Consider the following 144179-nt stretch of genomic DNA (forward strand, 5'->3'; position numbering starts at 1 on the left):
CTGATATAGTTCAATGGCAAGTGCAAAATTCTCCCTAACTTTATTAATTACCCAAACAATATAACAGGCTATAGTACACCAACAAATGATTGGCCTGCATATGCGGTCAAAATATGACACACTGGTATCAGACAGGTTGAAAGAAACACTAGTCAAGTTTCATCTGTTTTACTACCAGTAGTAACTATGCTGAATAGGGTCATACATAAGAAATTCATTGGCTGGTTTGAACAGATCAAGGCTGGGTTTCCTGGCAGAGCTTGTTTTGTTTTGTTTTGGAGTCATTCCGAAGAGGTTGGTTAGTTCTGTCATCTGTTAAGGAGCAGACACCATCAAAGTGCCTTTTGTATCTTAAAGGTTAATGCAGAAAGCCACTTTATAAATGCAGCCCATTTACCATTTAATTCCATACTGTCCACATCAGTTCAGTTTGTCTGGATCTGGTCAGGTACATTGTGTGGTAATCAATCGCCGGGCAGACTAGTTTTTCAAAAGTCGGCCTCCACCGAATTGCGCACTCAGAAAGCCCGGTCTCCATGGAGACACAAGCAGCGTCTGAGACTACCCTCAGGTGAATTCACTGTTTGCCTCCACCGACTGAATTGGTCCATTTAGGTTTCATTTTCTTTCTTGTCCACATCTTTTTCTCTTTTCTTGCCTTTGACCCCTACTGTTCAGCCGCAGGCTTTGAGCCTGCCTTGTCTTTCTTGGTGCTTCATTCGCTCACCCTGACTCAATGTCTCCCCCACTGACAGGTTTCTGTTGCTTAAATTCAAGAGAGGATATAAGATGAAATTGGTTCTCTGTACATAACTGTTATCACAGGAGAGGTTTTGGGATTGGCCTCTGGCAAGGTTGCAGAGGTGTGTCACCTGATCTCATAGTGTTTCCCATGCAAGCTGTGTCCTTCCCTTTCCTCACACTGCCTCATTTTGTCCTCACGTGTATAATCTTCTTTTCAGCTCCTCACGTTGCTATTGAAGAGAACATACATATATAGCTGCGCCCTGCATCGTAAGGTACACTTGATGCTTGATGAGTTTGTTTGGAATTTAGCCCCAATGGATTTGTTTGAAGAAATAGCGCAATGTCTCCAAAATGTGTGATCAAAGCCTGGATTAGCGGCCCAGGGGCTTCAACTCATGTTAATAAGTTGTCCAAGTGCCAGTCATGAGGCTTATGAACACCTTGTATCCTGAGAGATTGTGTATTTTTAAAAGTAGTAGCGGCAGCACATCTGGTGAGAAACGCAGATGTGTGCTTTTGGCAATGGCGGAATAAGTGTTTTATATTCTGCTCAGTGGTACGTTTTAACATGCGGAAGTATGTCTCACCCACCACATCCACTTTTTTATGTGAGGTAACCACTGGCTAAAGAACTTGGCTAAATAGCCGCTAACACATCATCCATCCGTCCATTTTCTCTATCATTTATCCTGTTCGGGGTTGTCGGAGCTGAAGCCTTCCCTTACAGATTGAAAGCAAAAAGTGGATGACACACTGGAACGGTCGCCAGTCAGTTGCAAGGAACGTGAAGATGGACAATCATTCACATTATTTATTTACATTTATTCACTGAGAAATAAATGAAAACACTCGCTTAAAAAATGTCCAGTCGTTACATCGGCTCATCATTGACGAATGCCTACCTTTTGACGAGCGCTTTATGAGGCAAAGCCTCGTCAAATACACGGACATAGAAGGACCGTCTGTAATGACCCGGATCAACAGATGTAAACCTGCTGCAGTTGGTTCTTAGCCTGTGTATTTTTTCGAGGTGTCAATTCATAAAGCACTCTCCATAAATGTGGAAGCACTCGCCAAAAGGTGGGCATCCGCCAATGATGGGCCGATGTAACAGTGGTTTTGATCACGTCTGCAAATTTCGGTGGGTCTGAAACTTTATTCTTCATCATCGTAATTAATAGATTCGTTTCCTGTTAAAACATTTGAGGTGGGCTTAATAACTTTGAAAATCAGGGGTTCTCTTGAATGCTCTGAATGACTGTTTCGATGTGTTCTAGTTGAGCTGAAAAGTGTTGCCCACATTAGTTGCATGTTGGTCTTCATTAGACAGCAAAATAGTTAATATCGAATGAACACCTCTGCTGGTTGCGGTCGAGTACTGTTTTAAGTTGTATTTTTCAATAATTCATTATACCTTTTACTTTATTACTTTGTGTTTCATATATATGCAACAACATCCAATAATTAGCCTGAAAAGCTTATATTCAGTCCGCCCAAGACAGTGGCTATTGGAAACTAATTTATGCACCGTTTCTTGTCCTTGCCACTGCGTTGCCTTGCAGCAGTCCACAGGCTGCCTGAGGCTGTTTGGTAGCATTTCAGCCAGGTTTCCTGTCACCTGACTCAGCACCAGCTGCGCTCACAGACAGGAAAAATAAAACTGGAAAAAAACAAACAAAAAAAACCTCAAAAGAGTTTGATGGTATAGCCCAAAATAGCCCATATGGTAAAGGATTATTGACCACTGGACACCAAAAGGCAAAAGGGCAAGAGTTAGGGTAGGTTTAGAGTATCCTTTGTTGACAAATGTTGGTTGGTTGAGTGGCAGAAAATGCGAGCTCCGCCACGCTGTATAGATGTAATGTACAACACACTCAACAATCATTAGTTCCATGGGGGAATTATGTCAACAAGCACCACACCTTATTCTTTATTTATTTTTTATTTTTTTTTAAATGCAGTGACTTTAGTACAGTGGCATTTGTCCTGTGATGTGAGAATTCCAATGGCATCTGGTCTCTGGTGTAGTAGTAGTAGTGATCTCTTGGCCAATTAGATGGCCATTGCGACCAGTCGTCTGAAGTTGTCTCGATCCTGGGCTCAAAGAAGAAGGTTGGAAAGAGGACTGGTTGCAGCCACCTGTGCTACCCAGGTGAGTCTTGGGCGTCCAGGGGGGCGGCGCCAGCCTCGAGGAGGAGGGAGAGATGCATCAGTGAGGAGTTGTTTTGCCGGTATCGAGTAATCCAGGCGGGCCACGTGACCGAGCCGCCTCTTGATGAGGGTGGAGACCGGTATTGGATTTCTTGCCACGGCATAAATAGTCTCGTTGCGGGCAAAATCGAACCAGCGGACACGCAGAATACTCCGCAAGCAACGCCTGTGGAATGCGTCTAGGCGGTGTTGCATAACTGCCGAGAGCGTCCATGTTTCGCTGGTGTAGAGTAGGACTGGGATGACGACGGAGTCGAGGAGGTGGAGTTTGGTGGCCAAGCGGATAGAGGGGCTCGACCACACCCTAGAGAGCCTGCCAAAGGCACTACGAGCCAGCTGGAGTCGACGCAGGATCTCGGGATCGCAGGAACCACTTGTGTGGAACTTTGACCCAAGGTAGATGAACTCCTTGACGACCTCCACCTCTCGACCTTGACCAAGTGGTACCAAAGAAGAGACCATCAGTGTATCCATCAGTGATTGTAACTTGGTCTTGACCCAGTTGATTTCCAGTCCGAGTGGGAGAGCCTCCTCAGAGAAAATCGACAGAGCGTCCGAGAGGGCATCCAGGAAGGTGGCGAGCAGGTCGATGTCGTCAGCGTAGTCTAGGTCGACCTGCGTGGAGTGGAGTCTAGCAACCACTTCTGGGCAGTGAGCGAGGAAACCCAGTAGTCAACGGCAACGTTGAACAACTCTCTGGTGAACAACTGAATATCAGAGCTGACACAATTCTTCTTTTCAAATCCAGTCTTGGAGTAACATGCAGTCAGTCATGTTACGTAGCATACTAGCATTGTAGCACCTTTAATGCAGCTGTCAGGATCGGACTTCTGTGTACACAAGTAAGGCCGGAAGGTATCAAAACACAGATGCAGACTGCAATATTTATTCGGAGAAGATGAACAATATGTGGACACTCAAGTATAAACCTATGCACAAAAAAATATATATTTTGTCTCATTTATAGGGATCCATAACACAATACTCATACTCATTGCCTTTTGATCCTCCGTTCGTAACGCTGGACAGCTTCTTTAGCCTTCAGGTTTAGCGATCCAGGATAGCCCATTTCAAGACGAGGAACAACTCAGGGTGGTTGTCGATCGTGCTTTGGAACACCTGAATAAGACCGCAAAACAACATGACTCAATGGATTTTATTTTTTATTATTTGTTTAAATCCTCTCCAAAAAACAATTAGTCACAAGTTATAACACTATTACCGGTAAGTGTAATAGTGAGCCTCACAAACCCGTCAGCATCAGCCGGAATGCAGGCTTTGAGAGTCAAGTTATACCCTCCCGGCTCGCAGCCATTTCTTTCCTTTTTCGCGCGGCCCCTTTCGCTGGGAATACAATAAAAAAAAAAATGTATCTGGCCCACGACGGACCATACAATTGATGGCACAACAAGAATGAACCATGTGCCTCTCTTAATCCTCCTCCAAATGTGCAAAACCATCAAACTACATGTAAAACACGCTGTTTCTTGCCACTCAGCTCCCGATTTTTCCCGTGACCCAAAGCACGAAACATAAACAATGACGTCACACGGGATCCTCCTATTGTAGATCTTGGATGAAGGTTAGGGTTATGGTAAGGTCAAAGGGTGGGTAAGAGTTAGTTCAAGTTAAAGTGCCTAAAGCATGCTGTATAATCTGTGACATACAACTGTTAGTTGGTATTGTTTCCTGATTGTTGTAATTTTATTCATGAATTACTTGACAAAGTAGGACTACCATATTGTACCATACACACATGCATCTTATGAGTCAGAAGAGCATGTCAGCAGACAATCTTACCGCTAAAAGTGGAAATACAAACTCATATCGCCACTCAAACAATATCATACTGTTGTGGAGTACAGCCAGGCTAAGCGAAGCTGATGTGTGCCTCTTAAGTCAACAACTATTCCGAAAAATATTAGGCTCTAATTTTGAGGCTATATTTCCCAATCCTACCGCAAAAAACACTTAATCAAAAGCAGAACTTGGTCAATTTCCATAGCGGTTCGATATCCTTCTCTGACAGTTTCCTTGGCTGACTCTTTATCCTGAATTCTCTCTGGCATTGCTGGAGACTATAAGCTTTATGACTTTTGCATCCGTGCCAGCGAAGGCAGGCAATCATCGTGGTGGCAGTGGTAATGGCTGTCGACGAGAGAGGCAGAGCATTGTGGTCGAAGCGCCCGCTCTCGTTATAATGGAACAGCTGTTTGGAGCGCGGAGCACCAGAGCGAGTGAGCGCAGAGTAAATAGAAGAGAAGAGCAATGTAAACAGAGATGGGATGGCGAGAGCTGCTTCCCGGTGCTCGTGAAAGGATGTAAACACCCGAGGGAGCTTGACGAGGTTTGGGGTTGTCAACACGAGAATGCACAAAACACCACAACACTCGGTGGTAGGGGAAATAGGTGACATGGTAATTTCCAACATGAATGCCATTTCCAGATGGAAGTGGTTGTTTTCAAATTACAACTTGCACAGTACTGGTACATTAGCTGACGCAGAAAGCGAACATTTGAAGTGCTTGTTGCTGTTCCATTTTAGTCATTTAGGTGCAGTGTTGTTCAAGGTACTTTTGAAAAGTAATTGAAAAAGTAACTAATTACTTGACTAGTTATTCAATTATGAAAGTAACTACTTGAAGTTACTTTACTTTAAAAAAAAAATAATAATAAAAACAATTTAAAAAGCCTAATGGAACTATAAAACATGCAGAAATTTTGACAGGTATCTTTATTTTTTTACAACTTTCAAAACCAGAAGGTTGCTGTGCAAATAAATAAAATAATAATCAACTGAAGACATTGTCAACATTGACAAGCAAACAGACTACTTTCAGCCTCACGAAAAGAAACTGTAAATTTACCTACATCTGGCCATTTGAAATAAAATAAAAAAGATGGATGAACAGCCTCAATAAGCACATTGAGATGCTTTTCAATAAGGCTGATGTATGTGAGGTTTTTAAGAGGTATTAAAAAGAAAAACAAGAAATTGATGTCTCTCTCTCTCTCTCTCTCTGCCTTCCACCCTCCCTCCCTCACTCTCACTCTCTCACCGAGGCCACCTCATATCGCTGTATGACAAATGGCCGTTCACCCTGGGCAACAAGCCATCAAGCGATATGCAGCACACATCGTTGTTGAAATCCATCTGTCCGCCCGTACCATAACAGGAGTTATAAGTGCGCGCACACACAAAACCAACACCAAACTACGAGATCTCGCTAGATGGGACATTACAAGAATTGCGAACATAAATAACTTTAGTAACGCTCGTACAATAACTATTGGGCCGTTATAGAATGGTAAAGCGCTACATTAAAGGTTACCACAAAAAGTAGTTTCATTATGTAACATTGTGAATGTAAAGGCGTTAGTTCCAACACTGTTTAGGTGTCTTGAGTGTGTTTTAAACTTTTGTAACTAGGGATGCACGATAATGCTATTTTCAACCGATAACAATAAACCAATAATTTAGAAGTGCCGATGTCGATAAACGATAAGTAAGCCGATAATTGTTTGCAAAATTAACTTGAATACAAATATACTTTCGAGTCCTACTCTAAGTCTAACAAATACATTGAAACATTGTATAAACTTTGCACAATGTTTCAATGTATGTAAAGCACCATGAAGCTGAATATTATTGATATGAGCCACAACCACAACAGATGGACCAACGTGGCATGCCTATAATTATTGCTGGATTTCTTTATTATCTGGTTTATCTGTTTGACGTCAAATTGGTCGATAATTGCCGATAATTATCGGCCACCGATATTATCGTGCATCCCTATTTGTAACTGTCAAATCAAATCAAGCCAATTTTGTCTGTTGCCTTTAAGAACATAATGTTAATGCAAATGACACAGTTGACATCAGAACCTCACGTCCTCATTGCGTTAAAGCTTGGAAAATGAGGCCCAGCACTAGCCCTGTATATCGCTAGCCTTGGGCTGATTCCTCACATCAGAATTTGGTCAATTTAATAATTTTTCAAAAATTCTATACTATTAGTCGGTCTCTATATGATTGTTTTTTTTTAATTATTCACCAATCTTGTGTTGAAAATCACCTACTTTCTTTAATGATGCAACATCAATGACATTTTTGAGCATGACAGCCCAGCACATCACCAAAACTCATCACTTCATCACCACAACAACAAAGCCACTTGGCAAAACAAAAAACAAACGATAGCTGTAATAATACGTAACAAAAGAAAATAAATAATGTAATGATTACTACTAAAAGAGAAAGTAATTTATAATTTATAAAACAACTCGAAAACAATATAGATAATATACATTTATTCATCAAATTTGTAGGGCCATTTGTATTTTTACCGGTGTCCAAGGCTATATGGACACCCTGTAGAATAAAGTGTTCCCTCGCTATAACACACTTCACTTTTCGCGGCTTTGCTGTTTCGTGGATTTTCTTTGGTGCAATTTTCATGCTTTTTTTTTTTTTTTTTTGCAGTAATTGATGTTTAAACAAGAGAGAAATGTGAGAAAATGTAAATGCCTCGATGAGAAAAATGTATATACTGTGTGGTGAGAGGTTTTAGAGCCTTATACATTTATAATAAATATAAAACATTAAGCAAACTACTTTGCGGATTTAATTTATTGTGGGTATTTTTTGTAGCTTAACCCCAGCGGAAAACGACGGACACTGTACACAATAAAAAATGAATTTTGAAAACGAAATACGTAGTAAAAGAAAAATATCTAGTGGCCATAAAAATTCACATTCACAATATGGGGTAGTACAAGTTCTTTTTAAGGCGAGTGTAAAGAATTAAATTCAATACAACAGTGTACAAAGTACATTTAGTAGTATCTTCCATTTGGGGTTTCCACACAAGCTGTGGTTTCTGTCTAAACACTGGGTCGCAGCCACATAATGACGTACTTCATTAAGACAGCCGAGGAATTCTTGCGATATTTGTGAGTTCACAAACTCCTAAGAATTCATCTTGTACCGAGCCCGTTGATTTCCACCGATCCGAACCACTGGTGGTTCAGACCAATCACAGAGCGACATCATGTTTTGGTCGTGATGTGCAGCTGAGACAAACCAGGAAGCCAACGCCGACGATAGGGCTAACAAACAAACCGAACATGAACGAATGGACACTACAATTAAGTCTGTTCTTACAGAATTACTCACAGTTTCCTTGTTGAATGTTGAACAGTGACAGGAACTTTGTGCATTTTTAGCTGGTAAAGATATTTGTGCTTCCCCCCTCCCCTTCGGTGAGAACAGAGATGGCATTTTCATCCGTGGCTGTGATTGGTCAAAACAAACGTGCACAATGCCGCATCGTCCAATCAGCTCGAAGTATTGTACAGAATGTCCCGCCTTTCCCGAGCAAAGAAGAAGTCCCAGATTGATATTGTGGAGAACTTCCTTCAGTGAATCACAATATCAATCTGGCTATCGCCAGGTTTGTGCTAATTGTGAAGCTGTTATTAAAATGACTAAAGACAAATAGACAAAAAGACTAATTGCTGAGAAGGCTGCACAGATCATTGAACTCAAAGTCCGCTACAGCAATTTAAAACTATTTGTGGCGATTGAAGTAATCAGAACACAACCGAGCTAGATGCTCTGCTAACCGCCACGCCTGTTTCCACTGTCGTATACTACTTGTAGAAAGCATAATGGGAAGTAAAATTGCCAGATTGGCTAATTAAAAAGTTGGCCCGAGAAGTTTACAGGTAGCCCATTCAGGCCATAATTTGTTAACCTAATCTGTCTCAAACACAGTCACGTGGTGGCCATGGGCCATCAGACCACCGTTAATGTCGAACCCTGCAATCAAGAAGACAACGTTTCAGCCAACTGCACACTGAATGTATGTAATCCTAAAAATGCATAGCACTTCCCATATTGCATAGGAGTAATGCTGACAACTTGAAGATATAGTCACCAATGGCCTTCTTAACATCTTTCGTTGTCAACCGCATCCCTTCTGTGTGGAGGTGCAGTGATGGAAAATGTCTCGCCGATTAAGAATTCCAGTCATAACACTGCTTCAACTGTAAGGGCCAACCACATTTTTTGACACGTGCTAATCTTTTTCATTTATAGAGGCACAAGAGTTTATCACGACACTTGATATGTCTTGACTTGACTTGACAATGAACCGAAGTGGGATCCACCTCACCAGTTTGTACGTGTCCCTCTTACAAAGAGCAAAGTCATTACTTATAAGATCTACAGAGGTTTCCAACTGTCCGCCACCTGACCCCTTTTATGACAGGCTGTAACTTTACTTGCCATTACTGTACTGGGTTATTGGACTGCTGAGATAACAACTGTGGCTGTTGGCACGCTATCGTTTTTACATCAACCAGATCAAATTGTACATATTAGTTCCAACCCACTCTTTTAAAGTAATCACAACTTCTCAGTAAATGAAGATTTTGCATCCTTGTTTGTGTTATATTCACTTAGAATCATTCTAGAATCACTATAAAGATTCACTTTTTCCGTCCTTCATATGCAGAACGAGAACAGGCATATATCGTGAAGACACAAGACTAATCCAATGTAATACTGCTCAAATCTCTTCTGTCATAACAGATACAGAATCTTTACTCGTGACTAATAAGAAGTAACTGAGAAATGCATTAGAGGTGACGGATGGATTGAGGGCAGACATGGCGGGCACCAACCTTAAGGGTAGATGCTTGTTGTTCGTCTAAGTGTGCGTTTGGTTTTGACTGTCTGACCATGGGCCTAATTTATATAAGAGGCAAATTTATATAAGAGGCAAATCGACTTGCCCCCCCCTTCAATATAATGTGGATATGGCCATATTGTACTGACTAGCCAGGACAGTCGTGCTACATTTGTCACATTATATTTTTGGTGCTGTGGTCATCGCAGAAAATGTATTTGAGCATTTGTAAAAACAGATAAAACCTCAAAGGAATCGCTATAAAATTCCCCATAACATTTAACCCACAAAACCTGCTATTTTCCATGTTTTTTGGGTTTTTTTTTTTTTAGCATTCTTCTTGTATTTTACAGATACTCCAATAAGGTATGTTTTAATATTTTCAATCCTATGTATGGAAACTGACAGCCCACTCTGTAAAATGGCCATTTGCTTCGTATTTTTGCACGAATTTCGAGTAGCTGTTGGAGGACTATAAAAACTAAAATGACCCCTGGCCTCAGCGGACTTGCAAAAGTCACACCCTGTTTGCTAAGGTTTTGCGAGCTGCATAAATGACATCACACATGATGATGTCATGCAGAATTTTTTTTGTGCAAGGCACATTTGTCCTGTAAAACTGATCAACTTCAGGAGCAGTCGACTTTTTCCCACGGACTTTACAAAAATATCATATTCATACAATGTTTGCTAAAGTAGAGCTTGCAATATGGTTAGGTTGGTTCGATGATGGCTGCTTTTGCTTCATAATTGATATGCTTAACGATGAATGAGCAGGGCTTTAGTGCCCTTTAAGAAAGGGCAGTCAGCACTTGATTGATATGTTTTTCCTGCTGGGAGAGCCAGCATCTTGTTAAGACCCAAGACCTTACCTCAGTTACGTTTTCCAGCATACTCCCCCGCCACCCACCCCACCTTTATACACATATACACACATACACTAATGCACACCAGGCTGTCTGTCCCCTGCTCAACCTCAACCCCCTCGCAGTCAGAGGTCAGACAGGGTCAAGCAGAGGGCAAGACATTTATGAGGTGTAGCTATTTCTGCAGGAAAGTATTCCTCCTGTTGACACTGAGCAACGCAGTCTAGATGCTGAGCAAGCTGATGCACACACACACAAAAAAAAAATACAAGGCACGTTACGAAAGGTAACAGTTACGTGACCTCGGCTTTCCCATGAACATCGGTTGGGCGGTTGCGTCCCTTACAACCCACATTTTCCAAATTAGATCGCAGACTATTCCTATCTTGACTGTGTATCTCAAAGCACAGAGGGGTAATGAGGCAAGGCCTTCTCCAAACAAAGAATGTTAACCTCATCATACTCCCACTGCCACTTTTCACCCTGTCTTAATCTCCCCTCCTGCCCGCACGTTGCTGAGACAGCAAAGGGCCATGACTCGGACACGGGGCAGTGGCCATAGTCAACACAAAAGGTTGTGGTAGCAAACAGCCCTGTTTGTGTTCACTGGGCTGTTGTTGGAGATGACTGATGTACCCATTAACCCCTGTTGAGGGCGTTCAGGGGGGATGGGTGACGGCGATGGTGCTCCATGCAGGACGAAAACACCCGTGGGCCCGCAGAGAAAGTCATTGACCCATATTGTTTCTCCTTCGGGCCCTGTCAGCGGTTCAGTCACTCTATTAACAGAGATAAGCGTTGACAAAGCTGATGGGGATGTATGCAAATGTGGAGCTGCAAATTTTCTGTTTGATTCAATTTGGAGGAAAGTCAGCCATCAAATATACATATTTTGGACTTCAAAATTGTCATTTGTGTTGTCAGCATCATTATTCAAGGATTAATGTGAATTGTTCTTTTGTGAAAAATCTGAGAAGAATATATGAGCTGGAAGTTACCATGAAGTATCTCACATTCAGTCGAAAATAGCAGCTTCTTCATTACTTTTAGTGGGAGACGATGTGAGTTTTTAACTGATCTCAGTTGTAAACTTTCTTTTGAAATCGACAATTCAGAAGTCAACTCAAAATGTACTTGGCCGCTACACTGTCGGTCAAGAAGCTAAATTGACAGTGTTTCACTAGTGTCCAATGAACACAAATGTTCTTCACAATAATATGTTCTTTGCAGCCCTACTAGTTTAAACACAGTATTCTGATTAATGTTAGTGTTTAAGTGGAATACTGAAAGGGGAAGTCAAAAGTCCCATTAGTCTGAATACATGGTATTGTGATTAATATTGCGTTTGTGGAATATGAGTTAAGCAGCAAAATTCATACTTTTTTTTATTTTTTAATCAATCTCAGTTGGTGGCCATTTTGTCACTTCCTGTCGCCTGAAAATGAAATGACAGTTGCTCAGGGCTCAGGTGACGTGCAATCACAACTCACGTTTTGTTAAGCTGAGCCATGATTGGTCATGATCTGAGTCCTAACCAAGTGTGATGTCATTTTCAGTCAACAGCAAGTAACAAAATGGCTGCCCTGGCTAATATGTGATGATATTAAAAAAAAAACAAAAAAAAACAGGAGGATTTTGCTGGTTTTTTTTCCCCCCCACAAATGCGATAGTAAAGACTAGTATGGGGCAGAGGCGCATGCGACATTTATTGTAAAGAAAGGTTTTGGGTTGACTTCCCCTTTAAAACTGTAATTTATTTTTCACTAAATGCAAACATTCTTTTAAATGCCAATTTAAACTTATACAAACTCATATGTTATTTTCTTTAAATTGTATATAAACGAGCAATTTTTATCTGTGGTTTTACTATGGCCTCTCATTCTTTTTGAAGCTTGGCGTGTGTGCGCGATCTAGCCTGAATCAGAAGAATGTGCATCTACTGTATCTCTGAATCAGTCGGCATCATATTTACAGAGCTTGGCAGTTAAAGCCAGAAGGCTTTATCTGATGCTGTGACAGATCTGTCTGTTTACCATGGAACTCCATGCTCACATAAACTTAGCTCAGCCCGAGACACTTACACGGAAATACTTAGTTCAACAAATAAAATTTGGCAGGCGAAGGTCTTTGTGTCTGATAAGTGTTCTCAAAATGAATCTGAGTAACCTCAAATCGTTCAGTGTACATACATGTCGTGATAACTTAAGTTGATGAGGGCACAGACAAAATAATAGACATAATTCACAGATGTTTGTGGATGAGAACAATCCAGTGTTTTTTTTATTTTTTATTTCATTTTACTGTTTGGCCTCTACAAGACCACTTTTATTTAAGAAATGCAAAATGCGACATCACACCGATTTTGAAAAAACAGTGTCACATTCTCAAAAAGCGCTCTTTGCTTTCAACAAACAGCAACAATGACATGAAAATAAATAAAGTATTGGCGAACAAAATAAACCTTTGTCAATACAAGAGTCAGGATTGCATTAAAAAAAAAAAAAAAAAAAAAAACAAGACTAGAGTAGACAAAAGGTACTTGGCACAAATTAAATAAATTTAAGTAATTTTCAGATTGAATGAACTTAGTCCATTACTTTGTGAATCTGATTGTCCTTCACAGTTGGTATCGAGTATGTGCATGTACTGTACAAAATAGACGTATGATATTCAAACTGAAATAACATTTTTGAAAGCTCAATCTCATATTTTGTCAGTACCTGGACATTCATGCTCTTGCTCCCTGCTGGTCTATTGGAAATTTTGTGTTTTTTTGCTGTTTGTTTTGCACTAGACAAAACTGCAGGTACATGTGCAAGAAGCCATTGTCACGATGCAGAACCAATACACACAGGGAGGAGTATTGTAGACATTATCAGTGATTTCTGATTCAAATTGAGTACAGGTGCTTTACATAACATAATTTCAAATAAAGATACTCAAGCCACTTTGGTATGTTTTTTTTTAGGATGTAGCACATTAAATTACATTGTTAGAAGAACCAGTCTTGTTCTAAATTCATTTATATGGACATGATTAGTGATGACACAAATGTCATTCATATCTTAAATTATTTATGTATGTTTGCAGTCCATTGGGATCTGCCATAAAAAAAAAAATGCTGTTGAGAAGTACATAAATTTAAAAACAAATAGATAGGTTAAAAAAATACAAAAACAACAACAGAACATTTACAAAAAAAGCCACTTGACCTTTTTTTTATTTTTATTTTTATTTTTTTTTAACAGGGTGACTGGAAATCTCTTAGAGAGCGAGCCTTACCCTGTTATACATCAAATCCTTGTCTCTTTGTGCTCTGTCTGTTTCTGTCTCAGCAGGGCATACTCAGTGCAACACTAACATCTTCAATCATGAGTTCCCAAAGCAAATGAAAGAGAAAAACACAACAACAACAACAACAACAATCTATACACATATAAAAATAAATCAATTGCAAACATGGAAAGATACATCTCATATATACAATATAATCCTGTATAAAATAGCTTTTATGTACATATAGACAACGGACAGCAATACAATATTCCATCTGTACAATATGTACACCTGAAGAGTGAAGACAGGTGAGAGGTACTGAAGTGTATGGCTTGATTTGGATCAATTTCAAAATATTTACAGACATCAACTTTATACATGTTCAACTTCCCTGGAATGACGAGGCTTTGGGAGAGTCCCAAGTCTCACTTTCACTTCTTTGCTCAGGTTCAGGTCTACCTTAATCAAATTGGTCCTCCAGAGATATTTGGCCCAACTCCGTTTTGATGACATGTGATAGAAGCTGGGTCTATGGAAGCGTTAGACCAATATAACACCAGTTATTGATGGCTGTGATGCACAGAAAGGCCCACAGTTCAGCCATTCTACTAAAAAGTTTTTGAAGTCTCCTCTTCCACGAAGGTTAGACGTCAATAGTCTCCAGTGTGTAGTCCCGGCTCGCCATAAACCAATCAACATCTATGAAAAGTATTCAACTTTGACATTTCAGGCAGAGGAATTCTTCAGTAGTTTCCTCATAGAGGTTCAGCACAAGATTGAAACACCCTCAGCAGTGACCAGCTGACCAGTGGTGGGCTCATATGTCCCTGCCAGGTAATACAGGTCTGGAGAGGTACAGTTAGGCTTCTGATTGCGCATCAGACTCTCATACTCTTCCTGACTCACGACCTGGCACTTATGAGAGATTGTCTGGACATCATTTTCGTCCTCGTGACATGACTGGTACAGGGCATGCTGGGTGGAAAAAGGGTTACGGTTAGTTGCATCAAAACTAACACATTACGGGGAAATACCTTATTTGACTGTCAAGTATGCTACAAATGTCTGCTTACCTTGCCGTCTCGCTGCCTCTTTCCTTGCTTGGTCTCTTCAGGGTGGTAGAACCACTTGACTTTGACCACCATGCTAGAAGTCCAAGACTCCCAGAAGTTTTCAATTTTACCAATGTATGGTAGGTTAGGGCGTCCTGCTGAGAGGAACACGGCACAGTCTCCTACTTTCACTGCTTCTTTGCCTCTCACGATAGCCTTGTAGAAAAGCTTCCTGGCCTTACCTTTCAGGCCTCGCCTCTGTGAAAATACAGACATCTCAGCAATCTTCCTTAATGACTATTTTACATCCCCCTAAACTGATAAGCACTGGAAATGATCATTCTCACACCTGTGTAGGGCTGCCAGACCACCTCCACATCTGGCGTCCCGCAAGGAATGTGGTCATCTTGGGCCTTGGAACACATGAAATGTCATCTGGTAGCATTCTGGGTTTCTTCACAAATTCCCTAGATGGCTTAGAGGTGGAACTGTTGCAGTCTTTCCTCTTAAGAGATTTACTGTTGGAGACATGTTCACCAGGTGATCCTTTGATATTGGAAACAGCCAACGCTTTCGCCACAAATGAAGGATGCCGTGAGGAAGTGGAGGGTTCACTGGGTTGTAGGAGTCCCCGGTGAGAAGACATGCAGTTCTGTAGCATTAGTGTCGAACTTTCCTCATCCTCTGAGCTGTATGAAGAGTCATTGTCAGAGGAACACAGGCTGGAGCTAGATATTGAGCCTGATGAGGAGGAACTGGATGAACCAGAAGAAGAGGATGAAACTGAGAGATGAGAGAGGAAATGTCCAGCTGTCCTTAGCCCCCCTGAAGCTAATGCAAGCTCAGCCCTTTTCCGCTCCTGCTCTTCTTCCTCTTCATCATCCATATCAGAGTAGGAGCTATGACACTCTCGGTGAGAACTGAAGCCCACGTCTCCATATTCTCCTAGATGCAATGAAGGGGAAGGCTTTCTTTGGGCTGTGGTTCCTTTTAGAAGTTCGACCCTAGACTTGTCACCCTTTTTGCTGTCTTTAACGAGAAGGACCGGATGTGAGTAAACCTCTGTCTTAGGCATTCCGCTCACAACAGGCGTGGCACCTCGCAGCAAGAGAGCCTTGCTGTTCTTGGTCTTTGGAGAAGTTACTCCTTCATGATCTAACTTGACCAAAAACTCTTGTCCAGACTTTTTCCCCCTTGGTGTTACCAACTCGTCTTGTCTTCGTTTCTGTCCATAAAGCGCACTTTTCGGACCAACAGATAAATCTGGACGTGATCCTGTGGACTTTGTACAGAAGGAGGAGTAGCCATTTGCAATGCTACTAAATGAGTCCACCTCAAAGGAGCTACTGCTGAAAAGTCCTTTAGATTGAGTGGAGACAAGGGGTTGGATCTGAGTCAAGGCAAATGAGTCATCCTCCCTCAATCTCGACGCCTTTCTAGGTGTCCCATTGAGCTGAAATAGATTGTGGGACGTCCTCTTCCTGGTGCCGGTCAATGAAGGCCATGCCACAAAAAGGGAAGAATTTTTATTGGCATTTTCAGCCAGCTGTTGTTGCTTTTGCTTTTTCCCAGATCCCTTTGGTCTCCCTAGGACCAAAAAAAAACAAAAACAAAATGTTTAAACATTGTTGTATGTTGTTGTTTTATGTGTACAATGACCAGTATGTGCTTTGCAATTTTATGTAGTCATTTTTTAAGTATTCTTGAAAATTAGGACAATTATAATGTTGCAGATAGAGGACAAATTCCTACCTGGTCTTCTTTTTTGGAGAGTTAGCGGTTGGTTGTTTTTGACCGTGCTGGCAGAGTTGAGTCTGTCACTAGAGGCATTATTAAAACTGGGACTTTTCTTGACCTGACTCCCACTGGGTACATACACAGCAGGGGATGTCTCCTCACCTTTGAAACGATATTTTGAATTCAATTATTAGCACTTATTTACAGAAAAACATCCTGAAAAGGTGCATGGTAAGAAGACACCCACAATGGATTTGATATCCCGGTGGTAGGAGGCGGATGTTTGGTACAGAAATCTTCCCTCGGTCTCCATCATCAAACTCTACCATTACACCTGGTTTCGTCTCATCGGTTGAAATCCCTGTAAGTCAAACATGAAATTCAGAAGAGTGAAGAATTGAGATCCACAGGATATAAATGGGCTTGATGTCTCACCTCTGCGAACATAGCCTGGGTACAAGCAGCGTGAACGTTCACTCCAGTAAGCACACACCCTGGTTCCGTCATTTAGCACAGCCTCTGACTCTGGGCGTACATCGAGGACCTGACATCCAGACCAAAATGTCGTTAAGGTTTATGACAAGCTGTGCAAAATATCAAAACACACATGTTGAAGCAGCATGAGCGAAGTGCCACCAAGTTCATGGGTACCCACTGTGCTGCAATTCTAAGCAGTGCTTACGGCATGTCATGCCAATGTGCCAGTCAGGGCTGAAAGGAACGGAAGCCTGGATGTAGTAAATCCTGACTTGCTGAGTAATACCAAAGAAGGCCTGAATAGAGAGCTTGTGATTGCTGGTTGCCAGACCCCCCTTTCAACAATGCAGGCAGCCCTAACATCCGCCTCTCACTGGGGGCTCTTTCAGGTTGCTTTCATTTACTGTTGCCATGACGAGAGACCCTTTTGAAAGATGAGGTGTGGATGTGGGTGTGAGTGTGTATGCGAAAAGGAGCTTGGTGAAAATTGTGGATGATCTCTCTTAAGATCCAACCAAAGATCTTTCAGTCAAAATTATCTTGGCCACTGAGAAATGGGTCCAGTAACTGGGTCTATTGCTCCTACCTTCTCTTGATATTCATATTTTTGCCTGAGACTTATACCAAGTGGCGTGACAAATCAAATAAACAAAGGAAAGGTGAGGGACAAAGGTATTTACAGGCTCAATGTCAAGTAATGACAGTTGTAGATTAACTTACAGCTTCCCGAAGCAGTTGCTCCAGTGAATAGATCTTTGCGCGGTTTCCCCTTTCCCCATCAATCGTAACACTAAATCTGGAAAAGAGACAACAAAATTGGTATATTTTTATTGCCATGTTGTTGTTGCATCAGCTGTCTAATCTGCTGCTCGATTGCTGTGTACATTAGTCTTGATATCCTAAAGCCTGGTTGATACTTCTGCGTTTGCTCTTGCGTTAATGACCGGTGTAGGTCACGAATTTTAAGTGTTGCGTAGCTCGTGGCTGGGTGCAGCGCACATGTCGCCAATTCTGGCGTAGATGGCGGGACGTAGCATCGCTCGTGACTGCTCCGTTCGATGGCGTACTCTGCTTTTTGTTTCTCTCGCTCTTTCTAGTTTCAGTGAAGGCAACTGTGGGGCATATTCACTAAGAATGCGCTGCGTCCGGTAATAGCACGAAATATTGCACCACACACAACTGTACCCGCAGTCTCCGCCCAGTTACCCACCTATTCACTAAGGATATTGCTCTAATCATATACCGGCGCAAACACGCCCACCAAAATGACAGCTTGGAGCAAATTTGCACCTGATTTACCACACATGGCAATGGATTTGCGCCAAGAACATGGTTGCTATAGTAACAGACTAACAGTTGCGAGAAAGATGACATTATCAGAAAGCGAGGTTGGACCGAGAGAAAGCGTTTCGAGCGTCATTAAGCTGCACAGAGCAGAGAGGACGACAACGACGTCATTCATTCATAAAGAACAAATTATTGGTTGCGATCGTTTTTTAAAAATATATTTTCAGAGGTTGACGTGGGCGTACAGTATGCATCTGGCACGTAAGAATGATCATAAAATGCCTCCCCGCCATTGCCGATCAGCCCGGGTTACGTTATGTGTCCTAAACTAACACGGAAATATTTCCCCCGCTCTCTCTTTTTCTCCTCTTTCTCTCCTCTCTGCGTAATCAGCCTCCCATGTTGTGCGGCAAATGGCATGCATTGCCGGAGATCGAGGTGCGTCAGGTTAATACATGCTTTCCAAAAACATTATTTACGTCACGCAAAACACGGTGTGGCTATTTGCGCTGGCGTTGGTGAATTAGACGCTGCATATCAATGAGTCTCATTTGCATTGGGGCGGCCATATTTTGCGTCAAATGTATGCAAATTACCTCATTTACATACGCGCAAATAACACCGGCGCACCGTGACGCAATCTGTTCGGCAGAGCACTTAGTGACGGATTTCCCCATCTGCGCGTGTTTAGTGAATGAGGTGTTCCCTAATTGCTCTATTTTTGCCGGTTAGCGCAGTGCAAAGGCAACGCAAACCTTTAGTGAATAGACCCGTGTTTGTAAGCGCAGGTGGCGCAAATCTACTTCCCGCGCAGGAGACCACAGTTGTATGTGTGGATATACGTGTGCATGACGAGGGGGAAAATAAAATACTGTTGTGTTTTGGCGAGTTTACGGTCGACACAGTTGCAAATTGGCATTCAATAATTGCCATGGTGATGAGCCAACTCTCCCCCTGGCTTTGTTTCTTGTTCCTGAATTGAATTGAACTTCCTGAATTGGTTATAAAAATGCAGAGGAATCTCCACTCTGTGACGTCCCAGCCGTGGCGACTTGGAGTGAAGTGCAGCAGAACCCGATGTGTATTGTGATGTGTATTGCGCACAAGTATGAAGGCAAACGCACAAGCAGAGCTCTACCATAACGCCTACGCTGTAGCCTGACGCAGAACTATAACGAGGCCTTTAGGTAAGAAACAAACATGCAAAATGGAGGAAAAGCCTATCTATAACTAAAATGCAGTCATCAACAATCGTCTATTTTATTTTATTTTTAAAAAATCCTTGGAGTAATTAAAAAAAACAAAAAAAACACTGCTTGTATAATGTGTAATTGCTTACATATCTGGGAAATCCATAGTGTGGATCCTGGCAGCATACAGAAGCTCATCTTCCTTTGAGACCAGTATCTTCAGTCCGTCCGTTAAGAGTTCTTTGGTCAAGACGCAATTAGCAACTGCAACTGAAAATGCAAACATCCCAATAAATATTTTTGCATCCCTGAAAAGCTGTTGTGAGGTATATTATGTAATTTAGTTTACCTTCAGGGTTCTTGTTGCATGAATCGCTATTGTCCTCCTCCTCTTCCGAGAAGCTGCTGCCATCCATCTGAAAGCTTTCATCGGCCGCAAAGCTTTCCAGGAGCCGACTAACTGCTCGACCCGTGGTCTGTGGATCATTGAGAGAAAAATACAAACATGTCAGAACTCATTTAACATTTAAAAAATGTGGCTGTTTCAATTCTTTGGTACCTGTTGCTCCTTGGCTCTTCTGCCTCTGCTGCTGTCTTCACTCTTTGACAACGGGGCCCAGCTATTTTTCCGCTAATGGACAAAATGAGGGTGAAAATTTTAGACTTTGGTGCAAACTAAGAATACATTTCTTTGTACTAATGTAATCTCAAGTGAAAGATTTTTTTTGTCCGTTTCATGATGTCCTGCTAATATTAAACTCTAAATTTCAATGACAATTTTACCCTTGCAAGACGATTTTTCAAAAGCAAGTTCTCCACAGACCTGGTAACATCAAAAAATAATCCATCCATCCATTTTCTTGACCGCTTATTCCTCACAAAGGTCACAAGCAAATAATAATAATAAGGAATTTTATTTTTAATGCACTTTATAATTCAAAAATCTCAAAGTGCTATAGAGTAAAAAGTAAAAAGCCTAGCAAAAGGCTTTTGCAAAAAGAAAAGCCTTAAGAGCCCGTTTCAAAACGTCAATGGGGTGTGGAGCCCTCAGGCGATTGGGGAGAGCATTCTACAGCCTAACAGAAGCTAACGTTCACCAAATACTTCACAAAAAAATAAATAAAATCTATGGAATCTTTTTAGTACCATCACTTGACAAAAGACTTAAAATCTTACCAATAATCCAGTGTGCATAGTGGTTGAGGCAATGAGATGAATGTAAGTTGGCTACACATCTGTTAATTACAACAGAAATTACTGCCTAAAATTTTGACCGATTAATTAGCCCTAGGTTACCCCTCTCACCTCCAAAAAAATAAACTGATCCAAGAATGAAAACCTATCGTGAAAAAAAACAACATTTGTGACGCCCTTACTAAATCTATGCAATCAAACCCCTACCCTCATTGGCGAATGTCACTAGGTTAGCATTAGTTTTCTAGACACCCTCAAGGGCTCTCCTCAACTGCATTCATCTGTCCATCATTAACACTTTGCTTTTATGTAGTCTTTCAATATGTTTGTTAAGCAAACATGGTATTTCACTCTTCATGGTTAAATTCTTTACGCACAAAAATCAAATTAATATATGGTATATTGATAAGGGTGTCACGATTTCGATTTTTTATCGAAATCGATCGAAATTACGTCACGATTTCGAGCATCGAAATAGAAGAGAGGACACACGATTCTATGCCGCCCCCCCCCCCCCCCCCGCGCCCGCCGCCACCGCCACCTCCCAGGAAAGCAAATGAGACGCAGCCATTCAGCTACTAGCTAACGGCACTTGTTAGCTGACTTCTCCTGCAGTCATGATGGCAAGCGCGGACAGACACAGCAATGGTGCTTCAAGCCGCTCCCGCTTCTCTCGTCACCAGTTTGGAAACTTTTTTGCGTTCCCGGTGAGTTATGTCGACAACGTTCACGTTGTCGATAAAAAGACCACAGTTGCAAGATATGCTATGTGCGCGTACTGTACTCGGCCACGGTGTTACGCCCGGCTCGTCAAGGGGAAGGGAAGTAACACAATAACAGAAAATATAGAGTAGATAAACACGGGTCGACTTTAACATCTGAGTAGTTTTAATTGAAATTTCAGGCAGGGGTTTGACAAGGGAGTGAAAGTGGAAGGTGAACAAATAATAACCGCATTTGACAGAACTGACAGAACGGAGGAGAAACAACAATAACCAATAGGGGTATAATACACGGATACACAATAGCGTCGCGCTGGCACAGTCGTCCAATCGGAGTGTCGCGCTGGCACAGTCGTCCAATCGGAGTGTCGCGCTGGCACAGTCCTCCAATCAGAGTGTCGCGCTGGCGCATTCAAACTGAAGTACCATTATACGGGCACCAGCCGACACAAACACACACATACATACTAGGGGAGCGGAGCCGGCGGCAAAAACAAGTGAGAAAACAACGGTCCAACCAACTATTTCATCCTCATTTACAGTGAAACTTCCACACACTTCAGCTCGCGCGAAACGCCAGATCCATAGGTCTATTTATAGCAGCAGACCTGCAGCCTTGGAAAACGCTGGATTCAAACATTTAATTAGTGTACTTGAACCACGCTACAGTATGCCCAGCAACTGTAAATGTTGGGATATAGTTTGTTCAGGCTGTATTTGTTCCATGACTTTGGATACAATATATTTTTTGTTGTTGTTGCACATTGCACATTATTTTAAGAGGAACGCACAGCACACTGTTGTAACCAAAAACAGTCAATAGATGGCAGGCACCCACTGTGACTTTTTGTTTTTGTTTTTTTATTTTTTATTTTACACTTCAGTAAGAACAAGACGGTTAACTTTATATTGTAAATAAATTCTTTGAATTTGATCATTCCTGCCTAATGTCAATTATCATATATTACATAAATTTACACAAAAATAATATGGAAATTGCATCACCTATATGTAGCCGATCTTTTGAAATAAGATTTACTGTACAATGAATAGAACCAATGATCATAGACTAGCCTTAGCCTACAGAAGCATATGCCTCTGTGTTATAAAGTGGGGGAGCGGAAAAAAAAAAAAAAAAAAAATCGAAAAAAAAATCGAATCGTGACCCCAAAATCGAAATTTAAATCGAATCGTGGAGTTGGCGAATCGTGACACCCCTATGTGATATATATTAATGAAAAATGACTTTCGGCTAACCTTGTTAATTGTTCCTCTCAACATTGTACTTTTGCGTGTGGCCCTCTTCAACCTCTCGCTCGTTGTTGGAAAGGTAGGCAGCCCCATGCTACGTCGGAAACGGTTGCCCCTGTTGTTGTGGCTTCCCCACCGAGGCTCCTTGGACCTTGGTGTGCATGGTCTGCTAACCCCTTGTGTGTTGTGGTCCTCATGGCGGTTTTTCACTGCACTGGCCGGGCTCGGCCTACAGGGGGTTTTCTTACGTACTTTGACCTCCCCTTCTGCACCAGAAAGAGTATGGAAGCCTGTGCAGTTCAATTACAGAAACAGACATAGTTAACAAGCCACGAGGAGAAACACAAAACAGATGCTTCTCGTCAAGATTTCTTATAAATCAGCTGTCAGCCTTACCATAAAGCTCCTGTCTCTGTTTTTTGTTCCTGGCTTTCTGATTGGCCTCTAGTTTTACAATGGACGAAGGACTTGGACCTGTCACAGGGGAGCTAGAAGTCACATCTCGTGGCGCTTGGCCTCTTAGGTCTTGACCTTCATCGCTATCATTACTGCCTTCCTCCTCTTCCTCTCCTGATGGAAAATGAGAAAAAGGAGCATGCATTTTTGGGTTAGAAAGTTACTAGTCTTATCAAATGCATTGATAAACTGTGATTATCTTGAACGTCCCTCCATTATTTCACAAACACTTCATTAGCATTCAAGTAAATGTTGAACTGTTCATTGAAATGATGGATTAAGTGTTTTGCCTTGATGGTATTTCCTGGTGTGAACCCACATGCAACAGAGCCGGAAAACGACGGCGAGTGGGAGTGACTTTGTGCGTGTGCGTGTGTGTGTTTGTCACATTGCTCCCATCAAGCAGCCAGTCCCTCAGTCTCCAGGGCTGTCAAAGCCTCTCACAGGCAAGTGTCTGCAGCTGCACATGTAGCCCAGATCAGCCAACAAGGCTGATCACTCAGGTGTCAAAACGTCCATGCACACCTTGTCTTTAAAACAAGGTGTTCTTCACCTTTTCACCCACATCTGGTTGCCTTCAGATCGATTTACAGATTTTAAGGCTCACCCGTGTGTGACGCTGCATGTCTTGCAAGAGTATACAATGCATTAGCATTCGTCTGATCGAGGTCTTTAGGTTTACATTGGTGCCTGTGAGTTCAAATGTCCCTAGAGCAGAATTGATTGCTGCCTATCCTTGTCACTTCTGATCAAGCAGTAGATGTTAGTGTGTGTGACAGTTCATGTTAGTTTTCACTGATAACCAAATCTTCTCATCTTACCTTGTTCTGATGAGTCAGTCTCAGGATTCGAACTTTCTCCTAATGACTCTCGTCGCTGTCCACGGTTAACCCTCATTCCAGTCTTGCTGTGATGAGTGGAATCATGTGTCCCTTTTCTAGATCCACGGTGTGGCTCCCCAGCCCAACTCTCCTGGGGACCACTGTCCACACTTGCTGCTGAGAAAGTTGGACAACCCTTCTGAGATCTCGCCCTCCTTGGCCTGAGAATCAGACTGCGCGGATGAAATAATGGGAAGCCATGTACCTGTGTCGCTGTGTCCCCCAGACTCCCGTCTGTTGCCCTGGCTTCTGTGTCCATGCTTTGAGCTGCACGGTGAAGCCTCCTTGTCCCTATAGCGCATCCCTGAAAGTGTCTTTTTGCCTTGGCTCTTCTGTTTGAGCTGTGCCACGTGGGCGGCCAGCTTCGAGCCCAGAACACTTTGAGGACCACTTTTTTTGCAACCTTGGACTTTTATCTGCTAGAGCAGAAGGGGACAGTGAGAACTAGTTAAAGCTACAGCAAAAACATCAGAGACTATATAAGGGGAAAGGAATATTAAGTGCCCAGGTGAAAAACACATTAACATGAACTACTCAGGTTTTGACTCATGTGGGTTGTATTTAATTAGAAACACAGCTCAACAAGGTAATACTTCTAATGCAAAAGAGAAAGTGCAGCCTCTTTCATTTCTAGTTGTGTGGAGGATAAAAGGTGGACAATGAGTTATTGACCTGTGCACTGCCAAGTTGTTCAAAGGCTCGACTGGACGGCCTCTTCTTCCTTCTCTGGCTATCTCCTCCACCTCCTAGCTCCTCAGGCGTTAGGGAATGCCCCACCGCCATCGGCCTGTCAGTCAAAACAAGGGAGATGAATTCATTAGAGAGGAATAGCAGTGGTTTGAAAGAATAAAGGGAGTGAGGACATCACAAGGAAAAACAATTAAGTCACCTCCCTTTGGGATCTAATAACTCTTCTTTCTCTGGCTGACGCAAAGAGCACAATAAAAGTAGAAGGACAGCCCGGCATCTGAACAGTACTTTTGGAAAACTGGGCATCTAACAAGGAAGCTGAGGTTGTCTGAAGGGAGATCGGCACAAGGGATTGTACGCAGCATTTAACTAGCAATAAATGTTTTGGCAAGTAGTTGGAGGGCATCATATAGTGATATTGTTTTCAGTGGGGAAAAATGATATATCTCCAGTTGCATTTTCATATTATCTTGGATACTTTTACCAGCACGAAGCAGCATCCCAAGTCAACAACTTCAAATGCCCTTGACTAACCCCTCCTGGAAGCCTGTCCAGACCACACTGACAAGTGCCAGGCCATGCTCAAACAAAAGATTAACCTCCCCTCTCCTATTGTGTGCACAGCCTGTGAAATCTGTAACATTTACACAATAGACAAAGTTTGAATGCCAAAAGAAGAAAAAACAACAAAAAAAACAACAACAACAACAACCTATATATAGTGTATGTGCACTATTGCACTATACAATTCAGTAACCGATCTTTGGTGAAATCCATCCATTTAATTTCTGTATATCTTACGCTGTGAAGTGGAATCAAAAGACTACACTCTGGACCAGTCAATCACAGGGCGGTTGCGAAATGTGCATTGAGTGTGACTCACTCCTAAATTAGCTGTGTGAACCACAATACTACCTATGATAAAAGATCCTTTGTATATGTAATGATATACAAGAATAATCTATTGTCTCTTTGACTTTTATTTGGGGTTGAGTATTGCTCACATCCTCCATTTCGCATTTCGGAGACGCTATGTTATCAGTAACCAGATGGGCACAAGAATGGCAAATGCTTTTAAATCCATCCACTTTGAAACACGTTTCAATAATCCATCTCCACAAGCGGTCAAAATGTGATTTTATTTGATTTTTTGTAAAATTATGGCTGAGTAAGCAATCTCTGCATCTCATAATTGGAATGTGGCCTCAGCAATCCATAAGAGATGGTTGTTGTTGTGTAGTGGGGTCTGCCAAGAGACTGCCAGGAGACTGACAGTAAAGTGTGACTTGTGCGTAAGAATGATCCCACTGCAGGCTGTTGTCTGCCATTGAACATGGCAAGATGTACGACCTATACGTGGTCTTTCCTCGTGTGACTAATTGAGCCGCTGTCTAAGCTGATCACCTGATGTTATTACTACAATACGTATAAAGGACACCGGTGATCTAGCTTCAAACCCATTGCCTTCAGTCATGGTGCCCAAACATCACAACAAGCTATGACTCATAACACAACGGTGAGCAGCTAGTAGCTACCCCGTGCTACAGCTTGCAAAAGACCCAACAACCCCATGGCATGTTCGGTGGCAGCCACCCTGCCTCCAATGCACCTTGCTGCAGGGCCTTGGCCCTGTTACCCTTTCACTTGGGCGTCACTGTCACCCAGCATCAGCGTCCCCCTCCCCTGGCGTCAGCACTGGCCTGGTGAGGGGGCAGGGGCTACAAGGTTGAAACAAGAGTGGAGGTGACATTGCAGAAGGGCAGCTCAGGGGGCTGCTGTTGCCCGGAAAGCACAAGTAGAGCAGTGAAACAAAGAATTGAAACCTGACTGCATTCGGTTTCCCGATTCTTCTGCTTAAATGGAATTACACTATTTAGAATTTCCTGCATTTTCCCAAATGTAATGCTGATGTCTAAAGTCAAAGACCCTTTCTTCATATTGAATACTGTAGAGAGGTTTTGAAATTGTTATTTAGAAGATTTTTTAAGCCACACTTTCCCTTTAAACTCTTGTGGCAAACTTCAGCTTTACAGATATGTCTGCTGTGCGTCTATCACAACATAGTGGCTAGTATCAATCATACTTGTAGTCAACGTAATTCAGTTTTCTCATCTCATGTTTATTCTCTCAATTTTCACGCCAGCCATTTTTGGGGCACTGTTTATTTGAGCAGGGCACACGATGTAAAGAAATGCGGACCTATGTTTAACAGTAGACTTCTTCCTTTTCTATCGTCATCTTTTGCCTTGCCTCTTCAGTCAATCAATCTTTATTTGTATAGCATTTTTTTGTACAAAAAAAAAAAAAATGAAACTCAAAGTGCTTTAGATTGTTTAAAAACAAATCCTAAGGCCACGGGGAAAAAAAAAAATTAAGAAGAAGCGCATAAACAAACATTCAAAACAAATTATCCATGGCACCTAAAGCTCAGCACTGGGCAACCTAGTGATGAAAACGCCATCTCAGGGAGCCATCTGCGCCAGGAGAGGGCTGAAAGCTGCGGCCACAGACCCAACCCCAGCTTCTGCCGCAGAGGGCTCCTTCTAAGTAAACACTGGAAAACTAAAATTAGCAGACTATAATCATTTTTTAAGAACATAAGACCGAGCTAAAACTATAAAAAGAAAATACTAAAAGAATACAAAGAAGAAAGGAATAATAATAATATAAAATGCTAAATGTTCAACCATTTGCATACATGGTATTAAAACTAGAGCTAAGTACCAACACGCCATGACCATCATGTTATCCTTTGGGACCCACGTTGACCCTTTGGGCCTAAATGACAGTGGGGTGTCACATTCCTCGTACGGGGCAAGATTACCAGGGAATTCACAGTACTCTAATTACATGGCCTGACTATCAGCCCCCTTCACCCCTCTCCACCCCATGCGACTCCAACCAAGCATTACAAACACTCCAATAATGCCGTGGAGGTTGAAACCTAATGAGTAGAATTTGCAGGTATGTCCTAACATACATATTCTGCAAATAGCCATAAGCACAGCTGACACAGTTATGTTGTTTAAGAATTAACACCAATGTTGAGGATTACATGGGCTTTCTTGAATGCTTCATCTGACTCCTCCCTTTTCCTGTTTAATGCCAGTGAGAGGCACGCTCGTATGCAATAACTGTGAGAGAGATGGTCAGAATTATACGTACTTGACTTTTCTTTGGCCCTCAGATGACACTGAGCTTGTTGTGAGGATGGGTTTCTTCTTCCTGGGTCGTCCCGGTCCTCTTCGGGCTGGGCTACGTGGCGTTTCCTCTTTTCTGATTGAGCAGACGTCAGGATGATGTTGTCTGTAGTCTAAATGTGTATAAATGGTCGGAAAGGCGGATCACACTCACTGATGATCGTGTTTCCTCTGGAGTTTCGCCAGCTCCCTCTGCTTCTCTTTGTAGTGACGCTGAAGCTCGGCCAGCTTGACACGCATCTCAAGCTCAGGACCGTCCATCGTTTCCATACTGCCTTTAGCTTGGCACACCTGATAAGTTTTCATGGTCTCATTATTTTCTATTTTTTTTTATTTTTATAAACCCCCAAATAAGAGCTTTAGTCTGTGAACACTAGTTAAAAATGCATTCTTACTGGTTCATTGCGTGGTGTCCAACTGCATTTTCTACGCAAGTTGAAGGTCTTGCGGGCTGGACACTGTCTATCTGAACACGTAGTGTTGCCTGCCTGTGAACTCGTCTCCAGTGATCGGGCTGTCGCCAAAGTTGCAAGGCTGTGGAGGTCAAACATCAGCAACTCCTCCTCTGTTATGGAAGAAAAAAAAAAGATCTGATTGTTGCTCCATATTGAGACAAAAACCTATTTCATAAAGTGATCCTGCAAAATTGCTACATCAGAAGAAGCAGAATTTATATGCTTGTTAGACAGAATCCAGCGAGGTGCGATATTGCCACAACTATTCAAAATGGCACACCACAATCAGACAGACGTATGACTACGTAGCGGGAGTTGATGCCAGGGACGTATTTTCATATATTTTAAGCATCCAGCCATTCAATCCCAGGTATGTATTATATATTTCTTCATGCCACAGGTTAAAGGAGGGTCTGAAAATGGCTGGAACTGAATAAGTTAGAGGGTCTAACACTACACTACCTCAGAAGTTCAGGATCCTCCAAATTGTACATCCATACCTATCACTAATAACAGCTACATGGAAAAGACCAGTAGTAAGTTTAAAAAAAATAAAATAAACTACTTCTACGATACAGGTATCTCACTAAATTACTGCATTAGTCGTAACAAAAGCATTTCCACGCCTTTGACATCACACCGCAACTGTGAGCTATGACATAGCAATAGATCAACCCAAAGTGAGACTACAGATGTCGTACCACGTGGTGTGACACATAAAATACTTGTCAAAATGGTGACAAACAGAGCAGGAGAGTTTGGTCGAGTTAAAACGTAACACTCGAGTCCAGGGATAGAGTAATTACTTTATACACAGGTGATGTACTGCCTGCCTTTCGAAAGTGAACATTTTCCACCAGAGCCAAAGTGACCGTAAAGTTTTTTGCTTGTTTGTTTTTTTATGCAATTGAATTTGAAGGCCACACCTGCATATCAGTGAAGGCAAAAACTGGGGAAACATCGTATAGAGATTCTGATGTGTGTCTGGCCATCTGGACGGAGCTTTAAGCAAGGAGAGAAGATAGAAAACCACGAGATGATTGCATTGCGGCTTGCATGAAATTTGAAAGACTAATGAATTCTCTTGTTGTCGCTTGTTTGGGCACACGTTTTGATGGACTACTGCTGTGACTTTGAAACAACGTGCCGCTTCCCTAAGCTGTCAACGGTGCTCGCATCACAAGCGCATCACTGACTCAGGAATCAGTTTGTTTGTTTTTTTAAATAGAAGCCCCTTTTGGGAACTGTTAAATGCATTAGGCTGCCGTAGTAAACGCAAAACATGGTTTGCTTGAATGATATTAAAACAAAAACAAAAAAACTCGGCACTTTGGAAAACAAGGAAGCTTTTAAAGGCACTTTCAAACAATGGGTTCTAATTAGCAAGGCAATGCTCCAGGGTGCTGAAAACATTGACTGCTTTTGTGATTACACACTGGGTAGTATTGTGTATGGGGACGTGGTTGAACAATCACTGAGTTTCTTTCACTGTAAAATGGTGTGTATTAGTGTGCATACTTGTTACAATAGCAATCTGCTCAGTGTTGATACATTTACCTCGATGCCTTGTGGGGACAACAAGCAAATTTATGTGATGCAAGCTTTTACATTTTGTGTGAGGATGAGACAATTTGTTCGGGTGAAGAACAGTGCTAATGGTCATACATAAGGAGATCAATGTAAATGAAAGTCATCATCTGAAGTGATGGGAATCCATTTCCTTGTGAATGAAACCTACGCAAGTGCACGACTGCACGTGTGGCTCGAACAGTATCCCTCCCCAAGAAAGGATATATGGGAAAGAGACACCCTCTCTTACAGTGTTCAACCCTGTCCTACTACTTTCTTCTCTCTCCCTCCAGAGGCCTTTGCATCGTGAGAGCAACGTTTTAGGAAATAAAACTGCCTTTAGTGCACCAATGAAAGAAACAGCAAGCAGGCACACAGAGGACTTCCCGAGGGAGATTTCACCAGAGGCTCTAGAGATGGAGAAGAAGAGAAAAGAATCGAGGAGGGAGCACACAGCAACAGAGGCTAACCCTGAGGGGGAAGTGGGAGGTGGTCTCAGTGGGAAAAGAGTAGTCTACTGATTGGAGTGTGTTAATGGCTACAAGAAAAAGGGCTTCCTTACCTTGGCTTTCTCCACTGCTATGCCTTTTCTGTTGTAGCTCCAGGTCAGCCACCTCACTGAGAAGCTCCATTCCCTGGCAGGGGTTGGCCTGCGATGGGGCGACTGATGGAGTGCTGAAAGGAAGCAAGGGAAACGGGGGTACGTCTGTGCAGAAAGCTGCAGCAATGAGCAGCTCAAGGCTCCAGTAGCAGGGCACAAGAGCTTTGTGGGATTCAGCAGTATTTGCGTGGCTTGGGCTGGGGACGGATGCCGCCGTAGGGGAAAGACACGCCAGATCCAAAGAGGCGTTGTCGGCGGCCAACTTGTTCCCCTGCTGCTGATGCTGCTTGTTGTTTACTTCTTCCTTGGATGCACACTGCTCCTCAAGGATTGGTGGAGTTGCATGGTTAAGCTCCGCGATGGTGCCCAATACTGTCTTCTGCTCTTCTGACACATGCTCCACCTGGCTCTCCTCGCCCATCGTCTCATCATCATCCTCCAAGGTGATGACAGTCTCTGACCTTTCAAGTTCATCCGTGCACAAGGGCAATGGACAGGAAGCAGCCTCACACACTGGGCTGTCAGCAGGGGGGCAGACAAGCACCTCTTCCTCAGCAGCACCCTGCGTCTCCACCTCATTCTCCCTTGATACATAGTTAGCTACTATAACCACTCCTGCCTCCACCTCCTCCCTTTGGTTCAAGACTCCTTCGATGATACTCCCCTCATCTCCCTGCTCCACTTCCTTAGTTGAAAGTGGCTCCGGAAGAGGTCTGACCACCGCTTGGCAGTCCAGCCCCTCCCCGAGGCTCGAAAGAGGCTGGGGGGCATGCTCAGAGGGCTCAGATTGGATGGCTTCCAGGTCAGCTGGCTCTGCAAGTTGAATATCCTGGGGAGAAGGCCCGCTCCTGTAGCCTATCGTGACAGCAGAGTATGTGTATCCAGGTGGCAAGTCTTAGGGGAGAAAGAGATTTCAATTACTTCAGTAACTACGCCAAGAAGGTTATAATCTCATGAGATTATTTGTGAGTGAACAATGTTATGCAGAAACTAAAAATTCCACACGTTTCAATGCAGTGATTCATGAACCAAACAAAAACCCTTTACATTTTTGAACTGGACCTGGATACATTCAGGAAATATTAATATCGCTTGGTGGACAATGTAATCCCGATCCAAATAAGAATTGGTTGGCCTTGATGGAGGTTTGCACTAAACGGAATCACACATTTGCAACTGATAAATGAAAAATAATATGGCATCTATCTAAATATGAAATTTACCACAGCTGTAATGCGGTCGGAAAAAAAGCCTCACAGCTATTTTTTAAGTGCTTAAAAAGTGCTTGAATTCGACCTTGTAAAAGATGATGTTAGTCTCACTTCAAATACTGCATGCACTAATGACTTATGTTGTAAATCTTTTTGACACTTCATACTTTTTTAATTGAAATGATTCTGCTACGCTTACCAGGCTCCAAAGATTCAGGGTAATCTTGCGGGTGCTGGCCCTCCCCTCTCTTATCCTGTGGTTCTGCCCCCTTTGGCATCTGGGATGAGGCTGAACTAATGGTAGGAGAGTGGGGTGCTGTAACAGCGGGGCTTGGAGCGGGGCATGGTGTTGAGGGAGTGCTTTTGGGATGTGGGCGCATTGAAGGGGACTGGCAACAAGGGGACAAGTGAGCAGTGCAGGCTCCTGGGGGCGAGGTGTTCCTTTGAGGGGGGTTGTAAGAGTAGGGCTTGGATGGTTTTGATGTCCTAGATTTTGGGATAAGTTCTTCCAGGTCAACAGAGGCTTCATCTGCCCTCTTCTGCATCTATTGGGGGTTAAGACAAGACATTAGAAAAGGCTTAAACTAATTATTTGCTGCCAGTTGAGTTTTCAGTGTGTTACACGAATCAAATAATGTGTTGCTTACAGTCACCTGTGCATTGTGGGGGACTTGGTGTTGCATAGCCATGCCATGCACATCTTTGTGCTGCTGCTGCTGTGGCTGCTGTGGTTGATGAGGCTGTGCATGCGTTTGCTGTGACTGGTGGCTTTGGTGCTGATGCTGGAGCTGTTGATGCTGTTGGAGAGCGTACAGCTCCTGTTGCCGTAGAAACTGGGATCGAGAGTACATGGTGGGATGCTGCATGTGGGAGGCTGGGCCCCGGGCGCTGTACACTGGGGGCCAAAGCCCTGGCTGTTCCATCACATCTAATGAAAGCAGATGAATGAGACAAATAGGGGTTCTTAAACTAAAAAGACAAACCCAACCATCACATTCAATATCTGCTTCCCACACATAATGTATTTACTCTACCAGTGTTAACCAGTATATTACTCTTGGTTTGATTTATGTTAAGTGAAACTGGACTTTAAGCAGATTCTGTTTCAAGATGGACTGAAGGTCAACATGTAAATGTGTGTGCTATATCTTGCTGAGTCAGACAGAGATGAAAGGGCTATTTTTCTATGAGCTTGGTGGGCCTCATTAGGTCATACCGATGTGATGGGGTGCAGGATGGGTGGGGCCATCCGTGGGCAGGACCACCAACTGGCCAGACGGATCCTGAGGCAGAGGCAGGACGGGTTGGAGAGGTCCTGGCATGGCTGCGGAGAAACCAGGGGGAAGATTCTGGTGCAGGGCTGTATGACCTAAACCTGCTTTAAATAAAGGACGGTGACGCTGTATCAAATCAATCCCCAATTCCTGGAATGAACTCTACAACAGGTTGGGATTTTACCATAAGAGTGTCCTGTCATCCAAAGGGATGGGCTTCCAGTTCTTGGCATCCAATGGTGATGAGCAGAATGTGCAGCAGGGTCTGCTAATTGGCCAGATTGGAGGGAAGTCCCGCCTGGGACCATGAGATGAGAAGTGAGGTCCCCGTGACAGCTGTTGGAGGGATGAATCCTTGAAAATTCCACCCTTTCCTTATTATCCCTATGTCAGAATATCCAGAAAAGGCAAACATAGGGGATCACAAATCATAGAACAATACAAACTTCATTTGTAAAATAAATAACTCAAAGTGGTTTACCTGATATATGCATCTCGATCCCTGTCCAAACACGTCAGACCTATCTGTTCCCCACTCATCATTTTCCTCTCCTGCTCAGTAGTTGGATCAGAGGGATACATGGTGTGGGTTGGTCCTGTGAGACAAACATTAGCTTACAATTAACTAGCTCTGTTCAGCCTTGTGTGGCTGTCAAGGATCCATTCCCTTGTGGCTCCCCTATTCTCAAACAGTCACGTAACCCACAAGAGACTTGGCACACTAATACTTCCATGCAAGACTATTCCAGCCAATCAGCAGCAGGGGGAGTTGTGCACAGCATCTGTGGCTTTTTCAAAGACTGATGCTATACTTTTGACTGCAATTTAGATGTAAATTAGATGTAATATTTTCTTTCCAGCTGTTCCACTCGCTTTTCTTCCATTTGGAACTACCGGCTTTGCTTGTATACAATCCCTATATAAATGATGTTAGTATGAACGATTGTAGCTTGAAATGTTTCTAATTGCTGGTTTTGCAAGGCTCCATATGAGCTATTTGGAAGATGAATGTCTGTCTCAAGTTGTTAGCCTACAACCACAATGGGAGAATATGAAAAAACATGAAATCTCATAAAAGCTATTCAAGCTAAAATGTACTAATGGCGGAGAGGCCCAACGCAGATGCAACTGAGTGAGTGTAGTGTAATCTAAGATAATACCAGGTTGAAAATATCTTTTTTTGTTTGTCTAATAATTAAGGAGTTGTCGTTTGACTGTACCTTTCACGGTGGTATGCACCCTGCCATGTCTGCTGCTGGAATGACCGTCTGTCGAACGGCATGATGGTTCCCTTTGTCTTGCCACGGCCACTGCAATTCCAACCGGCGGCTGCCGCACCTCGCCCTCCCCGTGGCCTGCTTCCCCGATATCCCGATGTCGTCCACTGTAATCGGGACGGTCGTTGTCATTGACTGGGCCCTTCCTTGACGGTAGAGGCTGTTTGTTGATCTGAAGGGCGCAGCTTCCCCCAGCAGGCCCTGATTTCAAACTCCCAAGACCGCCAAAGGGGTTTTTTTGAGAGAGGAGCTGCGGCTGTTGCTGGTTGCTATACTTAAGCAAGCTTTTCATGGCACTGCTCTCTCCCCGAGTTGAGCCTTGAGGCTCAGGTTGTTGCTGTGGTTGCTGCTGTTGCTGGCTGACCGGAGGTGCAGGCGTCGGCTGAGGAGGCGGATTCATTCTCTGCTGCTGCTGCTGTGAATGTTGCATAGTACTGCTTCCTAACTCCATGTAGGACTTTCTCTGTTCCTCCTCATTGTGTGGCATGTGGTGAGAGGGTCTCATTGCCCATTGCGGCACAGGGGGCTGCTGATGGTGCTGCTGCCCACTGTTGCCGCTGTAACCATAAGTGGACATTTCTATTTTTCGTTTCATCTCCTGCACCGTCCCCTGGTTCAGGTCACCGGGAGAGGGAGCATCTGGGCCAGGTCGTCCATGCTGCTGGTGGCGAATCCTGGCTACTTTTTGCCCATCTCTCTGTAAGGAGCAGCTACCACCAGAAGCGCTATGTTGGCTCATGGTTTTGTTTCCAAGTGGGGAGGAATTTGTTGGGGGTCCTGGATGGGAACAGTCTCTGTAAGGAGATGTGTTGACCGAATGCGGAACAGAGTGTCCAGTCTTGGGTCCCTGGGGCAGTGAGGATCTGAACATGTCCATGTCAACAGCGTTGTTTACACACTCAACACTGCGTGAGCGTGCAACCTGGTGCTGCTTCTGGGGTTGGGGAGGTTGTTGTTGTGGTTGCTGTTGAATAGGTGGCGGAAGCTGAGAGACTTGCAAATGGTGGTGGTGGGACTGCATCCAGTCTGGAGCCTTCTCTGTCTTTCTGTACGCGAGCTGTTGCTGCTGCTGCTGCTGTTGCTGCTGTTGTTGTTGTTGCTGTTGCTGCTGCTGCTGCTGCTGCTGTTTTCTATGCCAACCACTGTGGTGACCACCACCTGCATTTTTGTCCATATTTTTGTCCTTGGTATTTCCACCTCCACTGCCTACAATCTGGCAGTCGGGGTTCCCAAGCTGGAATGGCCCACCATGCTTCTCCCCTGCATCTGCCACAGATGGCACAAATGTAGGCCCTGTGACTTTAGGTTCACGCCCTGCATTTGCTTGCCCCCTGTCGTGTGAAGTGGGGTTACCTAGTGGGCCAGGAGGAGGTGGACAGAAGAATTCCGGGTGGTGGTGAGCATGGTGGGGAGGATGTGGATGGTGAGGGTGGCTTGGGTGAAGCTGAAGGCAGTGGAAGCCTCCTGGGTGTGCGTGAGTATGGGGGTGGGTGTGCGGGTGTGGATGGGGGTGTGCCCCTCCAGTAGCACCCAATTGTAAGGGTGGGGGCATGGAGTAAGACAAAGAGTGGTGGAGTGGCGCCTGACCCCTTTCTAGGCAGTCTGAGGGTTGTTCACTAATCCGCATCTCCCCACTTATCCCTTCTTTGGTGCAGCGGCTATTCCCACTAGAGCCCATATGTCTGCCATGACTGTTCCCTCCACCTACAATAGTTCCCAGGGGTGTGCCCTCCCCTCCACAGCTGGACATGGACGTCTTAGGCCCAGCCACATTTCCTGTCTCACCATTTTGCATCTTGCCATTGTGCAAGCAAGCACTCAATGGCTTGCCCATAATTTGTGGGTCTTTGCTGTATTCCATCGGGAGTGACACCTTGTGCCTCTCCAGGGCCCTGCTGTTGACCTCCTCCAGGGGCAGTGGATGCTGGGGATAGTGCGGGTTCTGCTGATGGGAGTGGGAATGGTGGTGATGGTGGTGTGTGGGCAGGGCAGACTGGTGGCTGTGGTGCTGTGGCTGCTGCTGCTGTTGGTGTTGCTGTTGTTGTCGTTCCTTTGCTTCCTGTTTGCTATTTGACCTCTCCTTGTCTTTGACAGGTCCAACTCCTCTCTCCACAGTTCCCTCTTTTGAAATTTTAAGCAGACTTGCTCCACCACCTGGATCTCTTTCTCTGCTGCAAGGCCCCTGGGAGAGTCCTGAGCTTGCCCTGGACATCGGTGGTAGACTGTGATTAGTTGAGATGAGAGGTGGCTGCGATGGTAGACCTCGAATGTAGAAGTTCTCTGAAGAGAGCAAAGACAAACCAAAGGACAAAGAGATTTCATAGAATTACATTATTCATCTCTCTGATCATGTCCCTGGGCATTCTTTTATAAATACTCATGTCAGATTATACCATGCAATGTTTTATAGATTCAATTTACTTATTAATTCTGTCTGATTAAATTCTAATCATTTGCGCCTCCCTCACCTTTTTGCGTGTCATAGAAACGGTGTTGACCATAGAGAACACCACCGTTGGCATGGTGATCCAAGTGGCTCATAGGAAGAAAAGTGTGGGCCAGACTCCCTGAGAATCGAGGATACCCTGCAGCGGCTGAAATAGATAGCAGATAAGACAGGGCAATAAGCACCATGATGCAGTTATCCACACAAACTCTACATAATCCTCCAGGTCCCATGCAGCTGGTGGTGTTCATACGCAAATAAGTAGTGGCTCCGCCTGTCATGTTTGCCTTTCCCGCTTGAATTTAGAATACAGACAATACACGATAAGCTCAGGCTTGAGGATGATTGTGATGTCTCTCCAACATATGGCTATTTGTCTTTCATTCCCCCAGAAACATCCGTGACACCTTTCTCCATCTGATTGGAAGGATTTCATGTTCTGTTTGCTGCCATACACTGACCTGTACCATCTCTTATATTATATCAATGTGATCTTTCTTTGGCTATGCCCTTGAGGGTCTTGAATCCACTAAAGTTTAAACAAAGGCAACTGGACTGAGACTGTTACCATTTAAAAAAAAAAAAAAAAAAAAGTTCTTCAATTTGGAATTTCCATTGGGCAAATACTGACAATGCTGTTGATTAAAAAAAACAAAAACAAACAAACAAAAAAAACTCTCAACAGACACTTGGGAACAAAACCCACAAAGTTCCTTCTGAACAGGGTGAAACGCAAACCCCACCAATTCCCTCCCGCCACATCTTTATAAGGAGAAGTCAGGTTGTCTCAGTCTAAGGTTTGGGAATTACCAAGAACATGTTGACTGAAAATCTTCAGATGTCGACCTGCGATAGTCTGTCAAATATCTCTTGCTGTACTATTAAAGATGTTGTTGGTAAGAGGACACTGAAAACATGGATTGACAGGTAAGATCGTCACAATGTTAAGGCATTGCACCATCCTCATCTAAAAACAGAACACACAGGTATATGGTGGATGGAAGGAGGGGGAGAATGAGGAAGAAGGCGGTGAACGGGGAGGGAAATGATGGTTGTACAAGCTAAATGAAAGACAGATGTATTTGTGTTGGCAAGTGTGCGGCCTGATCCTGGAAAGCGCAGATGCAGTTCACTTAGCTTTGTACATGTGCGGTGGCGTTCTTTTTTTTATTTTTTATTATTTAATTTTTTTTTCTTCTGTTCCCCTAAGCAGCGTTAGATGTCTCACTTTTAGCTCTTGGAACAATGGGGACGGTGATCGTAGTGGCTTTGAAAAGGGAGGAGTGTTGTGGTGGGCTAAATGACCTCACCTCCGAGCAGCCTCTGTTGCCCTCCCATCTTAATTAATGAAATGCGCAGAGAGGGCAAACAGGCCTACAATAACACAGAGGGGATGCTTTCCACAGAGGGCACCAGGGTGATAATTACACACAGTAGCCTCACTTTCTTTCACCTCTTTTTTTTCCACCACTCTTACTCTTTTCTCGCATCCCCATTTGTCTCGTTTTCCATCTTCGCTGTCATGATTAATAAGCACACAAATTTATGCCAATTCTTCTCCAGAAGAAGGAGGGGGAATCCTTTTGTTGAAGGGAGAGAAATACAGAGAGAGCTATTTGGCGAGTCTTTATCCAAGCTGGGAGAGGGGCTTTTTTCAGTTTTTTTTTTTTTGTTTTGTTTTTTTTGAGAGAGAGAGAGAGAGAGAGAGAGTGAGTGTGACGATTGATGGCGTAATCCCTTTTCACAGCGTGGTCTGGCTGTGCCCGATAATGCCAGCCTGCTCAATTTCAGCATGCCCTCCACTGGGGCGGCAAGCGTGTGGGGAGGGGGTCTGCTGGGCACGGTGTCGCTCATTCAGCCATTAATCTGGCCAGGACAAGGGAAGATGCTGCCGCGGCTGCTGCTCTTGCTGCAGGCGACGCAAGAAGGGTGTTAGCGCTGTCTGCTGACTGCACAGCGGCTTTGCTTTCTTTCTCTCCCTCCACAATAAACAAGTCAGCAGCCACAGAGGGGATTTCGCTAAGCGTGCCCTCGTTTTCAACGGGCAGAGCAGGAGGCAGAACTAACAGAGCCCGGGGAGGGCATCTCCAGACATTCTAAAGGTATTTCTCACAGCTTGGTGGCTTGAGAGAAACTGAATGACGAGGACATAGCAGGGAACAGTGAACGACGAACAAATGTGGAGGAAGATTAGGGCCATGTATAAGTTCTTGCTTGCTTTTAATTTGTGTTATATTTCTTTTTAATAATGGAGGACTTAATTATCCTTAATCCTTAAAAATACAATTTTTCTTCTGTGGAAGCAGCTGACAAGCAAGAAAATGGTGACTGTCGACATTTTCACTTTGTTAGTTTGCATTCATAAAGTGTACTTGAAGCCAGCTCTATATACAGTGGATCCTCAACAAACGAGGGCCCCGGCCCCCGACTTGTGCATTCTTCAAGATATGTGCGGTACAAGTGATTTTAAAGTAATCCACAGGTCTAGTTAAGGTGGAACCTCAGTAAATCAAAGTAAAGTCCATTTATAAAAGATGCTAATAAATTTTAGCTTTTATAAAGGTAAAGTACTCTGATAAGCAGTGGAACCATCCATCCCTTTTCTCAACCGCTTGTCCTCACCAGGGTCATAGGCACGCTGGGTCCCATCCTAGCTGACTTGTGTGCGAGAGGTGGGGTACACCCTAAACTGGTCACCAGACAATCGCAGCAGTACAACCATAAAGCTTGATTGCTTATGTATAGTGGAACCATAAAAGTTGATCATCAAAATACAGTGCAACTATAAAAGCCGATTGTTGATATACAAACACAATCTGCTCTGGGATGCTGGTTGACCTCCAATTTGTTTACATTGCAAAATAATGTTACAACATAGGAAACAATAGAAAGTGAAAGAATAACCTCTCGAGTAAACTTGTTGCCATTATAACCTTTTAGTAACCCACACAATTGTGAAAAATAGTTTGTGTGAGATTTGAAGCATATTTCACTGAGATTTTGGTCCATTGGGGCCTTCGACTTTTAAGTTTCTACTATTCTCTCTGGGGTAATTGCGTGTCAAATCATCCAGTGGGATGCAATGAATATTTAATGAACATTCATTTCTCAGTGACTATAGTACTCAATGAATATTGGACTTTGACTCTTTATTACTGCAAAACAAAACTATTCAAACGTGAAAGATTACAGTTCATGAAAACCTGTTGAAGTCATGTGAGCCACAAGGTCAATTTCAAGGACAACTAAAACAAAAGGCTAACAGGGTACCAAAATATGCTGGCTTCCCTTTCCAGCGATGCTTGTTTTAAGAAGATTGACCCAGTAGTTCCTGAGATATCAGGGTTCAAAGGAAGGTAGCCACGCCCCCTTTTTCCAGAAAATGTCCAAAATATATGAGCAGGCCGTAGCTCCCAAACCCCTGCTCCGATTGACCTAACATTTGAGATTTTGTGTTGTGCCATCACTATTAACAAGTATAACAAGTTTCATTACAATTAACATATGCCTGGTTCAAATTTTCAGTTTTTTTTATGGGGTGATTTAGCATGGAATGACCCTCTATTTACTTGTGCCACTAACAGCAAGATGTTTGAGGAAATCATCAAATGCGGCGAGGAGGAGCGTGCCGGGCCGCCCGTCAGCTCAGCTAATTGAGAAAAAGTGACAGAAGCATCAAGACACAGAAAGGGAGGAGAGGAGATAAAAAATGTTTGGCAGAGGAGGGGCAACACGGCAGTGCATCTCTCCAGGTCTGACTAATTGAAAGGAAGGGATGCAAACCAGCTCGGCAGAGTGGGAAAATTAAAGAGGCAGCAGAGGAACAGCGGCGACTTGGGGAGTGAGGGAAGGTTGACGTTTTAAATCCCACAAAAGGATTGAAAGCCAGCAACTGCTCACAGACGGGAAAGATGGACAACTGAAGATAGGCTTGGAAAAGCGAAACCAACCAAAGTGGATTAGACAGGTGTGTTGAACTTGAGCCAATGGAGTGTGTATCCGTGAAAAGTATGGCGCTCAGATTATTGCTGGCAAAAACAAAGAGGTCGTTTGGATCCAATCCAGCTGGCCTGAAGCCTGCAAGGAACCCTGGATTTTGCCTTTGAGTTGATTGTCAAACTGAATCGTTGAAAAGCACATGTATTGCTTTGTTTTGAGCCACAGATTTGGTTGTGTGCGTTTCTTCTATACAACTTTTACATTTGTACTTAAAGTGCAAAGAATAAAAACATAAACAGTGCAAAACCGCTTCCATGCATGGATTAGGATGGAAAACGTGGTGAATAAATCATGACATCAGCCCTTTAGCGTTTTCCGTACTGAAGGGGAGAAAAAGAAACTGATGGCAAACAAAAAGAATATCAGATCTGAATGGACTGAATGTGAAACTAATTCATGCAGTAAATTTAAATGATTTATTTTGCTGGCTGCTTATTCATAATTGTTCCCATATTTGTCATCGTTGTGGCTGTTTTTTATTATTATTTTTTAATTAATATAGCAATCTCTTTTACAATGAGCTTGTGCCAGCGATTGGCCGACGACCAGTCCGGGGAGTACCCCGCCTTTTGCCCAAAGTCAACTGGGAAAGGCTCCCGCGTACACGCGACATTAATGAGGACAAGCGCTATTTAAAAAAAAAAAAAAAATGGATGGATGAATATCCGCGCCTGACACCCTGGCGAACTAATGTGACTTTTCCCAGGTTTTTGTGCCGTAGCAAGTAACGTAGTACCAGGCGGAGTAATGTTGGCAAGGGAATAGCCGCAGTCAGTCTAACACCCGAGATTCACCCACCCTTAACCCTTTTGTGTTGAAAGCAATTGTCACATGTCATTGTCTGAATGCTGTACCTGAAACTGCAATTGGTGACCGGTAAACCTTTACTATGAACACGGCAGTGTCCCACTTCAGGGAGTTCTAGCAGGATGATGTAATAAGCCTTTGAGAAAGGGGCGAATACATTTAGGCCCTGCTTCAGGAAAGCAGCATGAAATGGGTCAAGTAACTAACAACACTCCTCAGTTATCCGTGTTGCTACAGAAGTTGTAATGATATAGTTTCAAATGGATTACTGCGAACCAACGAAACATATTTTGGACATTTGCAATCATTTCCAGCAGAACATTAACCATCCGTCTGAATACTGCATACTCAAATCTCGTTTCAATGCCGTATCATATTGCGCTGAATATCATCACCACCAGAGGAGTGTCATATTGTGACTGTTGCTCAATTTCCCATAGTGCCACGTTAGTCTTCTTCAAAACTACTTGACTTAATCAACAGCACCTCTGGTGGTTACAGCTAAGTAATATTTTTTTTTCTGACTTGTGAGCAAACATTTGATGTACGAGCACTGCATGGTGGCACTGACTGACCTCACAACAAGCATCAGTTTGACAGATAGTGAAAAAATCTAAAATGAGCTTTCAAGTCATTCTTTGCCAATCCCAAGTTCAAGTTGACAGTGAAACTAAACAATGACAATTACAAGTTGTGTATTAAAAAGAACTACATAACTTTTACTTTAAAGTTTACTAGCTTAATGGTAAAACAGATTGGGGAACACAATAAATGGGATAATGAATAGCATTTATTTATTTTGTTGTTGTTGAAGCAACAGATATTTAAAGACAAAACAGACAATACAGTATAACAATCTTGCAAACAAAATCCTGTGAGTTTCCATGTTTCTCTTTGTCTGTATTCGACTGCCTCCAACAGGCGAAGGTAAGCACGCCAGAAGGAGCAGCACAATGCCAATGGAATTGAAGCAAATAATGTGACAGAAATTGTGTAATGTCTTTACATTGAATTATGTTATTAGTACTTACTACTTTCCTGAGACGAGTGATTCCATCATTTTTTACCAGGGGTTGTTGTACATGTAAATATCACAAACGATCAGCTAAACTTAACCGTGCCTGCCAAAATCGCGATCATGATTAAAACTCAATTAATCGTGCAGCCCTAACGTCAAGGGCCTACAGCATCTCTGAAATCTTAACCTTGTTATTGTGTGTAACTGCCAGCTTGTTTTCACGGATCTGATACTCATACTTTGTCACCTTGTCGCCTCATCAGACTCTCTTAACGATTCTAAGCAAGATTCACTCATTCCACAGTTCGGGTAATGCCTAACTGTTTAATAATTTGAAAAGTAATAGTACTCTGGCCTTTTTTGGGTGGGCGGGGGTACCCCTGATGTGAACACTAGCAATGAATCAAGTGTTTTGAGGTGCTCTCGCTATAAATGAAACAGTCTGCTGCATGTTGAGAACGATCACAGGCCAAACTGGGCTGCTCTCACTATTTCTTTATTTACGTACTTGACAACCACAAGAAAGCAGCTGATGTCACAGTCCACAAGCATATTTTATCGGCTGCAAAACCCCGCAAGCCAACTTATGATTGGAGCTACGTACGGTTTGAGCAATTGCGACCAAAAAAAGATAAAGTTTATGTCATGTGTTCCATCTTGAATCACAAATTGGCTCAAATTCAACAGAGACTCGACGCCTGTTTGGCAATTTTTCTATCGGCCAAAGCAACCCACGTGCAGACATGTTCATAATTTTGTCATCTTTTATGAATCCTGGGTGCATTCCACATTTAAAACTCACAAATATTCCATATTGTATAACTTTATTTTTTTGTGGCTCAGCAGGGGTGGCACCATAGCGACATTTTGACATTAATGTTTTTAATAAAGAGTCGATAAATCCATGCAAAAAAGGGGGGGTTCAAAACAGTTTTCTCATGCACATCTGCACTTAATGAAATTCTATAACAAAAAAGATCCAGTCATTATTATTGAAGTGACACCAACAGCAGTGCCTTGCATGCTTGACAGTAGGGGTCCTGCCGATACCCAGAGAAAGGAGGTGCGATTGTGTGCTAATTGTTCTGCTCGTTTTGATGACGTGCTTTTTATGCAAAACATGCAAAAAGACAATATGCAATTATCTTGAGGAGAGAACAGCTGAATGTGGCTGATGAACAGTCTGGATTCAATCATACACTTAGTGCGTTATATGCTATTAAACTGCAATACAGATAATGGCCTCCATTGCCTACCGAGTAATAATCCCGCTCGTAATCACCTCCATTACTTTTATTAGGCTTGGCATTATCATCATCACTCTTATTAATATTAGTCTTCTTTTCCACAAGAATCAAATATCTTGGACAATCAAACAGTGGAAAAAAACACTCAAGTTCACCATTTCAGTTTTGAGAGAAAATACTTTGGATGGTACGAATGCTCTGGCTAAGCATTCGCTACGGAGCTTAACTACAGTATCAGCACAATGTTTGAATACACACAACACTTGCGTATTCAGAAAGGAAGTGTACTGTATTTAAATGTTAGAATCCTTGTAATAGTACATACATATAAAATATTTCCGTACATACAAATGCATTGGGAAAGTGAATAAAAAAAAAAAAACACATCTCTTTAATTTTAAACATCAGTCCTGTAAGATACAAAAATGCTGGAAGATTTTGCTTTCTTGTGAATCATTGAACCAATATTTAGTCAAAGTGTTGCAATTTCTGAGAATAGCAGCATGGTGATTAGCATGTTGTGGAATTAGCGTGCGTTGGTTTTCACCTGGTATTCCAGCTTTTTTCTTTATGCATGCTAGGTTAATCATGACTAGGGTTGCCAACTGTCCCGTATTAGCCAGGACTTCCAGTATTTTGGGCTAAATTGTTATGTCCCGTACGGGACCTCTAAAGTCCTGTAAAATAATGCTCAATTCTTACACGAAATGCAGCTAACGGCATCTTTGCCATTTTTGGACCACGGCGGCTCCCGTAGGTTGACAAGTGACAAGGAAGTTGCTCGTAGCCAATAAAATGAGTCGCTGGGGGTCACGTGAAGTAAACTTCCTTTCACGTTTGAGATTGACAGCTAAAGTTAGCCAATGGTAATCGTGATGGGAGGTGGGGGCGGTCAGACGCGGGTCCTTTGACATACGAATCTACTTCCGCGGTAGCCAGAACGTGCTCGCCCGCCTGCCGAATTACCACGGATGTCATTTTTATGTAGCAAGCTGGGTCTGCCGTTGCCTTTTTGTGGATTAAAACAAATGTGATGCAAAGCGACGTATTGCAATGGGAGCCGCCAACACGTCTCGTCCAGGCTGACACATCGCTGGAATTCCTGTGAGTCCTCACGTTATAATGTTCACTCGATCACATGTTCAAGTGAGTGGGAAAACTTTTATTTTAATCAATCAAGCCACACACACACACACACAACACATGCGTGCGCAATTTGTTGAACATCACAGACAGTGATACTGTTATTTTTGGGGTGTGATTATGTGGACTCAAATGCGAGGAAGCAGGGTAAGGCGGCAGAGAGGTCCAAACGGGATTTTAATGAACAAAAAGCTTGTGTTGCCACACCTATAGTACAGTGCGTTATGTACCGTTGTACCAATAGGTATGAAAATTGTGGGAGAAACCCTAAATGCGGATTTCATTAGTAAGAATGTGAATATAAATTTTCTTTCGTAATATATTTTTCCAGCTGCTACTCCAAGATTGGTCTGCATCATCATGTTGTCAGAAACGTCAAAAATTAAATGAATGCAAAGCACACATGAAAAAACAATCGCAGTGAAATATAAACCTAACTTCTGCAAGTCACCATTCACGATACTGAATATACTCTGAATGCAACCATTCAGAGTAAACAATGAAGTTGCTAGGCTCTCATTATCCCATGCAGGGATCCTGGCATAAAATACTCACAGATTTTCGGTGAAAAAAATAACAGCATTCAGGCATATATATATGTATATATATATATATATATATATATATATATATATATATTAGTGCTGTCTGTCAAACAATGAAAATTTTTAATCTGATTAATCACACTTCTAAAATGTGATTAATCACGATTAATCAGCTAAATTACTCGCGTATTTGCGTAATATAAAATAAATACAAAATACCGTAATATTTTGACATTAACGCATTTTATGATCTGAACGTCATTTGCAAACATTGATTAAATGCATGTACGCAATTGCATGCATGCGTGTATTGCTCAAAACGTAACAGCATCATAACAATTGGGTGCAATTCAGCAATTAATTAAACGCAAATTACTTTTGTTTTATCTAAAGCCCGTCGGGGTGTTTTTGAAAGCGAAATTTACCACCGAGCACACCAACTGGAGTCACCCCGCTCATTTTGGAACAAGAGGCGTAGGAAATGCCGTGCATTGACCTAATCACTGACCTGCGCAGCCTTCAATGTAACCATCCGCGGTTACGTTCAAGGCTCAAGTGCGGTCCAAAAAAATAGTGCGATTAGTCTGCGTTAATACGTGATTAATTTAACTTTTTCCTGTGATTAATTAATCTATTAACGCTTTAACTTTGACAGCCCTAATATATATATATATATATATATATATATATATATATATATATATATATATATATATATATATATATATATATATATATATATATATATATATGTATATGCACCTGTCCCTTATTTTGGGATGAGAAAGTTGGCAACCCTAATCATGACTCTAAATTGACCTAATGGTATATACTCTACCGACCTATCGCAATAACACTTGTTGATGATATCATCGTATCTACTCTGTCGAAATGTCTTCATGCACATTTGACTACAGAGCTGGAGTTGCCAGCCTTAAATACGTCGCACCCATCCTCCCTGCCATCCCAGGTGCTCGTGAACTACCTGTGGTATGCTAGCCGCTAAGCTAACTTGCGCCGCACCAGCTTTGAGCTGTACACTAAACACTGTCCTTCCACAGTGCGGAGCCGCTTCTCTAAATGGCTAATCCACGATTCCGTGGTAGCGAATAAGCTACACTTCTGACAAGTACCATTATTTCAAAAAGAGAATGAGGACGAGCTAATTATGTGACATTCCGAGCAAGAAGGAAAAGACAGAGAAGTCATGCTAGTCACCGCTAAAACAGTATGAAATGTAGAGTCGCGAAATACCAGAGCACGGTAAGTGTTTTAGGTACTACAGTCCACTTTTAACATGTAAGTCTGGCTGGAACTGTGTTACAGCAGAGAGTAATCAACTACCAGTGTTGCCGGTAACGCGTACTCAAAAAAGTTGCTTTCTAAAGTAACTAATAGTCTAACGCGTTACTTCATTCTACAAAGTAGTCTGATTAAAGTTACTGTCCAGAGAATCAATGCGTTACTCCACATTTTCATGAAGAAGGCAAACTATCTCACTGTTGTAACAGTCACAAACAACTACGAAGATGAGGCAGAAGTCATTGATCACCACACTGAATTCAGCCATGGTCTGGTCATGAATGGTTTGCACATTCAAAACAAAAGTGATGATACTTTTACTACTAGTTTTATTAACCAACAGGCACACAACACAACAAAAAAAGTGTGCATTATGGACCATAAAAGTGGTAAAAAAAATAATTTATTTCCATCCTCAACTGGTCCGTGAAGCATTATGGGATGAGGTCGTCTCCGCCCTCTCGCCAGGGGGAGTGACGTCAGACAAGTTACGTTTTCAGTAGGGGTGGAACAAAAAAACGATTCGACCGAACCATCGTTCGTCAAGGGGAGCTAAACGACCGTATCGGTTGCGAGTGAGGCTTTATGGTTTTCATAACAATAGCAAGAGTTCTGCGCCGTGCTCTACTTGTTTTGTTTACATTTCAGTAGCATCACCATTCAAGCGACTTCCGTGTTTCCGTGCTCGCGACACGGCGCGCGCGCGCGCGCAACGAGTGACAACATACAAATGGAGACAGTTAGCAGAAGCCGGTGCCGTACATCTCGGTATTTCCCATGGCTATCGAGTCCTCTCGGTGCACTTGTATGTCCCGGGCCGGCGTTGGTACTGCGCGCGAGCCAAAAAGAATAACTCCCGTGACGATCCAATGCATGGATTCAAACGACACAGGTATGTCCCACAGCCAACACACCAGCTAAGCTAAAAGCACACTGCAAGTATCTCATTTCTCAGTTTGTGGCTCCCTGTCAATGTACACAACTAGCATGAGCAGCAGATAGGAGAACTGAGACGTGCCCGCCATTACGACAGCCCAAAAAACAAAATATAAACAGTAGTGATTCTGTGGTCATCATCGTGTCTCAGATTAAAAAAACAAAAAAAGATGTCATACATTAACCAAAAATGAAAGTGATGACAAAAGAAAAAAAAATTGTTAAATACAAAAATTGTTGATTAAAAAGGGAAATGAACTTTTGGAAATATTTTTGCATATATTAAGTGGTTAAAATGTGTTTGATAGATTTATTGTTCCATAAGGTGGCTTCATATTTCTTTTGGCTGGACGGTAGGTTTATTTCATGTCTTAAATTTATGTTTCTGAAATACTTCACAATGTGCAAATATTCTGTTTAATTGTGTTGGTGTCTGTCTAAAGGTTAAATATTTATATTTAACATTAAATTATCAACCTTTTGTTTTCCTGATCCTTATTTTGAAGAGAAAAAACAAACAAACCAAAAAACAATTATAACTGTCAATAACTACTAATAAATATTTAAACTGATACATGTGTACACACTGGAATAGCGGAACAAACAAACAATAGAGGAATTTAGGGGATTTTCATTTTCAACCTGGATAGATTTTTATTTTTTGTTTTATAAAAAGTATTTACGTTACAAGAAGTCAAGAGAGACTGCCTATTTTGTTTTTCATTAAAAAAAACTTTATTTTCATGTTAAAAATGCACTTTCAATAAAGTATTTGGAACTCCGTTTCTACTGCATTATTTTTATGTTGAGATGGTGTTATCGGCAGCTGCTGAAAGTAACTAAAAAAGTAACTTTTAATCTAACTTAGTTACTTTTAAAATCAAGTAATCAGTAACGCAATTTAGTTACTTTTAAAACCAAGTAATCAGTAAAGTAACTAAGTTACTTTTTCAAGGTAACTGTGGCAACACTGTCAACTACAGACAGCAATTAGCTGGAAAATTAATAGTAGTCTGGAAAGAGAATAATTTAGAAGCTACACAGCAAGTACAACTGTCTGATAACAGGAAATAAACCAGTACGTTACCACTTATTTCAGTCAGGAGAAGCCTATAAGGTCAAAAGTACATTCACATATAGTATATAAATGTTTATTTGCGCTTTTTTCACTATATAGTCATGCTGAGTTTTGAGATTTTTACACTTTCAAATTTATGCTATGATATGTATTTTAGGCCACATGGCCGAGCCCAAACCCTGACTTGGATAGGCTCGAGCAGCTTCACCCGCAACCCTAATGAGGATAAGCGCTATAGAAAGTGGTAGATGGGTGGTTCCTGAGAACTGCTTCACATGTGTCGCATGGAGGCAACCAACCAGAAGGACAGTAAAAGCTATTATAAGTATTTTGAGCCTCATTCACTTTGGTAGGCACGCTGCTATTACAGTATAAGAAACACAACTGTACATGTTGCTTATGTGGGCTGCCACTGATCAATGACCACACCTCCCCACTTCAGAGTAATTAAACAGTATAATTAAAAGCAAGATGAAATACAACCAACTCACTGACTGTGCGCATACGTTGCTTCATGAGCACATAATTAACAGCAGATTGTCAATTCTGTAATAGTCACTGGAAGTCAATATGGAACCAACAGATTTGAAAGCCATATAAGGTTGAAACAACTTGGACCTCTAATGTAACAAAACTTTATTTGTGTGCTTTTTCATGATGCCACTACAGGTTAAATGAAAATATGACAACATAAACATTGAAAAGAACAAACCACAAAGTCTGCTGTTTTTAGTTTTAATATGAAGAAACTTGCGTCCCAGGCTAAATGAGTAATCCTTGCATATTTGTAGTCCAGAGTGCATACACAGTTCATTATTTTTAACTTTTACTAGACAGCGGGTTATACACTTGTGTCAGAATGTTAAAACCACTTCCACCTATTTCCATCCACCCAAACACATAAATTTTCTACGGTGCTTGTTGTCATGATGGTCATGGGAAGGGCAACCTATGACAATTTAGAGCAGGGGTGGCCAAATTCTTGTGCTCAAGGGCCTCATCAGATTTTTAAGAGACAGACAGATGGACCAGGTCATTTGTTGATAGAGTATAAAAAAACCCCAAAAAAAACAAGTGGGCACATATTATTATTATTATTATTATTATTAAAGTAATACATTATTTTTTAAAATAAAATAGTTGTATAAGCTGTATTGTAAATTATTAATAATTTTGGACTGAAAAAAAATATATATATACACAATTTGTGTATTATTTATAAATTTTATTTAATTTAGTGAATTATTAAAATATATACAGTATACTTTAATTTACTCTTAAATTTATTTTATGCGTAATCTTAATTTCTCAATGAATTACAATATTTTATTTTATATGTATTATTTTGTACAGTTACAGTAAACATTTTAAGCAACCAATTTTAGGCAAAATGCATTTTGATTTATTCTACAGTAGAATGACAGTTAAGAATGTCAAAATGTTACTAAAATATTGTTTCGAATTGGCAACAGAATAGCAGGAAATCATTTTTTCCGAGCAGAAAACGAGAAAATTCGAACAAATTAGTGTAGGATTTTATTGTGCTCAGCCATTAGAGATCCCGATATATTGAACATTTTTAATTCCCTGAATACTTGTGCAGCCTTAGACACAAAGCATGTGTTTTCATTTGACTGACTTTGCACGTGCGGCGTGTGTGCGACCCAGTTTTGTCTTTTTGATGTCGAGCGTTGGGAGGGACACCAAGCAAACGTTTTACTGGCCCCAATTTACGAGTGCTGTTCCAGAGGCGTTCCGCCTGATGCGCTGCGAGCGCCGCAAGATTCCCTGGCTGAACTTTTGACTCTCATGTCCCTGGCCAGAAATTGTGGCACAAGCTTTCCGTCCCAAACATACTGGGCCCGGGGCCTATTTTGGTGACTAAATAAAAGGGCAGGAGCTGGTCCGATTACAAAATGTGTTTAAGATTAAATTGAAAAAAAATAAAAATAAATAAATAAAAACGCGAGTGTAGCCTAAAAATAAAGAACAATGGCACCCAGTAGGATTGAGGTTGGTGGGGTGTGTGCTGATCAGATACCTTCATGCGAATGGGAGAACCAGATTTGCGATGCGCTGGAATGGGGTCCACCCCGGAAGGAGGGCGAGGAAGGCGAAGAAGGAGGCCGGGAATGGTGAGACGGGTGGGAAGGGGGCGAGCCAAGACTGCTGGCCAGAAAGGTCCCCATGAAGGAGGCGGAGGAATTTCCCATCAATCCACTGCCTGTATGAAAGAGACAAAACAGACTCTTTGATTCATGGTCATTCGGCAAGAAACATCTGACATGCCTGTCAACCTTTTTGTGGAAGTGGAAACAAATGGTTAGACTATATATGGGCATGCGTAACAAGAACTGCCATATAAAAGGACAACGTCACGTTGAGATTCACTCTGCACACTCAGTAGGGATGGCCAAATGAAGCCTCATGAAGCAATGAAGCTTTGCAGCCAATTGGTTTGCACATGTAGCAAAACTTCATGGTGCTTCATTTATTCTATGGCGCCATCAAGTGGTCTAAAAGCCCAAGAGGTCACCATTGTTAAGAATTCAATGGCTAGTTGCTTAAGACAAAGATATGAATGTGCTTGTGTCAGTAATTTAGTATGTGAACAAAATACAATTGTGAAGGATAATTTGTTATTCATTTTTATTTAGAAATAATAGCTTTCCCACAGTGGTGGCTTTAAATGGTTTCTTTTTTTGGACAATATTTCACCAGCTTTAGAAAATATTCTTTCACAAGGCACAGATGAAGCTCGAGTGCAGAGAAATGCGAGTGCCAGTTTATATAAATTTGTTTAGGTATTTTTATGTGTCTCCCAGTACACTAATGGATTTTCATCCTGTACTGTGTTTGCAATTTGCGCCAAACGTCGGACCAGTCCCGAAGTGCTTACACGATTCAGCCGGCCGGCGAGGCTTCACACGTAGGGCTGGGTATTTCCACCAACCTCACGATACGATACGTATCACGATACAGGGGTCACGATACGATACGTATCGCGATACATATGTATCCCAATACATTGATCTTCAAGGCGATACATATCCCGATATATTACATTAATTTACTTTCATTTTATAATAACAGTCATATCTATACCTAAAGGATATGTTTGTTATGCTGACTGACAAAAATATTTTTGTTAGCAGCTCTTCTGGTTCACCACCAAGCGGCATGCCTGGTCGAAATGTGCACGCACTGCAGAGCAAGGAGCAGTTTTCACAGACACACAGGGAAAATGTATTAATAGGCATGACCCGACATGAGCAAAAATATCAAAGTATTAAAATTACAGCTCTAAAATGTGCTTATTTGAAATATTTGGGGAAATAAAAACAGCATTTTTTTTCATGTAACATTCTATTTCGTTTTTAAACAAAATATACGAAAATTAGTACATTAAGACGTACATTACATGTTAAGTTTCTAAGTAAATAAATGTTGATATTCTTCCTCTGCTTTCATTTTTCTTAGCAAGACACAGTGTCCAATCACTGGTGGGCTATTTTTGCATTAATTGAGGGCAATAAACTTCAAAGACGCTGCTGGTTTTTATTTTTTATGGTACAATGTAAGCTGCAAAAGCAAACATTAACTGCCTTAACGAGCAATATCGATTCTGACGCCTGCGTATCGATACGTGTATTGTAATGAGGCTCGCAACGATATATTGCCGTATCGATTTTTTGAGCACACGTCATCATTTCCAGGTTTTGCCGAAATGACGCGCGCCTCGGTACAAGCTTCGTGGAAACGCCCCTCCCATTACTCGACACAGGCTTGGGAGCCTCGGCTTATTTCATCCCATCACTACTGTACAGTAATCACGTCTCTCTTTGTAGAAATCATTATGAAACGATGGCATTGAACAAGGAGGAAAGAGTCCGTAAAAGAAAAACACATAACTGCATTCGTACACAAGTTGCCGATGGCCACACCTCATGCTAGGGTACTCAACACACAACTCGACATGTTTCTGCAATGGCGCCCACATCACTCACCAGGTTCAGGCTCCACCTTTGAAAGCCATTGGTGGACTGGGAGAGTGCCTGCACCTCGCGTGCAAAAACGGAAAATCTGACTTAACAAAACTAACTAAACATGGCAAACTAACGGAAGCTAACATAGCAAGCTAACTAGTAGCCTACTGCACGACAACAAGCCAATATTGTACTGCAGAGGGTATGCTGAGTGTAAATTTGACACAAAAATAAAAAGCTACATGGAGATTCCAAGGCTGACTGGCTTCAAGGCGTACTCATTAAGCGTGGCGGATTTGAATGCTGGCCCGAGGAGAAGGGTGAACGAGCGCACCACAATGCGTGCGTGTACGTGTGTGACGAGAGCGTAACACTCTCATGCGCTCTGACACAAGAGTCGTGGTCCTCTCTCCCCTCACTCCGCCTCTCCCTGCGGGCACACAGAGGTCTCCTCTCACAGCTGAGCACACACTTTTCCAGGCTCGCTCCCTCTTGCTCTCACACACTTTCGTCTCTGTTCCCCAGCGTCATCACTCCACTCTTATTCCCTCCATTATCTCTCACTGCTCTGTTCCATGTCTCTCATCTTCCAATTTCACAGCAGCAATCAGACAATCCCACCCTTTATTTTTTTCTTTAGTTAAATTTAGAAATTGTTCTTGGTCCCATCTCAATAAGCAGAAATACACTTGTGGTGATATGTAATAAGCATTCCCATCTCTAAAAGCCCAAGTTATGTCATCCTAAAATTGACTAGAAATTTGGTTCCTCGAGGAATCCAATGCACTAAAAGACATCTTTTGCCATAACATCGCCTAAACTGTACATAAATTAATGATAAATAATTTTGCTCTATGGCTACAAGCCAATAAAAAAAGTTTGTGAACCACTTGAATCTTATTAGGAATCAGAACACTACCTTGATGTGCTTTTATTAGTGTGGGGAAAAAATAAACACACTGTCACTGAAAAATACATGGTGGAAAAATCTGAAAATTTGACTATAAAAATACATCTGAATATTTGAAAAAAAAAAAAAAAAAAAACAATAATGTATTTCTTTTGACTTTTTTCCCCCCAAAGCAATCTTTTTCAGTGGCAATACATCTTTTATGTGAATGCCAAATTTTATTTTCTTGAATTCCAAAACAGTAGTGTTCTAGTACATAATCTTAGAGGTTAACAATCCCATTTTATGGCATGCAATGCAAATACAGGGGAACCAAAACAAAAACACGACGCGACTAATCAGGTACTATTACATCAACTGTTGTTACAATGGTGAGAAATGACAATTGTCTTCCAGTTCCTTCAGTTTCTGACGCTTAGCATCACATTAGGCCTTGCTCTCCGCCGTAATAATTGCACCAGCAAAGAATTCCGTCCCTGGCTGCTGGAAGTGTGTGTTTAACAAGACTGCGATGAGTAATTGACCATTTGTAACAACGCCGAACATGAACGGTGCTGTGGAGCTGATTGTCTATTATGCATTGCTGGGCAAAACACACTCATTAAACAATGCTTAAATTGCATTGCCATTATTTGCCCACTATCCACACCTGAGTCGCACAACCGTGAAGTGTCATGCTTATGCATGAAGACAGCACTCATGCATCCTGCGTTGTGCTGGGAATGCTGTGTGTAAATCATATTGGACCCCAAGTAGACAGAGTCACGTGAAGCCACAATTTGCATTGTACTACAGCTCATTTCCATGTAAAGTAACACACACAAATCGGAATCTCAATTAAAATCTCCATTAAATTGAATTGAAAAAGACGTATTATTTGTCCCCAGGGAGCAATTCAAGAATCTACCGGAAATTAAAGTAATGGCTTTTTAATTCATGTATTTATGGATCATTCTTGGTTTGGTTTCCTGGCAAGGACAGCGAAATTCCACGTTTCAATCCCTATCCACTGCTGTGTTTTATAAAGAGAGTTCTTTTTACATAGAGCACAGCAAACAGAGACTATACTGCTATCACAGAAATGACATCTAAGAATCAGATCGATAGAAGACTGCAACAAACAGCCTTGATTGTGACTAGAGGTGTTAGAATTAACTAATTAATCGACAACTAATCCATCCATCCATCTATTATCTGAACCGCTTATCCTCACGATGGTCGAGAGCGTGCTGGAGCCTATCCCAACGGGCTTCGATCAGTAGGCGGGGTACACCCTGAATTGGTTGCCAGCCAATAGCAGGACACAAACAGACGAACAATCATTCACACTCACGATCACACTGGGATACAATTCAGAGTGTTCAATTCACCTACCATGCAATTTTTTCGGAATGCGTGAGGAAACTGGAGTACCCGAAGAAAACGGGGAGAGCATGCAAACTCCACCCATGGAGCCCAGATTCAATCTTGCGACCTCTGTACTGGGAGGCCGACGTGATAACTAATCATCCACCATGCCGTCTCGACAACTAACTTACTTGAAATCAATTATAAAAATAATTTAGAACTATTTTAATAATTGAGTGCAATAATAATTTCTGTAATCGTTAGAGCTATTGTTTAACTTTAACCAAATCTTCTGATTTCAGCCTCTCAACAGTTGTTATTTTTTAATTCTCTGTCTGATTCATCCATAATGAAAGCAGATTATCTTTTTTGTTGACTTAAAACAAGACGTCTGAACTAAACAACAATAATTGTATCAACAACAACAGTAATCAGGAAGAAAATTTCTTTTTTTTATGCACTTTAATGCAAAATTTGAAAACTCCATTATTTGATTAATCGATGGAATAATTGATAAATTAATCGATTCTAAAAAATATTCGACAGTGACGGACCGAATTGTGATGTCCAAAATAATTTTCTGACAGTGCTTTCAACATTAACCTTGCTCTCGCAAGATGAAATATCGCGGTATTTGTGAGTTCACAAACTCCGGAAAATACATCTTGTACCGCTCCCGCAGATGGCCGCCGTGGTTCGGACCAATCACAGAGCGACATTGTGTTTGGGGGCGGGTTATGCAACTGTGGCGAAACCAGAAAGCCAGCGCCGACGCAGGGGCTAACAAACAAACCTAACATGGACAAATGGACGCTACAATTAATGCTGTTCTCGCAGAATTACTCACCGTTTCCTTGTTGAATGTTGAACAGCGAGAGGCGCTTCGTGCATTTCTAGCTGGTAAGATGAAATTTTCACCCGTGGCCGTGATTGGTTAAAACAAACGTGTTGAAGTCGCATTGTCCAATGAGCTTGAATTATTGTACAGAATGTCCTGCCTTTTCCCGACGAAATTACTGTGGAGAGGTACCAGGTAGATATGTAATATCCATGGCTTTTGCCAGGTTATTTCAACATGTGTGTCTTGTGAAACTTCATTTCCCTCCAATCTGAGTTACCATTTACAAAAGTGTTGTCCTAGCTTTGATATTAAATCCTAGGTGAACTATTGGCACGGAGAGTTGTTCCCCCATTCTGTTTAGGGTTGTTTGATGCAGAACAGACCAGTCTTTAACATGCTGCAGAAAAGGGGCTACTGTTTTATCATTGCTTTGTGGTACGGGGATTTGGGCACTCTGGAATAGGTGTTAGTGACGGGAGGCATTGTGTAGCAGCCTGCTGACGCACTACAATGTCGTAGCCTTCCTGGCTTGTACCCCCACCTTATCGCCTCCATCTCTGGTGCCACCTCAAATCACCCGAGTGCCTGCAGTAAAGCCCTGTCACATCTCCAAAGAAGACAGAGGGTGGGGGGTTGAGGACAGTGGGGGATGGATTATTGCCAGCATGGTTGCCAGGCACACATCCAGCCCGCATCATTCAGACACCCACAACTGCTGTACGACGCTGCCATCTACCATATATACACTATCCTGGCCTCTTTTCTGCTCATTTCCCCTCGAGGTACCCAAGCCAAGCCTCCTCAGTGCCTCCGGCTCACATAAATCAGCTAATCCTCTTGCATTATTAACAGCGTCGCCCTGGAGAGAAAGAAGGGGTTAGAGAGACATCGGGAGTGACAGCAAGGCCTTTTTGTGCACTGCAACGGAGAAAGGTGTCTCTGCGAGGATGACAAGGGAGAAAACATAGAAAAGGCGTGTCTGGATGTCAAGCAAGAAGACATTTACGGAAGAGCAGTACTTGATGAAAAACCTCTGAGACGACAATGTGGCCCCTTTTATCAAAACGAACCGGATCAGGCCTTGCAATAATCCAACCTGTATTGTGACGCCATGTCCTCAAATTGGAATCATAGAATGTCCATGTTCTGGTTTTCTTAATCCTCAACATGCCACTCTAAAGTCTGTGACAACATGAAGAATTACGAATGGGAGATGTTGCTGAGGGGGTGCGTGTTGTAAAAGTGGTCTGGGAGCCATCTGAATCAGTGAAGAACAGGGGTTATTGGGGGTCACTTGAACATCAATGTGTTCACTTTCCACATCTGTTTGCTTAGCAGTTTATTAAGGAGCCCGCCGACACCGAGCCAACTCTGTGTCGATGTTCTGTCTATTTTCAGCTTCAGTTCTTGAGTGGTGCCAGTGGTGTACTTGTATAGGCACTGATTTGGTGCTCATCCCTCAAAGCGATGGAGATTAATCCCATTAGGGAATTAAGGGAGAAGGGAGCATTTTATGAGCTGTATACACCTCCCAATCTGAGCCATCCTAAATCGAATGTGCATCATAAACGTCTGGGTGTGGAGGTGTTGACTGGAGATATAATATATATATATATATATATATATATATATATATATATATATATATATATATTAGGGGTGTTAAAAAAAAATCGATTCGGCGATATATCGCGATACTACATCGCGCGATTCTCGAATCGATTCAATAATCGGCAGAATCGATTTTTTTTTTTTTTTTTTTTTTTTTAAGGATTCACACCTTGAGCATGGAAGAATGTTATATGAACGGAACATTAAGCCTTAATATTTTATTTTAATGTTGTTCAAACATGAAACAGATTACAACCTCTATAAGACTGAAATTTCAGATAAATAAATAATACATTTTCATATAAATCTTACACTCTACAAGCTTACTGATTAGTATTTTCTAAATTTGAATGAAAAAAATCGCAACAATCGACTTATAAATTCGTATCGGGATTAATCGGTATCGAATCGAATCGTGACCTGTGAATCGTGATACGAATCGAATCGTCAGGTACTAGACAATTCACACCCCTAATACATACATACATATATATATATATATATATATATATATATATATATATATATATATATATATATATATATATATATATATATATATATATATATATATATATATATATATATATATATATATATATATATATATTATACACACACATAGGGACAATGAAGCTCAGTTTGTTCCCAACGACAGGATCTCACATATTCATAAGGAGATGGACTGGAGGCCCCCATGGACAGTTCAGGTGAGCAGCAGGCAGGAAGGATAAAGGCCCCGTTGTCATGGGAACAAAAGAGAACCAGAGCTTGATGCAAGGAGACTGAATGCTCGCCATTAAAACAACGGCAGGGTGATGATGCATTTGGTCAGACTGATGACTACCTTAAACCCCACCAAAGAGTTTGACAAAAGATGATGGGAATATTGCAGGTGTGACAACATACCGTCATCAGCAAGTGATCAAGGTCGGATGTTACAAAGTAGAAAAACACAGCGCCCTATTTAGCCACTCACAGTTAAGAATAGAATAACACGCGATGAAACAAGACCATCGCCAAGGTTGAATCTTAGGTAATTCCAAAAGCTTCATGAAAATCTGGTCAGCAGATGTTGCATAATCTTGCCTACTAACAAATGTGCGAAAAGTCATGTTAGAGTTGCATGGTCAGAAGACGGACTTCATAGCATCAGGGTTCTGGACTTATGATGTCATATCACACGTTCCTTTCCTACTTCTTGTATTTCATGAACTGATGAAATCAAACTGAGTGCAACAGCTGTCTTTGATATTATCCGACAAAGCAAGACAATATGCCAGAAAATTTGTGTTCGATATCTGAACTGTGCTACCACCATTAATGATAGAACTCTTCAATTCCCTGACCTATCAAATGGATTAGCTTCAGTTTTGAAGTAAAAAAAGAATGAAGACTGAAAAATGTTTACTTACCAAGTAAAAACATCACAAAGGCTTTGTCAGTTTCCCTCAAGACTCTCAGTGCGTTGCTCATCTAACTTCCTGTCAGTGCAGTCCTTGATGCTTGCCCAAGCCTTCCGACGTCAATAACTTTCCACTTTATACCTCACGTCCCTTAATCAGTGCAACATTTTTGGAGACCAGGAAACGGATTGAACTGGGCAACAACTGCACACATCGGTGGCCTCAGACAGACTGCGCACACCACCAAGGAGGGCCGCTGACTAACCCAGCATCGACTTCCTCACAATAAAACACACAGGAATGAAATGGCTACTCAAGTGGGGGGGTGGATTTCCTTCCAACAGTCATCTTGAAAACATTAACTCAATTGGTAGCCAGATTGCTTCGCACAATTGTCACAGACATCTTTGTTGTAGTTTTCTCCAGCTTGGTTCCATACGCGATGATCAAATTTGTATTCTGTATAAAAATGTATCCGTACATTACCGAGTTTTGGCACCCTTAGGGGGTACCAACCACAGGAGTAATGCTTTCTGAAGGGTAGAGCTAGAGCTGGGTGACCTTCAAGTCCTTTGCTGCGTTATTTACATAGCAGACACAGCTATGGCCACTCCCTTTGACCCCCTATGTTGGAAAAACAAGCCAGATTGTGGTCTACCATGACAAAACGTTGAACTGAACTGTACCACTTGGTAGAAACCCTTTAACCCTACTACACACCCCAATGTGTTTTGGGATTGGATGGTAGCAGCGTGACCAAACACGAGGGCTGAACGTAAAAAGAGACAGTCCCACGTTTTCTGTTGGAGGCTCGTCCATACTCAAGCGAGCCAGCAGGCGCTCGAGTCCTGGAAGCAGGCCCAGTGCAAGGGTGGGGGAAAGTGCCAGCAGCGCACGCCTCCGACACTCTCCACTCTGCATGCCTGTGGACTGACTTTAGTGGATGTGGTCAGCTTATGCGGGGGTGGAGAAGAAACAGGAGAAGCAATTGGAAGAATAGACGGGAGAGGAAAGTGAGGGAGATTTTCTGTACTACAAGGGGGAAACATCCAGATGATGGGTAAGGCCGAGAGCTGAGCCAAGTGTAGATAGTGGTGTCAGGGACTTTTAGGGGCTTATGCGCATGTGTCGTGCTTCCTTGGTCAGCTACTCTCTTGTGATTAATGGCACGCTAAAGGCCTGCTGAGATTGTTTTTCCCCACTACCTGAAGCATCATACGTATACAATTGAAAAATGCCTCAAAAGGTTGTGCTGAACCACCATATCGAAAAGACAAGGACAAGATATGTCCTTGCAAAGGTAGCAATAGGGAAAATAGGTTGGAAGTCATCTTAGGATGGAGTGAGCATCCCAAAGTATGTTCTGCCTGCATTTTACCAAAAAATATGTATATTGTTTAAGATGTTTTCCCCAACCCATACAAAAGTTTCAGGGGCTGGATGATTCCTGATTTTATTTTTCACTCCACAGTTTTCTTTGGTTACTTCAACAGTTAAGAGGCGTCTTCTGTCTCTTTTCTTTTCCGCGGCTCTAGTTGTTATTTTCGGCTGGCACTGTTGCCTGTTCGCAGCCAAGTCCATTTTCCATGTGGTGCTCAAATTCTGAGAATCACAGCAAAAAGAGTAAGTGTTCACACAGCATCAGTGCTGACATACACCAGGCTGTCATTTTGGAAAGACTATATTTGAGTCAGGGGATGTTTCTTAAGTCTACTAGAGAGGAAACTCATTTTCTTGATCGCTTATCCTGTTTAGGGTTACACGTGAGCTGGAGCCTATTCTAGCTGACCTTGGGCGTAACGAGAGGGAGATCATGGGTTAGTCGTCAGTCCGGGTACATATTTTGACAGACAAGCTATCTATTGGAGTGTAGTAAGGCCCGACCGATATGCTTTTTTTTTTTTTTTCCCTTAGGCCGATGCCGTTACCGATTTTTGGCAGAAAAAAATACCGATTAATCTGCCGATTATTTTGTAAACTATATATAATGCACAAAATTATCTCCCCCAATTCCTTTTCAATGGGTGTCACGCACACACAAACTTTTTCTATTAAGATTTACTCTGCTTTGAAAGACAAGTCCATTGTATGACCTTATCAACACATTTCATGATGTATACAAGGTTATTGTACAGATTTGCGTAAAACCATTCTTACTTGTTTATAACTGCTGTCCTGTGGTTAGAGTATGGTTAGAGTACATAATTGGGCTGGAAAAATAGCAGTCATGATTTGTGATTTCAAAACTTTGGATTTGTTCATCTATTAAAGGTGCTCAACTACTTAAAAGTGTCATCGTAGCATCATGCCCATTCATCCCTGCACTTTGAACAGTTGATCATTATTTTGTCAAGCACAAATTATGTTGTAAATATATGAAATTTAAGCCTCTTGCATTTAATTACTAATTTTCGTTTTAAGCATGAACCTTTTATTTGGTATATTTTTATTTTGCGTTATTTTCACAAGTCTGGGACTTACTGGGCTAACCTCTGACCTCAGGGATTGTGTTTTGTGTATTTTCACCATGTTATGTGGAAATGTGTGTTAAGACAAAAAAATCCTTGCATATTTGCATCCTTTAATTTTGAGAAAATAAATTCTTCGACTTCTTGAAATATCAACTTTAAATATAACTTGAAAGGACAATGACCAAATAAAACAACAAAGTTAAGTAAGAATATAATATACTAAAATAATAGCAACTGAAAAAACAGTAAGAACAAATGCTGACTGTTCCTGTGCCTTTTGGCCTCTAGGGGGCAGTGTGGTGCTCTGCATCCATGGTGTACACACTTAAAGTGAGTACAGAAGAAATCTACGATTGAATTCTATTAAAATAACTCATTTTTCACACATTGGGAAGAATTTGTGCCTTTGCGTAGTGTTATCTCATCCGTGGGTATGTTTTCCCGCAAGATTTGTGTGTGGATATTTTTTGAAGGAAAAACACTCCCTAAGTCGATGCTAACTTCCCGTTAGGATCCTCCCTTCGCTTTTAGCATTAGTGCTAAGCTAGAGATGTTTTTAAAACAAAGCATGTTTTATTTTCAAATATACAATGGATGTAATTCTTATCGTCATTACAGTTAACTCCAACTGAGGTGTCATTAAACAGCTTAAAGGATGCTTAGGGAATAACCAGAATAACATACGCTACACACTTGCTAGTTGCTAATGCTCCGCAAGAAAAATGGTGCATTCAGGGTACTTTCACAGTGTTAGAAACTTCAGTTTTCTTCGATTATAACATTTTAAAAGGGGATAATAATCAACCATTTGGCCTAATTGGATGATTGTTTTGGCAGGTGTTTGAAGGGGAATAATTGGCCATTTATAATTGGTGGCAGATTAATCGGTCAGGCGTTAGCGTGTACTCCGATTTACACCTTTGGGCAATTCAGGGTCTTCCGACTGTGAGAGAAAACCTGCACTTGTATGCAGAAAGGTTGAAGATGAGATTCAAACCCAGAACCTTTCATTGTGGGAAAGATCTATTACGTATATAATAATGTAATATCATAGGCCGCAAAGTCAGTAACCCAGGGGTTGCTGTGGCAATGATAGACTGTCTATCATCACGATCTATCAACACACCTGGGTCTATGATAGACACAGGTGTGTTTTGCAAGCCAGTTTTCTATTGGAAGGTGCTTTTTGAAGGTAAGTACAGTTTGAGCTGGTCTTTGTGACTGATGTTGAGTGGTGCTTGGTCCATGAGAAAATGTAGCAATGTGTTGAGTCATTGGCTTCACTGGAAGAGAACAAGTAGACATTCCACGCTGAGACAGAGGAGGGAGTGGGAGGACAGATTCGAAACAGCAACAGGATGAGACCAGGACAAGGCCCATTACCTCCTTTTTTACACCACCCACCCACACTTGTACACTCAAACTTCCCACACCCACCGCACAGATTTGGTTTAATAGCTCAGGCAAGAAAAGCAAGGTCTCCACAGAGAGTCGTGTAACGGTGCCTTCATGAGAATGTTTATGATGTCACAGGAAGTAGATATTAAACCACCAGACCTGAGTGCCATACTTTTGGTCCGAGCTCATTACAGAGTGTTTACTCTCCAAGCACCTTAGTTCCATTGTACTTTATTAACCGGCCCCCAACTCCTCCACCCTGGACTGGCTATTAAAGCCAATCTAAAGTGTCTGTCTCTTGGTTAAGATAATATGCAAGAGGCCTGGCTTGCTTGGTCTCATGTTGCTCTTTGTATGCAGAGCAGTTCTACACCTCCTCAAGGAAAGCCATTTGCTACCTGTCCAAACGTTTGTCGAGCGGGCTTGTTAACTGACCTATTGTAACATGAGACGCTTTCAGAGCCCTTTCCTATGTTCCGGATCGTTATTCCCGAGGCATAAAATCACCATTATCATAGTGGAGCTCATCCATCTCGTGCACGCATGCTAAACATCCGCTTTTAAAATTGTGATTTCTTTCTTCCTCTTCCCCCTACACTCACTCTCTTTCACACACACAGACAGCAACACACCCAAACATAAAGACGCCCACAGCTGCGCCAGGCCATCTCTCTAACAATCCAATCTGTTTTCTTTCCCATGATGTTTCCCATTGGCACAGGGAGGAGAAAATCTGATTTACTCCCCCACAGGGCCAATGCAGTTGCACTGATATGGAAAATGATTTCAGAGCTGCTTGAGCCCATAAACATTATTTTGGTCTCCCCTGTTAATGACACATTTCTTCCCAGCATTGTAGTAGGGATGAGTATTTAGAGAGGAAGTGGGGAGGAATCCTTCGGGGCCGCACAAGCATCGGGGGAGTCCTTCAGCCTTCAGACCATTCACTGACATCAAGACTTCTCTCACCCTGTTTTTCATCCACAGTTCATCATACATGCAGGAACTTAAATTGTCATGGCCTTCAGATAAAGGTCCCGCCCTCCCAAAAAAGTTCAAAGATATCAGTGCAGATTCAAAAAGGGATTTCTCACCTCACGCTCTCTCCGGCGCTGTCAGCCGGCTTCCTAACACACTGCATTTGGCTTCAGGGCTCAAATCAGCCCGGCTACAATTGTGTCATACAGACCACAAATCTTTTTATTGGTGTAATGCGGCAAGCGCAGCAACTCCCCTCTTGAACGCGGGGATAAAATGCACGCTCGTTGGGGCGAAGTCACAAACACTCTGCCTGAGGCACATTGTCAACAAGAGAGACAACACTGTAGCCTCAGGTCCAAAATGCAATGTTGTAAAGAGACAATCGCGAGGCACTAAACCTTGCATTTGGCACCCATTAAAACCCATCTGCGGGACCAAATATGAGGGACCAACAGGAAAGAGCCATTTTAGATCCCCAATTGGTCGTGCCATTGTTCTACTTTCCCCTGATAATATCATTTGGAAAAGTCTGGATATATTGATATTCATTGGTTATAAACCAAAATCAAAGACTGGGGGCTCTATTTTTGTAGGCAGGCCTAAAAAAACATCTTGTAATTCGGTGACAAATAGTAGATGAGATTTTAGACTCAATAGAACCGGGTCTAACTACTGGCACAGGTGGTGTAAAGCGCCTTTTGTGGATTTGATCCAGACACAGGCAAGAGGGGTGGGGGATTCACATATAGATGTACAATCGAGGGTGCCGAGTGCTCTCCAATTGCCCATGTCACATGTGTGGCCGATTACATCATCAATAAGCGTGGAGATCTTCTGCTGGTTCTTTAAAACTGTAAATGCACTTCCCACGTGTCGATCTCCTGCAGGAACTCCAACGAGAACTTCTGCATATAGACTGCAATGCCTCTCTATGCTGACTTTAAATGCATTAATGAGTCGATTGGATTCAAAATATCCTTTTCTATCTGCGCTCGTCAAGCAAAAGACCAAAATAAAGAGAGCTCCACCCAGGTGCACAGTTAGACTGCGTTTTGTGCTACAACTGCGCTGGGCATGAAAATAGGGCCCTGGATGTTACCTCTTTCCCAGCCAGGTGATGCACAGAAAAGGAAGTTGTAGGGGGTCTTTGATTTATGATGGTTCTGACATGCGACATTACTACTTTAAAACTCGGGAGCAATGAAATTGTGCAGCAACAAAAGAATACATTGTCACAAGGCACAAGAACAAATTCAGGTTATGCCAGATGAAGAGAACTCCATCATAAACCGTCTAGAAATGCTCGGACTGGATGTTACACAGAACCAACATTCTTAGTATAAATAAATTAATTAATTAATTAATTAATTAATTAATTAAATGTAGAAACAAGTAAACGCCAACTTAACTTTTTTAGACCAAGGTGAATTGTGACCCTTATCTAATTTTCAACAGCCTTCTTAAAAAAAAAAAAGTGTAAGACGTTTTAAAAAAAAAAAAAAAATGTACCTTAACTGACTGACTCAGCTCATGGTGAGACTTGAGTCTTCCAGCTTTCTATTTCGTACAACTTCCAGTATCTGTTCTGATTCTTTGAAAAAGCCAGGTCATTACATTCTTTTAGAATAAGTACCACCGAAAAAAAAGACAAAGTTTTTATGCTTCCCAAACTGAGCTTCTATGACGTACGTGGGGTGTCAGAGAGGCTTGTGGACTGGTGTCGTTCCCCTGTTCCACTGGAAATATCATTAAAAAATAAATAAATAAATAAATATGTGATGTCTATATAACCTTGGTTTAGGTTAGGACTGGATCCGTTTACGTGGCAAGGTGATGCACACACACACACGAAGGCAGATTTAAACATGCGCTCAGCACTATTGCCCCAGATGAGTCCCCTGTTAGGTTTTCAACGTAATTGGTTAATTGGGATGTGGTTTGACTGAGCAGGTTTTCCCTCCCTGGGGGTGATCATACGGATCCACTATTCCACGCTGGCACAGTCTTTCCGAAGCATGGGAGAGGTAATGACACCATCCAGGAGGCAGTAAAAAAAAAAAAAAAAAAAAAAAAAAAAGGACTTGAGTGTTGAGTGTTTTTTTTTTTTTTTTTTAAGAGATCGCTCCCTCGCACCGCACATATGCTCATGCCACATGAAAGCGGTTCTTTGACGACTCCATCCTGGGTGGTCTAGCCTCCCTCTCTGGTAGATGAATCTGCGGACGTGGGTGGATGGGAGCCTTGCGCCACAGTCTCGTGTCTTCTGTCAATCTCTGAAGTCAGCTTGCTTTGTCAAGAATGAGGTAAACGCACAAACCAAGCCCACTGCTGTCATACTGTGTGTGTAAAGCTTGATGGACAACAATAGAACCAGCACCACATAAATCCACCAGCATCTTGATTCATCGGAAGGTTTTTGGACCATCTTTCCATTTTTTGCTTTCATCCCCTCTTTTCTCACCCTTTTCATCATCCCCCCTACTGTTCAACTCATATTCCTTCCCTTCCTCATCACTTTGATCTCTTCCCTCGGCTGCGATCAAGTATGTGCTTCAAAGTGGCCTATTTTGTTCATATTTGTGATTTTTGAGCACTTTCTTGCTACTCTTGTATGTCAATCAGTTTTCCCTGTGAGGCTAATGATGTCTTTTTTTTTTTTTTTTTTCTCTCTCTTTTAAATGGCGAGTCGACCTGCAACTCCCCATACCCCCGGTCGTAAATCAGCATCCTATTGTGATACCATCAATGAGAAATTGCTGGAATGTTCTGTCATTTCTGGTCCTTTGACTCTGGCTCCCTCACACATCCATCAGTGACTCCCCTTTTCAGGTCACGAGCTGGACATTTGGGACTCATTTGAAGTCCACACTTTGCTCCTGTCCTCTTGGTTCTGTCCCCATTTGCCCTTAATATGATCAAGTCTAAGAGTGTATGTGCAAGAGAAAGCAGAGCCCTGGCTTCGCTCCATCTGATGCGCCTTGTCAGAGGCGCAGAGACGGAACAAAGAAGATAAGAGAGCTGAAAGCTGCCGAGCAGCCGGTCCAAGGTCTTGCGGATGCCCTCAGTGTAATTTGAGTTCACGCGGAGAACAAAAGCGAAATATTTAACTCTTCTCGCTGCTTGATAAGCTTCAGACAAAAGGAGAGGAGGTGCTGCGTCGCCAAGGCCACATAGTTACCTTGTGAAGCGCACTCGTGCATCTCTTTCTGGGACGACAGTACTCCAGCAAAGCCAACGAGGATAACACATTCTTCCCACTGCTGCGGCCTACACTTGAAGTGCATACAAGGTCATCCAAATCACACAATAAATTCGTTTTTTTTAAAAAGAAAACATTCATGCAATGAGGGGTTGAGTTATGTCGTAGCTCCCGCCAGCAGGACATCTGCCGGGCCATATTGGACGAGGGAGTTGGTAAAAATTAGCGGCCTTTCCATTTTTACAGATAAAAAGGTCACCGTCACAGATGATTTGAAACATCGAGAAAGGGAGGCGTCGTAAAAAGAACCCCAGCTGGTTGGGTTGATTCGCACTTTAACGGCCAAGAGTGCGGGAATGGCGGTATCCAAGGTCAAAATGAGGGGGCAGGAAAAGGGATTGTGATCAACTACACGTGGCTACTATGTATAGCCAGTCAGCTGCACGATTACAATTTGAAGTCAGCTTTTTTTTTTTTTTTAAATCAGGGCTACGTCCTGCGCCTCCCTCTTCCCGTTAGTAGCAAGCATCTTGTAGCATCTGTTTGCAGCTGCTAGCTTTGGTTGCTTGTTCATAAACATTCATTCAATAAACTCTGCAATACTGAAAAGACAATCAGCCGATCCACCACAGGAGCACTGCCCCTTGGTTCCATAAAACAACACTACAAACAACAACTGCAATATTAAGTCTCATGTTAGATCAAATGCCTGTAGCTAATTTTGTTCTTTTTGTTAACATAAGAGTAGTTATTAATTTCGCAACATGTCCATCATTTCAGTTATAGTTTAACTACATGGTTATCCATTGCTAAACAAGCTCATCTGCAAGGTAAAGGAAGCCAAACAGCGTTGAGACAATGAGACACAATGATGGTGGCCAAAAATCATTTTCCTCACAAAATGTGCTAACTTCTACCAAGATGGTGGAGTACACGTGGAATAAAATAAGACATGAAATCTTAAATTGAACTACAAAGGTTTTTAACAAATATAGTGAACCACCAAGTTTAAAAACAGAAGGCCTACCCTTTACCTTGAAAACGATGCATAACTGTAGCTTTTAATATAAGTCCACATCTACTTCTTGGATTTAAGTGTTGATGACTTTGATGAGGGCTGACTCTAGCAGCTGGAGATCCAACTGTAGCACTATTGTAAACGTGGTAATGTTCATGAGAAAACCAGGTCGAGATGAAGGAAGCACATTTCCAGTGAGCGCCAGCAGGTTATCACAATGCAAACAATCCAGTCAGAGGACACCATGGCAGAGAGAGAGAGGAGGAGGCAGAAGAGAGGATGAAGAGGGATAGAAGAGAAGTTACTATCGAGGCGATGAGTACAAGAGCATCCGCTGACATGTTTTGACACTGAAATATAAGCATTTGACACAGGTACTTGGAACGTGGCTTTGATACACAAACCAGTGCTGCCTTCCTGTACTGTCTGTCTGCCCTTTGAAAGTTACCAGGCTGAGCAGAGTGGGACCTTCACCCAGATTACCAAGACCCTAAACACTCCATTCATTTGAGGAGCTCACAGTATAAGAGCATGAAAAGCCCGCGCTTAGTCTGGCGTGATTGCATATTCTTGGAAGTCACACTGATGTCGCCGACAATTCTGTAATACCATTAGATGCAGTCCCTTATGGTGTGCATATATGCATGTTGTCATTTTGGTTTTTTTTAAACTGTATTTGTTCTGGCACTGTTTTCTATTGTGGAGTCGGGCTTTGCGCTCCCCAGATAAGAGAGCAGTTATGTCAACAGTGGGTGCTGTGAAATAGGCCGCCTGGTCATGTTGACATTCTACTACACTGCTTATTTACCCTGACCACAGCCATCAATGTAGCCTCTGGTTCTCTAATGACCGGATGACTCTTGGCGAGGAGCCCACTTCTGGCTCTGACCCATTCTTTGTGGCAGGTGAACTAGGAACTTTTGGATTAATTTTTATTGTTTGGTCTGTGAAAACTAGTGCTCAGTTTTTATTCCTTGGTCATTCCATCACAAATCACTCCAAAATTCTGACAATTTTAACCATGCATATTTTCATTTTAATGAAACTTGCTGTCCTTGTTGATAGTGATAGCATAACACTAAATCTCAAGTTTTGGGTCAATCGGAGCAGGGGTTTGGGAGCTATGGCCTGCCAAATGTTGACATTTTTGGGGGGCGTGGTCTAGAGTCAATACTGACTGGTTTTCTGGGTCCCCAGACCCCCACCAATAAGACAAAACTGCACCTTTTAGAGTGGCATTTTATTGTGGGCAGTCTAAGGCACACCTGTGCACTAACCATGGTGAGCATCTTAATATAGTACACCTGTGGGGTATGATGGATTGTCTCGGCAAAGGAGAAGTGCTCATTAAACTGCTTTGTGAACAATATTTGAGAGAAATGGTGATATTGTGAATGTGTAAGAAGTTTTAGATCTTTGAGTTCATCTCATAAAAAAATGGGAGCAAAAACAAAAGTTTTGTATTTATATTTTTGTTAAAGGCCCAGTCTGCCGGTTTCACTCTGGAAAATGCACTTTTTAAATACAGGATTTCAACAAACAAACTACTTCTCAATTTACAGCTGTGGGCTTCTCTTAATTTCTGGTGGTGATTTTGTCCTTGGATTATTATTTTTTTTTTCACTCACTCACACACTCACTCACTCACTCACTCACTCACTCACTCACTCACTCACTCACTCACAGAAGCTTACATGTGTGAGTGAGTGAGTGAGTGAGTGAGTGAGTGAGTGAGTGAGTGAGTGAGTGAGTGGAAAAAATAAAAATAATCCATGCGTGCTTTCAAATTGCCATGGGAGTGACGTCACGCAGCCGACAAATTCGCTCGTCCCCGTTCGCGACATGTCAACCCCCACTCTGCGATTGGCTGGAGGGGTGTAAACACTGTCTTTACACAGAAACGTCCCACTGTTTACAAAACAAACACAAAATGGCAAAATACAGGCTGGGGGGGGTGGGGGTTTAGGACGAAATCACCACCAGAAATTAAGAAAAGCCCACATCTGTGAATTGAGAAGTAGTTTGTTTGTTTAAATCCTGTATTTAAAAAGTGCATTTTCCTGAGTGAAACCGGCAGACTGGGTCTTTAAGTGCGTATTCATTTATGTAAAAATACTGATCATGTTCGGAATTTCTCATAATAATTAGGATACGTTTTCATCTTTTCAATGGATCACATCTACAATGGTCCTCGAAAATCACAATGTTCTATTACTGATGAGCTATTGTTAGAAAAGGCCCACATGCTACTTATGTGGTCCTTGAGGGCTACCTGGCGTCCACGGACGCTACATTGGTGAGCCCCTGCTCTAAAACATAAAAACATTTCAGAGATGCAATTTTTTTGTTGTTTAGCAGCAATAAAGAGTCAAATTTTCTATACCCTAGCTTCAATGAATGTATGAATTTTCAACTTCCAATGAACATTCAATCAATATTTGGAATCCTTGTTGAATTCCATTTCCAACAAGCGTTTTGCAGACATTTTTGCATATGGCTGCTGAGCAAAGTTTCTGCAACTTTAGGTGTAAATGAAGCTTCATTGAGGGGATGGGATGACTAATAGCAAAAAAAAAAAAAAAAAGAGGGGAAAAAAATAGCATTTAAAGCCACACAATTGGAACCTGCAACAGCATGAGTGTGCATACTGTGCGGAGCATGACTGTAAAGAACCAGTGGAGCAGCATAATTAGGGCACGAAGGGAAGCGAGTTAATTGACTTCTTTGAGAAAGAGCCTGATTTCTATCAGCAAGTCCCATAATTATCTGAGCCTTCTGAGCTTTCATTAAGCCCCCCCTCCCTGATTTATCTCTCACTTGCCAATCCCATCTCACCCTCTCCGATCCCCTCACCCAGCTTTGAAGGAGGTCAAACCTCAGCCACCCCTGTCGTGCCCTCAGCAGGCCTGGGAAGGCTGAGGCAGATTTACAACCAGCACCTGAGCGAGTAAGGTGCACAGAGGCACATAAACACTCCAGGAGTGCACAACCACGCACACGAGGCTCCAGACTGCTGTTGACCTCGCCAAGACCTCTGCGTGCTAATGTATTGACGAGCAGCTATTAGCAGCAGAGCTATATATAGTGCATACACTGTACATATTACAGCACCAAGCCATGTTAATGAAACGATGAAGAAAAAAGATGGAGTTTGTAGCTGCTTTTGTAGTCAGTCTGCAGAATTTTCCAGATGTCATAGATCACCATAAATTTTGTACGTTATCCAAAGAGGGGCAGATGGGGTTGAGGTTAGTGTTATCAACCCAATTCTGCCTTTATGGACCTTGCTTTGGGCCATTGATGGAATAGTGGTTCCCATATCTGATTCCACTCCATCTCACAACTGCTCTGTGATTGACTAGCAACCAGTCTAGGGTGTAGTCCACCTTTCTCACCCTTGGGCAAGGCTCCAGGCCTCTGTCATCACCCAGAACTGAAAAAGCAATATAGAAAATGGATGGCTGAACCATGTTTTGTGCACTGGGTAACAGTCACGGCGGGGCAGAAAAAGGCCACTCACAAACGTTTAGAAGCACAGAGTGGTCTAAAAATTCAGGGAAAACAGATACAACATTCACACTATGCTCGTGCTAATCCACTCAGCACTGGAGCCAAAATGAGCACCAGTACTTTTTTTCAGATTTTTAGAGCTTGTAGAACTCATTGCTGTTCAGAGGGCCGTCCATGGCGAAAACATTCAACTGCCATTTCAGCAAGAAGACATGGAGTGTTAGTCACTTGCTAAACGCAGATTCATACGGTGACGTTTGGAAATTATGTTGGTGACGCAATGCTGGATCTCTAGGATGGCTGTCTGCCAATCGGAAGCTACCACCAATAACACCAGTACCAAATCAGCGCTGGCACCAGCTCAGTGTGAAAGGAGTATCAGTCGTCCTGCCCCACAACTAGTTGATTCCGCTCTAATGTTTTTCTATTTTAGTTCCAACTATTATGCACAAACCAGCACAAAGACATCTATTGTGCTCATCAAAGATGTGTGATTAGGTCGGTGTGTGCATCCATAGAAAGAAGTTGCCTTCTTCCTGGCTGTTACTGCTCTTTTCTCTGGAAAAGCTGGAACATTTGGGCGACCATTGCGAAAGCAAGCAGGGAGAAAAAAAGAAGGGGAATGATGAGGGAAAATAGAGATGAGAAGTGACAAATGAGCGATTTCCTACACAAACCCATAAATCAGTAGACAGAGGCAGGGGCAGTATGAGGTCTCCCTTGGAAGGCTTAATCTTCTCTCTCGTGCAGACGCACAACTTTGTGTGCGCACACACACACAAACCAACGAGAACCCGCTCACAATCGCTGTCCAGATGGTGCGCTGGTACAGCTTTGCTGTTCACGAATGTGGCGTTTGGCCTGGCTGACTGGCACAGAAGTGCACCTGCAAAATCTCTTGAACGTGGGTCTTCAAAGACGCACATGTGCTCAATTCTGTCCTGTGTCTTCTGTGACATAAAAAAAGGCAGAGTGAAAGGTGGCTGGAGGACTGTTGGCAACCTCTACAGGTATAACAAAATTATACGCCCACGGTAGGACGCTCCAATATGGGTTAAGCATGGTGAGGAGAGGCACTCTTCTATTGATTTGGTGGAGTGCGACAATCCAGTCAAGGTAAAGTAGTGCTGTTGTGAGCTTTAAAAGCATAATTGCTAGATTGGAGGAGAGTGGTGACGACAGCCCAGTTGGGGGGAGCTAGCAAAGCTCAGTCAGTCCTTGGAAACTCGAGCCCCTCCCAGGACAATCTGAGGCGGATTGATGGGGGTCCAAAAGGACTTAGGATCTGCTTTCATTCTGAATGTTCGCCATCTGCTCGCTTGGAAAGAGAACCCACAGAGCCGGAGAAAAGTCTTTCGAATGACAGATGAGATGGAGAAAGTGTGCATGTGTGTACTACTCGGTGTGTACTGTAGACCGCATGGCCGTATCGATCCTCAAAGCAGCTCCACTTTCTGAAAGGAGATCTGTCAAATGGGGATACAAACTGGGAGCAGAAATGGTGTTAATACAATGCCAGTCCCCATAACATTTCTAAAATAACAACAAGACTCAGCTTTCCACCTTAGAAGGTAACTTTTTCTTCTTTTTTTTTTAAAGCATCTCACATAGCTTTTCCCTGCTTCCCCCAAATGAACATCTTACTCCTCTTCCAGCTGTTTTTGGTGGTATTGATCCACTCAGTTTCCATGCATACAGACAACTCTCCACTCTCGACTATTTTCAACCAGGGAGGTAAAAGACCTTTCTATTCGCTAAATAATCTCTGCTGTCTAAGTAAATAATCTACAGCAAGTCCTCCCTTGTGGAGAGGCCCCGTAAAGGTCTCGTATAATCCCCCGGGTAGCCCTTTAAACACCCCCGGCTATCTAAGACCCATGACTCACCCTGGAAGCAATCAGCAGCAAACGGCGCACATGATTTTTGCTCTGTCTAACCTCCTAACCTTGTGTAGAAACAGAAGATGGTGACCTAAAACTGCCATCGCGTGCAACATAAGGGTAAATGGCTCCGTTAAGGAGGCTTATGCACACCTGGGAACAGGTATTAACAGGTTTCAGGTCAAACACAATCATTTGTGGGATGCTGACCTGAATGAGGACAAGCAATGAGAGAATGGATGGCGGATCGAGTCTTGGCTGTCAAGCTACTGTGATGTCATGTTTCACCGCTGCCGCATGCTATCCCACCAACATCTTGAAAACCAAAGCCAGATCGTGGTTTTCATGGTAAACAGGACTAAACTTGATGACAATTCTCAAAACCTCTGTCTCTATAGAGCGGGTAATCAGTGTTATAAGAAGGTAGATTTATTCCATCCTCCAAACAGCTTTGGCGTTGGGACAGAATACAACACGCCGTGGGCTGTGGCAGAATTAGGCACCTGCATCAGCAGCCTGTCCACCCCCACATGATGCCCTCTCAGCTGCCTCCCTCTTTCCTTTTTTCCACCACATGCGAAACGCTTTGCAAAGCGCTTTCCTGTGGGTACACGCACGCGTTAATGCAACACGTGCAAAACCAAGCAAAACATGCGCTCCTTCCATAATGTGGCGGAGACATTTGCGATAATGCAATCGAGGAACACGCGAGGCGCAGTTACCACACAGAATAACACACACGCACGCCCGCCGCATGAATGTAAGCAGGAAAACTGCACAAAAGCATGGAAAACCACGCTTGAATGGAAGTTTAATCACAGATCCACATGGCAGCCACCCACACGTGCCCCCCCGATTATGCGGTGCAACCAAAAGGCATTGGCGGCGTTGAGAGCCAGCCAAGCGAGGGGTCTGTCAGAGCATTAGCCAGCATGTAATCATTGCCCAACCTCACGGCAATTAGAAGTGGTTCTAATTCGTCACTGGAATAATTGCCTTCTCCCGCCACTAATAGTTTACGTTTCTCCAACAGCTGACAGAGCCTACCCCGCATTCCCCAGCGCAGACACTTGCAATACACACTAGCGCCGACGCGGCCGCAGCTGTAGCTCGTCTGTCAGTGTGTGAGATCAAGATGGATCCTGGGAATTGTCCTCGGCCGTGTCCCACTTGTGCCACATCAATCCCATGACTTTTGACTGTGTCACAGTGTTGTGTATGTGTGTGTGTGTCACACTCCCTCTCTAGTGCCGTCAGGAAATAACAGAATGGTGGAAGAATTGCAAAAATCTTTACAAATGTGACGAACTGGCCCTCTCATCCCCACTTAAATGGTTAATCCTTGGAATAATCATTACACTTTGACACAGCGGTCCAACAACATTAGATGACAGGCAAAAAAAGCTTCTTCTGGTTAGGCAGGGGAATTTGGATGAATTCCCTAATAGGAGACTTGGAATTCAATCCATCAATACGAGATCTCTGGATTTTCGCAATTTAACGTCACGTATTATACACGTAGTAGTTGAAATCTGGGAGCAGACAAATCGGCAAAATGACACTAAAATGGCTGCCCCTACCTACAGTATAAGGAGCTGTGTTTCTGAGACTTTGTGGGTGTATATAGAGCAATATCATGAAAAAGTATAGTGGAAGTGGCTATTTCAAACCAAAATAGCAGACTTCCCATGTCATTTCAGACATGGTTCTTGAGGGTTAGTGGGTCTGCTCATAGTAGGTGACAACATTTTGCCAAGTGGAACTATTTGGGGGCTAAATTTGCAAAAGAAATGGACTTAAATGCACATCCTCACCAGGAAGAACACAAAAAAATGGTGGTTTCTGAGTATGTGAGACTTCAAAATGGCAAATTATCTGGCTTGAACATAATTATGATGGAGAATGGAGGCAATTTCTAAAAATGTCTCTTTTAGGCTTTCTGTACGTGAGGTGGGCGTGTGAGATGAGGGACGTGCGCCAGTTCTGAGAACATGTTAGTTAAGGAAGACTGACGAAGCAGAGGGAGCCTTCTTTACTGTACTTGCCTGTCACTTCCCCCCACTATTAATCAGAGGCTCTCCTCGACATGCCCACAATGGAGCTATCATTACAGCCGCTGTGTTACACCTTGGCTTGACAGTGTGTCTTTATCTCTGTGTAAGCTAATTAATGTGCTTGCTATAGAGCTGAATGTCCCACAGCAGCAAAGAGTGGATTGTGCTCAATGCGAGCAGCAATTTCCATTGTTTGTTTTTTTAAGTGTATTGGGGTGGAGGATGGGGACACCTGTCTCAGGTTGCATCCAGCAATGCAGAGCGTGTTACGGAGGGGACTATTCTGCCATGTTTAGTTCCGTTTGCCATGGCATGATTTGGATCATAATCTTACGTCAACCTGCAAATTTCCTGCCATTTGATGTACTAAAAGACTATGAAAAGTGGGACAGTGACTGGGTAGAACTGTGACGTTAAGTTTCTTACCAAAGACTTATTTCTCCTGCTTCTTTGTGTTGAAAGCAATTGTTGCGGTCCAACAAGGGTTGTGAAACGTCACATCATAATTTGGGTCGGATGTCGCTGAAATAATGATCTGTTTTTGGGACGCGGACAAGGCCGCTTTGGGGGATTCCTGCCAAGTGCCCGCTCCCTACCCCCCAGGTAATAAGAGCCACTCGGCTGCATATCAGCCACCAAGCTTGAGGATTAACTCCTGCTCTGCCCCCGTCTCTTTAAGGCTAGATACATTTTACACAACTTAATCCCTTGCTTCAACTCTCTCCCTCCTTTTGTTTTGACTTGGCCTGATGGACGGCACTTTCCTGCGGGTCCGCGGAGAAAGCCCCGTAGGGCAGAAGTTTCGAAATGACTCTTCTACAGCGGCCCGATGGGCGTATTACCCCGGCTAATAGGGAAAATATATCGCCTGGCTTCTCGTAAATTTGCACATTGATGTCATGTGAGGACAAGAGGGCTTACGATGCAAGGCGAGCTCCCTCCGCCTCCCTCCCGCTCTGCCTACTGTTGGGACTGTACTGAGCCTGCAGACTGTCGCTGCGCTGAGGCTATGAGATAACCACTTACCATTGTGAGAAAAGGCTGTTGGAGCTTTGTTTTTTTTCCCCTCTGTCTCTCTCGCTCGCTCGCTCGCGCTCTGGTACAAATATATAAAAAGCTTCGGCCGCGATTGCAGAAATAGTTCTGTCACTATAATTAGATGTAAACAGTCAAACCAGACTCTCAAGCTCGCTCTGTCTCACTGGCCTCATGGCCTCCTGGGAAGCAAGACGTGTTAGTGCGTGTGACAACTGTGTGTGCGTCACTTTGCCATGCACCAGCGAGTGTATGACAGCATGTGACAATGCTCATCTAGTCTCGTTGTTGCGCCGCTCTCGTTCCCTGTCATTCTGTCCTTCTTGTGAAAACACACGATCTCACTCAGCCCACCCCAAACTCCCACACCCCCCACAGGGTAGGTCAGCGGCCGCAGTTGGCGAGCTGAGAGAACTAACGCATGCAACACCGGCAGACAAACGCGCATCTGTTGCTGAGCGGTCCGTCGTTTGCTCCACATCCTCAGGACGGGCGCTGCATCGGCAGAGAGAGGAGGCAGTGTAGCCTAGTGGCCACATGGGAAGAAAAAAAAAGCAGATAGGTATCCAAGGGAGGACAAGCAATAATAGATCCAAGGACTTGTTAAGGGTGCGGACAAATCAACAAAGAACATGCAGAAATGAAAGAAGTCAGCGTGTAAAACAAGCCTTTTGACATAAAAATCAGAAGGGGACGGAGAAGTGTGTATATTTTTTGATTCTAATCAAAGTCAGCAGGAGCAATAGAGAGCAAGACAGAGGAAGAAGAACGAGAAAGACCAAGCAACAAGTCCCCTTTGGATTGAGGACGAGGCAGCTGGTTAGAGGGTCTCCTGAGACTTATTAAAATGGAATTCCTGATGCTAATCTTTGTTTTCTCACCAACGGCCTGACACATCCTGAAGAAGCATGCGGCATGTATATTTAATGGCAACTCTGCATATGTTTAACGGCGCACCTCATCCTTTGCAACAGTGCCCCCCCCCCCCCCCCTTTGTCCTGCTGACAGATAATGAAAGGTGGCCCATTACTTGAGTTGATCTGCGCACACCATCTGCATTTTAGGATCATAGTTTACCAATTAAAATACAAAAGGCTCAGAGCAGAGAAAATGTATGGTAACATATGGCCATCCACAAGCAAAGCAAAGACCTCCACCAAGGCCATCCACACATTCATCCATTTTCAATAGTCCTCCTTAGGGTCGTGGATGACCTTGAGCCCATGAGATGTGCTAACCACTATTCCACTGTGCTTACCCCAGCCAAGGCCCAATAATCCACAATTTGGACAACCACACATGCAGACATTAATCACAGAGGTTACGATTCAGATCAGTTCCTTCTTACCCATGTCTGGCTTTTGTCAATCCATCAAACGCGAAAGTGTTTGCCCTGAGGACAATTTGTTTGCTATACAGTCGTGCAAACACTGTGATCCAAACCCTTGTATCAGAAAGCAGTCATGGCAGCGCTCCAGACTGCCCATAAATGGTCACTTTTTACCCCTAAAAATTGAGACGGTGTGATGAAATGTTGCTGCTACTCTGCATGTGCTCACTTTTGCTCTGCATTTCAGTCCAATTGGTGATAATGTACAAATGTTGCCAAACGTCATTAACTCCAAAAGAACAAGGAGATCAACACCAAAGATGAGGAAGGCCCTGGAAGAACATTCACTGATCAAAATCAAGGACCAGTGTTGAAATGATGACGAGGAAAATTACAAGTTTTTCACACTAAAGATTGGCATAGGCATCTCTTTGTGTGTGTTGCAGAAGAATCTCAGTTGATAAAGAAATACCCTGGCACAAATAACACGTGTATGTATTCCAGTTTTGAATTTTGTCACACATACTGAACCAGGTTCTGGTGTACCAAACTCAAAATGCAAACCCAACATAAGAACGGAGAGTAAAAAAGATGGATTTGTTTTTCCTTTTGCTTTTTCAAAGTTGTGCAAACAGACCGACAACGTGCTTTTTAAGTTGATGTGCATTCACACAAATCTGCAAAAGCACCTTCCCTTTGCATACCAAATACTTATCCACCTGGTCTTAGCCAAAATGGTATTCTTAAGTCTACTCTGTGTGTTTTTTGAGTTCAGAATCTGAGTTGTGGGAGTAACGTGTCTCTCTGCTGGCCACAGCAAATATGCACTTAACTGGCGAAGCTCTATCAAGCTCATTATCTTGAGTGACACACGCAACAACAGCCCTCTGTTCCGTCATCCGTGAATGAATGTGACGTCCTCGCGCAGACAGGAAAGATAACGACAGCGGGGATTTTTTTTTAAGTTGCGTTTCTAGAATAGATAACATTTAACTACACCCGCAATGGGGAAATTTTGCTTTTGCGGCAACAGCGTGGACACTCGCAGCTTGGAAGAATACTAACAGCAAAGAATGGCCAAAATATATGTACATATTGATAACATCAGGGAATGAGACAGAGGAAAATGAAAGCGTATGTGGTGTTGTCAATGCTAAACAGTGCACAATATATGCGGATTTGAATGGCAAATTTTACACAGACGACTAGATACTATATATACAAAACTCAATATGAACATACATGAGTAGTCATTATTGTTGTATGTAATTGTAATGTAAGGTAATTAAGTATCAATGGCTGGTATCGGCCTCCATCTCTACCTGGTACCTTCAAATAAGGCCACTCATCCCGAGTAATGGCTATACATGGCTCAACAATATTATACATATCTGCAGAATAGAAGATAAGATATATAAAAATGATCTCATGTAAACGGCCCCTAAATCATTTACCCTCAATTCAGATCCACCCCCCAAGTCGGGATCTTCTTGCCCCATCCTTTCGACAAGTTATGTGGTTAAGTCGCTTTTGCTTAATCCCGCAAACAAACAAACCAACAAACAAACAAACATATGGCCACCAAAACCTCCCAAGGAAAAAGTGCTGAGCAAACACATGAACAACTGCTGAGCTGAATCCGTATGCAAAAGAAATTCAGATTTGTCTTTTTGGATGCGCCACCATTGCTTGGTGGCTTCTAGTAGACAAGCTGCATTAAGAAGAGCAATGATGACGGGAGAACTGTCCCCACAGAACCGACGGGGACAAACAGACGTTGGAGGGTTAACAATGCACCTGTCTGGGCCTCCAAACCAACCACGGGGTGCCTGGCTTGAGTCGGGCTGTCCTCGACAGCACACACACAAACACACATGCGTGCAAACCCGGCCTGTTGTTTGTCGCTGCAAATCTGCCGACAACAATAGGGAACAACGGCTCCCCCCCCTACTTTTTTTTTTTTGTTCCCGTAACTGGGCGCTTACAATAATACATTTGAAATTAAAAAACAAGTAATCTGGATTTTCTGCATGAGCTGTTAATAATGTCCAACAGCTGTCGCACGCAACACGACCACTCACTAAGGTGGGCTGGACAAAACAAACCAGAAAAGAGCAGTAAAAAAATCTATTCAGTATTTTATTTTTTTAGACATTTTCATTTCTTTCTCTTGGTCACGGGACGTGAACAAATACTTTGGAAACCCAGCTTGATTCTTCTTTTCTATACGCCGAGCATAAAAATAGTAGGTTATGAAATCCAGCGTCCTGAAAGCTGATACAAGCGAGAGGCTGCTCTCGTCCGTGGGTCTCCTTTTGTGTTTCGGCGCGGCGTACACGCCCCGTGCTCCGGGCCAGAGGGCTTTGTGGCACCGCGCCACGCGGTGTAGTGTGGGTGGCGCAACGTTTGAAGTGCCCTTTCGGAGGCGGCTTGGCCACTCACTGGCTAAAATCCTCTTTGCTTTGCTTTTCCACCCGCTTGTGAAGCTTTTACTTTTTGCAGGCTGATTTTCTCACCAGTTAAATAGTCAGTATCCACAGTACAATATTTTTTATAAATAAAATGGAATGCTAAAATTCTATATTTTGAGCAATTGTGGGTGAAATGTTTTTTTGTTTTTTTCGATGTGTATTATATGTACAGTATTCAATGATGTTGAACAACACCCTCGATGCATTCTATTGGCCAAATGAGGAAAATATTGATTGTCTTTTTAATTTTGATGTTTTTGAAATTGTAAATGTTATCTCTAAACTTGGAAAAGAAGACAAGATAGATTTTTGATTTTTTTTTTTTTTTTTTTTACATAAGCTTCTGTTGTATTTTGGTCCTGGTGCCAGGTCATTTTGATTGTTTGGTGTCATATAAGGGGCGGCACGGTAGTCAAGTGGTTAGCACGTCCGCTTCCCAGTTCTGAGGTCTCCGGTTCGAGTCCAGGCTCGGACCCTCCTGGGTGGAGTTTGCATGTTCTCCCCGTGCCCGCGTGGGTCTTCTCCGGGTACTCCGGTCTCCTCCCACATTCCAAAGACATGCATGGCAGGTTAATTGGGCGCTCCGAATTGTCCCTGGTGTGCGTGTGCGTGTGAGTGTGGATGGTTGTTCGTCTCTGTGTGCCCTGCGATTGGTTGGCAACCAGTCCAGGGTGTCCCCCGCCTACTGCCCAGAGCCAGCTGAGATAGGCGCCAGCAGCCCCCGCGACCCTTGTGAGGAATAAGCGGTCAAGAAAATGGATGGATGGATGGATGGTGTCATATAAGGTCATGTGTGCTGGATGAACGATTGTATGCATGACACAATAAAAATAAATAATTGTGAAATAATCACCTCTTTAGCAAAAATGACCATGCTTAATCCAACTGGTATATTCGTGTAACAATTGGATTGAGTTTCAGTCGATTTGTGATGCCTGGAGTGTGAGGATGCACAAGGATGATGTCATAGAAAAGTGACTGCTGTTAACATCTCCGACGCTACATCCGTGTAGCAACTGAGCTAACCTATGACCACATTGTCGATTTGGTGCCAATCTAATGGAGTCCACTGAATTGTATGCACAACAGTGCAAGAGGGAGAGACAGACTTTTCAGTGGCCATTGTAATTTACTGGGGCTCCACTAGGAGTGTCAGGGTATGGTGGCAACAGCAGCGAGGTAGCATTTTGCAGGCTTGAACTTTGAGGGGGCCGTGACGTGACGTGACGGTGATGTCATATCGCAACCATCCCCAAACAAAATCCCCCCTCCCCCTCATCCACCCAAGCCCCACCCCCATGTAGCTGAAGCCAACACGAAAGGGCTTGCTCGGAGTCAGATCTGAATGGATTTTGGCCCCATCCCCATGTCCTGTCAGTGTGCTTTCCCCTGCAGCTGCTGCAGCGGGATACAAATAGCACATTTAATGTAAATCTGCAATGCGTCCTATAGAAGTGAATGAGTGACATTGCGAGTCATCGTTCATCTTCAAAAGACGATCACCATCCAACGTGATGATTGGGATGCTCAAAGAGTACATTCTTTTGAAAGGGGAGGGGCCTTCCATTACTATTATTAATTCACAAAGCACAAAAAGCTCAAGGCGATTGCTTTGGATAGGGGCCTAATAGGGTAGTGACCTCCCACATCCAACAGATGGCGGCGCTCGCGCCATCACCTACAGGACTGCAATGGAATGAGACGTCACTGTTTAGGATTATTTGGCCTTGGCAGAGGTCGCCGTTCTACCCAGGGCCACTCTAGTTGTTTTGGGTAGATTTTTTCTTTTCAGCAAGAGGTTTTGGAATTGGAAATGAAAAGACATGGATACAGTCTTTCCCCTCCTTTATTCAGCAGCTGATCAATGTTGAAGTGGTCTTCTTTCAATTTGTGAAAATCGACATCAAATGTGTATTTGAAGCTCATTGTCAGCGTTTAAACAGATGGAGATGATCAGTTTTGTCAAATGAGATGAAATGCTCATTAAATTAAAACAGCTTGAATGCCTCCAGGTGGTATACATTAGCTGTTGTTATCGCTTACCATCCACTATTGGTAAACTAACAATAGATATTTGTATTGTCACTGTCCAGTGCCCAAGTAAAGTCTATTAATTTTTTTTGTAAGTTTACCCATTATTGTGTGTGCATGTGTGTGGGCGTGCGTGCATGTACGGCTGATTTTCCTGTTCTAAGAACTCGTGATAATTTGACAAACTGGCTTTCCATCCATCCATACATCCACAGGGGTGCTGGAGCCTATCCCAACCGGCTTCGGGCAGTAGGCAGGGTACATCCTGAACTGGTTGCCAGCCAATCGCAGGGCACACAGAGATGAACACGCATCCACACACACAAGCACACCTCGGGACAATTCAGAGCGCCCAATCAACCTGCCACGCATGTCCTTGGAATGTGGGAGGAGACTGGAGTACTCGGAGAAAACCCACGCAGGCACGGGGAGAACATGCAAACTCCACTCAGGAAGGCGTAAGCCTGGACTCGATCTTGTGTCCTCAGCACTGGGAGGCGGACGTGCTAACCACTCAGGCCACCGTGCCGCCCAACTGCCTTTCGATTAGAAAGGCATTGTAAAATAACTGTTAAATATCACTGGCGCAGGGTTGACTCCTTACTAGGGTGATTACTGTTTTGGAATTTTCATTTTAATTAGTTTTGATTTCGTTTTGAGTTTCGTTTTGTTTTGTTTTTGTTTGGGGGGGGGGGTGCAAGTACCGCAAATATTGAGCTGATGACCCCCCTATGCAAAGGCCTATATTTGTGTAAAGGCGGCAATATATTTGTGGAGGTAATGTTTCTTGCAAATTATAAATAATGCCATGTGCAAAGGAGGTAGTGTGGCTTGTAAACAAAATACGTAAACTAAAAAACATATAAACAATTGCAAATAAAAATGTCTACATTCGGCAGCCACTCAGTGTTGGGAAGCAATATTTTCACGATGGTCGGTACTTTTAGGAGGTGTTTAAACTCCGTGCACTGTAGATATGGAAGTTATAATCTTTTGCTATGTGGTAGGCTATCGCGTTGGTTATTTCCACACACCTGACGTTCCCTCGTATGCTTCCGTTATGCTCTGCTGTCTGGGGATAGCACTTTTCGAAACTTGCTTCGCACATCTTTAAACTGTCGGTGTCGGAAAAGGCTTGGCCATCTTGCTCTGGGTAGTTACGACGGTTTTCAGACACACTTTACATTTCGTGTTCTTTTGCTCAACATCGTCTTTGTGGAACACAAGATATTTCCAAACGAAAGATGTCGAAATTTCTTTTCAGGACAAGCATAAAAGGATCAACTTCGACTAACGTTACTTCCGTGGTTTCAGCCGCTGAACCACCCGCCATTGCCTCATCGTCTGTTTACCTTCTTGACCAGACTGGATGGGTGGAGTCACGTGACTACACACGCGGAACTGTCTTAAAGGGGAATGAACATAGCCTACCAAGAACACACAGTCAAAACAGACAAAAAGACTTTCTGTTTTGCAGCAATTAGCATTAGAATATAACTAAGTTTCATCATTATTCACATTCCTGGCAAAAAGAGCTTGTTGCAACAAGGCCCTGGTTGATCTCTTATACTCTGCTGCCACCTGCTGGCTGTTTTTGTAATAACTACCATTGTTTCAACCGTTCTCTTCATTTCAGAGGCTGCAAATGAGTTAATTAATGAATAAACTCAACTTCCTTTGAAAATGGTTAGAAAACTGTGCTGTGCATGCCAGGCCAGTAGGTGGAGCTATCAGAAGGCATCTTTGTAAAAACTAGGGGTGGGAATCTCTGACATGAGGCCGATTCGATATGTATCTCGATACACAAGTTGCGATTCGATTGAAAAACGATTATCTTTCAGAACAGAACGATTCGATACGGTTCGATTAAGTTTGGGAACAATACAATTTTCGATTCGATACGATTAATTTCAATATTCAAAACTTATAGTGACATTTGTTGCTTGTAAACATTAATCTTAAAACACCACAAATTTTTAAAGTATCTACAAATGTGTTAAAAAAGAACAACAACAAATATGTCTTCTATATTTTTATATATTGAATCAATTATTTAAATGGACCGGAACAAAGGGCTGGGCGATATGACTGAAAAATGTATCAGTTTAAATATTTATTAGTTGTTATTGACAGTTATAATAGTTTTTTTTTATTCAAAATAAGGATCGGGAAAACAAAAGGATGATAATTCAATTTGAAATATAAATATTTAACCTTTAAAAAGACACCAACACAATTAAACAGAATATGTCCACATTGTGAAGTATTTCAGAAACATAAATGTAAGACATGAAATAAATCTACCGTCCAGCCAAAAGAAATATGAAGCCACCTTATGGAACAATAAATCTATCAAACACATTTTAACAACTTAATATATCCAAAAATATTTCCAAAAGTGCCCTAACCTTTTTATCAACAATTTTTGTTTTTAACAATTTTTGTTTTTCTTTGCCATCACATTCATTTTTGGTTAATGTATGACATCTTTTTGTTTTTTTAATCTGAGACACGATGATGACCACGGAATCACTACTGTTTATGTTTTGTTTTTTTGGGCTGTCGTTCATTTTGCGTTTGATGACGTAATCGCGGGCACGTCTCAGTTCTCCTATCTGCTGCTCATGCTAGTTGTGTACATTGACAGGGAGCCACAAACTGAGAAATGAGATACTTGCAGTGTGCTTTTAGCTTAGCTGGTGTGTTGGCTGTGGGACATACCTGTGTCGTTTGAATCCATGCATTGGATCGTCACGGGAGTTATTCTTTTTGGCTCGCGCGCAGTACCAACGCCGGCCCGGGACATACAAGTGCACCGAGAGGACTCGATAGCCATGGGAAATACCGAGATGTACGGCACCGGCTTCTGCTAACTGTCTCCATTTGCATGTTGTCACTCGTTGTGCGCGACTGCGCGCGTGTGCCATGTCGCGAGCATGGAGATGATCAGTTTTGTCAAATGAGATTAAATGCTCATTAAAAAACGTCTTTGCATTATGTTTACAACATCCGGGGAATGAAGCGTCTCTGAGCGCTACTTTGCTGGCTCTCTGTAAACACGGAAGTAGCTTGAATAGTGCTGCTACTGAAATGTAAACAAAACAAGTAGAGCACGGCGCAGAACTCTTGCTATTGTTATGAAAACCATAAAGCCTCACTCGCAACCGATTCACAGCCACGCGATATCCGGTCCACAGCTTTACAAGCGATGTATCTAGATTCCCGGCGGATTTTGTATCGGTTGACAAGTCTGCTACCGATACGGTCGTTTAGCTCCCCTTGACGACCGATGGTTCGGTCAATCGTTTTTTTGCCCCACCCCTAGTAAAAACCTTGACTGGAACCGATGTCACGAAAGGGACAAAACGCTGTTGTTTTTTTATCGGTTGTTGTAAACAGCCACAGTCACAATCGAGCGACACCCCACACAATCGTCTTGAATCTTTTTAAAGGCCCGACCGGGTCGTAAGCTGCCCTTTTGCTAATCCCTCCAGACACCTGTGTTTGTCTTTGAAGCGTCCTCAGACCCACGGGATATTCCAGCAATGAGACGCTCAATAAAAGTCTCCGTAAAGTTATTTATTCCCCTTTGGTTAAAAAAAAAAAAAAAAAAAAAAAATGTGGGGGGGGAGAGAGAGACAGCAGACAGGCCGGCTAACCTTTGAAGGGGGAAGCTGCGCGGACGTAAAAACTGGGAGAATGACAGGGACATCCTACAAGAGAACAATAAAGGGGGTGGACGGGGCTGTTTTTTATCTTTAACAGCAGCCGTAAAACATACGCACAAAGGCGGGCAGGCCAACAATGGTCCGGGCTGCGAGGACGGCGGCTCGAGCCCAAGTGGCAGGAAAGCCACCGCTTCCCAGACACCAGGCTCTTCCTGCAAAGAAGCATTCGGGAGGGGGAAGGTCTTGTGGAAAAGGAAGATGCAGAGGAAGTGCAAGTTTGAGCGTGCGGGATGACACATATATGACCTCTCGCTGCCAGAATGCCCCCCTCGCCCCACAGCTGCTTTCACACGAGCGCACCTCCGGCAAGGCGCGGCGATTCAAACAATATGGCTGAAAGACGAGCCCCCTGCCATAAAGGCCGCTTCCAGCGCGTCCCCGCCACAGCCAAGTGCAAACGGCCCCCCGAGTCAACAGAAGATAGCGTTACCCCTTCCACAAGCTCGTCAACGGGCTCGCTCAATTCGAGCACATTAAATGAGTTTACAGCTCGGGAAAAAGTTGATCCGCGGTCACGTTGGGGGAAAGCGCAACCGTAAACCGGCCACCTGGCATGCGTCACAAACGCTCCCAAAATGAGAATGGACTGACAAGGTCGTGGTGTGTTTTTTCGACAAATCTGAATTTCTGATGCAATCTGGTGCTTTGCTATGTTTTTGTTGGCTTTGTTGACTTTGGAGGCCCATGTGACAAGCGAAAAGTCGCTTCGCTCCGCCCCTGTGTCAAACTCTAGGCCTGGGGGCCACGTCAAGCCCGCCAATCATTTTCTGTAGCCCAAGTGTAGCAAACCGTGTATGCAAATAGTACATTTACTTCATGTTTCTTAGCTGAAAATCTGTTCTTCCTTTTTTATAGCTATCATTTAATAAAAATGCACCGTGCATAATAACGATGAAATATTAGCGCAAATGTGAAAATACTGTACTGAAAGCATGAAAAATACATTTGACATCCCTGATTTGTTAGGCTTCAGCCCACCACACACCAGACAGTGAAATGACTGAACTGGACAATAATAAGAATAAAAAAAATATACTGTCGGTGACTCAACACCACTCATCGGGTGATTGACCATCACACATACTGACTCTGGAAACTATGTAGCCGGTGTACTTTTTAGTATGGAAAGTTTTGAGGCTTCACATATACTGTACTGTATTTTTTTTATTATATGTCAAGGAACAAATGTTTTTCCTTTTCTACAACCCTATATTAATAGAAAGAGGTGGAAATGGGTGAGGAATAAAAGAGGCTAATGGTTCCATTCATTGACTATACTCTTACTTCTATGACAAAGATTCTCCACCCTTCGCTTTTTCATAAATATAGTCATAGACATAAATATGCTACTTTGTACCTACAAAAGTAATTTTTGTTGTGAAATTTGCATTTATTTTGTTGACACAGACTCTCCACGCTTTGCTATTAAATCTATAGGTAGACTAAATATATCTTATAAATATAATTATTATTGTAAGGCACATCATATATATCATAATACATAATATTTACTGGTACGGCTTTGTTGAAGGTCCTTGAATCTTGCTTATAGCCTGAAACGTCTATTTTGGTGGCAAAAGCTTTCATGGATGACATGGCATTTTTGATTGGTCATGACATTTGTGACATTGCGTCGCTTTTCACTGGCAATTCAAATTTTGAATCGCTGCAAAGCTAGTGGCTGAAGGTCGCTCACTCAGGAAAAATACAGTATTTGCCGGCTGGATGTTCAGGAAATATAATTTTTGTTGTGAAAGCTTGCTTGAGCTTTGGTGGCAGAGACTAAAAGGAGTCAAATTTACTCTAAATAGAGTCACATTTTCTCTCAAGAATTTAATTTGCTGTGGTAGGTACTGGGATCATAAATATAGTTAAGTATTACTGAAAAAACAATACATATACTGCATTAGTGGTCGCCTTGGCAACAGTGGTAGCTGGTTGAATCTTGCTTACATAATCTGAATCTGTTTTGCTTCAAGAAAAATCTGTAATGTGGCAATGCCACTCACTGCTGATTTAAATTTTGAATCATAGCAAAACTAGACTTTGACAGTTGGCCACTCATACAAACGAGCTGTTGAACCCCACGTCGCTCGGTGTGCTGCACTCCACAACATGAACAAGTTTGCTTCGGAAGTGAAAGAAATTGTTTCCATTTTTAGAAGCAGCATTGTACACTAGCATGATATTTCAACGACAGTATGGCACACCTCATCACCATGCTTTTTTTTTTTTTTAGACCAACCTTGAAATATTCATTGTGTCTGTTAAATATTCATGTCAACCAGTGTGCAGGTTGGTCCCCGGGGGGATCCAACGCACTCTGCAAACAAGATACTCAGTGGGGCTAACGTCGCTAGCATATAAGACAAGGGATGGGGACATTAATGACTAACAACGGACATCCTACCCGAGAAGTTTTGTTTCTTCACGTTTTTAAGCATGCATTTTTCAGGGTCTTCACATAAAAACTACTTTGAGAGTTCTTTTCATGAGTTCAACTTTTCCCTCTCTACTGTATAAAAGCTGTTGTCATTTTAAGGAGTAGCCAAACATCACGTGACGTTTTAATGGCTTTTTTTTTTTTTTTGCAACAACCGACTCCGTCACCATAAGTCTCATCGCATCACCGTTACAGGGTTCTATTTCATCTACCGACCATTTCAGTTTGTTATTGCTTTTACCATTAACAGTGCTCAACTTATTCTTAAACACATGCGTACACACACATGCGTATCATTAGCCTTTTTCAGACAATCACAAATGAATGTAATGGTACATGCTTGATGGGAAAAAAAAAAAACAGTATTTCAGTGTTTACATACAAATAAGCATTTTTAATTAGTTTAGTTTATTAAAAGTTGCGTTGTGCCTTTTGAAAATGCCATACAATCTCTCATGGCGTCTTCTCGAGCCTTTTAAGTAAATATACAGTATAATAAACGAATGTGTAAAGTACACTAAACTGTAAATGTAGTGCTTCAAAGCCATGAAGTGGGGTTATCCAAAGTACGGCTCTGGGGTGCTTTTAGGTGCCGCAGCTCTTTTTTTGTTGTCAGACTGCAATATATTTTATAATTTTGAAATTGCACACGGGCACATCTGAACAATAGGAAGGAGGATTGTGTTATGTTTACATGACATCAAGACTGTGACAATTCGGTCTAGACATGGAGGAGGCACTGCAGGAGTGTTTTGATGTGACTGACTACACTTGTGTTTTTACAGAAGTCTATTTTTCGTTTAAAAAATATATTTATTTAGTTGTTATTGTTATTATTCAACCCTGTGGTGCTCTGATCGATAAACCACCAATTGTGATTGGCCGATATTGGCAAAAATGTACATGCTCAGCACAATGCCTTTCAATGCCAATCACAAAAAGTGATCATCCGCAGCTCGTACTTTGGAGCCAACGACAGACCAGCCTGTGTGTAGTGTAGCAGCCCCTCCCCCTACCCTTGACGCTACATGTTACAGATCAAACCAGTAACTGATGTTTTTGCATTGCATGCATGTCCTCTTTTAGTTTAATAGAAGAGATGGAAATTTGGGTTGATTTTTTTTTAAATTCATCAATTTTTCGAAGAAAATAATAATAACAATAATTATTGACGAATTTAATAAATAAATAAATAAATAAATACATAATTGACGACCTTATCACTTATTAAAGAAATTGTTAGTCAGCAGCTCTGAAATGGAAAAACATAAAGCTAATCCAGGGCATTGGTATCAGAATCGGTAGCATAAAACCTTGATTAATTTGGAACACTCCTAATTACAGCTATTATTTCATTATTGTGTTTTATTTTTGCTCTTTATTTGTGTTTAGTTTTAGCTACAGCCATTTTTCAGTGGGCACGACAAACAAAGTTGAGTTGAATATTAGGGCCATACTGAAAAGGAAAAAAAAATCATGAAAAAAAAACACTTAAATGTCAAAATTACACTGATATTAATAACTTGAGAATATTTTGACCATAAAAACTTTACTAGAAACAAAGTACCGTACAGTGGACCCCAGCTACTGTTGGGAGGTGTAAGACTGCAAATAGTGAAAATCAGCAAATAATGGATGATCCTATAACAGTTTGTTTGTTTGTTTGTTTGTTTGTTTGTTTGTTTGTTTGTTTTTATGTGACTAATCTGGGAGTGCGTAAGAAAAATGTAATTAAGTGGGGGAAGGTTTGGCAAATAACAGGATGTGTTGTTAATAATAATAATAATAATAATAATAATAATAATAATAATAATAATAATAATGACGATTATAATCCACATACAGTATAAGTGAATTTGTGAAGTGTTGGAGAACCATTGTGTGTTAAGACTATTGTGACTATTCCAGAGTAATTTTTTATTTTGCATTTCTAGGAACTAGAAATGCATCTTATGGCACATATAAGAAAAAGGGAATATAAAAGTGCATAATATCTTAACCTACATTTGTATTGGTTTTAGCATGTTGAGTCAACAACATGTCCCTTATAGGAAAGGTTCAGACACCCCCACCATAAAGCATTTACACTTAAAATCTCATTTTATATGATATAATAAATGTCACATATAAAATAGTCTGGCACTGAAGGTGGTGTTGTAAAAGAAACAAAATTGTCAAGCTTATTTCTCTTGAAACATACAGTATCTATTTGTAAACATCCAACATAAGGAATTATGAGTCAGACGCCTGAAAATGTGCAGCGAATTGAAGACATTTGGAAGACTGAATTGGGAGATAAGGTTTTCTCTCGTCACACCCACAAAAGTGACGAGAGCGGAGAGAACAATAAGCCACCTGTGTTGGTTGCACGGGAGCGGTGGCATTTGCAGTCTTCGTGTTGGTGCAGCACAAAAGATATTCGGTCCATCCTTTTGTGTGTGTGCGTGCGTGTGCATGTGTGTGTGTGTGTGTGCGAAAAGCAAACATGAATCGAGAATGATAAAAGGCTAATAAATTCTCTGCATTCCATGTCATATTTTTCAGTGCGAATGACACTATTTTGCAAATGCATTTGGCGTCTTCATTTTCCGCTCTTTGTTATTTAGCCTCCTCTTAAATGCAGCCTGCCATTGAAAACGACAAAAGAGCTATTCAATGGTAACGTTTGAAAACATTCAACACTGACATATTCATGCATACACTAATATTTCTGCTTCTATTTTAATGGGTGCATAGATGAATATCAAAACTGTTCATCCTTGAATTTAATGAAGAAATATAAACATGGCAATAAAAGCAGAAATTGGTTTGCTTTCTTAAAATCAAATAACTCCAATTAAACTCCATAAAGTTCATTTTCACATATATAAATACACCACTTTTGTTTTTTGGGCCCACGAGCTGAATTTTGATGTACACAACATCAACGTGTTCCCAAACTGGCCTAAATCTCCTTGCCCGATATAATCCGTCCACCTCACAGGTGTGGCAGTCAAGATGCTTATTGTACAGGTGTGCCTTGGGCCACTCTAAAATGTGCAGTTGCATCACCCAGCGCAATCGCACGCTTCTGTCTCTGCAGCGGCTTTATAAATGATAAATGAACGCAGTATCACAAATGTAAATACTCCCGAGTCACTTGTCAAAGCTGGCGCGTGCACCGTGAACACATTTGCACCCCGACGCTGTGAAGGCCAACACAGGAGGATGCCGAAGGGGCGGGGGGACCACCCGGTCCCTGCCGCCCACCCCCCACCCATCGGTGCACCGTCACCCGTGCCAAACCGCTCGCCCACGTGCATCAATGCTAAGTGACAAAGCGCCGTTAGCATGCGCGGCCGCGACCCTCCACAACGCGTGTCCAAGACGTCTTGTCAACAATGAAGGCCTTGATTATCCTCAAACACGACATTTGATCCTCAAATCTGTCATTCAAACAACACGTATTTTCTTCTTTTATTTATTTTGTGGTGTAACAGAGATTAAGATGGGCGGAAGCATCAATAATCAGTGGGTTGTTGTCGGAGGTGGGGGAGGGGGACTCGTGAGCTATTTGTTACAGCCTCGCATTTTGTTCACATAGGCTCTTAAATATGATCGAAGCGTGTTGCTATGGCAATGTAACCAGATCACATTGATATCATATCACTTCTGGCACAGCAATCAACTCACTCATGTGTGTGCGTTAGCATTAGCATTGTGTTAGGCTAATAATTAGCCAAAGTCATTTTTGACTGTTTGAGGAAAACAAGTCACAAAGAACAAAAACAAGATTACCATGACCAGGATGAAAAATGTGAAAAAAACACAGCTTTTTTATTATTATTATTATTACGCACAACTGTAATTTCTATTGATATTGAGTTAGTCAATTATGCTATTACCGTAACAATTTCACCACATCGCATGAGAAATAGCATCTGAATATAGGGCAAGATGTAGAACTTGCCTAAATTTGCCTCAATTTCCCCTAAGTGCTTTTGCCAATCAGGTTATCTCGCTATGCTACACATTAAATGCTGTAGTGTAAATTTGACTCTATTTGGTTTGGGACCAAAGAGACTCAATTTTAGAGTAAACTAAGATTTACGCTAGGAAGAGCGTAAAATAAAAAAATTGAAAAAAATAAAAATAAAATAAAAGTCACTCAAGGGTTGAGGAACGAACTCACAACCTTCAGCATGGGAGACTGCCACACTACCAGCTGAGCTATGCCCCTCCTACTGTTTACCTTTCTCCAAGAGACCAAATATTGTTTTGGATTTCTTGTAGGAAGATTCCATGCAATCATCGAATTAGCTGCAGCTGACATGAGCGATAAGCTAGCAGAAAGCAAGAACTGTGTGGCCGAGGGAGTAGGTTGGGTGCCTCTCAAGCTGAAGGTCATAAGTTCGTTCCTACCTTGAGTAACTTTTATTTTTTTATAATTCTTTATTTTACCCTCTTCTAATTGTAAATATTACTCTAAAACTGAGTCTATTTGGTCCCACTCTAAATAGAATCAAATTTACAGAATTGACTGTGTACCATATCAACTGCTAGCATGTTAGCATTTCATCAATTCTCCTTACAAATAGTGGCTGACTAGCAACCAAGTTTCCAATATTTGTTTTTCATCTCTATTTGCACTTTTTCCACTCGAGTGGCGATCCTGCTCTAGAATGTTAGCATGCCAACTGCTAATATGTTTGCATTTCATCAATTTGCATTAAGACTGAGATGTGAATAAATGGCAGCGATACAGTGACATCAAATCCCGATCAAATGATGTCAAATCCTTATCCACCTGTCTTGGCATTTTCACTGCACAGGTTGCCATCTAGCGAAATGGAAGCACACCGACCGCTTGCACGCGTTGTCATCAAAATGTGTCCTTCAATACAGGGCATGATGTACAGTAAAATCCTTAGCGAGCGGTCTTGGGACTTATGTAAATATTTGAACAATTCTCCATCTATTAGTATACTATAATTCGCTACTTTTACATTTCCCAAGTCTCATTTCCAATATTTCAACATATGTATTGATCTTAAGTGTAACATGTTCATTCAGAAACATTTCAACATACAAAACGAATAAATCGCTGACTGAAGAACGGCCGTCATATTGATATCATGACGTATCAGCTCATGTATCATTTATTGTGCAATCGCTGTATGGTGATACCACTGTTACCAAATATCACAATATAGTGTCCTGGCTTGCTGATTCCCACCTCAACTAAGTCCATTAAGTTTTCAAAAGGACTAAAGTAAATGAAAATCATAAAAAATAAAAGATATTAGTGGGGTATTATTGTAATTTCCTGTTGAAATGGGTTTTAATTGTGAAAGTTGGTTGCTGCAATCTCTGCAATATGCATTAGACTAAAAAAAAAAAAGTAGGTAACATTTAACGTGAAGGTTTCTGCAGATACCATGAATATCATACGACGATGACTGCAAAAATTTACATTTCTTGACCGAAACTGTCTACTTTTTTTTTCTTGAGCTGACTATATCAGCTTCATATCAAATTAAAGTGAAATTAATTCAATAACATCTTGATGTCTTTTATCATAAAATAACAGTCTATATCCATAGAGTGTAGAAAGGCCATCATATAAATATGAAATTTGATGAATGCACAATTGCTGTACCGTGCGTGATGCTACTGGTATCAACCTATCTTGACTGCTGTGATTCCCACCCTTAATAACCGGGTGTCCACTGTTGGCTTTTAAAAAGTATTCCAAGGTAGTAAAACAAAATTGCAGAAATGAAGGCCATTAAAAAGGTATTGCATTGCATTTTTTACGAGGCATTCCATTTTATTTTTCTGTTGAAAGGTTTATCTGTCAAAGCAACAACTGTGTGCCGTGTTTGGTTTTTAAAAAGGGATTACATTTAATTTAAGGACTTCTGAATAAATGCTGTGACATTTACTTAATTCTGAAATAACTGTTTGCTTAAGGGAAGCTACATGATAAATACAATTTACACACACAAAAAAGGTGATTTATGAGCTGCTATTTGAGCAGTTAAAGTGTCAACAGCCACTCCTTTAGACCATTGCTGGGGGGACAAAAAACCGTTAAAAAAAAAAAAAATCACCATCATGTTGCACCAAGCTTCACACTCAGACCATCCATTGCTATAGAATGGTGGACTAACCTGAATGGGGAGCCATCGGTATGTGTGACGGGTAGTACTTCCCCGCGGGAAAGTGACCGGCGTGCTGCACGGAACTGTGGCCGGACGGGGCGATCCGGGAGGTGGCTCGGTGCACCAGGGCGCCCCGCTCCGAGAGGAGGTGAGCCGGAGCCGCGAAGTCCCGTCCTTCCATTCCCGAGAAAGTCCAATAATCCGCAATCCGGATGGGGCCCGGGGAGGAAAATCAAACGCAGCCCATAGAATAATCCTCTGCCGCGGATCTGTGTGTTGCATTCAGTCGGTCGCGGCGCTCACGCAGCCGAAAACGTCGCTCCGGATCATCTTTTCTGCCCAGAAGAAAAAAAAGAGAGAGAAATGGAAGCAAAATGATGCAAGGCGAGCACAAAACAAGACATTAGTGCTGCTTCATTGAATTCACACTCCTTGAGATTCTCTCTCTCTTGTTTTGAGTGGCGATCCTAACGGGCCTTGCTCTATCGATCAAGCCGGCTTTAGCGTGCCTCCCCCGGTCAAGCATCGGTCCACTGCACGCTCCGACTTCCGGTCGGGATTAAAAATCCACGTTTAAAAAAAATAAAATAATAATCCATCAACTCTTCATTTTATATGTCCTCGTCCTATTGTCTCCAATATGCTGACTTGTTTTTTTGTTTTGTTTTTTACATTTTTGCACTCAATGTGTTTTTGTAATTAATCCCATAACCATTAAAAACGGTCGGTTCCTAATTACTATATTTCAAAAAAAAATATGTGAAAAGAGGATTCATAACATTTAAATTCAAAGATGCGTCATCAACCTCTCATTGCATGTGTGTGTGTGTGCGTGTGTGCATGCATTATCGTGCACTCACCATGCACACGACCTATTTCACAACAGAAGAGCAAGCGAAGCACAACCTTCATCATCATCATTATTATTATTATTATTATTATTATTATTATTATTATTATTATTATTATTATTATTATTATTATTATTATTATTATTATTATTAGACATTATTTCACACCCAAGAAGTAATTCAGATTAAATTTCAAAAATTGAAACAAGCAAGAATCACATTTTCACTAATAGAATCCAATTTTGCAGCAGGACAATATTACATTGAATTAAATAATTTAATATAAATATACCTTGTCATTTACGAGCCCCTGAAACTCCCTGCATGCAGCCCTCCACCTCCTCCCATGCATGACACAAGCGCACACGCACACACACACACACTGTTCTCGCGTGCTTCATCCACAACAATAAAAATCTCCCACCTCGTCGAAAACGTGATGAAGGGCAACGTCGTGAGCTACCGTTCAAGCACGTGTGGCTTATATGCGGTAAAGAGTAAGAAAATGGCTACTGCAAACATGACAGCTGAGATTGTAATGCAAGTGGAGAAGAAATGAGGAGGAGGAGGGGGGACTCATTGGAGCCGAATGGCCGCCCGTCAGCTGCCTTTGTCTCGGCTTTGCATGCAGCCATTAGCCCGCCATGCTGGTGCTTCCAAACACCCCATCGACATTGCTGGGAAGAAAAACGCCGTTCAAATGCCTCAAATCTAGAAACAGTCACCTTTCTTCACTCGACTGTTCGGCGTTCGTTTCATTTTGCCTTAAATGTGCAACTGCAAAACGTCGAAAATTTGAGTAATTTGTATAGAAAGGGCCAAAATAATCGACGTCGTTTAACGTAATTAAATTAATGTCAGTTTTAGCACACAGAGCAAAAACAAGGAGAGAATAAATCAAATTATGAGGTAGGTTTTTTAATATATATATATATATATACCGAGCCGCGGAAACAGGCGGTCCTTCGTGGCAAAGCCGACCGGAAAGGAGTGCACCTCGGCCGGGGAGAGCCACGAGCTTGACTCGCTCCTACGAGTTCCACTTTTGCAATCACATCAATCGATTCTTTTTTTTTTTTTTTACAAATTTAATCACTATATTAATTTTAAAATGCTTAAAATGTAGATGTAGCACATTTGAAGAAAATTAGGGATAACTAAAATTATTTAATTTAAAAACAGTACGCCAGGAATAAGAATTAAATACATGCTGACAAAACTGTACACGCAACGAATGTTAAGGAGTTCTAAAAATCATAATTGTGACGTATAATATTTAAGGTGGGAAATTTTCAGCTCGTTGCATTAATTAATATTTCCTCCAATACACCCAAACATCCTGTTTATTTTAGACTATTTCACATCAAATATGCATTTTAGACAGACAAAAATATCCCATTATGTAATAAAACGACAACAAGCCTCCCTGTATTTTTCCAATCAACGCATTTTAGGCAGTATCAAGCAATAATATAAAAAAGCACGACTTACTGGCATGTTAAATTCCTGCATAAGAATGAATGAAAATCGCACAAATCACTGGAGGCGATGCTGCAGGGAAGAGTACGACGCTCATTTAAAGTGGCCGTGAAGCGGTCAAACGGAGGCAGACAGGCCGAGCGGCTCCAGTATGTCCATGAGAGGTGGCTCGGAGTCGGGATGCAGCGGGGACTGGGACGCTTCCGGCCTGGCTGGATCGCGCCTCCGTCCTTCCAAGCGGCGTTTTTCTCTCCCGGTGCAACTGCGTGCCTGGCGCCCGCGCTCAGGGTAAACACGCGCCGCCATTGGTGGGATACCTGCATGCTAATGAGCTGCGAGGCCTGCGATTGGCCATTGGAGATAGCCAATCACGCGCCGATTTGGCTTCTCGAAGCGGAGGGAAGCGGCAGATTTAAAGCACAAGATGCTTTTGTTTATGCCTGCTTGCAAGACAGTGGCGTGTAAAAGGGCACTGGATTCCCGGGCAAGTCCAAGAGTTAAAAAAATAAAATAAAATAAAATAAAGTGTGTGCGCAGGCAGACGATTGTGAATTGCTGTTGATATCGAGCAGCTGTAAACCTAAAATGCTAAAATGGTGTATTGACTGGCCAAAGTAATTTTGCTGCCCATTCAAAATTTTTCTTCATGGTGTGAAAGGGGTTGGCTGCCCGGGGCTTCCCCTTCTTTTTAGGCCCCAATCCTCCCACACTATTGTTTTCAACAAGCAGTCACACTCTTTATATTGGGTTGTCATCTTGTTTTTGTGGCAGCATCATTTCACAACACTCACAGTTTTTTGACAGTGGTGCCTTTGAGACACAAGTTTAATTTGATCTGTGATCTGACCATGCTTGTAGCTCAAAACACTTTGATCTCAAATCATCTTTCCTCACTGAAATGAATTTAAAGGGATACTTGACTCATTGAGCCATTTTCAGCAGTAAAAAGTTAATATTTTGTCCAGAATTATTGTACTACCTTCATTATTTTTCAAGCACAATTAATAGCTTTAAAAACAATTTTCTCCACTTTCTGTTGACCAAAGATGACATCACCTGTGCTGAGGAAATAGGTAACCACCAATCACGGCTCATTGGTCGTTTCCTGTTTCTTAAGCACAGCCTGGTGACGTCATCGTCAGTCGAGAGCAAGTGGAAAAATTACGTTTTTAACGGTATTAATTGTTAATGAAAAATAATGAAGTTATCACATTAATTATGGGCAAAATATCTTCTTACTGTTGAAAATGGCTCAATATTTCTTACAAAAAAAAAAAAAAAAAAACTGGCCCAACTGAAATGGATTTGTATTAGGCCGATGCCGATTCTGATATTTTGCAGAGTAAAATTCTGATCAACAATTCATCAGCTGATTAATTCAAGAAAATATATAATATATTTTATATATATATATATATATATATATATATATATATATATATATATATATATATATATATATATATATATATATATATATATATATTAGGGGTGTGAATTGCCTAGTACCTGACGATTCGATTCGTATCACGATTCACAGGTCACGAGTCGATTCGATACCGATTAATCCCGATACGAATTTATAAGTCGATTGTTGCGATTTTTTTTCATTCAAATTTAGAAAATACTAATCAGTAAGCTTGTAGAGTGTAAGATTTATATGAAAATGTATTATTTATTTATCTGAAATTTCAGTCTTATAGAGGTTGTAATCTGTTTCATGTTTGAACAGCATTAAAATAAAATATTAAGGCTTAATGTTCTGTTCATATAACATTCTCCCATGCTCAAGGTGTGAATCCTAAAAAAATAAAAAAATAAAAAAAATCGATTCTGCCGATTATTGAATCGATTCGAGAATCGCGCGATGTAGTATCGCGATATATCGCCGAATCGATTTTTTTGTAACACCCCTAGTATATATATATATATATATATATATATATATATATATATATATATATATATATATATATATATAATGAATAAAATAACTCATTTTTTGTCCTTTATGCTTGCAACAATAAAGATATTAATTACAAGCAGAACACTGGACTGTTGTTTTACATTTTATTTTTTAGTATTTTTTTAATTTTATAACACGGAGAAAAATCATAACAAATCTTCAGTTTTTTATTTTTTGGGAATATTTGAATGTCATTAATTTTCTTTATTTTACACCTGATTAATTGGTTAGGCCCTGATTTAAACACCAACAAAAATATAACGTGTTTTATAAGAACGATGACATTACTGTATATAGTATTGTACTTTATATTAAACATTCAGTAAGATGAAGGTAGTATCAGAACCGACACCTACGTAAAAGAGAAGGTTACACCAAGACACAGGCTTGAAGTTTAACCCATCTATGGCTCTATTGTGTTGAAATCAATTCTTTCACTGTCCGACAATTATTTTATACGTCATGCCAGATTTAGCAGAATCTTTGAGTGAAAGCAGCTAGTCCACAAGGTCATTAACACAAGGCCCATTTTAAGCGGAAAAGGGATAAAAATGGGTCGTTTCGGCCGTCGTTTGCATGACAGTAGTCTTCTGGAGCCTGAAACCGTCAACAAATCAAATCCTATCAAATTACAAGTATTTTTCAATGACAGCATTAGCATTTGTATATAAAAACTGCAAACAGTGCTGTTGAGTCCAGGCACTCCCAAGTACATCACATTCAAACAGAAATTTGGAAACAATCACGCCCGACATGATTACATATAAAGACAAACCCGCATTTGACTTCAGAATTAGGGGTTACCGATTTGTTGTCCTTTAATGCTTGAAGTCGACTAATCGCTAATCACATACTTTTGGAATATCGTCTTCCAATCCCATTATGAGTATAGTGACAATTTCAAGTTTCACAGTTTTTGAATGATCTTGCCAATGAACATTCAATCGGCTTACCGTGATGTCATCCCCTCAACCTCTCACAGCCACGAGGCGTCGTGTTCAAGTTACACTTGCCGATCGCTGTGATACATTAGTTCTTCCATTCCTTCAGTCTCAGCACTCGTGCAGAGTTTTTACAGGGATTCAGTCCGCAGCGGGTTCCAAAAGTCGCGACCTTAGGGCGAGTCGCCGAATGAAGCATATAGGTCCGATCAATGAGCGCTATTACAGCAGGAGTGTTGTTTCTTTTCACACAGCATCATACATACTCGCAGTAGTGTTTACATCCCATTTTACATGACTTTTATAGAGGACGCTTACAATTGCACGGCACTTTAAAATCAACATTTACTGCGTGTAGGTAGAAATCACTATTGGGTAAATCAAGTCAAACCAGATGCACTTCTTTCTATTAAAAATCTTGTTTTACTTGTATTAATAAAACAACATGGGAAAGTGTTTCTACACATTTCTGCTTGTTGGATTCTTGTGAATGGAGCCTTTTTTGGGGGGGAAAAATTATTACATTTTTGACACACGGGTCTAACTTGGAGTGCAAAGTCAGCCAAAGTCAGCACGGAGGGGATTCAACATAAATATCATTTACACATATGGGCTATTTAACTGAAACGATGTCAAAATATTAGGTGATGCATTTTCAAGTCTTTTTGCAGTTTAAAACATATTACCTGCAATTTAGCCCATGAAAAAAAAAAAACTTATTTTGGTGATGATGAATTTCCTTTTGGGAACCTTTGGGAAAACATTTTTCAGGAGGCTACTTTTGATCATTGAATCGCCTAATAAAATGTGATTCATTAAACAAATAGGATAAAATATGCATCAATCCATGCATTTTCTACGCCGCTTACCCTCGTTAGGGTTGTTGGTGTGCTGAAGCCTATGCCAGGCAAGGGAGGTCAAATGACGCCACATGCTCATTAATATGCATAAGGTCCGAACTTTTGGACAAACATCTAGAATAGTGACACCTGTGTAACACATCATTTTGGACGAGGTGGACGTCCCAGCCGTGAAATTCAGGCATGGTTCAATCGACAAACAGTTTAAATGTTGGTTGGCATGCAGAGACGTCAAAGAAAGCAGTTTTAGTAGAAAGGTAAGATTTATTCTACGATCGTAGCACTTATCCGGCTAGCTAACCTCATGTTGCTAATTTTTACAAAAACTAAACGCAACAAAATCGAGATATGTGTCGATTTGTCTTTTATTGGCGCGATATCGTAGGAGTACAGTACTGACAGACTCATTCAAGTGTATGTAGAATGACAACAAAAAAAGTCATTACTCTCCCGAATTGAGCTGAACCAATCATATCGTTTCATTATGAGATTGAATCATCCTTGAATCGGACATGCACACCACCTCTACAGACATTGTTTGTATATGTGTATTTTTGAATGAATGACCTTTCATTAGACCGGCTCCAGGTTATTGCATGACGCTGAATATTTACAAACGAAAGCCCTTTTGTGTGTGCGTGTGTGCGCCCGCCCGCGCTGCTGATTGGCTGGAGCGCCTCCATCTTATTGTCAGTCACCAGAGTGTAAACAAGCCTCTGATTGGCTGACGGCCAGTCCGCATTGGACTGCTTGCAAAAAAAAAAAAAAAAAAAAAAAAAGGCAATAACTGTCCAGGCGGTTTCAAGGCGTCCCCGGGGTAGATGATGAAAGGGGATAAGAAGGGTGCTGTTTCAAGGCGCCCCCCAACCCAACCCCCCTCCCTCGCCTCCAAAGGCGGACCCCCGTTGGCCCTGAAGCCAAACGAGTCAAGCGTGAATCAAAGAGAATATACAGCAGAGCGAGGGAATGATAGCTTGTATATTAGCAATAATGGAGCTGTTCCTGCCATCCAAATCATCAGCGAAAATCGTTGCCGCTTGTCGTGGATCGCTGTTGTTGTTGTTTTTTTGTTTTTGTTTTTTTTTAAATGAAGACGACGTGCGTGGAAACATTTCTGCATGTTTTGGCGTGCGGCTGGCTGCATGAGGTTTGTCGCAGTGGGCTGGCTGGTGCGGTAAAATAAAACAACACTCAGTAATTGCTTGCGAGTGAATAATTTGCACATTTGCGGTTTGGGGCTGGAAAGGGGGGTTTGCACGGTGAGTTTGGAAAAGACGACACAGGCGACATAATAGTCGGTGATGTGTGCAATGTATGTGTACGTGTGCAATTGTTCAAGTATTTCGCCTGCCACTTCTCCCATTGTCAGCACCCACTCACTGTAGCTCGAAGTGGCTGACTGCAGTACATGTCTGTATATATAGGCGATGCATGAGGATTATCTCTTTCAATGTCATGTTTTTATTTCCATTTCTGTAATAAGAATAGACTACATTTAAAGAATAAATTGTTCATGTATTTTCCTTCAATATGTGTGTATTAAAATGCAAAGGTTTATGATAAATGCAAAACAAAGATGATTTACCCAAATTTATCACATTTATTAAAAATCTCCTTTAAATGACTCTTACTCATTATTGCTACATTTTGTGCAATTGTCACCACATACACCTACACATCATTTGAGTTGAAATACAATCTAAACATAATATTGTATACTACCAAATAATGACACCTTAATTATGATTTCCCCTATAATTTTTGTGACCCTTATTTATGAATACCCCACTATCAATGCATTTTGAGCAATTGCTGAAATTTAACGGCAGTACTGTGATATCAACAACAGAAAAAACATTAAGATGCCTATTGATGAATATCTATTTAGATTTAAATTTATATTTAAAATGTCCTCCCAGATTTATAACACTTTTATGTGACCCTTATTTATGACTACTAAGAAAAAACAAACACTAAAAAATACATTGTCCTTTATTAATGCAGATATTTTGAGGAAGGTGAAACAGTCATTAGAATTGTCAGACGATAAACTATCAAATTGGGATTACACTTGACTACAATTATGTATATGATTTAAGTAACCAAAATAAAGACATATTAATCTCAACCAGCCATATATTTTCTATACTGCTTATTAGAATTCAGTGAATATATGAAGGTGTTTTTTTTTTTTTTTTTTTTTGTTCTTGTGGTGGGCGGGGGTGTTGGAATTTGATTAATATCATAAATATTCAGGCTCCCTCTGAAATATTAAAAAAAATGTACAATGTGGAATCCACGTACACGCATGCATATATCTTGTTATCTATAGAGGCTTCATGATAATTAAAGCTGGTTGAGTGACTTATAAGGGGAAACGCCGTTTTACGAGGATGATTGTCCTTGATCAATAAAGTACTGATGATTGACAGCTCCTTCCTCCCGCCCACTTGCACAGGACAGACCACGCTCGTGGAAATTCAAGATGGACAAACCGTGCTGCCCTTTTGCATTTATGTCCTCAATAAATAAAAAGTGGGACACAGGGGCAGACATTTTTATTCACAATGCGGCTTATCTTCCGGGGTTTAAAAACAAAAACAAAATAATAATCCCAAAAAAAGGATTAAGCGTTAAGAGCACAAAAGCGCTTGATGACATTTTGTGGATCAAGGCTTCCGCTTTTATTAAAACTAAACCCGGACATTTCAATGGAGCGAGCCATATTTGATCATATACACCTTGAAGCTCGGATGGCTAATGAGAAATCCTGGTGGCACGTATTTACTCAACTGCAGATTTTATGGACTAGATAGTACATCTTAATTTTATGAAAAGATGCAAAGAAGGACATTGTGGCAAAGCTGCAACGGTATACAGTAATTCCTGTTTCACACAGTAGAATTTAACAAATATATTCCGCTGAGTGTTGTTATATCATCTTTCTTTATATGCTGCTGCATCGTTTGTGTTGCAAACATTAATATTGTGTAATCGATGCTGTTTGTTACCTCGTATTAGGTTAGCATTAAGCTAACATACATTTGCAGGACAAAATTATGTATTCACTTCAAAATATAATATGTAATTCTTTTGGTCTAATATTTCATTTGACAGTAAACCTCAACTGGAGTGTTATGAGTCCAAGTTTCCTAGATTTGCATTACACCACCAAAAGTATTTTTTGGAAGATAATATTCAGCTTTTTGTTGTTGTTGTTGTTCGATACAATATTATCATTAAAACTAGTTTGCCCACATTTCTCTTTCGTCTGCTTGAAATGGTCAAACCTGAGGTGGTTTTCCTCGACCTCCCCACAACGTGTCAATGTTCCCCATCCTCCTGCTGCAGGCCCACAGCGAGCCTGTCAACAGGTTTGCATTCTTCCATCTGACGCAAGTTGCATTTTTCATCTCTGTGGGGAAAGAGCGGGGATTCCCATTTCCTGTTTGCCACAAAAGACAAGCACATCCGCTGTTGTCATTCCAAGGTGACACGGTACTGCAAACATACTGCTACAATGTAAACACTTTCATACTGAAGCTTTATATTCAAGCGTCATATTGAAAAATAAGTGTTAGCACACGTATGAGTTCCTTTTTCCGTAATTCCTCATTGGTGTTGTCAGCTTTGTACGCAAATGCTTCTGAAATGGCTTTTTGGTTCGAAGTTACAGCGCCACCTGTTAGTTTTTTTTCCCATTTGGATTAATGACTGTGGTCTGGATGGAGGGTTTTTTTTTGTGTGTGTGCGTGTGTGTGTGTGTGTGTGTGTGGGTGTGTGTGTGCACCGACGCACAGGAAAGCCACACGTCCCATTTTGGTGCAAAAGATTGATGCGTTTTGAATCATGTGGAGCGTGCTCAGATTATACAGCCCAACACAAACAGTGGTCCGATGTGTTCTGATGGAGGATATATTCTTCTTGTAGGGCAGGGCTGGGTCACATTTGATTTTTTTTAAAAAGCACAGATTGGCCAGGCCATTTGTAGATGAGGTTAAAAAGAAATAATAATAATTAAAAAAAAAAAAAAAGTAAAGCAATGAAAAGTAGCACCAATGCAGTATGTATATGTACATTTATTTTATTTTACTAGTGTTTATTTTATTTATAAGAAATCATTTGACCAATTATTTCATAAGATAAATAAAACACTACAATGATGCCTCGACATAAGAGTGGTCCGACTTATATTGGGCACATCTTGTTTTACTTTTTACTTGCAAGCAAAAACTTGAGATCTGAGTGATACATGGTACCTAACTCAACTAACCTGAGAACAATCAGACATTTGGAAAACAGTGACAAATTCTTCAAAAAAGGCTTCAATCTGTTAATTTGTTTTTACAGTATTGCCATTCTCGTTTGAGCCTGTCAAACTAAGCATAACACATGGAGAATTAAATATTGTGTATTTAAAACAACCACGTAACTTTACTGCAAGTCTGCTAGCTTAATGCTAGTACACAATATAAAACATCATTACGGTCTAAAAAATAGCATCAATTTGATTATAACCATAGATATATACAAACACTAAATGGTTCATGCGTGGTGTGAGCCAATGTGAAGTAGTGTTGTGACAAGGCGGCCATCTTGGGTCAGGGCTGCTCGATCACTCTTAACATTTAGTCAATGGAGCACGGACTTTGAAATAACTGCAAATTGCTCAACTCTCCCAAATTCTCAAACAATTTTCACTTTTGTTGTTAGACATGAAACAAGAGATGAGACGAGCAACTATGTTGCGTTAAAAAAAAAAAAAAAAAAATCTGCGATTTGAAAATTCAGCCTGAATCATACGTTAACAAGATGTGCAATAAAGCGTGGATGAACTCCTCCTGGGTGCCTTTCCTCACAGGGTTCTTCTGTGCCCCACCATGTTGTGGTTTGCGTGTGTGTCTGTGGGTACGATCATGGGGATATGCGGGGGAGGGATGGCTTTTTCTATTTATTGTATTATGGATGTTTTAATTGTTCAGCACTTTGAGTTGCATTTGAATGTATGAAAGGTGTTATATAAATAAAGTTTGATTTGATTTGAATAAAGCAATCCGATTGTAAATCTGTGAAGAATTCAGCGAGTTACGAGCATTATAGTGGGTAATCATGCACCTTCCCACCGACTACAGTACAGTGCACCAGAGCAGTCCCCTGCCTTAAGATGGCCGAGCAGTGACCACGCTGCCGACTCCGCCTTGAGACTTCGCGTTCGATATTTATGGATATAACATTTTAAGCAACAACTATATGAAATGTAACAGTGCAGCAACATATGAAGACAGACAACAGGCTGTATTAGTGCATCTTGCTAACTCACATAGTTGTGTAACTCTTCTTCGTTGTGTCTGCATGCCTGTCTTGTACTGCTCCCTGGTGGCCAAGCAGCACATACCACAAGGAACACAGTGTGGGGCTGAAACAGATTAATGGCATTCCCATTTCAATCAGGAAAAATAATTTCAGATTCAGATCATTTAGAACACCTATTTTCTTTTTAATTGATCATGTCTCCCTAACATGTGCATTGCCAATGTTTACATATTTACATGAATTATTTCCCAGTTAGTGCTCATAGAACTTTGTTCAGTTGTCACAGTGAGTCTTTAAAAGACTGCAAGTCAAAGTGTTTAGTAAGTTTACAACTCGAATTGAAGTAGATAAAGAAACTATCATATTAATTAAGTCTGAACTATAAGAGCAAAATATTTGCTGTGTAATAAATCTGATATTGTTCATTGTGGTACAGATTAATGTAGTGCTTGTGTGTGTTAAAGAAATACATGGGAAGAAGATCTAAATTAATTGAGTGTTTAATCACAATCGCAATTTATTTTTCAAAATTGCTCTGTCCTTATTTTTATCATATTGTGATTTTCATATGTAGGACTGTGACATGTTTTTCGGAAAAGTGCCACGACTCCAGTTCATTCAAATGTCTCCCCTAACTGCCAACACAAATACTAGAGTACAAATCCGAGCTCAAGTAATTACACGACTTAAAACCAGTTTGTTTCTTTGCATTCTATATTTCATGTTTTGTACAACGGTGCTGTTAATGATCAAAACCACTGAACAAAAAAAAATGGTGGTTGTTTTTTGGGGTCTGGAATGGATTAATAGCATTGCAATTAATTTCAAGGGATTCATTTTACTGGCCTCAAACAGCATGACAGTCCAAGTCATATCATGTTCTTTGAGGAAGTCATGTGATGACGCTGCCGAGGGGATCGCAGCACAAACGTCAAATTGTGCCGTCGTCGGCTCACATCTGCAGCGAGAGGGTGCTATAGGGGGACGCTGCAGGGGGCTTTGCGTGATGCATCCGTGGTCATGAGCCCTTCTTCTTCTCTGTAAGAAGAAAAGGGGGTTTGTTCCCAACTTCCCATCGCGGAACTTCTCACCCACCGGCTGCCTGCAGGTTTAGGAAGCGACACACAACCAGTGCTGCTTTCGTGGTCCAAACACACAAATAGCTTATCATACTTAACTTCTTTTTACGCTTAGGAATATTCATGTAGTTTAGTATATAGTTTAGCTTATGTGAGTTTTCCCCTCAAATGTCAAGATTTTGTGATTATTTTCCCTTTTGTTTTGTTAATTATTGCCATGTTGTTCCACTGTTTTGAGTAATACAAAGTGATTTCGGCAAAGAAAAAGGCTGCCTGGTAACAAGAGGACCAAAAAAAAAAAAAAGCCCAAAAGAGATTCTCGGATTCCGATGTTGCGGCGCAGCAGGCTAAAAAAGCCTTGGAGGAGAAGTGCCTGACTTACGGTGCATGCTGTGGTTTATGTACAGTGACAAGTGTGTACGGATCGTGAAAAACTTGCCAGAGAGCTACTAAAAAACAAAACAACTTCCAGTGTTTTGTTCTCCCTGCTAGGCCAGTGAGACAATAAATGTGCTTGTGTGCCATGTATGTGCTTTATGTACGCACTTGTCCAATTAAATACATCCCATTAACCTCTGGGTTGTCACAGCTTTTGAACTTTCCATTTTACTCATCGCACCTTTGGCCACAAAGCAGGGCGGGATCTTGGTTAAAGTAAGCCATTTTAAACTAAAAAGTAAAACGTTTTATAAGTTAACCCTATAAAGCCAGATGTATCATATTAAATAGACGACAAGACATTTTGAGGCCTCTATTTCATGAGTATATTTTTTATCCCACCAAAACCCTGACGTATATGATCTGACACATGCATTGCACGGATATTCCATAAGAGGGCAGTATCACCCAGCTGATGGCTTTTCCAGCGTCCTTGCAAGATCGCCCCAATTGAGAAAGGAGAAACACCTATACTTATTAATCCTGGGAAATATTCTTTCAGATTTTTTGAAAATACTAATATGTTTGATATGTCAGTTTGTTATTATATTTTTGACAGTTATAAATGTACGAATGTAAACCATTGTGTCCGGATGTATCAAATATGACACAAATCAAAATTCACATGTAGAAGTTGATTTTCCAAATTTGGTTTTGTTTCTTTGTTCAAAAGGACCAATAAATACTCAGTTTACAAAGAATCTGAATTTTCTTTGTATTTCATGGTTCATGCTTTATAGGTTAAAAAAAAAAAAAAAAAGCAGCAGGCAGCCAACAGCGTTCAGTATGGCTGCCACTGTACTTTCCAGTTCAATAGATTAAGTATGCGAATAAGTGAATGTGCAGCTTTGTGAAGCTCTTTGGGCACCCACCTGATTTATGTACTATATAAGTGCACTCCATTTACCATTATAATCAAATTGGATTCATCATCTTTTGACTATGATGCATTTTTCTTTTTCTTTTTTTCACAAGATGCGAATGGATTTGGACACCACTCACTGATGTTAACACGAATGGTGAATGGAGATGTTTGACGCCATTCCCAGCTCTTAATGAATTTCACTTTAAAATTATTTTTGAATGGATTGTGTGATCTATTAGCAAAGCTATTTTTTATTTTGTTAAGATCTAAATGTATTTTTTTAGAACATGTATTTTTTGTAGTGTTTTTTTTTTTTTTAATGAATTATTAGTTCACCACTAGTTGGTACTAAATATTACACATTGTCTCTTTAAGGTTATAGGTAACGTCATGTCATTAATTTCCAGTTTCCAGTTCTATTCAGCAAGTAGCTTAGCAATTAGCATGGCTTCTCCACCTTTCCTTGTCATCCGTTCGTGAGAACGATATTTGTCAGAAATGTAGCTTATTGTAGTATATGATTACTGATTAAGTAATGATTCCACAATGTGTTTAGCCACACTAGTAGCCAGCTGAAGCTCGTTGCTTGTTAGCTGGTGCGGCCTAAGAAGCGTCAAGCTTGCCTCGACCTCCCACTATCCACGGCAGGTGACATGAGAGACGCGCGTGCGTCCAGCCCAGTCAATCTTTTTGAGACCGTTTGAGGAAAAACTTTCAAATCTATTTATTTCATTCAAGTTGTATACAGTGAGAATTATGATGCTCAACTTCTGGTTGAAATTCACTGCCCCCAGGAGTCTTTATTAAATGTGAGGTCAGCATTTTACGGTATTTTCTCATGACGCAAAATGTGAGCTATGAAAATAATTGCGATGTTGTCCAATATTAACATTAGAAGTTATTGTTTTGGAGTATAAAGGCCTTTTCACACTACACTTGGGTCTCCTGTTTTTTGTCGCAGGGCAGCGCGCAGCGCACAAGAATGACATCACCCTGATGCAACCTTGACCATATTTGGAAGTGATGGTGTAGAAGCCAATCAAGAAGGAACACGGAGGCTTTTCCTGCTGGTTGATCAATTGTTCTTGGCATTCTGAAATCACTCTGCCAGGCTCTCTCCTATTGGATGAGCCATGTTACATCACCAATTGAACTTTTTTTCCCCCGTTTGTGTGGCAAATGCCGACCTTACGATTCATGCTGCACTTTTACAATTCAAACAACATTTCCGTCAAGTGCTTCCACATCATTTCACACAAAGAGGACCGAAAAGGAAGTTGGCCCCAAGATGACACTTGCAATGTTTTTATGTGAGACATGGAATTGACCTGTGCACAAAAACAGTAGAAGATTGAAAAATGGAGGGTTTGTTTTGCAAAAGCGAGGGAACACTGTACTTGTACATCTTCTCCATTGAATGTCGGGTTTTGTTAAGTAGCAGAGTAGACCCACAGTGACCAAAAATCTTCACTTAAAGGACAAACCGATAACATTGTGAAGGAATAAAAATATAGCACACACATTTTCAGGAGGCATGAACTCACTTTAATCGTCTTCAGCCAGGAGGACACGTCGCACACCCGGGCCAAAGGACGGAATCACGTGTGACCGAGTGACTGGCTGCACACGCTCATTAGCATCATTAATCAGCAGAGACGGAGCGGCCTAATGATAGAAAGGAGGAGGGACTTCATTGCGGCCAGGAGATGTGACAGAGATGGACGATTCTTCAGGAATATGAACATTCGGAAAATATATCGGGCTTTTTTTGGCTTCATCCATTTTTGGCCTGTCGGTAATTAATACCAGCTTGAATTGTCACTCTCATTTGTCATATAACTAACTGTAAGGCAGGGGGCTCAGCCAGTTCCCTTGCGTGCATGTGTGTGTGGAGGGGGAATAAAAAGGAACCTCTGTGGCTGCGTGACATTTTCTCACAGGCGTTTGATTGTGATTCGGAAGATTTCTCTTCCGGGACTTCCACTGGCTGCTCGTTGCCCTCCGTAATGTGCAGCTAATGGGAGCAGCTGAACCTTGAACCAGATCCGTGTTACTGCTTGTTTGGTGGGAGCGGCACAGGCAAGCCCCCCTCCAAAGCCCGCCCCAAGGAAGCGCAAGGCTCTGGTGGTGCATGCTTAGTGAGGGCAGGCTGTTTGATCAGCACATATTTTTAATTGGCTTCAGGCACCCTGGAGTGTCAGCATTGCCAACTGCACCTTTCCTAATTAAAATCATTACAAATTCCAGACGCATCATAAAGGATTAAATGAGACTTGTGTGCGTTTCTACACATGCAATTGTTCTTCTTACAGTCATACAAGCAAGGCTGCTACTGTGCTATTGGAAATTACACAAACTACAACACAAATGTCAGGAAACGTGTTTTACCTGATGTTCCATTTCCTTTATTGAATATTTGTGTGTGTGGGAGTGCGTGTGCATACGAGAGTGTGTGCGCACGGTGTGGTTTCAGCAAGAGCACTTTGTCTTATTTGATATAATTGATGTCAGAGACGCGGCGTGATTCCGTCGAGGATTGGTTTTAAAAGGCATGAGGAAAAAAACAACAACAAATGATCTCAAGAAATGCTCTATGTAATTAAAAGAGAATGTTTATTAATTACGGCCAAAGCCGTTGCCTAATTAGTCGTACAGTTGATTATTGTGTGTGAGTGAGTGAGTGGGGGTGGGAAGCGCTGGAACGTTTTTCTTCGAGAGGATTCAGTCGCTAAATTAAAGGTTCAGTTTCAATTTCAAAACCACTGTCCCATTGGGAATAGAATGAATTCATTTCAATTGTTAACAGTACTGAAAGACTCAAAAGTCACATTTTAACATTTTGAAAGTGCCTGCAAAGTTAAAATCAATAAATAAATCAGTAAAAAAAAAATGTTGTGAACAACCCTACCAAATCTGAATGATTAAACAAAACAAAAAAAAACATGTTATGTAAAATGAGACTTCATAATGAAAATCAAGCTGTTGGGTGCTGAATAGGCAAAACCCTGCCTCGATGAAAAATGGATGCTAGTTCATCTTGCACAGGATTCACCAAAGTGGTGCCCACAGGGCAACAGGTAGCACCCAAGGACCACATGGGCCTGTTCTAAAAATATCTCACCAGTGAGAAACTTGTAATATTTTTCTGTTGCTATTCTGAAAAACAGTGCCACTTAGTGAGCTACATGTAGATTTTTTGTTGTTGTTGTTTCTATTCTTTTTCAAATCACACTTGCATTAGTGTAGATTTGGTAACTCAACTCAACTTTATTTGTAAAGCGCTTTAAGAACAGGCGTTGCTGTATACAAAGTGCTGTACATAAACATCAGTTTTGCAGTAAACAAGTAATGACAATATGTTTTTGTTAAACTTAGTAAGGTCAGTATTGTTGTAGATGAACAAACCATAGCATTGGGCGAGGCAAGCTAAAAGGCGCAATGGCGATGACACAATTATTATCCACAAAAATTTGAAACAAATTTGTGATAAGTGTATATGAAGCTCATAAACTAGTACTAAACCTTTGCGTAAAACAGTACCCAAGAAGTAGCTCTCAGTTTCAAACAGGTTGGTTACCAGATTTTCACAATTTAAAACTATGACACTTCAATTTCACTGAAAATTAAATACTGTATATACAATAAAATCTCACCTGGAACTTCTTATAACAAATGTAATCGCTAGTCAATCTGGTGACCGGTACAGTATTTGTGTTATTACTTTAGCTAATGCTAAATGCTATCTGCATTGACAGTCAAAACGCTAAACAAGTCAATGCACTCACCATTATCCAACCTTATTTGCTTGGCCCCAGCAGCTGGAAGCTGGCGCTGTCGTGTACCTCGCAGTCACACATTGTAACATTGGAAACGCTCAGCTCCCATTCATAAAGAAGTAACTACAGCATTAGTCTAGTAGGACTACATTTCCCATGATTCTTAGACACGGGAGCAGAAAGTAGTTCTAGTTCTGGTATGACGAAAACATGGGCCACCTGCAAGCGATTAGATGCAGATGAGAACGACAGTGCAAATGTGAACGTAATGCTTTATCATATGAATCACTATGTACACTGCACTCTAAAAAGAGAATTGTTGAACGAACTTAAGATTACAAATTGAATTGTTGACCAACTTCATAAAATTGCTTCAATTTGTAACACACCAGGGTGGCACGGTGGTTGACTGGTTAGCACGTCCGCCTCCCAGTTCTGAGGACTCGGGTTCGAGTCCAAGCTCCGGCCTTCCTGGGTGGAGTTTGCATATTCTCCCCGTGCCCGCGTGGGTCTTCTCCGGGTACTCCGGTCCCCTCCCACATTCCAAAGACATGCATGGCAGGTTAATTGGGTGCTCTGAATTGTCCCTAGGTGTGCTTGTGCGTATGTATGGATGGTTGTTCGTCTCTGTGTGCACTGCGATTGGCTGGCAACCAGTCCAGGGTGTTTCCGACTACTGCCCAAAGACAGCTAAGATAGGCGCCAGCACCCCCCGCGACCCTTGTGAGGAATAAGCAGTCAAGAAAATGGATGGACGGATGGATGGTAACACACCATTGAAATCCAAAGTGAATATATTAAGTTAAATGTTAAATTATGGGCTCCATTCAAGAGTGAGAATTCACAAGATGGCTATGAAAAAGACAACTGTGTAAAAGCCGTAATGCTCGGTGTGTCATGCAGTCATTAAAATCATACGACAGCGGAGAAACTAGTTCTCAGTTTCATAAAGTAAACAACTGTTACCCAAGTTTCAAGCCTGGAGGACAGTTCATTGATTTGTAATGCCTTTCGTTGACTATGACACAGCATCCAATTAAGAAAAGAGCACTTTGCATCATTCCGTAGTCCAAGGTAGAATGTGTTGCACTCCACAGCAGCTTTGTCATCAAGTGTAATGCTGTCTGGCTCTTCAGTTTCAGAAATGCTAAACAGCCAAAACAAAACAATTTTGTTCTTGTTGCAAGGAAATTTGGAACAAGTTCAAAATCGCTCCGACACACGTTAACGCCAACCCAAGGCAGGGGAGCATCCGTTGACGCTGCAGGGGAAATAAACCAAAGCTGTCCCGTGTCCACGTTTCACCCTTCTAAATCCTTGAGTGACAAACGTGAGGGACCTCATCAGAACGTGACAGGGCAAAGGGAAGGCACTGGCATCCGTGATAAACCGTGGAAGCACACGCAAACGCCAGGCGAACACGCAAACTCCACAGGAAGGCTGAGGAGTGAACCTGTGAGGCAGATGTGCTAACCACTCACCACCATGCTTACCTTGAGTGAGCCGTATGCTAACATGAAGGTTTATTCATCTCACCATTCTAGTTGTTGGCCTTTGTGCTGGCTTGAAATTTGTGAATACTTTTATTTACGATCCAGGGGCATCCATCTTGGGGGATAAATGGGAGGAATTTCTAGGGGCTCCAAGCATTTTGGAGGCCCATTTTTCATTATCATTCATCTCATATTTACAACAACAAAAATCATCTACAACGACAAATAACCGACACCAAGTTGTAAAATAATAATAATAATAATAATAATAATAATAATAATAATAATAAATAAAATAAAACTATATTTGTTGTCCATGTTTTTATTTTTTATTTTTTAAGATATATTTTTTGCCGGAACATTTTGGCTTAGCTCCAAACTGTAGCACGACAAATACCGTTGCTATTTCAAGATTTCTCATGAGAATTTAATAGGGGAGAAAAGTGACACATTCTCTACTGCACCGTGAGTGTGAAAACCGCAGCAGTGATACATTCCAACCATGACAAATTCCACAAATATTGCCAACATGGTGTGTAGAAATTGCTCATTTTGACACAAACATATGAAATGTTGCCATCGTTTTATTGCAGTTAGGGTTCTTTAGGCTTTGATTTTCATCAAAATAAAATATTCTCCTTCATTAATGTCTCTTAACTGCCCATAGGTGTTAGTTAATGTAAATGGTTGTTTGTCTATATGTGCCTTGAGAAAAGCAGGCGGCCAGTCCAGGGTGTACTACAACCCAAAGTCACCTGGGACGGGCTCCAGATCATCTGACAGCCTCATGAGAACAAAGAAAATGGATGAAATGCCGTTGAGGAATAGCAATGGAGTCGTCCACGTAGCACAAGAGGACCAAATAGAGCGGTGTTTTTTTCTTTTTCTAGAATAACCCATTGTGGGGACCCAATGTCCCAAGAAAAAACAACAAGCCTATTTTTGGGCAAGTATATTTGTGGAACAGGACCACTTGCTTAACGGATAACAGAAATGTGGCTGAGGCAAGCGAGTGAAAAATGGATTTGGGAGAGATACGTCTGGGTGGGGCGCCTCCGCCACCGACGCCGCTTCCCGTCCGGGAAAAATCCATTCATCATTTTTTCACGTCTCCGTGTCGCGGCTTACTTTGGCAATAGGCGCGAGCGTGGCAATGATGACACACTAGATTGATGAGGTGCAGGCGGGGGGAGTATGGTCAAAGCAGATGTGGCGTGAGATGGGGCGCGGATGGATCACAGGAGGTGGGGGCGGGGGGGGGCCGATGAAGGTCATCATGTTCTCCATTGCCCCCATTAACAACATGTACTCAAGGGAGGCTGCACATACACACACATACACATCCACTCCACGTGGTAAAGTGCAGCACTTAGATTATTTCTACTGACCATGTGATGGCAAATATCACTGAATTCTTTCAGGAACAACAAGCAGAAACTGGCCAGGGGGGGCGTCATGAGATATAAAGTTTGGAGGACATTTGCTGTCTACTTGATGGATTAGTTTCTTTTCACCAACCGTTTTATGCTGTCTAATCTTCAGCGGCATCCATGGGAAAGTGATGGTGCCATCAGAGTCTGAGGACTAAAAGACAAATCCTGAAAAACAACAAGTAACCAGAATGCTTCCTGTTTATGATATTGTTGTGCCTAACACTAACCCAAGTCATATTTCTCATTTGAAACCAATGCGAAGGCCATTCATTCCATTAAAATGAGCACTTCATAATGAACTTTATAAAAACAAAGTCATGATAGAATAAAATGTAAAGAGAAATAGTTTTGGACACTTTTATTTTTAACCCTGTACTTCCTTTCAATGGGCATTGCGCTGCTCCTTCCAGTATGCAGATGGAGAAGGTCACACCTCCTCAGTACACTGCAGTAATATTACTCTTTTTTTTTCCCCCGCAGAGGATAAAGAATATATGCCTGTGAGTATGGTTTGTCTGTTGACTTGTGTTGAAATTCTCATGTTGTCACAAGACCGCTGTCATTTGCAGAGGCGGACATTTTACATACATAGTAAAGTCTGTAGAGTAAATTTGACTCTATTTAGAGTGGGACCAAGTAGACTCAGTTTTAGAGTAATATGGACAATTGGAAGAGAGTAAAATAAAGAATTGGGAAAAAAGTCACTCAAGGGTTGAGGAACAAATGTACGGCCTTCAGCTTTGGAGACTGCCACACTACCACCTGAGATATGCCCCTCCTACTGTTTGCATATATCCAAGAGGAGATGGTCTTGTAGTTAGGAAGATTTCAGCTGACACAAGCAATATACTAATACACAAGCAGGAGATGCATGGCTCAGGGAGTATATTGTCTCTCTCCCAAGCTAAAGCTGTTCTTCAACCCTTGCGTGACTTTTATTTTATTATTTTTTTCCCAATTCTTTATTTTACTCTCTTCCTAGTGTAATTACTCTAAAACTGAGTCGATTTGGTCTAATAGAGTCAAATTTACTCTACGGAATTTAATGTTTAGTTTTGCTGGTCCATCATTTGTCATTCGTCAGCACCTGGTCCCCCTTCCGACATGTCAGTCCGCCATTTTTTTTTTTTTCATGCTAAACCAACTTGTAATCGTCAATCTGTCAGGCCACCGTTTTATTTTGCCCATGCTTCTGTTGTCACTTTGTCACCGCTATTTTAGGACTGACCGACAAGTGTGGGCATTCCGTCAGTACTGAAAAAAATAAGCACTGATACTCGATTCCCTTCGAGTCGACTGTTGCCAAGTAAATTCACAATTTAAACAATTCACATGAAACATATTGCATCAGAAATGGAAAACCTCTTTCGGGCCCATTTCAGTTCTTATAAGGACTTCTGAGCAATTAAGTACAGAAATATGATGAAATAGAAAAAAATGTTATTTTTAATTTAATTAGAAGAACTGAAAATTGTCATCAATTTCATACAATTTTAAGGAAAAAAATGCTATATTGGGATATTATATATGTTGGGTCTTTCCTTATCTGTCGTTTTTTGGGAAAATTTATGAAGGAAGTCTAGTATTAGTGGTATCGATATCGGTGACTATTTATGAGTTGATTACTTGTGCTGGAATCGGTCTGAATAAAAGGTATTAGTTTACATCCCTAATTATATATGAGCATTTGTAGTTCAATGATTTGGGGTCGTGGTTTGATTTGTTTTTAGATTTACTTATGCCTTAAGTTCCTCACTCTTCATTAGAAAACAAAAAAACAAAAAACAAAAATCCAACATTTTAATTTATATTTATTTATTTATTTATTTATTTATTTATTATTTATATAACGCAGAAAATTCAATTTACGAGTCTTTACTTCCACCTGTGGCTGAAAAATGAAACTGCACTTACCCTTTTTATTTTATTTTTTAAACACTCACTGACACACTCACACACAAGCTTACTGAACTGCAATCACTTTTTTTTTTTTTTTTTTTGAATTAACCAAATTCAACAATAGTATACAAAAAGAACGTTGTATACAATGTTATGCCAGGGGGTATATACAAAGTTCACATACATTCAAAAACTTTATAAGAAGTAGAAATATTGACAGTTTTTAAAGCCTTTTTGTTCAGTGAACTGCACTCACCTTTTTTTTTTTCTTTTCTTTTTTTTTTGTAACCACTCATTCACACAAGCTTACTTCATGTAAGCCACATGGGGTCCCCGCGCCAACCGGCACTGAAGGCAAGTGACGGTTCCACTCCTCCACCTGGAGCCCACTGCCCCCCAACCCTTCTTCACGGACTCAATGCGCACATGACGTCACAACCGCAGCCGGCGGTAAATTCAAACCCGAATCCAGTCTGAAGATTATTAGCCAGAGGCTTGCATGAACACCCATAGTGAACAACTAAGGTGTCAATCTACTAATTAAAAGATGTTTCAGTCATAAACGGTCACATAAAAAGACTATCGTGAAGATGTTTTTGGCCAAATTGTTACAAAGCGCAGCTCTAATTTTGTATTGCTGCTCCCCCTGGTGGTGAAACTGCCTGGCCAGCCAGTCAACTGGAAACACATGCAACCGTGAGGAGGTAAGTGAAAGCAAGCGGAACTAAACAGGAGCCGTAAGTAGTATCAAAAAGGTGTTCTCTAGCCCCGCACCCCGAGCTGGCACAGGGCGCTTCGTGGTCGTCTTCTTCCCAACTCAGTAGTTGATTAGAACCAGGTGGGTCAGACCGCCATGTGCTTTCCATTTGTGCAGGATGTAAACGCGTTCAATGAGATCCAAATGTGTCTGCCAAAGTGTGGAGGGAAGGGAGGGGGAAGTGGCAGACGTTCAAAGGCCGTTAGATTACGGGCGGGATTGAGAATAAAAACTTCACTGGCTGGGATTGGGCCATTAAATTGGTTGATGTGCGCGAATTGATGGGATGTGACTGTGGTGTTCATTAGCAGATGCCTTCCTTTGTGCACACACAAAACACAAGCACACTTGCAGTTGTGTTCAGAATAACAGCAGCGCATTTTAAAACGGAAAACTTATATGGTGGCCTTAGTATTATTTCTGAGAACTGTTTCACTTCTGTCTGGCCAAATAAATAAATAAATGAATAAATAGATAGATAGATAGATAGATAGATAGATAGATAGATAGATAGATAGATAGATAGATAGATAAATAAAATACATATCAAAATCCATACAATAGCTTTTATTCCCAAGATTTTGCTGACCCGTGAATCACTTCATGAATATTTAGTTACATCAGCACTATTGAGAAGTGCTTTACATGTGATGCACATGCAGTCAAAACATTTGTGTCCCCCCCAAAAAAAGAAGTCATTTTAGCACCAAATCCGTACAATAACAATGATTCCAAATGTTTTTCTGCCCTCTGAATCACTGACTTAAAATGTAGTTTTATAAACATTGTCTCTGAGAACTGCTTCACATCTGTGTTGCATGGAGTCCACCAACCCCTGAACAAATGTCGGTAAAGTTCCAAATGTGCGCAACAGTATTAATTCTAATGATTTTTGTCATCCTATGTATCACAAATTTTCTTTTGTAAACACTGTCTTTTAAAATTTTCAAAACCTTTTTTCAGTCCTGTGACTCGCTGAACTGATACTTGGTTCTATAAGCTCTGTTCCTAGGCGTGCTTCACATCTGTGTCGCATTGAGTCAACCGACCCCTGGCAAATTAAAAAAATAATAAATACATGAAAACAAAACAGAACAAAATAATTTTAAATTAAATTAAATATGGACAAATGTCGATCCTAGATTTGGTTCACTTGGAAATAGAGCTGTCAAAATTAATCGATGAGCAATTGATTATGAAATTAATCGACAACTATTTTAATAATCGAGTAATAGTTTGGAGCCATTTTCTGATTTAAAATTGTCCAAACCCTCTTATTTCAGCATAATTAGTTATCGGTAATTATTCACTGATTTCTGTAGATCTCCATAAAAGAAGACTGATTATCTTCTATTATATAAGCAAAATAAGACATTTGCAAACATCTGTTTTTACTTTGGAAAACAATGACTGAACTGGTAAAACAGTACATCAATATCCTCCACCACAACCTTTTTTTTTTTTTTTTAAATCACTATACAAATACGAAGTACGAAATAAACACCAATCACTGGTTAATAGAGTAATCAGGGGGAAAAAATCCTTTTGTAATACACTTTAATACAAAATTAAAATGAATCCAATTAGTTGATTAATCGATAGATTAATCTATTCTAATAGTGACAGGCTGACAGCACTACTTGGAAGTTTGCATATCCCTCATCAGTCACTACTGCTAAGAAGCATTCACATAAAACCTTAAACTCTTAAAGACTTCCAGGCCACATCACCTTATTTTTGATTGGCCGCCATAACGCCGCCGTGGAAACGAGTAGGTGGACGCGTTCAGCCTTGCGCCAAAAGAGACCCGTCGTAATGAGCAATTTCACACGCTATAAAAAGCGCACAACATCAGGCGAGACAGATGTGCCAGTTAGGTGACGACAAAGCATTTACAGTGGTGGAGTTGGAAGGCGTCGAAATCAAAAGAGCGGGAATTGGCTATGATTGGTCTCGTCTTTACGCCGTAGTGGATCACTGCCACGGTTCTTATTAACGCTTGCCGATGCTTAATGAGCTCATTCGATGCCACCAAGGGCAGATTGATGGCAAAACGTGCCGGGCCCAAGGGAGATGTATGAAGGCGGAAGGTGATGGAGGAGATGCAGAGGAGCTCGTTCACTCACAAACTCGACGAGAACAAAATACAGATTTGAGTGACCTGACTTACGGCTTGCTTGAGACAAGTCATTGTTGATTTTTTATTTTTTTTTTGCTTGGATTGGATTTTTATTTTATTTAAAATTATGACAACAATTCGGACTTTGAACACTTCACAGGAGCGAATTGTGTTGAAACTCCGAGGTATCACTGTATTATTATAAACCTGAATGCCAGATGGCAACACAGCAAAACAGTTATTGTTTTGACCTGAGTACAAAACAGCGTTAAGGGGAGTTTTTTAGCACCCAAAAATCTGTAACTTGTGAATGCCAAACTGTAAGTATGTGAAGGTTCACTGTAATGTATGAATGTTCACCTCTCAGCAGTCACACAATGAAACAAATACAGCCCACCTGTGCAAACATCACAACTTGCTGGAATAAAAAGGCAGCGCTGAAGGCAGAATGTCACCATACAAATGATACCCGAGTTCATCCATCCGCCGCCTTGTCAATAAAAGTCGTGCGAGCGAGCAACGTGGTCGTAGAACAAAGGAGGTAAAAGCGAGGAAAAGTGGCCGAAGCACAAAGAGCACAGCGATGTGTACGGGAGTGTGAACGATGTTATTGGGCCGGACGTTTGCTCCCCCCTCCGGGCGAGCTTGATAGGTCATTGTGTGTGAATCAGACAGTGGAAGAGCAACCCCGCCGGTGCTGCGTTCCCACCGCAGATCGAAAGTGGGGAAACATGCAAGAGAAGGTCAGCGCTAAAGCGAAACAAGCAGTCAAGCGCTCACTTTTTAGCTCTCCGTCCCCATTGGGCCAGATGTGCTTTCAACTCCAGCTGTTGCCAGACGTGGATATGGCGCCATCTGCTCCAGCGCATGTGTGACAACTGCGTTTTTTTTCCTCTCTCTTTACTAAGAGTCAAATGGAGTAACTTTGCCATTTGTGTTGCCGATCCGGCGCTCCATGACAGGATCATTGGAGCGTTGACAATCGTGTTAAGTTTTATTACACAGGAACCATATTTGCCAACTACACTGGCTCTACTTCTCTTTATGAGCAGGGGCGTGCAGAGGGTCGGGCTAATGGAGTGCGGCCCCCGGGCCTCCACTTGAGGGGGGCATCCCTCATCCAAGTAAAAATGACTTGTGTCATATGATATGCCACAATAATATGAAACGGCACTGCAGTAGTCCCCAACCACCTGGGCACAAATGTTGACGGTCCCTTATCCAGACAATATTAACTCTTTACTGGTCAAGGAACCATACTTTAATGTTAACAAGTCATAGTATCTCCTAAGTTTTAATGACAACTATCTGGCAAGTAACCACGACTTGAACATTACTTAGCTTAAATTACATACTTAACTTAAATACAGGTACAGTTAGACCCAAAGGTATTTGGACAGTGACACAATTTTCATGATTTGTTCTCTGCATGCCACCACGTTGGATTTAAACAGAAACAACTACAACAGAATTGACGTGCAGACTTTAAGCTTTAATTCAAGAGGTTGAACAGAAATATATGATTAAGCATGTAGGAATTGTTTTTATGCAAATGCTCCTTATTCCATGGGCTCAAAAGTAATTGGACACATAAACATAACGTAAAATAAAATGGTACCTTTCAATATTTTGTTGAGAATCCTTTGCAGGCAATGACTGCCTGAAGTCTGGAACCCATGGGCATCACCAAACGCTGAGTTTCCTCCTTTCCCTATACACTTCAGAATTTATCGGGCTGCTTCTGTCTTTTGCCATATCCTCAAAAAGTGACCAAGTGCCATTGAAAGCCATGCATGCCCATCCCATCACACTAACACCACCATGTTTACAGAAGAAGTGGTGTGCTTTGGATCATGAGCTGTTTTCTCTTTATAGTAGACTTACATACTGATACACCTACTTCTTGGAGAGCGTTCTTCACTTGAGTGGATGTTGTGAAGGGTTTTTTCTTCACCACGGAAAGGATTCTGTGATCATCTACCACTGTTGTCTTCCATGGATGTTCAGGCCTTTTTGAGTTCACAAGCTCACCAGTGCATTTTGTTTTTCTCACAATGTACCAAACTGTTGATTTGGCCACTCTTAACATTTCTCCTCTGTCTTTGATGGTTTTGTTCTTTTTTTTTGGTCAGCCTCAGGATGGGCTGTTTCACCCCTATTGAGAGCTCTTTTGACAGCATGTTGTGTGTTCACAGCAAGTGCTTCCAAATGCAAACACCACACCTAGAGTCAACTCCAGACCTTTTTACTACATATTTGATGACAGGTTAATGAGGGAAGGGCCCATGTTTTTATTTTTTATTTTGTGCCGCCTTCTGAGTCAATTGTCCAATTACTTGTGGTCCTCTGAAAAAGAGAAAGCTACATTTTAAAGAGCTGCAATTCTTAAACCCTTGCTCCAATTTGGATGCCAATATACTCTCAAATTAAAGCAGAGAGTCTGCACTTTAATTCTATATTAATTATATGATTGTATCCTGGATACATTTTTGTCAACAGCTAAAATAACAAAACTTGTGTCACTGTCCAAATACGTTTGTGCCTGTCGTTGTCTAGTTATGAACATCTGACTTACATTCACAGATACGAACAAGGGCTGACTGATCTCCGTAAATGCCATATTTCGCTCACAAGTTAATATTTTTAAGTGTGCACCAATGCCACAACCCCACCGAGCAGCACCGTACCATCTACTTGGTAAAGTAGAATGTTAATTATCAGACACAAATCCGACATTTGGCCGTTAACTTTAATGATTAACTCAATCGGGTGAGGTACCAGGTAACTTAATTGCTAACTCTTGGGTGGAGAAGAATATTTTGCAATTTGAATGTTAAGTCTTTACTGGGTGAGGAACAATATATTTGGTAACATGAATGCTAACTCGAGAAGGCATGAGAACCAAGTGATTTCAGTCAGTAAAGAAAAATGTGTGGTGATAGAAAATGTTGAAACCAGCTTGCATTGTACTCCAATAAATGTCTACTTGAAAGAGGTTCATGCGCTCCTGTGGATTCAGCCACAGATCTTTTCAAAGCAGCACTTACTCTTCCACTGCCTTGACATCATGACGCATACTGTATATTTCAATAAATAAAGCCAGAGATTTGACTGAAAGATTAAAAAAAAATAAAAAATAAAATAACCTCAGAAAGTGATCTTTTGTGTGATGCTGGCCTGTAAAAGCTGATGAGACGTATAAAGCCATAAAGTGTTTATGAGAGCCCGGGAGATGGCAGATTAAAACGCGTGGGGGCAATTTCCAGCTATAACGCGGAAGGCCGCCGCTGATCTACAACTGCGTTCTGCTTCGGCAGCCAGAGAGAATGGCTTGTATTTCAGCAACCTTCATAAAGCCACTTCACCAAAGGGAAGCGGACAATCAATTAATGTCCCCCTCCGCTGCAACAATGGTGCGCCCGGACCCGGAGAAACGCTTTAAAACCTGCCGTGCGCGACTCCTGGACTGGCATTGAGCAGGAAAATCCCCATCTTTTTTTCTCTTTGAATGCCCCTCGGCTTTCTTTGTGTGTGTTCTCATGCGCCGTACGTGTGTTGAAAGGCGAACTATTGAGCGCACATCCTTAAAAGCCAATGAAAATAAAGCTGGTGAAATGGTAGGAACTCCGAAGCAACAGGGAGGAACGCGCCGGAGCGAGGCCGAAAAAGCAAAAGGGAGACTTCATAAGGTTTAGCGACCCTCCTCTCAAATATACGCCGGTCATAAATCCCCCACTTAATGTCCTCTAGGCTCCACTTTTTACGGCCGGTGACAATGGCGCTGAGTGAGGGCCCATTTTTATTTTATGTTAATCAACGCGCCAACTTTCAACACTAGCGCGTGATCTCCACTTCCAGTAATGGAAGTTGACGTTACGCTTTGTTACATCACACCAGACGCTCATAACAGCAATTAATCCTAACGTTAGCGCCGTTAGCAAACACACGTGCAGCGCACATGGCCTCCATGCGCCAGGCTGTGATAAACGCCACATTGGCTATTGTGCACTATTGTCTCTTGTCACTAAACGTCCTGACTTAACCATGCAACCCACACGGAGTACGAGGGTACTGTTACATCATTGTTACAAGAATTAAGTTGTGTAATTCGTTAGCCTAATAGCGTAATTGCCTATATGTCATTTTTTAATGTTCTCGGAAAAGGTTCTATTCAACCTCTGCGGATTACCTTGAGCTGAATAACTGAGAATCTACACAGAAAATGGGGGTGAAATTGCAAACACGGGCTCTCCCTTAGAGATTGGGTGAGAAGCTCGTTCATCTGGGAGGGTATCAGTCGAAACGCGACTCGAGCCAGCTGTTGTGATTCGGGCATCTGGTTCGGATGCCTCCTACACCAGATAAGCGGATGGAACTTTATGAGGATAAGACTGTACTTAAAAAAACAAAAACAAAAAACTATTTGTCTTATAAAAACTCTAAATATACAACAAAAAGTATGCAATGTTATAAAAATAAAGTTGTAATAAAGACAACTTTTTTCTGATAACTTATACATACATATACATATTCAAAAACATAACATGAACAAAGTTGCATATTTTTTTTTTTTTTAAAGCAATAAGTGCACAGCAAATCGGTCAGTGTTAAATTTAAATTAAATTCTGGTGTTCAATTAATATGCAGTAAGCAGTATTGTTTTAACACAGTCAGGATAAAACATTACACTGTAAGAGTAAATTTCCTTGAGTGTTGGCTGCAGCATGTATCGTACTACCTTGAGTTTTAAATTGACCACACCCTCATTTCCAGTGAAGGGGAAATTTTCCCATTTTCCAGCGCGCTGTTGACTGGTGCCATTTAACTCTGTTTTAATTAAGAGTATTTTATTTCAATGGACTATATGCACAAAGCACTTCCGCATTCGACGTCTTAAAGAGATAGTTCGGATTTTTTGACATGAATCTCTATTACATCCTCACCTCCAGTGTGTGCGATCATCACTGACTTACCCCTGACAGCGTTCACGAGTGACACGAGTTCTGGTCCAGTGTTGGTCAAGAGGAAAATAGTCCAACAAATTGGCTGGGGTCCCCTAAATAAAGCGTTTTTCTTCTCAAAACAATTTGTGTTCAAAAGAGTGATACATCACAAACTCCTGAAAAAAAAGTTAGACTCCAATTCCCGACAGGTACTATTTTTCTGTTCGTTTGTATCACTGCGCGTCGCGAGAGTTGACAGACGCGCTGTTAGGATTTGGGTTCTTGGTCATGTTTTCCTTGTGTCTCCTGTTCTGTCAATGTCTCGTCAAGTCTTATCATGTCCACCTGTGCTCGTTTTCCCGTTCCCTTGTGTTATCCAATCAGCTCCCCAAGCCACTTTTGTCTTGTCCAGGTGTCTCTCGTTACTATGTGTATTTAGTTCCCTGCTTTTGTTGAGTCTTTTTCCTGTTCACACCCCGTTTCCTGCGCCCTGAGTCCTGCCTGGTTTAGTTTAGAAGTACAGTTTAGTAAATTTATTTCCAGTCTTGTTTTGTGTTGTACTTTGTTTGTTTGTTTTGAGTTAAATTAAAGAATGCTTAAGAGCACACCTGCCACGCCTCGCCTTGCCTCCCTCCACTTGGGTCCTCAATCCCCCACGAACCTTAACAAGCGCTGCTGACAGCTGATGGTCGCGGCTTCTGCCTTCAAAAAGACAACTTTTAGATCAGTGCGCGTCTATCAGAGAATGCTTGAAGCAATAGTAGTTATTACAAAAACGGCCAACAGGTGGCAGCAGAGTATAAGAGATCAACCAGGGCCATGTTGCAAAAGGCTCTTTTCCCCACTGTTTTAAACAGATATGTGAATAATGATGAAACGTAGATACATTCTATTGCTAATTGCTGCAAAACGGAAACCGATAGAAATAATTCTTTGGGTAGGTTCCATGATTTTTATAGCAATAGAACACAATATTCTGTAGGCTTTGCAAAATCATTCAAATTCCAGTAAAAACAGCTGGGAAAATGGCTGGGAGTGAATGAGTTAATGATACGTTATTAGATTAGAATAATTTTTTAGTACATTAACATGATGAAATTAATAGGAAGTAGGACTAGATAAATTATTGTGCTTCTTCCTAGTCCTTCTGATCATACAATTTTGCTGTGTAACTGCAGTTTTTTGAAAAGCTTTGTAATGTTATGAAAATTAACATGTTTTTAGAGATTTTTAAAGATAAATAATACAATAATAGTAATAAGAATAAAGTGGGGGGGGTTTTTCCAACTTCTGCGAAAAACAATGCAATGTTGGAGTTTGTCTCAGCACAGCGAAGCATGCAGCATAGCTTACTGTGGCATGCTTGTCATTAACTCCACTTGTTCCAATGCATTACTCATTGTTTTCTTTGGAGGAACCTCATTTGTTTTGCTTCTCTCTCTCTCTATTTCTCTCTCTCTCACTCACTCACTCGGCTGTGTATCCATGACTGCGTGATGTCATCATCCTTCTCCTCGTATGACCCGCCGCCGTTTTCCTGATGGCTCGTCAAAAGGTCATGACCCACTGGCTCTTAACAGCATTCTTGTTTTTCTGTACGAACATTTTTTGTACATGAATGGACTAAAAGCTTTGAGGGAAACTCAAGGCCAGGTAAGTCCTGGTCTCTGAGCAATGGCACATTACTGAACATCCACTTGGTCTTTTTTCTTTCTTTTTTTTTTTTTTTAAGTTGCTGGTGTGGTAGAAAAAGAGAAGCGATTGGTCACCATGGCCTTGCGTTCACGTTCGACAGAGGGGTGATCATCAGCACTGCGGACTTGATAGATGTCTTTAATAACCTCTCACTGCTTTTTACGGCCCTCCAGGATTCGTTGTTATTAAGATGGAGGTCTTATTATGATGACCACCGCTTTCATTGTCTCCCACATCACGTAACGCGTTGGTTGGAATCAGCGCACTGTCCGAAGACCCCACTCCTCCTCCACACCAGCCAATGAAAGCCCACCTCTATTTCCATGGATCATACACTTGACGTCATGATGACTTAATAGTCAACAATGCAGCATTTGGAACCTGGGCCTACAGTCGGGATTGTGACGTACTGTGGGGTTCATGGCTGTTCAATGTACAAATTTGGAAGTCAAAGAGTGGCAAATTTGCACCACAATATTTTAAGCCCTTCCAAAAGTTAACTATAGGCATATAATAATAAAAATCTTACCTTTGACACCATGGCGATGTAATTTCTTATGAAATATTAGGTGTTTTGTGGTTAGATTTGTAATGCGTAAGTAAAACGCCCAGTTCAGTAAAACCCCGCCTCACCCTGTGTGATTGAAATCAGTGGTGCTATCCACTCAGTCATCCAGTCGCTGGCAAAACACTTTCTATCCTTTCTCTAACTGAACTCAATCAAACTTCTGCGACATCACATGGAAGATCCGCCTTCACACATGCTCACTCGCTCAACCAATAAATGATAAGAACATCCATGTTAAGATTTTGGATTGACAATCAGCGGCAGAGGCTCGAGATAAGATTGGTGGCATCCATGTCTGTCATGTTTCTGTCAGGAAGTGGGGGTGTTGGAGGCAGGACCCAAATGCAGGGGCCAACAAAAACAGGGCAAGGCAGGGATGCAAGTAAAAAAAAGGGGTTTAATTAACAAAAAGGCAAACGAGGTACTCTGTGACTAAAACAACAAGGTCGAAAACACACAAGGCATGGCATGGCATGGAACACAGGGACAACAACAGGCACAATGACTCCACAAGAACCGAACGGAAAACAGGTGACTAAATACACACAGGCTAATTGACAATGACTAGACACAGCTGGGCAAGACACAAGTGGCAAGGGAAGCTGATTGGTGGATACACTGGGAAGGGAAGAAACACTCAGGTGGACGTGGTTTGACATAACGGGACAAGGGAAGAGACAAGGAACACATGACAAACAACCAAAAACACCAAAAGAAAACAAAATCCCACCCCCCACAAAACCAAAACATGACAGTTTCTCAAACTCGGACAAAACAGTGGAATCGGTTTAGTTCAACGTTGCATCACTAAAACGACAACCACCAGTTCGTATTGACTGTGAGTGGATCCGGCGATTTTAGGTTTAGGCATCCTATGCAATCTCATTCTATGAAGTGGCGATATTTCCCACTCACATACTCACAAGGCCACCATGGGATTATTGTTCCCTGGCACCAACAGCGACGGTCCTCACTGGCGATGCTGCCCCATGCGGCAGTATGTAATGCACCTGGCAGAAACCGCAACTGAGCACGAGTGATTCTACTCTTGTACTTTGCTGTGCAGTCAAATGTTCTTTGTAATTCATCATCTTCAGAACAAGTACAGTGGTACCTCTACTTACGAAATTAATTGGTTCTGGAAGAAAGTTCTTCAGTAGAAAATTTTGTAAGTAGAGACGCATTTTCCATGTAAATGCCCTAATCCGTTCCAAGCCTCCCAAAATTCAGACATAAATGTTTTATAAAGCATAAAAATGCATCAAAACATGTAACAAATACGTTACAATTAGATTATTGCACAGCGATGAGATCCTTGAATATGCCTTTAAGCTTTCTATAGGCAATTCTAATCATGTCTATTTGAGTTTAGTCTTGCATCCACCGAGATTACCAGGGGTTAGGGTTAGGGTGTTAGGGTTAGGGTTGTACCAATAAGTGTGGAAGAAACTCTAAATGCAGATTTCCTCAGTTATAATTTCATAAGATAGTTTTCCAACTGCTACTCCAAGCAAGTCTGCATCATCTTATTGTCAGAACGATCAATAATAAAATGAAAGCAACACTGTGAAATATAAACCAAACTTCTGCAAGTCACCATTCACGATACTGAGATGATATACTCTGAATGGTTGATGCAAACAATGAAGTTGCTAGGCTCTCATTATCCCATACAGGGATCCTGGCGTAAAACACTCACTGATAAGTGTTTTCAAAAAAGAACAGAATTTGTTAGTAGCAACCTAATTACTGAGCATGAGTGGCCAGAATATTACACGTGACTGATACTGATGAAAACACAGGATAATATAATATTGTACTGTAAATTCCAACTTATTGGGAAATTTGTGGGCATGTGATTGTGTCATTTCACTCACCACAGTGCCCCCAAATTTTTCTGCTCGCTCCCTTACAGGCGCTCATAATATATATATATATATATATATATATATATATATATATATATATATATATATATATATATATATATATATATATATATATATATATGTATATATATATATATATGAATTACGAGAGTGCCGGCACTTATTTTTTCCCACTTAAAACACTGGTTAGGGTGACCCTAACCCGACTAAAATCAGCACTTTTCCAATTGTTATTGGGATAACTTTGCCCAACTTCCTGTTGGCTCTGTTACTGGGGCGCTTGGGTGTCAAGAGTGTAGGAGTGACTGGAATGTCTATAATTAAGCCTTGTGAAATCCACCTTGGTAACACATGTCCACGCTAATTAATGCATGACCAATTTGTTTTTTACAAAACACCACTGAGCTCCATTGACAACTGTGTCTGATGATGACTTTAATGATCATTTGCAACATGGAGACAGCAAGGCGGAAGTGGTGCTCGTCCGGGGATTAACGTCGGGATGTCGGGAGCCATAAGAAGTCATCACTACTGCACAGCGCACCAACACTTTATTGCGCCTCCATTTCTTTGGCGGCGACGCTAAACACTCTCCTCTAGTGTCTCTAAGTAGCTCGGGCATAGAGTTGGTGAGGGTCCATGTTTTATTAATTTGCAGATGAGCTCAGCTATTGATGGGCGCTGGCCACCCATGGGTTCAATTAGGATAATACAGGGAGATGGGCAGATTATGGGCAGCTATTTAAGTGGGAGTGTATCTCTTCCTGACAGTTATAGTCCAAAGGTAACAAATTGCACCTCAGTGACTGCAAGAGGCGCCGATCCCCGATTCTCTGCAGCAGGTTAGCGGTGACCCTCGTGCAGAGTCTCCAGCGGGGTACACACACATCGATTGTGAGACACCCTCCACATTGTAAATACTTTTGTGTGTGGTGTAATCCAAACGACTAACATACAGACCTAACCATGTCCGTTGTAGTGCCAAGACTGACCTGTGTGAGGTAGCACAAAGAGCAGACTAGAAGAACCTGGGCTAGGTGTTAGCTTAACACCTCTGCTTTAAAATAAACACTTTTTGGTCAAAGAGAGCCGGGAAACCTTCAAGTCGCTTCGTAATTGATACTTGTGTCATGTCATCAACACAGAGTCTTTGGTTCAGCTCAACTTGGTGTTATCCTCACACATACTTTATGGTACTTTTCCATTAGCCCACTTCCACATGACACGGCCTTGGTTAGCTTAGCCCAGAGTGGTCACTTTTCCATTACACTTTTTCAGGCCAGAATATTTACTATAGAACCGCTTTTCAGAACCATCTCAGAGTTGATTTTCATGATTTTACACGAGCGAGACATAGCCACCCACCAGCTGTCATCAAAGTAATAAAAATACACTCCAACAACAATCATAGCGTTTTACAGTAACAATGAACCAACCACACCGCTCACTGGGTCCTATTCACTTGAATGAGAGGTCTCCAGCTGCAGAAAGGAGCCTCACCGCTCCCCTGGGCCAACGATCGTGGCCCCCGGTTTGGGGATGGGGGTCAATTTTTCATCTATGGTACATATGCAATTGTAAATATGTGGAAAGCATACACTTTCGCTGGCGTTAGGCCAAAACCTTATATGTCAAAATTGGGCAAATTTCATACTTTTTTTTTTTTTTTTTTTTTTTTTCACACAACTCTATACTTTTGGTCGGTCCACATCCATACGGGTATAATTTTTATGACTTTGTCTTTGATGATGCAATGTTTAATGGTTGAAGAATCATGCCATTTTTTGGGTCTCCTGAAAGTGATGATTTTGGAGGTACAAGGTTTCGGTCCAACAGCAGCAATATAGCCTAACGTATTTTGGTCTTGAGGGCAACCGGCTAATGGCTGGCTGCGTATTACCGGATTTGCAAATACTGACCAGGTTTAAGATCTACGACCATTTTCAGATCCATCCGAGAATTGGTACCTTGCTTGAAGTAGCACACTTTATGCTCCAACAGTCCACGTTCACGTTTTTAGGGGCACGAGCCAACACTGGCCGTAAAAGTCTGTGGCACGAGGGACAAAAAGACCGCGCTCAGCCTTTCTTTTCAGGCTTCTGGGGGTGAACGTTTATGATGATCGATAGAGGCCTTGACTGTGACTCGGCTGCACAATGAAAACAGTCTACTGTACATTGTCTCCGGAGCACATTGTGTGAAATTGAATGGGAGGAGGAGGTTGGTGGGGGGGCAGGGGTGGGTTTGGGGGGCGCAAAGTGGAAGCGGAGACGCTGACCCGAGCATGCCAAGCCTGTCGGTTATCTCAGCGCTGCGTTCGAAATACTGGCTGGCTCGAGAGAGACTGGCCAGGCGCGTTGCTTTCTGTGTGTGTGTATGGGGGAAGTGTTTATCAGCTGTGTGTTTAGGCTACGCTAGGCTGAGATTAGCCAGCCCTCGTCGCCAGCAAGCAGAATTGTCAGCGCCAGCGACGACGGATTTGTACACAAGTGAAGAAGGTCCTCCAGCTTTTACGCAAGTCGTAAGAGCCATACCTTTTTATCTGCTCTTAACTACCCTCTCAACCATACGGCAAGTTGCACTTTTACGACCTTTCAGTCTGAAGTCAGTCGGCTATAGACATTTGAAGTAGTGCATAGCTCAAGTAGTACTACTAAAACCACTTGAGCTCCAAATCTGAGTTATGTTTAAGGTGAGTTTAAGCCTTCATTGTGGAATTAGTTCACCATAACAGTGTAGTTTTAAGCCTGATACCGCAGCTCAGATCAGACAAATAATATATTATTGAAAAAATGTGTTAACTCCTTATCATACGAGCAATTTTGCCGAAAATGCTTTAAAAAAAAGTTGCATTCAAAGTACGTATGAAGCTGTTCCTGAACCATTTAGAGTATCGGCATAGTTTATATATTTTTTTTAAGAATGTTTGCCCGCCAGAGACCATCCCAATTTTAAGGGGTTGAAAAAAGGTATTTTTTAACTGTTTTTTTATTTTTTATTAATAAATTTATTCCACAAGATATTTTATAGATATACAGATATTTTATTTTACAAGAGTCTTCTTAGTTCTTGCAAGTTAACGTAGGGTTAAAAAAAATAATAATATAATAATTAAATAATAAATAAATAATTAAAAATAATTCCAAGGCAATATATTAAATTACGCAATATTTTTTTCTTGTTTTTTTTTTTTTTAGAATGTTTTTGAATTTATTTTTAAAAATTATTTGAAAAAGGGGTGGATGACTGGTTAGCACGTTCGCCCCCCACTTCTGAGGACTCGGGTTCGAGTCCAGGCTCCGGCCTTCCTGGGTGGAGTTTGCATGTTCTCCCCGTGCCTGCGTGGGTCTTCTCCGGGTACTCCGGTCTCCTCCCACATTCCAAAGACATGCATGGCAGGTTAATTGGGTGCTTCGAATTGTCCCTAGTTGTGCTTGTGAGTGTGGATGGTTGTTTGTCTCTGTGTGCCTTGCGATTGACTGGCAACCAGTCCAGGGTGTCCCCCGCCTACTGCCCAGAGCCAGCTGAGATAGGCGCCAGCACCCCCCGCGACCCTTGTGAGGAATAAGCGGTCAAGAAAATGGATGGATGGATATTTGAAAAAGTGTAACACACATGCCCACACGAATGGAAAAAAAAAAAAAAAGTGCCAAATTTGGTGGGATATATTCCAGTCAGCGCAGGTTTTAGCCGTGTACTCACCACTAAATCAACTTCTTTTTTTTTTGGCTTATAAACTGGTGTCTACTAATGCTGTCCACGTCTGGTCATCATTTTGACCTTTGCTTGAACTAGTGACAACCCTTAGGCATTATTGTGACCGGTTTTCGGCTTTTTGATGGTTCTGACCAAGTCATTTCAAAATAAGATACTGCCCAGGGGTATAAACTGAGCTAAACACAATTTGGCTGTTCATCCTCTCATTACATGAGAAGTGGCCAATTAGATCACTTGTGGACCATAACGTACTCGCCCCAGCCACTGATCAGTCCAAGTATATATTTCTGGATAGCCGATAGGCCAAGACTAGAAGCCGCGAGGTCGCCATATTGCTCCTCCCAAGAAACGCTTCTCGGCATATGATCCTATACATGAACAGTATTCAAATTGGAGAACATCTGAGTGAGACAGTACTTAGTAGGGGTGTTAAAAAAAATAGATTCGGCAATATATCTCAAGACTACATCGCACAATTCTCGAATCGATTCAATAGGCAGCTGAATCGATTTTTAAACATCCATTTTAATGGAAAAATATTCAACAAAACATCTTACTTAGGGTTAGTGTTCACACCTTAAGCATGGAAGAATGTTATATTAATGTAACGTTAAGCCTTGATATTTTATTTCAATGCTATTCAAACAAGAAACAGATTACAACCTGTTTGTTAAATACAGTGGCTTACAGAAAAAGAAAAAAAAAAAGGGGGGGGGGGGGTCTTCAAAGTAGCACATGCCATCCACTTGATAAAAAAAGTTACCATCCCGCCAACCACCCCCACCCCTGCTCTATACTAAGAGCCTATGTCTCTACGTATCTGTATAGTTTATACAGTAGTCTGCTAACGAGATGGGAGGGGTAAGATGGCCGCCGTGTCGCTTCAACGGCGTGCACAGGGTGTGTACCTATCTAGTAATATATACAGATCAGTAACACCAGCTCAGTCTGATACAAGCCTCCTGAAACACCTTCTTAGTGAGTTGCTGCTGTCAATCACAGCCAGACCACACCCAACCCTCTCCCCATTCGCAACCCAACGGTCCTCCAGGCAACACCCACTTTGATTGCCGATGTCAAATCTTAGTGAGGGGTGGAGCAAAAGTCTGATTTCCTGTTGAGGTACCCTTTAAGCAGATATATTTTTGCTAGTCAAACGTATGTGCATATGTATAAGAAACACGAAGATCTATAGATCAGCTGCCACAAGATTGGACAATGGAGAAAAAGGTTTGATTGTTCACTATTCTCATATACAGTACTTACCTTTTTTTTTTTTTTCATTCAAATTGTTCACAGTTGTTAACAATTGGTCTGTGGTGTGTCAAATTTACAGCACACTTTAATTTCCACCTGAAGCTAGCAAAACAGGGCTACACGGAATGTTGAACCATTACCAGCACACGGGTAAGTCGAAAGACATACATTGGCCAATTGAACCATGCAATTTCAAAATGTCTGACGAGTGATTAGTTAATTTAATTCTCTAAACGTCATTGAAGAGTAATACAGTTGACACTAGTCCATGTAGTAGACATAATGGGAAGACGGAAACGTTCAAATCAACTTCCCTCCTAATTGTCGTCCTGCGAAATATTTCAACTACCTAACACACTGACCCTTCAATCTCCCACTGTCCCCCCTTTCAACTTTCCCCTTACGCCAGCCAGGACGAGGCAATAGGGCACAGTTAATGTACGCGCCGGATCATTAATTGCTTGCACGGTGGGCGAGCCTTCTCGTATGATACCGAGTCAAAATAATGGCGGCAGGGAGGAGGCAAAGCAGATGTTTGGCTTGGCGTCGAAACCTCGCAGAGGCCGAAGCCAACGGGCACCTCATGCCAGGCATCAGCTGCCCAAACATTCTGGCCAAGGCAGCTCGGACTTAGCTCGCTTCTGCTTTCCATCCCGTTAGCCGTGACATTTTGGTTACATTGGAAACACCGAGGAAACTTGAAAGGGAAGAGATGTTTCGCAGAGCTTTGGCATGGCTGCAGCATGAAAGTTGAAGGTGAACACAGACGCTGTAAATAGAAAACATGTTTTTTTGTTTTGTCACACGGACATTCTCGCCTTTGAGGAGAGATGAGTATCTGAGCCCAAAGGACATGACCAAAAGGAAAGGAGACACAACTAACCGATTTATGTTGGGTTTTTTTGTTTGTTTCTGATGGCCACAGTAAAAATATAACATTATGTATGCGCATAGAGACCCCAGAACAAGGACACGAACTCTGTCTTGCCTCTCCACTCAACTGATTTCAGTCATTCATCATCCATCCATCCATCATTTAGCTATCCATCATCTAGCCATCCATCTACACACACGGGTGCTGAACTTGTGGGGACCACCAAAATGTCCCCACAATGGTTAAACTTGGAAAATCAGGCGTGTATGGGCCCCACAATGGAGCAAAGACAAAGGCGCACGCATGCACACTACACAAACACACACGCACGGGCACGGGGAAAGTCAGATTAGGAGTTGCACGCAGATTCTCCTGAATTTGTTTACAGGAGGCAGTGTGCTGCCCTCTACTGAGCTTCTCGTGCACTTTTTTTGTCCTGTTGTGCCCTGCTTTGGATGCAAGGGTGGATTCCGTTATTTATTTTGTGTCATTTATTCAAAATCTCGTGTATAATTGGCATTTATCATTGCAAATGCAAGTTAACAACCAAGGGGTATTATTTCAATTACAAGATATTCAATTAAATTATGAGAACGAAGGTTGAATGTCACAAGGAGAACAAAATCATAACATTTTGACAAAGAAAATGCAATTTCATGAGAATAAAGGTTGTTGTTTTTTTAAGTCACAAGTTGTATTTTCAGCGTTAATATAATGACAGTGAAGTTGTCATTTTTAGATGGGGAGTAATATTACAAGAATAAATTTGTAATTTTAATGATTGTGAAAATGCCCTTTCCTCTCTCCTTATATAAATAGGAGATATAATTAAGTGTTACTTAGAAGTTATAACCTGATCATATTCTAAATTTAATTATATAAAGTTAGGACTTTTATCTCTTAATATTATGACTATTATCGTAAAAATTCGGACTTTTTCTCCCGAAAGTAATATTAGGGCTTTGGCCTGTAAATTGTCTTTCTAGTAATACGATTATGACTTTATTTTTGTACAACAATTTTATTTTTCTGTAAAACTGCTTTTATTTTCTTCTAATGTATGGTTATGACTTGTAAAATTATGCCTTCCCCACCCCCATGAAATGTATTGTGTAAAATTGTAACTTTTTGCCAATCGCGATCAGTTAAGGCATTTTCCCCCTATTGGGACTTTATTTTATAAAATGAGGACTCCAAATAAGATATGATGTAAATTTTCATGAACATTAGGACATTTTGCCCTAATAATATGGCTTTATTTTCATAACTTATACTTCATGCCCCTTCCAATATTATAAAATTACATTTGTATGATCCTAATCCTTCTCCTAATAATATGCCTTAATATTGTAAAATTAGTCAATTTCCTCCTAATTATTATAGTGTTGTTTCCCTTCTAAATTTGGGGCTTTTTCTCCTAATATTGTCTAAGTTGGAAGTTTGATTTAATATGTACAGTGTTCCCTCGTTTTCCGCTGGGGTTAGGTTCCAAAAAATACCCGCAATAAATGAAATCCGCGAAGTAGTTGGCTTTATGTTTTACAATTCTTATAAATGTTTTAAGGCTCTAAAATCCCCTACCACACAATTTAGACACTTTTCTCATTGAGGCATTTACATGTTCTCACATTTCTCTCTTGTTCAAACATTGACAATGTTCAAACCTTCATAAATTTTATAAAATGGGTATATTACTGTAAAAAAAGTATGCAAAATTGCACTTAAAAAAAAATCCGCGATACAGCGAGACCGCGAAAAGTGAACCGCGTTATAGCGAGGGAAGACTGTATAACAGTATGTAAATGTGTTTGCTGCTTCTAATGACATCCTAGCAATTAGTGCTGTTTATTTCCAAAGGTCCACCGAAAGAGGCATTCTTCACAGAACAATAACAAGCACCAATATTCTAGTCTTATGTGAGTGTGTGTAATAATGAGCTCGTCTCTAGTACAGTAACAGCGTCATGAATCAGAGAAATGCCTCATGCTGATTTATCATGGGCTCATTCGTCATCTCTAAATTAGCATCAATCACGGCCGGACCGACTAATGGGGACCAGTCGTGGCTATGGTGGTAACCATGGCGACATGGGTCACACTAATACGCGTGATCTGTTATTGTGCGTGTGAGACAAGGACGTGCGGTGGGCTAATTAAAGAAATCTTTGGCTGCTCCTGCCTTACACACAGATCATTAGTGAGGGTCTCAATGCATGGCAAGTCATTCATTAACAGCCAGAATGTGAAAATCAAGACAGTTGCTGCCTAAGAGGTAGGATGTAGAAAGAAAAAGAAAAGATACAGTCAGGTCCTTAAATATCAGCGCATGGACACATTTCCATTTCTTGTTTGTTCTTTGGGCATTTTTCTTAAAGTGTGTTAAATGCATGCTCAATTGATTCATGTCAGGTGATCGAATTGGCTATTACATAACATTTCAGCTCTTTGGCTGCTTTCAGATTATGCTTTGGGTCACTGTTCATCTGCACTGTTCAATGCTGTCCAATGAGCTCGGAAGCATTTGCTGAATATGAGCAGCAGCTAGTAATGCCTGAAACACTTCAGAATTCATCCAGCTGCCTTTGTCAGAAGTCAGGAACCAATTCTGTTGGCAGCCTTACATGCTTTACTAAGGTGGTAAATATTCTCCATAATCTTTTCTTCCCATCACTATTTGTCATATATGTGTATAGGATGTTGTTCCAGAACTGTACAGCTTTTTTTTATGTTTTTTTTTTTTAAAGACCTTTGTCAAACTAATCTGGCCTTCCTGTTTTTGAGGCTCACCATTTGTTTACATCTCATGTTGGAGCCACAGTATTGACTCTGGTGAGGTTTTCTATTGCTTGTTGTGTCTGACACACATGAACCTAGTGTACATCCTTATTGATATAGTAGTTGTTTTTTTGTTCTTCTGTTATTTCATTTCAGATCCAAGGTGGCATTTGGAGCCAAAAAGATGAGCTATGTCCCCCAATAGGGGTGACTTTTTCCAATCAAATTATCTAGTGTTAAAATATTCTTCTTTTTTTTTTTTACATGCTCTGGTGGTTGGAGATCGTTCCATTGATAAATAAATGAGTACAAAAAAAAATAAAAAAAACAAAAACTAAACATTTTTATTATTAATCGACTTACAAGAACAGTGTCAACATGATGTTATGTTCATGTACAGAACTGAATACAAGATGAAAAAGAATAAAAAACAAACTGTTCGAAAGAAAGCCTGAGCCCTCTCCTGGCTTTTAGAATGAACAGTACACACACCTGAATGAACAGGCACAGAAACATTAGGGGCTGTGCTCAGTATTTTTACTTGTTTAGTAGTCGTTCTCTTCACTGAACACAAGGGAAAAGTTCAAATAAGCCGCTAAGGAAGGTGCAATTTGGGACTTTTCATCAGAGAAGAATCTGGAGACAAGTGTTTTGGAGCCAACTACAAGGGGGAAAGGACAGAAAAGTTCACAACCATGATCTCCCTGAGACTTCAGTACCACCCAAAAATCCTAAACAAGTCAAAGTGGCTAGTCCTAAACTTGTCATTGAGGGAGCTCCTCTCCAATTTTAGCATTAGTTTGGTCCCAGTTCTTAACTTATTGCTGACTCGTTCCCCTCCCTGATACCTGGCCAGGAATGATAGCAAGGTCACAGCTGCGTCTCTCGTGTTTGGCAGCGGCTATGCAAGCTCTGGAAATGCGCCTCCCTCAGGATACGGTTGATGTGCAGGTAGGAGGCTGGCGGGTCACAAGAGTCGCCGGAGTTGAGAGGGCTGCAAGGGCCTGCGGCGCAGCGGCTGCCGCTGGAGCTGCCTGACGCCTGCTCCGGACTGCTGAGGCTGCTGGAGCTGTTGGACCACTGAAACAACAGAATATCCTGTCAATCAAGTGTTCTGAGGGCTGTCACACTCATTACAAAAATCAGAGAGAGCGAGCGATTGAGAGAGCGAGCGAGCGAGCGATTGAGAGAGAGAGAGAGCGAGCGATTGAGAGAGAGAGAGATCGAGAGAGAGAGAGAGAAAAATCCATCTCCTGAGGAAGTGGTCATTCAGCCATTCATGACCAAAAACAGAAAAAAAATAGTGGGTTTCATTTTCATTCGGCATTCACAATACAGTGGTGCCTTTACTGTGAGCACTGATGTATGGTCTATCTGCATGTTTTGCTACTACTATGTACCGGTAAGTTGTTAGGTCCTATTGGGGTAGATTCACTAAAGTTTTGCGTAGCCTTTGTGTCGCGCTAACCGGTAAAAATGGAGCAATCTGGGAGCGTCTAATTCACTAAACACGCGCAGATAGGGAAATCCTACGATAATTTTTACGTGCTAGATGCATTCTGTATGCTCACGTCAACCTTTGAAAATATATTTTTTTAAAACAATCGCACTAATAATTTGTACTTTATAAATGAATGACGTCATTGTGGTCCTCTCTGCTCTGTACACTTTAAACGCTTACTCTCGGTCCAACCTGGCTTTCTGATAATGTCATCTTTCTCGCAACTGTTACTATAACAACCAACAATGTTCTTAGCGCAAATCCATTGCCATGTGTGGTAAATCAGGTGCAAATGTGCTCCAAGCTGTCAGTTTTGTGGGCGTGTTTGCGCCGGTATATGATTAGAGCAATATCACTGCGGGTGCAGTTGTGGTGCAATATTTCGTGCTATTACCGGACACAGCGTATTCTTAGTCAATCTACACCATTATGTATTGTCTGTTTTATATTTACTTTTACTGTGAATGAACTTGGAATGGCATTTAACAGCTTGATTAAAAACAGTTGTTAAAAAACAACCCAAATTGCCTCAAACGTAATTACCAAATGATTTATATAAATGTTGTGAGGATAAGCGGATCTATTAATGGATGGATAGATGTACATATATCAACCAAAAAAGTCGAAACACACCATTCAGCACGAAAGTCAACAGAACAGTCATTCTACCTTATGGAGCAGAAGCTATGTTGTCATCGGTCGGGTTACCGGCAAGTTGTCATCCAAACAGACAGAGATATTCTCCAGGATCGTTTTCTTACTGAATCGTTGTCTACTTATAATTCAAATTACTACATTCACACACTTGACTAAACCCTGTCGAACTCTAGCGGGGGATAATCCACGATGCCCCCGCGGCGCAGCGTGATGACAGGCTGTCACAGCCCCTTTTTGCTTGGCGTAGAGGTCGGCGCTGCTGGACAGTCTACGCTGGTGAGCTAGATGGATGGCAGGAGGAGCTGAGGACGCGAATGCTGGCGCGAAGTGCGGCGGTGTGCGCGGGATGTGGAGATGGAGGTTTGGCGCTTGGAAGGGAAGCAGTTTGGATGGGACTGGAAAACTGGACCATTCTTTTTTGTGTGTACGGTGCTCATCATGAATGCAGCACCTGCTCGTTTACGACCTAGCTTATAAGCAAACTTAGCTCGTAGCAGATGTGTGTGACGTCATGCATGTTGCGATCACGTCTCTGATCAACTGCTGAAAGGCGATTGATTCTGTCCTCCTGCATCTATAACTGCTTCAAACAAAACTTATATAGTAGGAATGACAAAATGTTGAATTGTTGTGATTGTATTGTATTGCTGTTAATGTTTTATGTTGTGTTTGTTGTGTTTCTGTAAAACGTTTTGTGTCAGCTAAGGCTGTTTGAAAGCACTATACAAATAAAGATGACTTGACTTGCCTTATATTCTAACTACTTTGCATTTCAGATTGACCCGTTTTTTTCCTTCGTCACGTGGAGTCTTTCATAGTGAAAAGAGGGTGTGTGTGTTTTTGTGACATGGTGGGGCCAATTTTTCAGGATTTCACAGAGTTGTGGGGCCCGCCCATCCTTGTGGGGCCCGCCCATCCTTGTGGGGCTATTTTGCTGGGCCCCACAAGTTTAGACCTCTTTTTGAGGGTCAAGTCTTGGTTTTACAGCTTAGGTTTCGATTGGGTTATGGTTAGGGTAAGGAATGGGGGTCGGCAATCATTTTTGATGGTTGGGGTTAGGGGAAGGGGCTAGGAAATGCATTATGTCAATGAGAGGGCCCCACAAAGATAGCAGGATGAGGATGTGCGTGTGCGCGCGCTGTCAAGCTTTAGTACAGAACCAATTTTGAAGGGTACCTTACCTCTGAGTCCCAGGCATCCCGCCCTGGCTCGGGAGAGAGCGGGTGAGCTTGGTTCGGCCTTTTGGCTTGAGGCACCACATGGCCACTCTCATCACCACCACCACTGTGCTGCCTTTTCCTGTGTAAAATATAAACACACAAAAAAATTACAAATGAACACAATGAAATTAAATGTAATACAGTAAAATCCATTAACATCAGCTTTACATTGCCAAGTCCTTGGTGTTACATTAAAATATTACATAAGCGCTTTAAAAGTCCTCCATTCCCAACCCTTAGACATCATATTTAAAGATGCCACGTCTTGTTTGTTGGTTCTGCACTTTTGCTTATCACTTGCTCATCAATGCTAACACGAATAACCTCCAGGCTGCAATCACTATCAGCTGGTCACGTTAACTGACGAGCTTCTATTAATTATTTTAGCACCAAACTAATCACTCACCTGCTTTCAGTCAACATGTGATGACCATAAACGCTTCAACGTAGATGACTTCCTTTGAGATTCTCCCTCTATGTCCAAATTTGCAATCTTACCCAACTGGATGGCTAATTGGGTTTTAAGTGATGAAATTAGCCATTGCTACTAGAGAGAAAATAATACAACATAGATATGTGTATGCATGCAAATTTCGCAGCACCTTTACATAACGCAATGACTAACCTCTAAACAGTATATTGTATCTATAACAAGATGTTCAGTACAAGGCTAGCCATTTCTTGTTCGTCACACAGTACACACAAGCTAATAACGTTATCCTTCTTCAGTACACTGATCAGCCAAAAGTAGACACCTAATGTTCATATTAAAAACAAAATCATTAAACGTCTTTCCTGAGAGTGTTTTAATCTCCACACATCTGATAAGCTAGTACTAAGTAAAACGCCTTTTGTGTAAAACCAACAGCTACTTAACACGCCGTTAGCAGCCGACAGCCGCTGCACTTGTGTTTACATGCTACTACGCTTGCGCGAGGACCTTCAAGGACGCATTTATGTGATGTTGGAAAAATCTAAACTCCGTTTGGGGTCCTGCATTTTGGGTTCTTAAAGAAATTATATTAGCAGCTGATATACTCTTTGCTCGTGAAACCGAACAATTACGGCAAATAATTAGTTGTAATTGACAAAACATTGAATTGGGTATGCTCCGTAATTGTGTAGATTCTAAAACAAACTGCTAGCGGACGATAAGGCCCTTTAGTGGTAATATTTTTGCCATTCACAAATCTTTCGGAGCTCTCCGCCATGTTGAAACTTTAATAGTTCTCTCAACTCAGAAACTCGGGTCCAATAAATTCCCAGTTGTGCAGTAGAAAATACGACATGAGGGGGCATTCAGGTGCAGTTTTCTACTCGACATGTGACATTTACCATAATTACGATACTACATGAAGGCAGCATAAGTACAGCACAGGACGAGTGCGTGAACTCAGCCGCAAACAGTTAATTTAATCAATTTTATACCACTTATATGTGAGCATTTATATTAATTTTAATATATAAAAGCCACGGTTTAACGTTGAGTTTGTTTATGCCCTTTTGAGGGGTGATGGAATAAAGGGTATCCAAAAGATGTCGCTGTTTACAATAGCATCTGCGTTAAACGCAGCCGTCGCTGTTCTACTCATTTTAATAATTATATTTAAACAATTCATCATAACAATATATGTATAGGCTTACAAAAATCTACCGTAATATTTATAACAAATGAGTGAAAATCTAAAAAAAAATAATTTAAAAAAACGAAAGAAAGAAAGAAAGAAAGAATAGTCTACCTTTGACGTATTCAAAACCCGGAAAGGACCAACCAATGCCGTGATAACACAGCAAAACAGAACCCGCCCCCTTCTCCTACGAGTCAAGGGAAAGGACGGAGGGGAGATTAACAAACCTAAGCGGCATCGGCGCCACTCTCATTATTATCTTTCATTTAAAAATAGATAATCGACAATGGGCAGTACCGACTCAAAGCTGAACTTCAGGAAAGCAGTGATTCAGCTGACAACCAAAACGCAGGTTAGACCCTACTGTTGCAAATGTAAACGACGAGCGCATAATAATCAGACAACGCGTTCACAACACACTGTCCCTTGTTGCATTTAACCATGTAAAATAAATCCTTTGGCGTTTCTTCGATTGAAAAACCGCATTTGATCGAACTGAAAATACGTCACGTTACCAGCATGGTGATAATGTCTTATATTGTTATGCAAAATGTTTACACAAAATGATGGCCTTGTTAAATCAAAGCTGCATGGTGTTGACATGGATGCGGCAGGTGCATGGTGTTTACATTGTCGTCATCACTCACTGGGAAGGCTAAACAATAGACACGCAATGACGCTTACAATGTACTGCCATGCCACATCAATTTCTACATTTCTGTTTCTTTAACACTTCCTAATGTTGTTTTGCAGCCAGTGGAAGCCACAGATGATGCCTTCTGGGACCAGTTCTGGGCGGACAGCACCACTACAGTCCAAGATGTCTTCGCACTGGTTCCAGCAGCAGAGATCCGGGCTCTAAGAGAGGAATCCCCTTCCAATTTAGCCACCCTGTGCTATAAGGTAAATTCAACATGTAGATTGCTGGTTTTGCTGGACTTTTTGGAAAGTGCGTCACGGACCACTGCTTCCGAACAATGTCGCGCTCTCAGATGTGAAAAGAAGTGAGTCACTTCCCTCCTCCTGCTTTCTTTTCCACTTCCTGGCTCCCACCAGAGACCACCCCTGACTTGATGCTACAAAAAATGATCGATAATACAATACTACAACTAGTACCTACATATACGTATAGCTTAATTAGATGATGAACCGAAGAAGTTATACGAATCGTTCCATCTAGTTAGCAGGAATGTTTATTTGCCCAACTTTAGAGATTACCAGTCGTTTCAATGGTAAGTCATTTATATAATAAATATTACTTTTTAAAAACTGTATGTTAGTAAAAAAAAACACATTTAAATCAAATAATTACAGTAGAATATTAAATATCATTCAATAAAAATACATTTAAAATGTTTTCTTTTTGAGTCAGTATTGAAATGCTCCACCCTAAAGTTTGACAGTTTAGTAAGTACTGTATATACATATACAAGATGGAACACTTTGGACTGGAGAAAAGGACTAGTAATAAATGAAGTGCAGTTGAAAATAAATCAACATTTCCACAAGAATCATGCATGCATGCCATGTATGTTTTGTGGCCCTCGTCAGGCTG

The 144179-nt window shown here is 41.5% G+C and overlaps 3 protein-coding genes and 1 long non-coding RNA gene across 16 annotated transcripts in view; 1 reads left to right on the forward strand and 3 right to left on the reverse strand.

The window, feature by feature from the left end:
* Positions 1-12765: 12765 nt before the first annotated feature.
* bahcc1a (BAH domain and coiled-coil containing 1a) lies at positions 12766-97244 on the reverse strand. 9 transcript variants are annotated; one of them, XM_077497163.1, is made up of 29 exons: positions 96975-97244; positions 94642-94967; positions 50881-51063; positions 36787-36912; positions 34262-36598; positions 33523-33637; positions 33226-33425; positions 32984-33142; positions 32415-32695; positions 31967-32312; positions 30518-31450; positions 28327-28496; positions 28086-28222; positions 27897-28007; positions 24714-24828; positions 24247-24457; positions 23982-24158; positions 23101-23274; positions 22711-22994; positions 20097-20168; positions 19887-20013; positions 19687-19807; positions 17781-17856; positions 17019-17127; positions 16831-16944; positions 16599-16745; positions 15196-16433; positions 14868-15104; positions 12766-14769 (listed from the first exon to the last, which is right to left on the reverse strand). In XM_077497163.1, exons 2-29 carry the CDS (start codon positions 94811-94813, stop codon positions 14560-14562), a joined length of 8682 nt encoding a protein of 2893 aa, XP_077353289.1. In that variant the 5' UTR covers positions 94814-94967; positions 96975-97244; the 3' UTR covers positions 12766-14559. The 9 variants fall into 9 exon arrangements, with proteins under 9 accessions (XP_077353289.1, XP_077353247.1, XP_077353272.1 ...); XM_077497121.1 differs by having other exon boundaries at positions 24247-24460; XM_077497146.1 differs by having other exon boundaries at positions 32421-32695; positions 32984-33145.
* Positions 97245-103270: 6026 nt separating this feature from the next.
* LOC144002387 (uncharacterized) overlaps positions 103271-144179 on the reverse strand; it is a 258898-nt gene continuing 217989 nt past the window's right edge. The window contains exon 2 of the long non-coding RNA XR_013278724.1: positions 103271-104174. This is a non-coding gene — a long non-coding RNA (uncharacterized LOC144002387). The remainder of the gene's footprint in view (positions 104175-144179) is intronic.
* On the reverse strand, positions 137947-141949 carry LOC144002118 (uncharacterized). 5 transcript variants are annotated; one of them, XM_077497077.1, is made up of 4 exons: positions 141622-141949; positions 141403-141540; positions 140958-141075; positions 137947-138698 (listed from the first exon to the last, which is right to left on the reverse strand). In XM_077497077.1, the coding sequence occupies exons 2-4, from the start codon at positions 141417-141419 to the stop codon at positions 138489-138491; spliced, it is 345 nt and encodes a 114-aa protein (XP_077353203.1). In that variant the 5' UTR covers positions 141420-141540; positions 141622-141949; the 3' UTR covers positions 137947-138488. The 5 variants fall into 5 exon arrangements, with proteins under 5 accessions (XP_077353203.1, XP_077353193.1, XP_077353182.1 ...); XM_077497067.1 differs by having other exon boundaries at positions 141403-141543; XM_077497056.1 differs by having other exon boundaries at positions 137947-138279; positions 138467-138698; positions 141403-141949.
* The window catches only part of hid1a (HID1 domain containing a), a 16646-nt gene continuing 15257 nt past the window's right edge, over positions 142791-144179 (forward strand). The window contains exons 1-3 of the mRNA XM_077497035.1: positions 142791-142976; positions 143378-143527; positions 144176-144179. The exon at positions 144176-144179 is cut by the window's right edge and continues 167 nt beyond it. Of these exons, the coding sequence (XP_077353161.1) occupies positions 142911-142976; positions 143378-143527; positions 144176-144179 (220 nt within the window). The 5' untranslated portion in view covers positions 142791-142910. The remainder of the gene's footprint in view (positions 142977-143377; positions 143528-144175) is intronic.

Source organism: Festucalex cinctus, chromosome 1 (assembly GCF_051991245.1).
Source record: "Festucalex cinctus isolate MCC-2025b chromosome 1, RoL_Fcin_1.0, whole genome shotgun sequence".
NCBI lineage: Eukaryota > Metazoa > Chordata > Actinopteri > Syngnathiformes > Syngnathidae > Festucalex > Festucalex cinctus.

Excerpts from the sequence above, each read along its gene's own strand:
- bahcc1a (XM_077497096.1), bottom strand. The coding sequence starts at position 94,813 with ATGGAAGGACGGGACTTCGCGGCTCCGGCTCACCTCCTCTCGGAGCGG. Across the intron at positions 32,313-32,414 it reads CCCACAATGCACAGGTGACT|ATGCAGAAGAGGGCAGATGA; the intron begins GTAAGCAACACA and ends AACCCCCAATAG. Across the intron at positions 22,995-23,100 it reads ACAGAGACAGGAGCTTTATG|GCTTCCATACTCTTTCTGGT; the intron begins GTAAGGCTGACA and ends TGAACTGCACAG.
- LOC144002118 (XM_077497077.1), bottom strand. Across the intron at positions 138,699-140,957 it reads GGGATGCCTGGGACTCAGAG|TGGTCCAACAGCTCCAGCAG; the intron begins GTAAGGTACCCT and ends CTGTTGTTTCAG.